The sequence below is a fragment of the Ambystoma mexicanum genome, chromosome 2p (genome assembly GCF_040938575.1).
Source record: "Ambystoma mexicanum isolate Mex_15411 chromosome 2p, UKY_AmexF1_1, whole genome shotgun sequence".
In the NCBI taxonomy this organism is placed as follows: domain Eukaryota; kingdom Metazoa; phylum Chordata; class Amphibia; order Caudata; family Ambystomatidae; genus Ambystoma; species Ambystoma mexicanum.
Window position 1 is genome coordinate 1,001,318,058 of NC_090923.1, and position 135,457 is coordinate 1,001,453,514.

At 46.6% G+C, this 135,457-nt stretch overlaps 1 protein-coding gene across 2 annotated transcripts; it reads left to right on the top strand.

Annotated features, from left to right (window-relative positions):
* The first annotated feature begins 49,153 nt into the window (after positions 1-49,153).
* LOC138567009 (UPF0696 protein C11orf68 homolog) lies at positions 49,154-120,978 on the top strand. 2 transcript variants are annotated; one of them, XM_069644813.1, is made up of 2 exons: positions 49,154-49,325; positions 119,639-120,978. In XM_069644813.1, exon 2 carries the CDS (start codon positions 119,660-119,662, stop codon positions 120,398-120,400), a length of 741 nt encoding a protein of 246 aa, XP_069500914.1. In that variant the 5' UTR covers positions 49,154-49,325; positions 119,639-119,659; the 3' UTR covers positions 120,401-120,978. The 2 variants fall into 2 exon arrangements, with proteins under 2 accessions (XP_069500914.1, XP_069500913.1); XM_069644812.1 differs by lacking the exon at positions 49,154-49,325 and adding an exon at positions 68,674-68,827.
* Positions 120,979-135,457: the final 14,479 nt, after the last annotated feature.

The window sequence follows — 135,457 nt, forward strand, 5'->3', positions numbered from 1 at the left end:
TCGGTGGGGGCCGATCCTAATAGAGGCATAAGGCCCCCTTTGGTCTATAGGAACCTGCACCACTCCCGCTATCTCATTCCGGCATCCTCAGGACATATCGCTTGTGTTATCCTGAAAATCATCGTTATAGTATACCCCTTCTCCACATTCTTCACCCTGGCATACACCTTGCACTTGTGTCGTTTGTCGTGGCTGATACAGTAGATTGGGGGGAGGCGGGGCCGGCCAGGGAACATCCCCTCTTGCTTGTCCGTCAAAGGCATTGGGTTGAGGGGGTTTAAACATTCTATTGTCTTGGTTGCCGTACCCACCAGTCCTATTTCCTGGGGCAAATGTTGTCTGTGAAGGGGGCCGTACGCCCCTTCCTCTCCCACCACTCTGGGGACACTGGGATTTCCAGTGTCCGGGTCTCTTGCAGAAGGCACATACATCTTGGGGTAGCCCATCCCTCCTCCCATATAGCGCACCTCCTTGCACTGTACCTCTTCCTGTCCCTTGGCCCCCTATCATGTTGCTACTATAGCCCTGTGACGGGCCGTTATAATTGTAGTTATACCTGCCTTGGGGCCCTTGATGCAACTGTTGCATCAACACTTTGGTTTTTAAATCCTTCTCTTGTCGTGCCTTTTGTTGTCCCTTCATTCTTTCCCCTCTTTCGTAATACCTAGCCATTTCGAGGAGATCCCGGGGGTTCCTAGTCATCCATGTACTTTCTGCCCTCCTAATGTTCTCCTGAATTGGCCCGTGGAGCCCCTCTACAAAGTTTGTGGCAAAGTACCGTTGGCCCGTTTCAGACCCTATCTCTAGCCCACTGTGCGCTTTGAATGCTGCTTCATAACGCAGAAAGTACTGTGCTACTTCCTCACTTGCACCCTGTATCACAGCGGACAGTTTCTCCACATTCACATCAAATGGGGGTAACACCTTTTCTAGAGCCCTCAGGACTGCCATGCCATGCCCCCTTAGGGGTTCAGGATATTCCTCATGCAGTTTTCTATTTTTGCTCGCATCCATTACATCTTTCCATTTTATTGTTTCATTGTCTTTGGCACGAAAGGGGGTCCATATTTCTTCTGGGACAATGGCTAACAATATGTTATCTACATCCTCTACGGTAAATAACCCTGGTCTGAATAACTTTCCTACTTCTTTGTAGAATCCTGCCGGGTCTATACGGGGGTCGGGGATGGACTTGGTGATATGCATTAATTCAATTCGGGATAAAGGGACATACACATAGGTGCGCATCATGTTACCAGTGGCTGCCTCTATGGTGGGTTGGCACTCTCTCATTGGCATTAATAGTAACTTTTCCGTATTTGTTTGTTCACGCACAGGGGCCTGCGCTGGTGGCGAAACAGAGGATTGATGACTAAGAGCTTTCTCTTTTATTTTTTTTATAATCTTTTAATAGTTTCTCCACCTTAGCCATCCTCCATTCTTCCGCCCCTGAATCATCCACTCTTATATTAGATAGCAGTTTCTTATCCAATTCCGTCCTAATCCTATTCCACTGGGACACATACCTAGGCTCCTTTTCCTCTTCTATATCATCCACCCTAATAAGAAGATATTTAATTACGTTTACTTGTATAGGCCAGCCAAGGCCCTCCATCAGACTCACCACGGTGGACATGGACTGCGAGTGTATGGATGCTATCATACGATTAGCTACGTTTTGGCCCGCCTGGTCTGCATCTTTGAGTTTAGCCTCTCTTTCCCTCACCTCTCTTTCCCATGCCCTCTTTTCCTTCCCCCATTCAACACCGCCCCTTATGACTTCCGCTATTATGTCGGACATACATCCCCATAACTGAACACTGGACGCAGTCACTGGTAGTAACGCGACAGCGTCCTGATATGCTGAGGGCAGATCCGCAGTACTCTGTCCTCTCAATTTACAGTTACCCTCATAAAAGGTATATAGTTTAGTGGCCACTGTCCTAAATTCCAAAGGTGTCAAATGCCCCAATTGGTCCCGTAGGCTGTCATTGAGGGGTGTGCCATACAGCCCGGTCATAAGGATTTGCAAGTCTCCATCTCTATCCTTTTCTACAGTAGTCGTTCTCCTAGGGTCTATCAACCTATCTGGGTCTCCATACTTCATTGGGAATTCCACCCTTTCACCCTCACTGTCTGCCGGTGGAGCTGTAGCTCCTGGAAACAATAATTCAGTCGTTGTTTGTTCTGCTTCTAGCCCTATCACATCTTCATATCGAGGCACCGGCACGGCAGGATACATACCCCCACTGTTCTTAATCATCATATGTCTATCCAACTGATCTAGCCTCTCACCCTTCTCTTTTATCTCTAGATCATGTAATTTTTGATTTACCGTTCTCTTCTGCTCCTTTGCTTTTTGTTTATTCTGAGCATTGCGCCTGCGCATTGCTTCTACCCTCCATAGTCGTATAGCCTCAAACTGTGCGGGTCTGACCCGTCTTTTTACTAATTCTATTTCTACTTTGGATATGCGGTCCACATCAAAGGACCCGGTGTCTGGCCATTTATGCTCAATCAAATCTTTTGTGTATTCGGACCATTCTTTTAAGAACAATGTTGAATTCAATCCATGTTTAATCAACATATCAAATGCAGGGGTTCCTTCAAGAGGGGCATAGTGTCTCTTGCCTATACCACTCTTGCTGGAAGCCGCTTGACCCATTTTGTTGGTATACCACAATTGCCTAAAACACTCACCTTTCCCAAATATGCACCTATTGGCTAACAATAATAATACATCCTCCTGGCGTATCTAACATATCATATCATCATTTCAACATTACTTCTTCATAGACGGACTTACCACCGTCCTCTTCACAAACCCTGAATCATTATTTCCTTATTCCATCATGCATCCGTCCATACCACTTATCTTAAGGGTCCCGCCAGAGTGTTCCGGACCCGAAGGGCGACAGCCTGCTGTTCCACCGCCAACGGAGCCGGAAAAACAAGGATGACGCGTAGGATGACGCGTTGGTTGCAATCAAAGGTGCGGATTCAGTTGTTGGGGCCCCGTGATCAATTCCTTCTCCGGTTCCGCCGCGGCGTTCCTCACCCAGTGACGGACTGTCGCTCCTTCGCGTCCCACTTCTGACACCAAAATTGTGGGTGCGATTTCTCGCCGTCACCATAATCAGTACAAAAGGGACCCTATAAAAACTCAAACAGAAAAGAGTTGAGTAAACATTGCTTTATTAACACACAAGCATTTGCGAATGGGCCACAAGTTCAACCGTCTCGCAAAGCAAGTCGTCAAAGTGCCGCCCTTTGCCCTGCACATCGTGGTCCTTTTATACTCTGTTTTACATTGTCATACATTGCTGCACATAGATTATGTCCACCACAAGGCGGTTCCTCCCAGTCATGACTTTGCATCAACGGTCAACAGTTCAACATCTGCTATTGTGGTTTCCTGTTATGGTTTCCTGTTATCTGTTATTCGCTCTCTCTCGTGCCCCTCTGTGTCCTTATCTCTGTGCACGAGGCTGTGCTTACTCATTCCTTCCCCACCCGTAATCTGCAGATAGTTTTAGCAGGCTCAGCATGCTTCGACATACAGTGACCAAACACAATTCTTCTGTTAAAAACAAGTTCTTGCCAGGTCAGCAGGTCTTAAACGCCGCTGTATAAAGAGAATGCCTCTTCTTTTAACAAAAGGGTACATTCTTTTAACACATATGGTGATTAGTACAAACTCCAAGTGTGAGCACAACATTACATATGTATGCGTACCTTCACCTGGAAAATTGCCATATGCACCCAGCGACAATCGGGGAATGGCTCTGGGTCCCCAGGAGGCAACACCCGAAGAGAAAAAGAAACTACCCATTCATAGGGGTTTACCGGGAGGTCCTGCAGTTGTAGGGCGCAAGGAATCACCTCATGGCCCTCCCCTATGAATCACATGTGGGCTCCCCAGTGAGGGATGAGATACCTGAGCCAGGAAGGTACCAGACATGGTTTGAGGCGGGACTCTCCAGGGTGGGACAATTTTGGGTGCATGGAAAATGTATAGGGCTACAGGAGCTAGAAGCCGGTTTGTCTATTGGAAGGTTACCAGTCTTTCTATACTTCCGGCTGAAAGGAGTTTTCACTGCTGAGAAATGAAGAGATAAGATCCAAAAGGGACCGCACTCTATAGAGCCTTGTTAGAGACTTCTAGGAATGCAGTGATGGGTCTCAGGAATAGTTGGGAACGGGATTAACTATGGAGCTGGACGAACACCTTTGGCAGTTAATGTGCAGGCGCGCATTTAAAACATCAATTTCATGTCAATATAAACTCCACGGCCTGAAGCTACTACACCACTGGCAATATGATCTGATGAAGTTATCCAAGATGTTCCCGATGGTAAATCCCCAATGCTGGCACAGTTATGGTGTTAGGTCCGATTATTGGCACATGTGGTGGAGTTGCACGAAGGTCCAGATGTATTGGACAGAGGTCTTGGCATGGATTAAAGATGCGGGAGGGGGAGACTGGGAGTGTGAACCAATGTTATTTATTTATTTCTACCACGCCAGAGCCTGCAGGCATCAGGGCGCCACATGTACACGCGAGTCACATTAAACAAACAAGTCACGGGACAACATGAATCTACAGATTTTCAGGTGGGTTTTAGCTTAGATTAAGGGAGTTATCTAAACAAGTGATTCTTGAGTTTCTTTCGGAAGGTAATGTATGAGAGATCCAGTCTTATTTGTGTTGGGAGGTTATTCCATAAGGTTGCAGCTTTGGTGTGAAATGCTTTGCCGAGTCTGTTGGTTTTCCTGAAACTGGTGGTTACGAGGTTGCCCTGGGCTTCAGATCCGAGTGCCCATCTCGGTACATATGTAACCAGTTTCTTCTTGAGGTATGCTGGGGCTTTGCCATGGACGCACCTATGAGCTAGCATCAGGGTTTTGAACTGTATTCTATCTTCGATAGTAATCCAGTGTAGATGTCTACTATCTTCACTGATGTGTTCTTTTTCCTTTTTCCTTTGATGATTCTCACAGCCCGATTTTGAATTTTTTGACATTTTGCATAATACTTTTTGGACTAGTCAAAGACAAGACACAATGGCACGCCCCGCCCTCTATGGCCCACTTTCTTCTATTGGTGGCGAGAGCATGTCGTGCAAGATATTGGAAGAGAAGGGACCTCCTGAGGGTGAAGACAGACACAGCAAGGTAGACACAGGGTCAGACACAGCAAGGGACATCTAGCTCATGGAGAAGATCACAGCGGCAATTCATGGAGGTAGTGCAAACCTCGAAGGGCAATGTGTGATGCTGGAAATGCATCGGAGGGATAGGACCTCCGTATCCTTGTCCTTTACTGCTTTTTATCATGTGTTCTGTCGTGTTCTCCGCGCGGGAGTTCATGTGGGACTCCTGGCGGTGCAGCCCTCTCTTTTGGTTTTGGTGAACAGACCCATGGGTAAGGGTGCAACCCTGTGCCCCTTGTGTATGTTTTTGGGCACCTGTGGGTGGCCCACAGAGCAGGGTAATTGACTGGTGCCCTGAGCGTACTCCATTTTGGGATGCCCAGGCCCTGTCAATGGAATCAGTAGATTCCTGATGGAGACAAGATGGCCCCCGGGGCCTCTTGCCTTCCATCGCCTGTTACCTTGATCTTCCCAAAGTCCCGGGAAGCCCTGACTCTGTCCCTTCCTCCTGACGGTGGAAGTTCCATTCATGATAGTGTGGGGAAGTGCTGACCAGACTGGCTGAAGCCTTCCCAATGACTGTATGTTGTGGGTACGCCTGTGGGTGGGACCTGGGTAAATGGAGTGTGTGACGAATACACATTCTGTGTTGTGGGTGTCTAGTATCTGGTGTTTGACACAATGACTGAGACAGCCCTGCCCGAAACCGGTATGAATGCAGTGTGGAGTGTTGACTGGCTGGTCCCAATACACAACTTGTTGTGAATGTCTGGAGAGAAGTGAATGGCCTGAATGCACTGTGTGCCTGGTTGGCTGCCTGCCTGCATGAATGCCCTTCGTCGTGATTGGATGCTTGAGTATGACGCAGCGGAATGAATGGGAGATCAACAGTATATCTGGGGACCTCTAGCTGCTAGGAATCGTGTTCAGAAGCTGAAGTCCACTACGACGAGTAACTGGAGTGAAGCTTGACCTTGAAGCCCTGCTGGATGGGAAGAATTGCTGTTGCTCTGCTTCACAATCGGAAAGCTGCTGTGCTTCCAAGGACTGACCCAGAGAGGATCTGGTAAGGCGCCCTCTTCCCGAGCTATGAGGGACCATCGTGCACCAGGAGATCTTTACCAAAGCTCCCTGGTAGACAGACCTTCGACAGGCTGCTGACCCGAGACAGGGACTGCCGCGGAATCCCAAAAAGAAGCGCCCGGACTGTTGTCCGCCACTGTCACCGACCGCCATCGCCGACCGGAGCCGCCGTGCTCCCATTTGCCTAAGAACTTTCGAATCCAAGGACGCTCTCCACTGCATCGTCGCCGCTGTATCCTGCTGGAGAAAGCCTGACCATCGACGCGCTGATGAGCATCTGCCGGTGGGTTTCCCGCAACCCAAAGACCACAGAGACGCTGACGACTCGACACCCTTGCTGGGCCACAGTTCTTCAAACTCTTTGCAGTCCAGAACTATCAACACCGAGGTGCCCCGCACGCCTCTTCCTTGCAGGACGTTTACGCTTCCCCGTTAAAGAGCACCGCTAGGAACGAAGCTGCCACTTCACCGTCGTAGCTCACCCTGTTCTCCGTCGAACGTTCTACGCCCCGTGACTCCTGCCTTAAAGGGAGGACACTCAAGAAGGGCCGTCGATTCCCCGACGAGGAACGCTACAACGCCAGGTACTTTGGGGTTGCAGAACTATCGGGAAGTCTCTTGTGAACAATATATGGACTGGGCTTGTATCTTTATTCTACAGGTTGCCCAGGTGGGAGGATCTGCACACAGAGCTGTGTTTAACGGTAGTGACCAGTGTTTCTACCAATTGTTCCTATCAACTGCTTTCCTCCTTTCTCTACTGTTGGTTTCCTATACGACTTGATTTGTGTGCCATTTATCCGTACAGTTGATGCACTTTAAAGAGATCTAATAGTAATGGTGGTACCACGTAGAACTGTATATATTTGCCATTATACATAACAGAGTACAAAGTGCGTTATCGTGATATTGTATACAACCTTGACTATTAATTATATAAAGACTGTGTTTTAACCGATAGTGTACGGACATTCCTTTGTGGGTGCTTGGGGACTACACTGTACTTAAGAATCAGCCCGTTTCACCTTCCCGAGAAGCTAGGCCTTGATTGCTCGACCACGTACCAATATTGAGAATCTTGGCAGGGGTCCTCTGTGCCTCTCCTCTACCAAATAGGGAGCGGAAGTACAGACCCCACCTCCGGTCCCTCACACAATGGCTGCAATTTTCCAGAAGATTTGAAGGGGGAGGAGGTGATTTAGATGGGCTCACGATAGTCCGGCCCAGCCCAAGGAGAGACAGGAGTAGCTAAACGAGTACAATTAAGAAATTCAGAAGACTGGTGCGTGACTACTACCCGCTTGAGTTGCTTAGTGTGTTTATACCCCCAAAAAGTTACGTTTCAGTTGCGATGTCCCCCGGACAATGGAGCACCTGGATTTTGGGCCGTTCGAAAAAGCAGCATTCTCCAGCCTGGGCTCAGAAGGAAGGCTGATATGTAACCGTGGAGCCGTGCTGGGTGCTGGAAGAACGTCTGAACACTCCAAAGAGGAAAGCGGGTGAAGGAACCACACTTCGGAGGTGCAAGCAGATTCGGAGACGCTGGAAGGAACCAGTGAGTCTGCCCAACGCAGCTGGGTACACTGTGCCAACAAATATATATATATTTTTTTTAAAACTTTATTTTTGGTTTTCTGAACACAATACAACTTCTCACCCACATTAGGGTGGAATTAACTTGCACCATTCCCATTCCCCTCTCCCCTCATGGTGTTCGATTTCAATGGCAGCTCACTCTGCACCAGGCCAGTTCCTCGTCATAGGGTGCCACTGAGTGTTGGGCTTAAGCGTTAACAACATCGCAGTCAATAACTAATGAGTGCTGGCAGGGGAGGCTGGGGCATCCTCGGCCTCCTTCATCAGGAACAGCGTCAGTGGGCCCCATATGTCAGGAGGACGGGCGTGGAGGGGCAGCAGTTTGACAAAGTCAGTTTCAACATCTTGGTAGTAGAGGATGTCTTTACACCAGGCGGAGACTGTGGGGGGCGGACCCTGGCCCCATGCCATGGCGACCCTTCTCGGGAGGCCAGCCAGTCTTCTTGTTGGTGCTGATAGCTTTTTTGTCAATCCCAGTAGGGCTGCCATGTGAACAGGTTGAATGGCTTCTCCGATGATTGCTCCAGTAGTATCTAGAACCTGGTTCCAAAACGTGGTCAGTCCGGGACAGTCCCAAGCGAGATGGACAAAGTCGGCTGGTGCTGCTCCACATTGCTCGCATCTTGAGGGAGTTTCAGGATGGTGTTTATTTGTTTTTGCTGGTGTGTGATAGGTTTGATGAAGGAAGTTAAAGTGGATTAGTTTGAGGCGAGTGTTGAGTGCAATTTTTTGCGTTTGCTTGAGGATGAACAACCAGTCTTCTTCATGGATGGTTGTACCGAAGGACTTCCCCATCTGATTTTTGCTCTGGAGTTGTTGGAGGTTGTGTTGGTGATGATGGCTTTGTTTAATTGTGAGACCAGTCTACCTTCTCCTTGTGATTGTATTACGTTGTGCAGAAGTTGCCAGGTCGGAGGTTGGTGAGGGAAGTCAGGTAGGAGCGCTTGAAATGTGTAGCGAGTTCTGAAGTAGATAAAGATGTTGAGCGCTGTGGTCCCGCCTCTCATTTTCGCCTGTTCTGGAGTCAGGAAGGTATCATCGGCGAACAGGTCTCCAATAGAATTTATCTTTAGTTTTACTGCCCACTGATGGAAAACTCTTTCAGACGTCAGCGGGATTCCGGGTATGAATTTGATGGGGAGGAGTGGAGAGTATCTCGATCGTACTTCACATTTTTATGCGAGTTTCTTCCATATTTTATACGTCGAGAGTACAACATTCATGATACTGTTGGCGACTGGGATCTGACTGAAGATAACCGCCCTCAGTAAGTTGGGTGTCACTAGGGCTCGCTCCACCTGCACGTGGGGTCTGACTGTTTGTGTTGAATACCAATGGCCAAGAAATTGCGCCTGTGTCGCCCAGAAGTATTTCTCCAGGTCTGGCAGGGCCAGCCCCCCGTTCGTCACTGGGAGAGTCAGTATTGAGTGCGCCACTCTGGCTGGTTTGCCCGCCCACAGCAGATCGAGGACCATATTTTTCAATTTTTTCAGGAAGGATTGTGGCAATAACAAGGGAATGTTTGTGAATAAGTACAGCATCTTAGGCAAGATCACCATTTTAACTAGGGAGGCCCTTCCCCAGAGGGTTAACGGTAGGGTTTTCCAACGAGCTACCTTCTCCTGTAGTGATTTGGCGGCTACTTCGTAATTGTCGTGGAACACTTCTTGGTGATTTCGTGACAATTGTATTCCAAGGTACCGGACTTTGGATGTCTCCCACGTGAGCATGAAGTCATCTGCAAAGGGCTTGGTCGCCGAGGTCAGTGGGAATACTATGGATTTTGACTGGTTGATTTTCAGCCCAGACGCTGCGCCAAATTTGATAACCTCCCTCATGACCGGGTTCAGATTGTCCGCGGGGTCTCGTACAAATAGCATGACGTCATCAGCATACAGTGAAATGATGAGTTTATGTGGGCCAATGATGAGTCCTCTTTGTTGTCGCTGTTCTCGCAGGTTAGAGGCAAGTGGTTCCATCACCAAGGCAAATAAAAGAGCTGACAGCAGGCAGGCCTGCCTGGTACCTCGCCGCAGATTGATGGTAGCGGACTTTGCTGACCCCACTATGATGTTGGCTTGTGGATTGGTATATACCAGGGATACTAGTTTAATGAAGCGTGCTCCCAGTCCCATCCTGGTGAGTACTGCAAACAGAAATGGCCACTCCACCGAATCGAATGCTTTTTCTGCATCAAGCAGGACGGCGACTGCTTGCTGGGATGGGTCCAGCGCTTCCATGACGGCGAACAGTCGTCTGATTCCAAATGTTGTGTTGCGACCTGGTATGAACCCAACCTGGTCAGCAAGTACTAGGGCGGGCATCAGTGGCATCAGCCTGCTCGTGAGAACCTTCGCTAGTATTTTATTGTCTAGGTTTAGCAGGGAGATAGGACGGTAAGATGCGCATTGCTCTGGAGGTTTGTCTTGTTTATGCAAGAGGACAAGGTTGGCTTCGCAGGTAGACTGTGGGAGAGCGCCTTTTTCTAGGGCTTCCTCATACACAGCTGCTAGGAGCGGGGCCAGAGCATTCGCAAAGGCTTTATAAAATTCTCCGGTGAGGCCGTCCGGGCCAGTGGCTTTGGATTTAGGAAGAGATTTGATAGCTTCAAGGATTTCTTCTTGTGTGATTGGTTCGTTGAGAGGCTCCCGTAGCTGACTTTCAACCCAAAACAATTCAGTGTCTTCAAAATACTCAAGTGGTAGATCTGAGTTTCAATTCTGTTGGGTGTTATAGAGGTCTTGGTAGTAGAGTCTAAAATCTTCCGCCATTTCCTCGTCTGTGTACATTAGTGCTCCCTGCGTATTGCGCATGTGAGTTAGCTTGCGGTCGGCTTTTATTAATTTTGCTAGTAAGGCACCGGGTTTTTGGCCTTCGCCGTACTGTCTGATAAGGTAGCCGCGGTTTAGAAATTTTATTTCACGCTCTGCCGTGGCATTGAATTTCTGAAGTTCCTCTCTCAGAGCAGCTTTTACTCTCGGGTTGTCTGAGCTCGTGTCCTGGCGTTCGAGTTTTTTGAGTAGGTCCTCACTGGCTGCCAGCTCTCGTCTAATGAGTTTGAGGATGCCGTTTTCCTTGGCTTGACACACTCCTCTCAAGAAGCATTTGAAAGTTTCCCAGATCGTGCTGGCAGAGGGGACTGAGCCAATATTGGTTTCTAAGAATGTGTCAATCTCCTCTTTCAGTTCAGTCGCGAACACCTCGTCTTGCATGGAACCAGTTTTGAAGCACCAGCGTTGCAGCGTGGATTTAGGATGACAGGGGTTGAGGTTTAGGATAACCGGGGAGTGGTCGGAGAAAGTTCTTGGGAGTATGTGGCAAGGACCAGGCTCTAGAGGGCCATTTGCTGAAACAAACAGATAATCGATTCTTGAGCTCGAGTTGTGTACCGTCGAGTGGAATGTATAGTCACGCTTTTCTCCGTTGGCCGCTTTCCATGCGTCTTTTAAATCGAATGTGCTGCATATCTCTGCTATTAGTAGGCTGGCTTTAGATTTAGGTTGAGGTATGGCTCTCGATCTGTCATTAATTGGGTCAAGAACCGTATTCATGTCTCCACCCCATATTATTGTAGACGGTTCTTGTGAGGAGAGCTGTGACAGAACCCAGCCAAAATTATTCGGGCCGTCTACGTTCGGTGCGTAAGAATTGACGAAGGTTCTCCTCTTGCCTGCTATAATGCCATTCACCAGGATGGTTCTGCCTTCTGAGTCTTTTGTTGTGTTGATTAGGCGAAAGTTGGTTCTCTTGTGAATTAGGATAGCGACTCCCCTGGAGTAGGACGAATAAGATGAGAAGTATCTGTGGCAGCCCCAGGACTTGGCCCATGTGTGGTCTTTGCCAGGGGTTAGATGTGTTTCTTGGACCATAGCCACATCCACCTCATATCTTCTCAGATACTGTAGGATTTTCCGTGTTTTGGACGGGACGTTACCCCCCTTATACTCCAAGTTGCAACTTTGAATGGAGCGGGTTAGGGTATATCTTGCCGTTTGATTGGCCTATATGTACCTGGAGCCTCGTGTCCAACCTTGAATTGATCGCCTTGGGTATTGTTTGTGAGGTTCTTGTTGGATGGCGCATTGGCGCCGATGATGAGATGAGAGATGGCGGGGCGACGAGCGGCAGCGGGTGGGTGGTGCAGCTTCCCCCCTCTGCTTTTGGTGAACTGTCTTTGTGGGCAACCCCCAACTGGCCCGTAATCAAACTGACGCCAGAGACTTTCCTTGGGGTCTCCGGGCTGCCTGCAGCGGTCTTCCCCCCTGTAACTATAGAACTTTCCCCATTACGAGGACAACCCACAACTTGTCCATCGGGACCCCTCCCAACTTGAATTAAGTAAAAAATACTGTGTACGGGGCGCTTCGGGCCTCCCAATTGTCCCTGCCCCGCTTTCTTCCATCTTGTTCTCGTTCCGGTGGGTTTGTTATGGTCCATTAAAGTGTGTTGGTCTCTGGTTCTTTAAGGAGGGTTTCTAGGGTTCCTTTCCCTTTGGGGACAGGGTTGACGAGGATGTTGGTCAGGGCAGCCATTCTGGTCAAGGTATGTGTGGACCTCTTCAGGAGATTGGAAGAAGTGGATCCTTCCGTTGTATTGCACTCTGAGCCGTGCTGGGAACAGCATTGAGTAGGCTATCTGGTTGTCTCTGAGCCTTTGTCTGACGTTGGTGAATGCCCTTGTCTGTGTTTGGACTGCCGAAGAGAAGTCGGGGTAGAGGTGGATTTTGTCCCCGTTGTGTAGCATCTCTCCCTTTTCTCTGGCCAGCCTTAGGATGGTGTCCCGGTCCCTGTAATTAAGTAATTTCGCAATAATCAGTCTGGGAGGAGCTCCAGGGGGCGGTCTGGCGGACGGGATTCTGTGCGCTCTCTCCACTATGAACAGATGGGAGAGGTTTTCATGACCAAAGAGAGACACACAGAGTGACTCAACCCATTCTTCCATCTTCGACTGGGATTCTTGCTCACTCACACCGTTGATGCGGATATTATTCCGTCTAGATCGGCCTTCTAAGTCTTCACATTTGGCCGGAGTTGTGGCCATTTGGCTCTCCAGTCTGGGTACCTTGCTCGACAGGGAGGCCGCGCCATCATCCAAGCCAGAGACTCGCTGTTCGACTTCATTTAGGCGCTCTGTGTGGGTGTCGATGCGGTGTTGTAATTGGTCCACTTTAGAGGATAGGCTGTCCATTTTGCTGTTCAGGCTGCCGATGCCCACCTTCAGTTCAAGGAGGAGTTCTTTTATTTCCAGCGAATTGTTCCCTGATTCAGTTTGCTGTGAGCTTTCCGGTGTGGGATCGTCGTTGTCTTGTAGACAGGGTGTTTTTGCTGCAGTGCCATTATCAAAGTTCAGTTTCCTTTGCATTTTATCGGTTTTCCCCATTGTAGTTTGTTGAATGGGTGAGGTTCGTAGGCTGTGACTGGAGGTCTGTAGTGAAGTGGGTTCTCTGTGAAGCCCTTAGAAGTGGCAAGAGCCACGATAGAGGCCAAGGGTGGAGGCAGATGAGGATGCCTTCAAAAATGGCGGCATCTGTTGTGGTTGCGAGGGTTCAGCCGTGAGTGTGCGGACGCGCTGGGCCTGTTCTGTCGGTAGGGAGACAGGAGCGGCGGCCGGCTCACTTTCAGTCCAAAAGTTGGCCACTATGTGATAGTGGGGGAGCGCTGGTTGGTGGAGTCCCTCTGGCAGCGCTATCTCCTCCGCTGTACCTCCATCCACGTGGGTGCTTTGTCTAGGCAAATTGATTTTACAGGGGGAAGCAGGTGGATTGTGTTAGTCCTAGGGTCGCGGGGCTTCCTCTGTTGTGGTGCCAGAGGGCAGGGCCGCCGGGGGCAGACGGGGCTGCTGGGGATCGACTCGGGGCGGAGAGGGCCTAGTGAAGCAGGATGTTAAGAATGATGAGTCACCTCTCCCCGCTCCCGCCTCCAGCCACCCGCACTTCGGTTTTGGCACTGGTCCGGGCCTCGCTCCACTGCTGCCTCTCTCTTCTGGTTCTCCCGATTCGGGCCGCTTCAGTCCCTCGTTGCGTCGGGTATCAGGGTGCGCCCGTCTTCTGGAATGCGGCTCACCACCTTCGTCTAATGGCAGGAGCGGGCGACGGGGAGGCGGGGCTGTCGAGATTTCGTTGGGGGCTCCCACCGATGATCTGCCTCTGTTCGCGCTCCGGGCAGCGCCGTTGCACCAGAGCCAGGGACACCCGGAGCGTCCGCCTCGCCGGAGTGGCTTGCCCGCCGGGGCGGCCCGCCAGGCCCACGCGACTCGCCGGGTCCCAGCACTTGATGGGTCGTAACGGCGTGTAGGAGAGCCGATTTTCTTCTGGATATGGAGGGAGGGGGGACCAGGAGTTCAGGAACAACTCTGGAACAGCAGGATTCTTTCGGATTAATCCGGGGCAGCGCGGGAGCTCAAGCCTTGGCGGCCATCTTGGGTGGCCCTCTAGCGCCCTCTTGCCAACAAATGTTTGAATGGTACGAAGTTGCTGATGCAGAAAATACTTGTTTGAATGCAGACAAGACAAACTATAAATTCAACACCCAATAAGAAGAATGTTTGAATGCAGACCAGGCAAAGTACAAAGGCAAACACCAATCAAGTACAGATACATGAAATTGCAGTGTGGGGTTAAAGGTTGAGCAAATGATACCTTAGACAGATATACCAAGCACCTCACTGTATATTATGTTGTGGTATAGCCAAAGAACTGTGAAACATATGAGAAGTCCTGGCAGGTGAGTACACCAGGCAGCTAAAATTGTATCAAAATTGCTGGCATGGGAGTATAGCAGGCAATCTGCAAAGTTACAAGAAATATTACAGAAAGGCTGTAACAGAATATTGCTAAGTACTTTGGGAGTCCATTGAAGAAACAAATGAACTATTAACTAAAGAGACATTTTTGCCATCCTATTTAAGAAATCCAGGGGAAGGGGATCACCCTCTGGACCCAAGGGTCTTTACATTGTTTGTAGTGTGAGGGTCAGGATAGGATGTTTTGGACACAACGACTGCTTTTCAGTTTACTTACATCCTGACAGAGACAGACCCTTAGCTTATAGTTTATATGTAGGGAAGCTCCTCTTTAGGATAGGGCCAGAGAGGCATTCTCCAAACCCATTTATATTTATTAAATGTTTTTGATTGAAAAACCGACAGCTTTGTGTCCGGCTTTCATTTCGTACCCCTCACACCATTCTAAATCCAACAGAGTAAGTTGAAGGCACTATCGCAATTTCCATTATAAACACAAACCACTGGATAGAGTAGAGACAGGTAGGAAGTCCATTGGGGATATTAGATAGCCACCACCTTAGCATACCATCTGTGGTATAAGATAAGCTTCTAAACAGCAGGAGTCAACATTTGCTAACACCAACCAGGGGTTACGGACACCTGAGCTAGGAAGGAGGTTCAAAAATAGACAAGAGAGTGGGGATGGGGGCGGCATTAGGTGGCACAAATGAAAAAAATAAAAACCTGTCTCTATGACCCAGTGATTTTTGTGCAATTCGCGACAGATATCCTGCCATGACTGCCCTTCTCAGGATAGTCAACTCATCTTTTAGCGAATGCACTTTCAAAGACACACTACAAACAGGGCTCATATGCCTCCTCTCGAAAAAGACACCTGAAGGATCTGGCAAACTATTTACCTACCAGTAGGGGCCCTTTAATCAAAAAGATCATTGAGAAGGTGTCTGCCAATCACTAAATACTCAAATCAAAGTCACCAACTCTGCCTTCTTCAGGATTATCAATCCGACTTCCGCCCAAACTCAGCATGGAGACAGCCACTATTGAGGTGGTTGATGAGGCCTTGCAAATTATTGATAAAGTGGATGCATGCCTATTAGCCCACCTCAAACACATTCTACACAGTCTACCAAGACACACTACTGTCCCTCCTTAGTCACAGAATGGGCTTTGCAGGCAAGGTGGTTGTCCTTATATCTATCTAGGAGTCACCAGGCTGTAAGGTCTTAAAGGTCGACACGCTGCCATGTGACATAGCGTCTCCATCTTCTCTCCGGTGTTATTCAGTTATACACTGAACCCCTCAACACACTCCTAACTGAGTGACTGACATCTGAATATGTTATGTTAGGTTAAAGGTTCTTATACCACGCACTGTCACTACCTGTGTGGTCCCTTGGCATTCTAGCCAATCTGTAAAGCAAGAGGGCAATGGAGGGGTGAGTTAGTAGGACTGAGCGGGAGAAAAGAGCAAGAGAGCCAAAAGACCAATAGAGACCAAGAGAGCTGTGATGTGCTGTTGCCAGATTTGGTTCAGTTTACACCGTTCGCTGAGCGCAGGTGTGTTTTTCGGTTTGTAACCCTCATGTGCTGTTGTGCTATGTGTGGGTTGTTTCGTTGATGTGGTGTTTGTTTGTTTGTTTGTTTTATTCACTTTTTATGCGCGCCAGACCCAGGGGTAACAGGGCGCAGTGGCAAGGAAATACGAAACTTACAGGTTACATCATGGCAAAATGTACATTAAAATTACATTGGGTTAGACAGATCAGGCATACAGTAATTACAGCAAGTATACAAGTTCAAGGGGGTCAAGATGCTCGTAGGAGCCCCCGGTCAGCAAAGGTCAGTCGAGGTGAGGAGTTGAATAACTTTTTTCCTGAAGCAACGGTAGGGCATGTCTGCTCTCAGGTCTTGTGGTAGAGAATTCCAAGTTTTAGCCGCCTTTACTGGGAAACTGTTTCCTCCGTGTCAGAATTCCGGGAACCTGGTTCCGCGTTGACCCGTCGTGAAGAATATATTTCTTCCTACCAATGTGATTCTCAGGAGTACGAAAGGACAGTCTAAGAATCCAATTGATCGGAAGATGGTGTAGAGTCGTTGGGATCGTAGAGCTGAGCGGCCCGCAACTTCCCGGTAGATGATGGTTCCAGGTTCCAGCCAACGACTGCAGAATATTATACTGATTACAATCAAATACACCCCTTTCAAGAGAACACGTAACAAAATCTCAACAGACTAACCTGCAGAAAACGGTTTAACCAGAAGTGTTTCATGCAAGAATGTCCTCTATACTGGGGTACTCTGGAGACCAGAAGAAGAGAAAAGACAATCAGTACCAGAGAATGAGTGGAAGAAATAATGGTAAGGAAAGGTAGGTTTCTTACCCTTTTTTCCCTGGAAGTGAACGTCCCTGGCAAAGTCCTTCTTCTTTCCTGTAGGAACAGTGTGATGGTATCTGCCCTCTGTTCGGTGGACCAAACAATCCAAGGTGTAAGAAGTCACTAGTCCAGCAACCACCTATTCCCGCCGGCACGAGGACGCCTAAAAGGTGCTCAGGAAGTCTCTAGTCCAGCACCAAGCCTGTACCCGCCGGCACGAGGACGCCTACAGCACCCTGGGGAAGGACAGGGAAGGGATTGGAGAGGGAAAAGGAAGGAAGGAAAGAACGAAGGTAAGAGGTCTCCCAAGCTTCGAGGTCCGATTTCGACAAAACCAAATCACTAGGCAAGAATAATCCATAAACAATCCGAGGTCAAGATACAAGAACAGGTAAGGATAATCCAAGAGCAGTCCAGTAAACGTAATCCGAGATCAAACAAAACCACAAAATCTGAGCAAGAAAAAACCGCTGTCACTATTGGATCAGAAGCAGCGAGAAGTGGGCGCCAGATCATTAAGTACTTGAAGTACCGGCACCAAGATGGTCACGTGACCCAACACGTTTTCTATCACGTGGAAGATGCTGCGTCCACTGACGTAGTCTCCATGGCAACTTCCACGTGAGGCGTCGGGAACGCAGTTCCCGACGCAAATGTGTTCCGTGCGTAGAGCGTGGATACCGCAAGCCCGCCTTCTGTATGGTGGTATAACGGGACAGAAGCTTTTGGTGAGGATGAGACACGTGAACCGCAGGGGTGATACAAGACCTGGAGCGTTTTCTGACAGTATCCTCCCCCAAAGGACCCCCATGCCCCCGAGAGGCCAAAAATTGGGAAACCAACAACGGGGCATGCACATTCTGCTCCGGTTCCCATGTCCGTTCTTCCGGACCGTAACCCTTCCAGTCCACTAAGAAATACCTGGTACCACGAGAAACCCTGGTATCAAGAATGGAATTGACCTCATACTCCTCCACCCCTTGAACCAATATCGGAGACGGAGAAGCCGGTATCCTGGTGCTGTCTACACAAGGCTTAACCATGGACACATGGAAAACCGGATGTATCTTCCAAGAGTGCGGAAGTTCTAATTTGACCACCAATGGACTCAAGACGTCCTTTATTACATAAGGACCTACAAAACGTGGCAACAAGCATCGTCGACCTGGAATGCGTAGGTTCTTAGTGGACAACCATACCCGTGTACCTGGAATGTAGACGGGTGCAGGACGGCGATTCCGATCCGCGTACTTCTTCGCCTGTTCTTGTGCTTGTTTCAGATGTTCCAGCACCCTATCACGGACCAGAGACAAATCTTTGATACAAGATTGAACTGCCGGACAATCCTCAGGTAGATTCCAATCAAGAGGAAGGGTGCGTGGGTGTTGCCCATACAAGGCATAGAATGGCGATGTTCCCGTTGATGAATGGCTGGAATTATTATACGCGAATTCCGCCAAAGGAAGAACTGCTAGCCAGGATTCCTGATGTTGAAGGATGAGACACCTGAGGTACTGCTCCATGGTAGCGTTAACCCGCTCTGTTTGACCATCCGTCTGGGGATGGAACGCTGTGGAACACCGTTCATCTACCCCCAAAGAGAACATTAGATGCCTCCAAAAACGCGACGTGAACTGGGACCCCCTGTCAGAAACCACAATCTCAGGCAACCCAAAAAACCTGAAAACATGTCGCAAGAACAACTCTGCCAGCTTAGCAGCTGATGGCAGGCCTTGGCAAGGCACAAAGAGAGACATTTTAGAAAAGCTGTCAACCACCACCCATATGGTATCAAACCCATCAATCAAAGGCAACTCCACCACAAAGTCCATGGTAATCATCGCCCAAGGTCTGGCTGGCACTGGTAATGGTTGTAATAACCCCATAGGTTTCGCTGAATGGGACTTACACTGGGCACAGATGGCGCAGGTCAAGATATATTGCGAGACGTCTCTTCGCATGGAAGGCCACCAACACCAGCGTTTGAGGAGTTCAAGAGTTTTCTGGGAACCAGGATGCGCTGCGATAGCAGCGTCATGACACAAAGAAATAGCTGTACACCGGGTATCCTGATCAGGCATATAAACTCGACCCTGGACATAAGGAAGACCATGCAGAATATCCATGTTATAGTCTGCCAGTTCTGTGGGCTCTTTATCAACCCAGTTCTGGAGCGTTGACTTCAAAGTGGGTTGTAGAACACAACTACAGACCACTTGTGTAGGTAATAACAAAGACCCATCCTGTGGACGTGAACCATCATTACCCAGGCTTCTGGATAGCGCGTCCGCCTTGGAATTCAAGACACCTGGGCGGTAAGTCAAACTAAAGTTGTACATGGAAAAGAATTCATGCCAACGGGCATGTCTCGCAGTGGTGCACGTCAGGGACTGCAACGCCAACAGGTTTCTGTGGTCAGTAAAAACCTGGACCGGTAATTCCGTCCCAAGGAGATGATGACGCCAGATCATAAATGCGTCTCTTACGGCCAACAATTCCCGTTCAGTAACGGTGTAGTTACGTTCATAGGGCGTTAATTTGCGCGAATGGTAGGCGACTGGATGCAACTCCTTGGTATCAGCGCAGGTTTGGGACAAGACAGCCCCTACCGCAACATCCGAAGCATCAGCTTCGACAACGAATGGACGTTTGACATTTGGGTGTAGCAACACCGGGGCTGTAGTGAACGCGGCTTTTAAAGACTCAAACGCTATTTGGGCGTTATCGTTCCATAAATAAGGTTTCTTGTTACTGGTCAATTCGGTGAGGGGTGCAGCAATCGAAGAGAATTGTCTAATGAACCGCCTGTAAAAGTTCGAAAACCCCAGAAATGATTGTAACTCCTTCCTTGAAGTTGGTACAGGCCAGTTTAAGACAGCTTTCACCTTATTGCTACTCATCTGCACTCCTTTATTGGTGATGTCATATCCAAGGAACTCGACCTCACTCGCATGGAATACACATTTTTCCAGTTTGACAAAAAGACGATGCTCCCGCAAGCGTTGTAAGACTTGTGAAACATGACGTACATGATCTTCCATGGATGGAGAATAGATGAGTATATCATCTAAATAGACAATAACGAATCTGTCGATCATGTCGCGTAGAACGTCGTTGATGAAATTCTGGAATGTGGCCGGGGCATTGCAAAGCCCGAATGGCATCACCAAATACTCGAATAGGCCATATCGTGTCTTAAAGGCTGTTTTCCACTCATCCCCTCGACGTATCCGGACCAAATTGTACGCACCCCTTAGATCTAATTTGGTGAAGAATTCTGAAGACCCTAACTGATCCAGCAAGACAGAAATCAACGGGATCGGGTATTGATTACGGATAGTACCTGCATTGAGTTCCCGATAATCAATACAAGGTCTTAAGTCCCCTTCCTTCTTGGGTACAAAAAAGAGCGGTGAAGCAAATGGAGAGTGAGAAGGCCGAATAAAACCTAACTCGAGGGCTTTATCCAAATATTCTTTAAGGACGACTTCTTCCTTTTGTGTAAGGGAATAGATACGTCCCGAAGGTGTCTTGGCATCCGGTTTGAGAACAATGGGGCAATCATAGGGCCGATGAGGCGGCAGGATCTCTGCTTTCCCCTTGTCAAAGACGTCCTTATAACTTGTGTATTCGACAGGTAATACGGTGTTAACAACAGCTCCGATTGTAACCACAGAGTTCAACAACGCCCGACTAGGAGCTTCAGGTACTTCATACATGGACTCTAGGGAACTGCAGGATCGAGGGCGTTGCTGAGCACTGAAAGCGATAACCCCGGTCTCCCAGTTAACGACCGGGTTATGAAGCTTGAGCCACGGTAAACCCAGGATGAGTTTGTATTGCGGTGCCATAATGACGTCAAATGTGATGATTTCCGAATGCTCGGCGCCAATAGGTAACAACAACGGAATGGTATGTTCAGTAACAAGCCCCGAAAGTAGGGTTGAACCGTCAACCGCATTGACTACCTCCGGAACACTTTTTGACAACAAGGGAATACCCCATTTCCGAACGTATTGGGCATCAATGTAGTTACCGGTTGCCCCTGAGTCAAGAACAGCTGCAGAACTCCAAGGAGTGACCTGATCGTAACTCAACATGACGTCAATGTAAAAAGGCGTGGACAACGAGGAACCCTGCAGGGAAGAGCTCGGCGTAGGGGTTCCTTCTACGACCGGGCCTTGGCGTTTCCCGACTTGCGGGGTCTCTTTGGACATGCACTAAGCAGATGAGTAGAGGAACCACAATAAAAGCACAGATTGTTCCGTCTACGATGTTCTCGTTCTTCTGTCGTTAGCGGGCCCCTAACTGCCCCAATTTGCATAGGCTCGTCACCGCCAGAAACAGGGATTGGGGATATAGTGGTATTGACCGTAATCATTCTCTTCTCCCCCTTTCTTTCGGTACGTCGGGCATCAATCTGGAGTACTAAATCCAAGAAATCAGAAAAGGACGTAGGAACCACCGGAACCGTAGCTATGGTATCCTTTAACGTATCCGACAGTCCTTTATAGAACAGAGCGGCTTTCTTATCTTCCGGCCAACCAGTCTCAGCCACCAACTGATTGAACTTAGCCAAATACGATAATAAAGGAGTGTCCCCCTGACGGAGATTCAGCAATTCCAGATCCGTGGCCTGAGTCTTGTAGCGAGTATCAAACACCCTCGTCATAGCACTGATCAATGCATCGCAGTCGAACAACAGCGGACTGCCTTGTTCCAACAAAGGATTCGCCCAAACCGCGGCCATACCTCCAAGGTTAGATAAGACAAAGGCTGCTTTAGTAGTCGCATCAGGAAACGAGGTAGGCCGACACAAGAAATGCAGTCTGCATTGGTTAATGAATGTCCGAAAGGTTTTTGGATCCCCAGTAAACCTTTCTGGGGGAGCAAGCGGGAACTGAGCGGCCATGTACACATGCGTAGAATCAGGTCTGACCGAAGGCCCTGCCTGACCTGAAGCGGAAGCGGAGGCCAAAGATGGTATTCCTGTAACCACTTCCCTGATACCGGCTTGCATTTCATCAATGCGCCGGTGGGTGTCAGCCTGGGTGGCCGTCATATCGGCACGTAGGTCGGCCACTAACTGAACCAAAACGGCCAACGGGTCATTCGCGGCATCCATAATAAGGCTTCTGATTCTGTCAGAATTCCGGGAACCTGGTTCCGCGTTGACCCGTCGTGAAGAATATATTTCTTCCTACCAATGTGATTCTCAGGAGTACGAAAGGACAGTCTAAGAATCCAATTGATCGGAAGATGGTGTAGAGTCGTTGGGATCGTAGAGCTGAGCGGCCCGCAACTTCCCGGTAGATGATGGTTCCAGGTTCCAGCCAACGACTGCAGAATATTATACTGATTACAATCAAATACACCCCTTTCAAGAGAACACGTAACAAAATCTCAACAGACTAACCTGCAGAAAACGGTTTAACCAGAAGTGTTTCATGCAAGAATGTCCTCTATACTGGGGTACTCTGGAGACCAGAAGAAGAGAAAAGACAATCAGTACCAGAGAATGAGTGGAAGAAATAATGGTAAGGAAAGGTAGGTTTCTTACCCTTTTTTCCCTGGAAGTGAACGTCCCTGGCAAAGTCCTTCTTCTTTCCTGTAGGAACAGTGTGATGGTATCTGCCCTCTGTTCGGTGGACCAAACAATCCAAGGTGTAAGAAGTCACTAGTCCAGCAACCACCTATTCCCGCCGGCACGAGGACGCCTAAAAGGTGCTCAGGAAGTCTCTAGTCCAGCACCAAGCCTGTACCCGCCGGCACGAGGACGCCTACAGCACCCTGGGGAAGGACAGGGAAGGGATTGGAGAGGGAAAAGGAAGGAAGGAAAGAACGAAGGTAAGAGGTCTCCCAAGCTTCGAGGTCCGATTTCGACAAAACCAAATCACTAGGCAAGAATAATCCATAAACAATCCGAGGTCAAGATACAAGAACAGGTAAGGATAATCCAAGAGCAGTCCAGTAAACGTAATCCGAGATCAAACAAAACCACAAAATCTGAGCAAGAAAAAACCGCTGTCACTATTGGATCAGAAGCAGCGAGAAGTGGGCGCCAGATCATTAAGTACTTGAAGTACCGGCACCAAGATGGTCACGTGACCCAACACGTTTTCTATCACGTGGAAGATGCTGCGTCCACTGACGTAGTCTCCATGGCAACTTCCACGTGAGGCGTCGGGAACGCAGTTCCCGACGCAAATGTGTTCCGTGCGTAGAGCGTGGATACCGCAAGCCCGCCTTCTGTATGGTGGTATAACGGGACAGAAGCTTTTGGTGAGGATGAGACACGTGAACCGCAGGGGTGATACAAGACCTGGAGCGTTTTCTGACACTCCGATAGTGTTCAGTCTAAAGTTCGGTATTGTCAAACAGTTGAAGTTACCAGCTCTGGTGGGTCTGGAAGATGTTCTCCTATGGAGTTTGTCAGACAAGTAACTAGGGGCAGAGTTATTGAGGGCTTTGTGGGTCAAGGATAGCATCTTGAGTTTTATTTTGTTCTCTGTAGACAGCCATTTGTGATGTCGTCTGGTGGACGAGATATGGGACTGTTTGTTAATGCCTAGTGCCGCTCTCAAGGCATTATTTTGTAATGTTTGTAGTCTCTGGGTTATTTTTTTATTAGCTCCAGAGTATAGGGCATTACAATAATCTACTCTGGAAAGAATTAAGGCTCTGGCCAGGATTAGACAACTCTTGTTGGAGAGGAAAGGTTTATTGGCTCTAATCAGTTTGCACGTGTAGGCCGTGGAGGAGGCAAGGGATTTTAGCTGTTTGTCAAAAGATAGGGTAGAATCAAGATAGAATCCCAGGGTTTTAACATCCTTGGATACTTGGATGATGTTCCCGTCTATGTTGAAGGAGGCAAATTCCTGTCCTAGTTTTTTGATATTGGCTCGGGTACCTAAGATGATCAACTCTGTCTTATCATCGTTTAGACAAAGGCCGTGAGTGGCCATCCATGCCTGGATGATAAGGTATACCTTGTTCACCAATTCCGTGTCCTTAGCATGATCCCCAGAAAGCGGGAGGAGGATCTGTGTATCATCTGCGTAGTTAGTATAGGTGATACCAAGATGATCCAGATCGTCGAACAATGGCTTGGTGAAAATGTTGTATAGAGTTGGGGATACGCAGGAGCCCTGAGGGACACCACACGAGATCGGGGTGGGATCTGCCTCCGCGGAGGGAGAGAAGACTCGCATCGTTCTATCGCTCAGGAAAGACTTGATCCATCCAATAGGTGTAGTGGAGTACGTGCGGTTTGTTGTGCTGCAGAGGTATGGTTGTATTTAGTTCACCGTTTGAGAGGTGTATTCAGAAGGATGAGTTTTTTAGTGCAGTTGGTTAGTGGCGGTTCCCTATCCTACCCCCATTGTTTTGACTGTGGCCCGTGTCCCCTCCCGCTCCCCAGTCGTATAGTATGGAGTGCTAAACTTACCACTCCTATGTTGTGTGCAGAACAGTATGTCCTCAATGGGCTATTCAGAGGCAGTACCTTTTCCACCCACAGCATTCTGACCAAGAGCTGCTCATATCCCTTCCGCCTTAGCAAACACTGGTGTGCTGCGAACAACCACCACACGGGCACCTCTGGGGGGAGGGGAGGTGCGCTCCCTGTCCCCAAATGGTCCATCAGTTCCGGGATTAGGATGCCTCTCTCTCCTCTTTTTCATCTAAGGCTCTCTTTTAGTGGTCCAATTAAGTCTGACACATCGCTCTCCCCAGTTTCCCATTTGACCCTCTAAAGGGAAGTGTACACTCAAGTCTCCCTCCCATTTGGACGGGTCTCTTTTTCTCTGCACTCCACTACGGTCTGGCTTACTCCCGATCCTTCTCATGGGAGAAACACCTAAAGTTGGGACTCAACAGTAAATTGGAGATATTACACTAAATGCAATAACACTGAGATTTGGGGACGTGGCTTGTGATGCTGACAATGCGGTCGCCTCCTTGAGTGCCTCCGTGGAACGCCCAAGTTCCCAGCTAAATTTGCTGATGATTAAGCTCTCCATTTCCTTCAAATTCCATGGCCAAAAATACAGGTTGACGACGGAGGAAGACACCTGGAAAGTCACGGGAGAGTTGCTAGGAGAAGCTGACACCTCACAGAAGCATGGAGACCAGGCGGCTGGGAACAGGCAGTGGTTAATCAAGGGACACAGGAGACGACGGATACCGGGATCCAGGAAATATAGAAAGCTGAACACATCGCCCACTGCTGACACTTGATCCAGTCTGAAAATAGTTAGGGCGTGAACATGGGGCCAGAGTGTCTCTCAACAGGATGTATTTGTGTGAAGTATTATCTAGCGGGTCACCGCAGTGGCCTGCTCAAGTTGTGTAAGAGTTTGGGGCTGGGACCTCTTGAGAGAGGTATGCCATACCCTAAAGCTGGGGTCTTGGATTGGGGGGAGTTTGGAGGTGAACGGGGAGAATGGGGTTTGGAATTGGTGTTATGGGGGAGGGAGGCTCAATATTTAGGAGGTGCTACACGTAAGGGGCCGTCAGGGAGTTAGCTGGTTCAAACTGGTGGACCGATCTTACTCTGGTGATGTCAACCGGGGGGAATCGGGTGCTGAAGCGGGTTAAAAAGGGGGTTGGAGTGGTTAGTTTTGAATGGGGTAGAATACGGGTCTTCTCAAAATGGTGTTTACCGGTTGAAGCGGTAAGGAATTATGTGTGCAGGCCGCCTAGAGTGCTAAGGGGATGCTGGAGTTGGAAAATAGGAGGATGGCTGTAGTCCTGGGTGATAAAGGGGGAGGCCTCCTGAGGGTTGGGACACTGAATGTAAAGGGGATGAACTCGCCCACTAAGAGGTCTCTAGTAGCTAGGGAGTTCCGTAGAGGAGGCTTTGATGTAATGATCTTGCAGGAGACTAAGTACGCAAGAGGAGAAGCACAGAGGGTCCCAGCAGGGCCAGGTGCATTAGGGATCAGGCCCTCTAAGAAAGGCTGGGGTCGGACTCCTTATTGGAAAAGGGATAAGAATGGAAGCCACAAAGGTCTGGGCAGACGAAGATGGACAGGCCCTCCTGATCTCAGGGACCATCAACAATGTGGGGTTCACATTTGCTACAATCTACTGCCCAAATCAGGGGCAACAGAGATTCCTGTTGAAAACTCTCCGAAAGATAATGCTTGAAGCCTTGAGCCATATAATACATGGGGGTGATTTCAATATGTGGGCGGATTTTAAGACCAACAGGCAAGCCAGAGGGGGGGGCAGGGGAGGTCCTGGGAATGCTTGAAGTTTATGGGCTATGGGACATATGGCGCTATCTGCATCCAGAGGAAAGAGGGTACACATTTTATTCAGCCCCACATGGTACCTTCACAAGAATTGATTATTTGTTTATCTCAAGGGGTTTATTGGAGGAAGCACTGAGCTTGGATATTTTCCTGATCACGTGGTCGGACCATGATCTGGTTTTAGTGGACCTGAACTGGCAAGGGATGGTCAAAATGGAGATGCAACAAATCCCTATAGAAAGACCCGGTGTTCCATGAAGAGATGTCCAAAGAGATTGTCGAATTTTTCAAAACAAATAATACAGGGGATGTCTCTAGGAGTACGGTGTGGGATGCTGGGAAGGTGATGTGGAGGGGGATCCTGATTAGGGAGGGGGCACAGAAAAAGTGAGAGCAGACACTAATAGAAAATAGGTTGTAGGCCGAAATTGCCCAGTTAGACAAGAGGGTAAGGGACACCGTGGAGGGGAGGGAAGAAAGAATCATGGAGGCAAGGGGGAAGCGGGAAGAGCTCTGTCTCCTTGAGGAGGGACAAATAATCAGGAAATTGCAATTCCTGAAACAAAAGTTTTATGAAAAAGGAGACAAAGCGGATGTAATGCTTGCTGCAGGATTTAGGGGACAGTGGGCCAAACGATGGGTGTCTGCCATACAGGGGGTAGATAGAACGCTTGACGAAGGGAGGGACGGGATTTGGGAAGAGTTCACATCCTTCTATGAAAACCTCTACAAAAGAGGTACCGATGCGGATACTGCAGAAATAACAAGCTACTTGCAGGGGAGTTGGAAGCACAGTCCATCCCCCGTGGACGCTGAGGTATTGGAAGCTCCAATAACAGCCGAAGAAATACGGAAGGCAGTGGGGAGGATTCCAATGGGAAAGGCCCCAGGGGAAGATGGCTTTTCAGGTGGCTTTTATAAGTCCTTTCTTACCCCCCTTATTCCATTTATGGTAGATCTAGTCAATGATATTTTGGAGGTGGGGGAAGCCCCGGAATCCTTTTCCAGAGCAATGATCATGGTCATACCAAAGGAGGGCAGGGACACCCAGAGATGCGGTTCTTACCGTTCCATCTCCCTCCTCAATATCGACGCAAAAATGTATACGCAGATTTTGGCTGCAAGATTAGAGACACACATGCCCCAATTGATCCACTCAGACCAAGTGGACTTTATAACGGGACGTCAGGGCGCACACATGTAGGAAAATCTTACATCTGATCCACGAGGCGCGAAGAATGGGGAGAGACCCCGTTCTCCTCTCGGTAGATGTGGAAAAAGCATTTGATAGGGTGGAGTGGGGCTTTCTTAGGGAGGTATTAGACAAGGTGGGGCTGGGCCCCAGGTTAAGACAAGGTATCATGGCAGTCTACGGGTCCCCCCAGGCTTGCTTCGCAGTTAATGGAGGCTTCTCCTGCTGGTTCGCTTTGAGCAGGGGTACGAGACAATGGAGCCCTCTCTCACCAATCTTATTTGCGCTATCTCTAGAACCACTAGCGCAGAGAATCCGGGACGACCCAGGTGTAGAGGGTTTCACAGTGGGGGGAGTGGAATATAAGGGAGCGTTATATGCTGATGATATGCTCTTGCATATTAAAACCCCCCTAACCTCCATACCCAGGGTAATTGGGTTGACTGAACAATATGGAGACCTCACCAGATTTAAGATCAATAGGTCAAAATCGGTTCTCTTCCCACTGAACAGGGAGGGGGACATAGAAATACATAGGTTTTCCCCCTTGGGACTCTTGGTAAAGCAGGGCACATTGTGATACTTGGGGATCAACCTAACAAGAGATCTGGGAGACCTATTTCAGGCCAACCTCCCCACACTGCTAACCGGGTTTGAGACAGGCCTAGAGAAATGGGGACAGTTGACTATTTCGTGGCTCAGACACCTCAATGCCTAGAAGATGGTGTGCTTACCGAAGTTACTCTATATGCATTTCAAGTGCTCCCTATTCGAGTCCCTGAGGCATTTTTCCGGGACATAAAGGTGGCTATGGTAAAATTCATTTGGCAGGGGAAAAAGCTGATAATTTCCTGAGAGGTTCTTGCTCTCCCGAAGGACAGGGCAGGGGTGGGGCTCCCAAATATGAAATTGTACTACAAAGCCTCACAATTGCGGGTCCTTATCCCACACCTCAGAATGCAGAAAGAGTATCAATGGGTAGGTTTGGACAATCTCCACCTGTCCCCCGCCTCAGTCGGGGAGTGGCGTGGGCATCTAGGGACAGGCTCCTCCGCAGAATCTGCGACCACCCTATCCTGGGAACAATATGGGATCTGTGGAGACAGGGCACCAGAATGCAGCAGGTGACGAAATGGCCCTCCCAGTTGAGCCACCTGTGGATGCCATAAATACGTGAAGTAATCCCGAACGCAGAGAGAATTGAGGCCTGGTTTGAAGCAGGTCTGGAGCGGATGGGTCAGTTGTGGAGGGGTGGCACCTTTATCACTATAACGGATTTGGAAGAGGAACCCTGTCGGCTTCTCTTATCCTCAGTTGAAAGGAGTGCTTACAAGTGGGAAATGGAAAGACAGGATAGAGAGGAACCTCACTCCTTTCAAAAAAGATCTTGGATAAAGGAACAAAAAAGAAGGGCCTGATTTCAGTCATATATAGAGAGCTGGTGATTGTGGGGAAGGGTCCACTGAAAAGTTGGGACAGAGATGGGGGAATGACCTGGAGAGGGTAATAGACACAGCATTGTGGCTGAAACTGTGTAGAGGGGCTTCACAGACTTCGATCTCAAGCCAATACAAGCTGCACGCCATCAAGTTCCTCCACAGGTGGCAATATGATCCCGTCAGCCTCTCAAAGATGTTTCAGACTGCGAGTCTGGCGTGCTGGCGCTTATGTGGGGAAAGGGCCGATTACTGGCAAATGTGGTGGGGATGCCTTCGAGTGGAGGTCTTTTGGGAGGAAGTTTTGGGTTGGATCAAGGACCTTGACGGGGTTCCGTGAGCCAAAATGCCATTCTTGAACCCGTTTGGTATGGAGGAATACGAGGGAGAACTGGGCAAGGTTGGGGGGTTGGCATCGCCCCTGCTGCTCGCAGAGCTGGCCTGCCTGTCGATGAAATGGAAGAGGTCCTGGACTCCAGGTAAAAGGGACTGGATCAATGTGGCGCTGAATATATGCTCATGGAAAGGATCACTGCAGCACTTCACGGGGGGCAGCATCCCATGAGTCTATGTGGGGGGAATTCATGACCAAATATTTGAATGATTGAAGTAATGTGATGTTTGGTACGAGGTCGGGGGCTTGGGGGTGCGAGCCGTACTAACAGGGATTAACATGGAGGAACCACCCCTTGGGGGACCCTCTATGAACTGGACTATGGACCAAGAATTTGGGAAAGGCGCAGGAGGCAGCCACAGACAAGTATGGAACTCATTACTTTATTTCCACTCTGCTGAAGACAACCAAAGGGTTTTTGTGTTTTTTTTTTATTAGAGACGACACCGTTATTAGGGGGGAAAGGGAAGCGAAAGGGGGAGGGAGGGTGAAAAGTGGGTTTTCTTGTCATTGTAAAAGGTTGGTTGTTTCCATTCTGTGAAAACCTGAAATAAAATAAACTAAAACAATTTTTTTAAAAGAGCAGCTAGAGATGGAGGTGGCCACAGCTGAAAGGAACCTCAAGAAAAGGTGGTCACCCAAAGTGGCCAAAGCACATCGTATGGCCGGCACTAAACTGGAGGTACACTATGCCGAAGATACCGCCCAGACCCTTATCAAAACAAAGCAATACTATTACGCCAACGGCAATAAAGCCAACAAACTATTAGTCAGCAAACTGGCAAAACGTCGACGACAAAACCAGATTACAGCCCTAAGGGATCGCAAGGGCTCTATCCACTATGGGGAAGAGGCAAAGCTGCAACTGGCAACTGCCCACCTCATCGACCCCATGACAGCCACTCCTCGCCCTCCAGAGCAACAGAAGCAATGCATTGCACAAGCCACGCTTCCTCAAATATCAGAAACGGACAGGATAGCACTAGACCTTCCCATTGCAACTGAAGAGGTAGACGCAGTGATAAAAGCTCTAAGACAAGAGCCCCGGGCCCCGACAGCTTCTCACCCAGGTTCTACAAACTCTTTAAGTCATCCCATATCGGCCCCCTAACAGAACTCCTGAACTCATTCTGAGAAACAGGCACTTTAACGCCATCAATGCAAGAATCCACCACTATCATGCTACTGAAGCCTGGAAAAGACCCAAGGGAATGAGCGTCGTATAGACCTATTTTGCTTCTTAACATAGACGCTAACATCTATTCCAAGGGTCTGGCGAACAGACTGGCGACGGTTCTCCCCTCCATCATCGATGTAGACCAGACAGGCTTCATCAAAGTGAGGAGCACCGGCGTCAACATTAGGCGTGCCCTCAACATCATCGAGGTGGCAGCAGAAAACTGACAAGAACTAGTCATGATCGCACTGGACGCCACAAAAGCCTTCGACCAGATAGATTGGGCATTCATGCGCCTCACTTTGGAAGCCTTCCAATTCGGCCTAAAGTTTCGCAAGATGCTGTTGAGCAACTACATAGCACCGAAGACCTCCCTAAGGATAAACCGAAAGCTATTGGCCTCTATCCCTCTCTCTTGTGGGACGAGACAGGGTTGCCCACTCTCCCCACTGATCTTCGCACTAATAATGAAGCCATTCGCACCGAGGATCAGCAAGAACAATACCATAACAGGCATGTAATTGAAAGGGGAACAATTCAAGGTATCCCTCTACGCAGACGATTTGATGCTTTCACTCACCAACAGTCAGACTTCCCTCCAAGCAGCTGTGACAGAACTGGGGACCTTTGAGCGGGTGGCGGGCTTCACAATCAACTATGCTAAGTCAGAAGCTCTGGGGGTATACATGGCCAATGAGGCTATCAATCACCTCCGGGGGACCTGCCCATTGAAATGGAGCGCCACGTTGACGAGCTAACTGGTGGTACAGATTACTGCGAACCCCAAACAGCTATACAAAGCAAACTTTTCCCCCCTCTTTAGGGACCTCGAAGCTGACCTTAAGAGGTGGGATAAGCAGGAAATCTCACTTCTTGAAAGAATCACAGCATGCAAAATTAACCTGCTGCCCAGGTTCCTGTACCACTGCTCGGCCCTACCAGTACAGCTCCCAGGGAAACCCCTCAAACAGCTACAAAACCAGCTCTCAAAATTCATATGGAAAGGGGGCAAGGCCCGGATCCTGCAAAAAGTAATGACAGAGGTGGCCAAATGGGGCGACATGGTCTGAATGCTACCTGAAATCGGGAAGAATGGCTAAACTACTCACGCAGCTGCTCCTGGCAGCAAAGATCACCCTAGCCCGCAAGTGGAAGACCCAAGAGGGTCCTCTATTATCACTGTGGTGGAATAAAGTCTGGGAAATCGTTGTAGCTGAAAAAATCATGGCAGCGAGAGAAGAGGTGTAGGTGTTGCATCGATTCACAGACTGCTGGGCCCCGTCCTGGATTACCATAGGACATTCCCAGAGCTATCCTTCCAACCACGGCTGGTGAGACACTTTTTGCGCCCGCTGGGATCTCCCCCTCATCGTAAGAGGGCGGTAGCCGCAAGAAGGTCCTCAAAATCCGACACTGAAAAAAGGGAGGAGAGAGGGAGGGAGAGTTCGAATATTTGTAATGTGATTTTGCTTGGCTGCCTATGAAGGCAAATCTGTATGTAATATGTTGCAACCGGTTCTTAAATAACGTTGTTAAAAAAACACTGAGACATTACAGCAAATGTAAAAAACACCTAGATTTGCGATATCTAGGAAGAGGAAAAAGGTGCCTAAATTGGATACATTACAGTAAATGCAAAAACACCTATATTTGAGATTCCTAGCAAGAGGGAGACAAGTTCAAAATTTGGAGACACAGCAGTAACATGCAAAACAACTAGAAATTGTTATACAGCAGTGATCTGAAAACTATTTACTAGCTGGCTAACCTTGGTGTGCGATGTTATGTAGGTAAGAAGAGTGGTAGGGCTTTTCTGGAATACAGTAATTGCTCTAGGATTCCCAGGTGAAGACAGGCAAACACAGATTGGAGCTGCTTCTTTCGGCAGCTGCCTTTTGCTTCTGGCCCTTAGCCAACTAGCTGCCCGGGCAGAGGCTGCCCTGGGACTCCTGGATTAGGAGAGCATCCTGGGCCTGGGGAACAATCAGGGTGAGGGAGGAAGGTTTGGGGCGGAATGGGGGCAAGGGGAGTGCAGTGGGGCTTGGATAACCTCGAAAAATTAGCACAGATGGTGTTACATTTAAAATGAAAGGGGCCTGCTTGGAGAGGCAAATTAACCTGCTCCAATCACACACAAGCTCGGCAGAGATGGGAAACATGCTCAAATGTGGTTTTCATGTCAAAACGAAAGCTTTTCTTGGTCTATGCACCAATCAAGGTGAGTGGAGGCTGGAGTGGGGAGGAACAGGGTGAGGGGAGGGCAATGGGGCTCGGATTGCCTCGAAAGAGTGCAGATGTTGCTAAATTTAAAATAAAAGGGGCCTGCTTGCAGAGGCAATTTACCCTGCTCTTTGTACACACAAACTCGGCAGGGATGGGAAAAATGCTAAAATGAGGTTTTCAAGGCAAAACAAAAGCTTGTCCTGGTCTATGCACCAATTGGCAGGAGTGGGGAGGAATGTGGGCAAAGGGAGTGCAACAGGGCTTGAATATCCTCGGAAATGAGCGCAGATGGCACTAAATTTAAAATGAAAGGGGCCTGCTTGGAGGGGCTCCTTGCACACGAGTTCGGCAGAGATGGGAAAAATGCTCAAATGTCTAAATGCAGACACAACGGATGATGCAAAGTCAAATGGCAGGAACAATAAACACACAAAACTACTATTAGCATTACTATTATTGGACTTTTTATACTGTGTCAATTCACCACCGTAATGGTCTCAAAGTGCGTAATGTCTGAGAACAAGGGGCGATGCAAGGACAAAGGGTGGGAATAAAGACCAATTACAGAGATAATTGCTTATAAGAATAGCAGAAATGACAAAGGACTGGTACAAAGGCCAGAAAAGTATGGCTGAGAACAATGAGTGATACAAAGACAAAGGGCACAAACAATGACCACACACATAGTGAATGGGAGAGAACAATGGGGGAGACGTACAAAGTGTGGGAATAATGACAACAAACACACAGAATCACCAAGAACAATGGGTGAAAGGACAAAGGATGCGTACAATGGCCAGAGAGAGAATGGCCAATGACGAGTGGTACAATCAATGGTACTGAATCAGAACCATGACCACAGTGAAAGGCAGAGCAATGGGTGATAAGCATAAAGGGCAAGAACAATGTCCAAGAAGAGAATGGCTTAAAATAATAGGAGATACAAGGACAAAGTGCAGGACATTGGTAAAACCAAGAGCATGGCCTACAACAATGCTTTGTTCTGTCAAAAGGCCTCTTTACTGCACCAAATCACCACCATAATAGAGTTAGAGCACCGAAGCTTGCCCTTGGAGTGGTGAACTGTAGCTCTGCTAAGAGTAGCCAGACCTCAGTTAGCTGGAATAGAGAAAAGGACCAAGAGGAAGATAAGAGGATGGGTAAGCATCAAATAGGAGCTACAAACAAAGGGAGGGATAATGGTAATAAAAGCACAAAGAACGGGACACAGGGGCAACGGATACTGCAAGGACAAAGGGTGACAGCAACAACCAAACACAGGGAGAATTGGCAAGAAAAGAAGAATGGTTGCGAAAAGTACCCAGAGAAAGAATGGCCGATAATGCTGGGCTATAAATGCAAAGACACAGGCGAGCACAGTACCACAAACGGAGAGGATGGCCAACAATAACAGCCAATACAAGCATGGGTAATAAAATGACAAAGGGTGGGAACAGTGACCAAAGGAGAGGGGGTCAAAGAAGGAACATTTTGGTTTTATCAAAAAGGAATAAGCCCTCACTATCCCTATCTTGAAAGAGGGGTTTCCCTGCCTCATACTAATGGATCTGTCAGAATGTCCATTGAAATCAAACTCCACTGTCCTGTGTCTTAACCTACTTCTATCCCTTACACTACAACTAAAGAATAAGCCAACATAAAGTTCCTTCTCTAGGAGAATGACTCCCATCTCTGAGTATTTGGCTGGCATTCCCAGAAATGTTCTTTGGCAAAAAGGATGCCAGGGGGAATGACTCCCTTCCTCTGGCTTGTGGTTCCAAAACAACCTTAGCACGAGTCGACTTTCCGAACCAGGTGAATGACTCAATTCTCCTGGTATTGGTTCATGCACTCCAATATAGTTCACATCGAAGCCAGGGGGAATGACTACCTTCCCCTGGCATCCCTTGATCAATGGGCATTTAGTTTCTTTAACGTTCTGGATCAGGAGAATGACTCCCTTCTCCTGGTATTGGTCGCCACACTCCAATATAGTGCACAACAAAGCCATGGGCAATGACTCCCTTCCCTTTGCGTCTCTTGAGTGTACCAAAAGGGTTTTCAGTCTCCTCACCAGGAGAACGACTCCCTTCTCCTGGTGTTTGAGTTATTTTCTGTGTCAACTTGATATTTCTTTCACCCGCTTCTCGTGGAAATAGCAAATCTCCAAATCCTTTGTGTGGTCTCAGTGGATTTTTCCCTGGCACTGCGACAACAGAGCTTTCCTCTGCTGCTTAGTATGCTTATGTCAGGGTCCCAGACCCTTCTCTGATGGTCACTGAGTGTATTGTCACTGCGACAAGGACGTTCTCCTCTGATGCTTAGTTCACTTGTGTTAGGGTCCCAGACCCTTCTCTAGTGGTCAGTGGGCTTGTTGCTGCCACTGCAAATGAGGAAGTTCTCTGATGCTCGCTGAATCTCCTGATTCACTTGAGTTAGGGTCCCAGACCCTTCTCTGGTGGTCAGTGGGCTTATTGCTGCCACTGTAACTTCTCCTCGGTCCACCCCTCCCAATAGTTTGATTGTTACTACTGGGCAGGGGGAAAGCGGCTCGAGCCTTGCTCTCTCTTTCTTCCATCCCCCATGTCTCCTCCGGGACTCTTGTACCTCCCTTACCTTCATTGGAACTTCAGTACGCCACCGGGGCTTCCTGGGACTGGGGCGAGGCTCTCCGGGCTTCTCTCCCCTGCGTCTGCAGCGGCTCTGCGCTCTACTGGACTGCTCGACTTTCTCGTCCTGCTTTGTGTTCGGGCCCACAGAAAACTCCCTCTGCAATTTTCCCACATCCTCTGCTATTCAGCACACCCGGTCAGCAGGATTTTTAACTCCTGCTCTGGATGGTTTCCACACCTGCTGCCTCACCTGTATAGGTTTGACCAACTCTTCAGTCCTTCTTCTCTTCTTATACATTGTTGCAAGATCCGGTCTGGCGGATCGTCAAAGTCTTTCGCTGTTCTCGATAGGTTGATATTCATGCATCTTCTGTGTCGCCTCGTACCAGTACTAGCACAGTCAGTAATCTTCATGTCTTCTGTGCTCTTCTTTCTCCTGGTACTTTCTGTTTTGACTGTTTCTCCTAGACTACAGAAATACATGGGTCTACTCTCAAGGAAACGGTTTGGAAAGGAGAGGGGTTAGGGAAGGTTAGGATGTGACACTGGCCAATGGGCTATACCCTAGGTGATCATACTTATCCCCAGAGCGGGAGTCCGTCACCATGAGGTCCTCCTCCTTTAAACCACCCCTAAGGGGACTATTGGGTAGCGGCCACACCTCCTTAGCCTCATGGAAAAGGGCTCCCCTTGAGGAGTAGTGATGATACCTGTGGTAGATGCCTGTCTTCGACTGGGGCCTCCCTCTGGAACAGCCTCCCTGCCACCCTAAAAGCTGAGGAGAACCATCTGCGGTTCCAGAAGCACCTCAAGTCCTTCCTCTTTGCCTCTGCCTTTGCCCCCCCCCCTCTCCACTGCTGATCTGTTCTCTCTTGGCATTGTGCACCTGGCCACCCTCTGTCCTCTGGGCCCAGGTTCCTGCTCACCTTGCCACCCCCCCTTTACTGCCTCCGGGCCACCCCTTGCACTGGGGTCTGTATCTGTACCCATACAGCCCCCCCCTTCTTTTTCTTCCTGCACTTATCTGACCTACCCTGTCTGCTGCCTTAGACTCAGCGGTTGCTGGCTGCACTACCATTTTTGTTGGTTTATTATTTATTTATTATTATTTATTCTGTTCTCCTTTTGCTCTGCACTTTCCATTTCTCCCCATTCCTCGCACTTTTCCCATCCCCCTCCCCCATTCACTTGCACGTTCTGAATGTCGCTGGGCCTAGTAAGATCGTTTTTTTGTTCTCCCCTTTTCCCCTCCCTTGCTTGGTCGCGCTCTGAAACACCTGTGTATGTGCGCGATAGAAATAAAATATTAATATCAATACCCGGTGAATCGTCACAGTGGATACTAGAGAAAAATTGCGTATGCAAGGAAAAATATATAAACAATGGCCAAACACAGAGAGAATGTCTGTGTGATACAAGAACAAAAAGGCAAGAGTGATGACCAAAGACAGATGTAATGGCTGATAATCATCAGTGATACAAGGACACATGAGTAGCGCATTGAGCAAATGGAAGAGAAGAGTGGATAATAAATGGGGAAACAGCTAAAACAATGGCCAAATATAGAGACAATGGCCAAGAACAACAGACAATACAAGTACAATGGACTGGACAATGAGCAATACGAGGACAAAAAGAGGGAGCAATAGCTAAACAGTGAAGGTGTGAGAACAATTGTGAATACGAGCACAAAGGGTGAGAACAATTGCCGAACAGAGGGAATAACTAAGAACAATAGCTGGTATAAAGATGAGAATACTAGCCAAACAAAGGGAAGGGCAGAGAGCAACAGCTCATACAAGGACAATGGATGAGAACAATAGCCAAACGGAGTGAATGCCAGAGTAATGGATGATACAAGGACAAAAAGGTGTGGGTAATGGACGAAGAGAGCAAATAGCAGAAAACAATGGATGATACAAAGATAACCATGAGCACAAAGACCAAGGAGAGTGAATGGTAGAGAACAATGGGTGATACCAGGACAAAGGGCGAGGACGACGGCCAAAGTAAGCAAATAGCAGAGGACAATGGCAGATAGAGGGACCATGGATGTGAACAATGGCGAAACAGAGATCAAATGGCCAAGGAGAACGCGTGATAAAGTGACAGAGGGCAAGGACAAGGGGCAAACAAAACCAATATCCCAAACCATTGGGCAAACTTAATGGCCAGGAACAATGGTCAAACGGAGAATAGCAGAGAACAATAGGACACACAATAAATGTTTTTCCCCCTTTTTGGCAGGTTTAGAAAAAACTTTTTTTCCTTCAGATTTAGAATATAAAACACTGGCTTCCCCCTCCAATCGTCACACACCCTTCGACAATAAATGAGAATAATCGCCTGTGGAAGGAGTCCAGAGAATGTGAGGGGGCGGCACGTTTTGAACCTTTGGGTGAGATTGGTGTGGTGGTGAGGGGGAGAATGGAAGAGCGCAGAAAGAGTGGAGGCTTACACTGACAAAGCCAATACGTCTGAGTCTGTGTTTACTGAAAAGGTTTTTGTGCTATAGGTAACAGTGACATTAGAAAGTAATTGGAGCAATAGCTCAGCTATCTAAAGTGCTACTTAAGAACACAGAGTACCCCAGACCTCTAAGGTATTACTGGGCGCTGTGTTAACTAAGAAACAGCTCTGTCGTTTCTGGCATCATTGAAAACTGATCAACCACAAGGACAGCATTTTCAAAGTGGGCCAGATGTATAAAGAGAGGGATGGCTCGGCCTTGGTAGCGTTAATGCCATTTCAGAACACAGTCTGGCAATACTGGCATATTGCCAGAGTGGGCAATATGCCACACTTGTTTACAGGTGCGTTACAAATGACTTATCATATGATATCATATGGAATCTGAAAGTGCTTCTACTTCTCATATGATGCTGTGTAACTGGAGGGCTACCTCTGCTGCCTTGGACAATATTGATTTAGGGATTTTGTACAGTGCTACATGTTGCCTCAGCCCACTTCAAGGCACTTGCCGCCTTGTTTATGGTGTCGAAGTGGAAGTCTGCTTCGAGTTCCCTGCGAAGATTGTGATCGAGGGCTGGGTTACTTCATCTGAGGTTTAAAGCACAGCAGGCTAGTGGACTGTTCTACTGTTGGTGTGGACCCTGGTTCCTCAGCCGAAGGTGGGATGAAAGCTGGGCTTTGGTGAAGCAATTAGCCAAAGGACACTTGCCGGGCCAAGCAGAAAGTGGCGATTTCAACCTATTTACGCACCCTCTGCCAGGAGGCTCTCGCCAGCTCAGGTAGGAGAAAATATTGTGTGTAACATGGGAGAGCTTTTCTGTCCTAGGGTTACTGTTAACTGTGTAGCTCAGGAGGACATAGTTCTGCACTCTGCTAGCTTTAGCATCACCGGGAGCAGTGTGACCCAAGGGATAGCCCTCCTGGGCATGCATGCCGTTCTTTCTGATGCAGGATGCAGTGAGGCATTAGCCAGATGAGAAGTGTGGTTTGCAACAACAGAAATGAGGCAGTGAACAGTCCTGGAGGCAAGATGCCTTAATCGGACTGCCATGTAGTGGGCCTCATTGCGAGGTGTTAATTCCAGAACAAATACTGTTAACTCCACTCTGTCTGATGGTAAAACACCCATCTCTGCTCAGGCCTTATTGCCATTCGAAATGGATGTGAAGATCCTAGTTGAAACTTTATCCTACCAAGACAGAATTTGTTATCCTAGGCTCTCACTGAAAGGGGGCTTGAAGGCATGCACTTGGACAGATTTACCCTGCACCTCATTGCGGAAATTATCGCGACAGACACGCAGTAGAATCATTGCGATACTCGCAAATAGATGGGCCTGCAAGGAGAAAACTAGGAAACAGCCATTCTCATGCTACCCTCCGTTCCTATGGAATTCTATCCCAGCAGCAATACGGCCTGTTCCCTTTCTCTTCCTATTATGTAAAGAACTGACTCCCCCTTCCTATTTCAGTCACACCTTGACGTTAACAAGGCCAGAGGGCAAAAATCCAAGTTGAAGTTAATAGCCGGTCATAAGAAAGTCAGTTGCCACCTAAACACAGCAAACCAATTCTTATTGCCAAGAGTCAAATATCACTAGCCAATGGCTAGTGCACATTTTGCTCCCTGACCTAGACTCTGAGACTACTTACCAGCCACAGAGTCTGTAGATCAACAAAGTGCTACAGTGTTAATTGTTTTGTGGACACACAATACTACGCTACTGTCTGCCCCCCAACTATTGCCCGTTAATGTTACCCTAATTCTGCAGTACATCGCTCCACTGCTTCTGAGCTAGGTCTGCGCTATATGAATATAATAATATAAATTCAAATAACATAACAATCACCCTTCCGATTCCTGTGAAAACCCCCAACCTGACCACTGTACAATGCTACACCGGACAAAGCCATATCCAGAGGCATCCGCAAAGACTCATATAGAAACAGGGATTGAAAATAAAATTGCATAAGCAGGAGCTAAATGCAGCTCCTGGCTATCCAGCATTAACCAGTGACCAGGAGCTACAATGGCTGGACAAAGAGCTAGCACATAGCGTTCTGCAAATCTAACCTCCTCATAAAATGAAAAAACACGATTTTGTCCATTATTTGAGCCCTTATGCTTTAAATGTCGTATGGATGTGCCCTAATATTTATTTATGGATTATGCCAAACAAACAGAGTAAAATTCACATAGGTTTGTTTGTTCTGCATCTGTTGCCCTGGGGAGCCAAAAATAGCTCCTGGCAGAAGTTGGTGTCAAGCTAACCAGGCTCTTCTGGGCTGCAAACAGTAGCTATATATCTCCCTGATCTTCCCAATTGCAAACCCTGAGATACCTCTGCACAGCCTCACCTGGACAACTTGTTTACAGCCTGATACAGACACATCTATGCACAACTCCCGTCTAGACCCATCTCTGCACAAACCCAGTCCATATACCCATTTCCCGTGCCCCATCAATACCTTTCTCAATAACACCATCCACGCATCCATAAAAAAATTCACTATCCAAACACACTCTTCAAAGGTACATGAAGGTGCTACTGCAAAACAGGCCCAACCCATGCCACCTCAACTAAAGTCCTGAACCCTCTAGAAGGTCATATCCATGCCCTTTTTACAAACCCAAATCCAGACAGACTTGACAATGGCACAACCAGATCCTCGATTCTAAAACGCCCAAGCCATTTGCTTTGGAAGGTCACATTAATCCTCCCTAAAGTGCCATCCAAAACCTCTCTTGTCAAAGTCGAAACCTATCCCACATATAAAGCCCCATCCAAAACCTATTCGGCATTGTTCTTTCCTGAGGCTCCTCTACAAAGCCCCACACAAAAACGCCTGAAAAGGTCCAAGCCTGGTGTCTTCTACAAAGGCCCACCATGAACACGTTTCCAAATGTCCCATTTTCCCCACACTCTGCAAAGCCCCATACAAAGGCACTATGGCAAGGTACAATACAGGTGCCCTCTCTGCAAAGCACCACCTGAAACCACTCTGCAAAGATCCAAAAGTGATGTCTTCTCTATAAGCGCCATCCAAATCACCTCTAACAAAATACAATCCTGATAGATTCCCTGCAAAGCACCATCAAAAAGCAATGACAAGACCCAATTTTGCCCCACTTACATTGCATCTTCCATAACATCTCTAACAAGGTGCCATGTAGACCCCTCTACTACAATTCTCTATCCAGCTATACTTCCTCAAATACGACCCCTACACCCTGCCACCACCCAAAACCACCCCTACAAAGCCACATGCTCCTTTGGTGGAGGTAGTTAGAATTTTCCTCTGCAAGGACCATCCTGGCCCCCTTTATAAACACCATGCGCCCCCTTTACAAAGCTCCACACAGACGCTACGCTTTCACATTTCAATTTACAAACCTGTTCCAAGTCTCGTGGAGACTGCTCTTCAAAGAACCCAAACCCAAAATGTAACATGCTTCACTGCAATTCGCCTCTCTGCACAAAACCACACAGGGAAAATCCACCACTCTGCACAAGACCAGAACAAAAATCTATGCCAAAACATGTCCCTCTCTCTGCAGAGGACAAATAACACCCATCCCACACTTGTGCTGCATAGGACAAATCTCTAAATACACCCTCTGGGCAGAGAAATCTCACTCCACTCTGCATAGAGCAAATGCACAACTCTGTTGTACCTTTGTAAAGTACACATGTCCCCTGGTCAAATACCCAAATACGCCCCTGCTGTGCAAGAGAACAGATCTTTGCAGAAGACAAATACCCAAGATCGCCATGGCAAAGAAAACAACAAAAACAATAGCCCCATCTGCAACACATTACAAATGACCAAATACACCCTCTGCACAGAACAAACTGCTCCTTTATACTGGAGCACAAGTAGTCTGCCATTCTTCACTACCCAAATGTGTCCCTCTGCACAGGATGAATCTTCATGTATCCCAGTGCTCATCAGTTCTCGACCACAATACTTCCTCAAGTTCCTGCCTTCCCGCTTGTGCAATGATGACAAGGTGCGAAACTAAAGGGTCCTGCAATGCTCAAGTAGGCCCCACAGCACAAAACACATCTCCGCCCTCTGCTGCACTTAAGAGATCGACAAAATACCCCCTCCCCTGGAAGGCCATATCACCCCTCTGCTAGCGTGACCCGACGTCCCAATTTTGCCAGGACTGTCCCAGAATTGGGACCTTCCCCATCCCGAGAAATGTTTTCTTTTACTTATTTTACTGAGGTTCCCGAATATAGACAGTGCACATAACAAATATAATCTCTGGGATGGATGCCAAGACATCCTCATGTGACCATTCAAACTGTTCAGTCCCTTCTTCCCCCTCACCCTTCCCCCCTGAAATGGGACAGGTCACAAAGAACCATATATTTGGTGCAGATTTCGCATGAGTCAGTGAGAACTCCGATGTGGGGTGCTGCAATGAGTTATTTGTACATGTTAAGAAACTGTACCTATTCTATTTCTTTGGATTTTTGGGCCCAGATTTTTTCTGATGGGAGAGTCTGAAATTTCCATTTAATCATGAGACATACCCTTGCCGCCCGTAGTAGGAAATGTGGCATGTGCAGGAACGGCGACCATCGGCCCTCCCATTCTTCAAATCCAAATAGGATTAGTCCAGGTTGTAGTTCCGTTCTTCCCCCTCTAACCTCTTGATCCAGGCCAGAACTTCTTTACAGAATACCTGAATTTTCGGGCAGGACCACCACATGTGCCAGTAGTCTGCTTGTTCACTGCATCCTCTCCCACATAGTGGGTTCGATTCTTTTAACATTTTGGAGAGGTGCTTGGGGTCATAGTGCCCTCTACGAAGGAGTTTCAGGCTTTGCAGTTTGTATTGGGCCGAGATCCAGGTTTTGTGGGCGTATTTGCATAGGCGCTTCCAAAGATTTTCATGCAACGGTAGGTCCAGATCTCTTCCCACTGTTTCCTGAGGGCTTCGTTTGCGATTGTCTGGCTGTTCAGGGGGGTCTTATATATCTGGGAGATGAGACCCGTTGACAATGTAATTTCGCTCACAATTCTTTCTAGCAGCGATAGGTTTCTCTGTAGCTTGTCATTCCATTGTGGGGATGTCAAAACTCCCTTCAGTTGTAGGAATTGGAAGGCTCCTATGAGTTTGATTTTTAGCCCTGCTTCAAGTTCCTGGAGCGTGATATACGAGTCTTCTTTTAACATCCGTCCCACTGTTTCCAGCCCCGCTTCGTACCACTCCTGTAAGCGTAGTGGGTCTTGGATTTTGTTTCTAATTGGGGGCGCCCAGATGTGGCTCATGGGTGAGAGCCAAGTTGTGTGACCATTCATTTCGCCTTTGTTCCACCAAAGTTTCAGGAGCAAGCCCAGAATCTTATGATTGATGGCTTTACCTGGGAAGGATGATTTGGGGCCCATTCCCCCAGCTTTACTGGGCTCAGTAGGTAGTTTTGTATTTCAACCCATTGCTTATTTTTGTCTCCTCTGAGAGGCGGGATCAGGGCCCTAAATTGAGCTGCATTGTAGTATGTATAACTGTCCGGAAGGCCCACTCCCCTGTCGTCCTTATCTTTTGTTAGGGTGTTGTATGCTATGCGCTGCTTCTTCCCTTGTCAAAGGACTTTGGTGATTTTACTTTTAAGTTCGGAGAAGTGAGTCCCTGGGATTTCTATTGGGAGCATTTGGTAGTGATAGAGAACCTTGGGAAGGATTGCCATTTTGATCACATTAAGGAGGCCCAACCAGGAGATCGTCAATTTTGCCCATCTGTTTAGGTACGCATTTAGTTCTGTCATCAGGTGGGGGTGGGGGGAGAGATTGGCCTCGTAAAGGTGCTTTGTTTCTCTCGTAATATTGATTCCCAGGTATTTTAGCGTCTGCAGGGAGACTCGGATTCCCTGGACATGCGCTCTCACCTCGTTGGAGGTCCTCGGATTGTTATAGGGGAAGAGTGTGGATTTCTCAGTGTTGATTTTCTGTCCTGCCCACTTGCCATATTCCTCTATAGTTTGGAGGACTCTCGATATTGAGGCTGAGGGGTTGGCCAGGAGGTATAGGAGCACATCATCAGCGAACATCGCCAACTTGTATTCACGGTTCCCCACCTTAATCCCATCAATGGTTGGGTCCTTCCTGATCATATTCCCGAGGGGTACTATGGACAGGGCATACGGGGGGGGTGGGCATCCCTGCCTGGTTCCCCTTGTGAGGGTGAATTCCCTTGATGTTTTGCCATTTATTGTATTTTTTTTGCATTTGTAAAGTGCTCACACAGCCCAGGGGCATCGAGGCGCTGTTACAGGAATATGTCTTAGTTGTGTATTTATAACGCACTTAATACCCAAAGGTTTCTAAGTGCGGACCCGGGGATCGAACCGGTGTTGCTTCGTGACGTCTTGTTTGCCACTGAGTTATCCTTTCATTGACTACCACCTTTCCCGTGGGGCCCTTGTATACCGCTCTAATCCCTTTTATGAACCGCTCTCCAAAGCCCATGCTCTCCAGTGTGGCCCAGAGGAACTCCCACTCCACCCAAGGCCTTCTCTAAATCCAGACTAAGGAGCGCTTGTCCTTACCCTTCCCCCCTCGAGTGTTCCATTATGTCTAGGGTTTTGCGCATGGCGTCCACATCCTGTCTCCCTTTTATAAAGCCTGCCTAGTCCAGGTGGATCAGATGCATGATTCCTTCCATGCGTGTGGTCAGCGCTCTCTCGTGTAGATCTTAGCGTCTGTGTTTAGAAGTGATATCGGGCGGTATGACTTACAGCTGGTGGGTTCTTTCCCCGTTTTGGGGATAATAATAATTAATAATGTAAGCATTTATATAGCGCTACAAACCCTCAGGTATCTGAGCGCTGCTCATTAGTACCCACGGTGTGTGGTGCTCATTTAGCGACCTCGGCAGGATGAAAGGCCGAGTTTGGCCCTGCCGGGATTCGAAGCTGCGTAAGCGGGCTCTGCACAGATGTCAAAGCGATCGCTCTACTCGCTGTGCTATCGGACCGGCATGTGAGCTTTAGTAAAGGAGGGCGGGGATTGTCCCGATTCTTAAATGTGATTAAATAATTGGTCATGTGAGGAGACACTCTAATTGCTTGTAGAATCCCATCATCTAGCCATCTTCCCCTGGGGCCCCTCCCGGTGGGAGCCTACTGATTGGTGCCTTTATTTCTTCGGCCATGAAGGGGGATTCCAGGAATGTTCATTCCTCTTGGGACAGCTGGTTACGCCTACCCTGGCAATGTGTTCTTGTATCTCTGTTTTCTCTGCAGAGCCTTCGGTCTATAATAAGAGCTCTTCGTAATATTTAGCAAAGTGGTTGGCTATATCACCAGGGGATGTGGCCCAGTCTCCCTCCCCCTCCCTGACTCGCCCCACCCATCTCTCCGCCCTCTGCGTTCTCAATCTGGAGGCCAAGATTTTACCTGCCTTGTCTCCCTTTTCATAGATTTTTTACTTTAGGAATTTCAATTTGCATATTGTGTCCCCTACTCCCAGGGCCCTCAGATCGGCCCTTTTTTGTTTAAGCGTTATCAAGTGCTCCTCTCAGTAGGACCCCTGCGAATGTAATCTGTCTCCTAAATGTTTTATTTCTTTACCCAGTTTCTCCTCCTGTAGCTTTTGCTCCCATTTCTTTTTGGCTCCTTTCCCTCCATGTGGCTTTCCCGCCTCCCATACCGTTGTACCATCTACCTCCCTGTTGCCATTGATCATAAAGCATTCTTTGACTGCAGCCTTGAGTTCCTCAGCGAAGAGCTGGTCTCACCAAAGGAGCTCATTGCAGCGCCACCTGGATTCGCCTCCGCTTATGCCCTCCATTTCAAGGTTCATGGTCACCATGTCATGGTCCGACCATCTCACTGCACAAATTGCGCTCTTGCTTATTCGTGACTGGAGTTCTTTACTAATTAGCAAGTAGTCAATACCAGTAAAGGTTGCGTGGACACTGGATAGGAATGTATATCCCTTTCTATCGGGGTGATGGCCCTCCAGACGTCCAGGAGGCCCCTGTCAGCTTTTGTTTAAATCTTTCTCCCCCTCCTGGAGGCGGGCCCTTTTGCTCTGGCTTTGTTGCTTGTCTATCCAAGAGTGGGTCCGCCCAGGTGTTAAAGTCCCCTCCGATTATGGTTGCTCCTCTATTTTTTGCCATGATGGTTGCAAGGGTCTCTTCATTGAAAGCGCTTTGCCCGTGGTTGGGCGTATACACTCCCAACAGGGTGACCCAGGTTCCCTCACAACTTCCCTGCACCAGAAGGCGCCTACCTTCCATCAAAGAGAGAACCGTGGGGTTCACTAACCGGACCTGCTTATGTAGTATTAGCACTACCGCTCTTTTTTTTCCATGCAGAAGAGGCCCAATACGTTCGTCCCACTCCCCTCCCCTTCAGTGGCCTCTCCTCCCCTGCTTTCAGGCTAGTCTCCTGGATGAAGAGGACGTTGAGTGCAGCCCTCTCGAATTCCCGTGCTATCAAAGATCTTTTGGTAGGGGAGTTCATACCCTTGACATTTAGTGAGCCCACCTTGAGGAGTCTACTACCTGTAGTCGGCATTACTCTTTCTTCCATTCTCAGGTTGGATCCCTGCTCTATGTACCCCCCCCCATCAGCTCTCTCGCTCCCCATACGTGGGTCCTCAATGTGTTCCTCTTGTGTGGTTGTGTCCCCTTCTCTTCTATTTTTTCCACTTTTGCCCGCAATTCTGTGATGGATGTCTGAATGTCTGTGCGCACAGCTCTTATTTCCGTCATTACCCCCGCAATGTCTTCTTTTGTGAAAGCGTCATTCATGCTGGGGTCTGAGTTGAGAGGGGGTCCTCTTTCCTTCTGAGTTGTTCCAGCGCTTTCAGCCCTCTTGTGTGGAGGCCCTGTGTTGGCCCCCTATCTCCTTGCTGCGTACCTATGATGGCGTTTGTTTGGTTCTCCCCTGGAGTTTCGCTGCTGGCCAGTACCTGACCTTCAGAGCTTTGCCTCTCCTTAGGGTATTATTGCCCTCTGAACTGGGGAGGGACGTGTGTATCTTTGCCAGTATATCCCTCACAGGGTGTTAGCACTTGATCTACCTTTTTAGAAGGGTTTATTCCGGGGTGGTGAGCTGCGTCCTACCGTCCTTGGCGGTCCTGTGGTCATACTTGATGTGTCTAGCTTGGGAAGCCGATTCTCCTCCTTTTCCCGTTCGCTGTTAAGCGGGGGAACTGCGCTGCTGTGAGGCCCCCCCCCCCCTTGGCTGCCCTCTTTTTTCTCCTTTCTCCCTCCTTTCATCAGGTCTCTGCAATTGGGCTCCACGGCAGAGCCTTTTCTTCTTCTCTCTGTGTTCCTTAGGTGGGGGCTTGCTCCTTCCCGGGGTCCCGCCTATTGTTCCTGGAGGTTATGCGCTGCAATATAGCCTTTTGGGATTGGGCCCCTCCACTTATAGTTGCCCCTTGAAGGTGTTTTCCTGTTGTAGAGCTGTACCGAAGGGCTTAGTTTTGGTTGCTTGTTCAAGCACCTGTCTCAGTTCAGAGCTTAGTGGGTGCGAGATGGGGAGGGCCAGCTCTCTGCCCTTCCACTTATAGTCCCCATGGAATTCGGCATTATTTATGCCTTTGGGGAGGTTTTCACTGTACCCACCACACTTTCACATCTCTTTGGTGCCCCCTTGTTGGGGTTTTTGTTTGGGGGCCCCCAGTGCAGGTGAATACGCCTTCCCCCACTGGGCCTGCTGTGATCTATGTATTCTGGAGTGCCCGGGCTCCTCTCACCTTCTTGCCTCTGTGCGAGGCCGCTCTCCGGCCTTTGTCCGTGGCTACTTCTTTCAGTCTCCTCCTTTCCACTCCGGGCAGGTGACTCTGCTGGTTGTTGCCAGGGTCACGTCTCTGCTTCTTATCCTTCAGCACCGACCGTGCCTCTCTGGAATTGCTCCCCGGGGTGTCGCACAGCCTTCACTTCTCCTCTGGGCTCTGGGTTTTCACAGTACCTTCACGTCTCCGTGTAGCTCCGATCACAGGGGGCCACTGTCGTCCGCCCACCCGCTGTGCTGTACCTCCTCTGCCAGGCACTTCCCGCTGACTAGCCTGCTCCGCCCCGGCTCTCTGAAGTTTCCTCTTGTTGCTACGTAGCGCAAGACGAGTCTCCGCTGGGACTCTCCTGTGCCTCTATCCATCTCTGCTGGGGTGATCACCATTTGGGCTCCACTGCGCCTCTCTCCTTCTCTAATGGGTACTTCCACCCTGCTGGTCGTAGAACTGCACCTCACCTACCTTCTTTTTGTTTCACGCTCTAGACGGCCCGCTTGCTATGATCAGGCTGCAGCACTAGATTCTCTCATCTGAAAATTCACATCCCTTCTCTGGATCTCTTGTCAGTTTGGTGGCTCCATTGCCATCCTCGTCACTACGGCTTCTCTACCTCTGCTTTCGTTGCTTTCCTGCTTGGGGAAACGCTCTAAATCATCTCTTAAGTCTCCCAGGTAAGCGGAGCCGAGCTTCAGGCAGCCATTGCCGTTCGTGCCCCCTAGTGGTCTCCCCAAGAGTTTTTTCAAATTAAAAACCCTCTCCCAGTTTCAAGAAAAGGGAAGGTCCCACTAACCGTTCCATCACAAAATGATTGAATAGGGGCAGTGGGCAACACTTCTAAATCAAACAAACATTGGAATACTTTATATATTTTCCTGTGTCACATTAATCTCATCTCTGACATCGCAGGGTGGGCTCAAACCCCCAACCTGATCACGGCAAAATCTCCTTTCTTAATGACATGCTTACAACATTATAAATCAAAACAGTGCATTTTATATCCAGGCCTAGAAATCCTATGAGATGGGGTGTTTTGAGTGTTGGCCTTGGTAGTCCTTTTTTGTTTGTGACTGTCCCCGTTTTTTTAATCTTGAAAATCTGGTCACCCTACGCGATGCACGAGAAAACAATCCCAAAAATAACTATCCACCTTACTGTAAACTGTTATGCTGGAAATTCGTATCCAAACGTGACCCTCTGTACAGGATAGTCAAGTATGTCCTACTGCACAAAACCCATCTCTCCTCTCTGTTGCACATAACAAATCCCCAAAATGCCCCTCTCCTGCAGCGGACAGGGGGGAAAAAAAGCCTCTCAGTGAGAAAACAAAAAAATAACTATCTGCATTACTGTAAACTGGTATACTGGAAATTCGCCTGGGAACGGCCCTTGGTCGGCCCATCCTCTAGCACATAGCGGATCCCCAAAATACACCTAAATACCCCCTTTTGCGTGCAGGCTAAACCGCCCCGTTCTACTAAAATAACAACACGTATACGACAGCTTTAAATACTTACTGTAAACCAAATTCGCTTAGACATGGAGGAACGCCGATGGTCATCAGCGCTGGGCCAAGAAAATGCTGTCTGAAGCTCTGGGCCTCGACTCTCTGCCACGATGCTACGCCAGCTTTCCCGCTCGTGCCACGCCTTCAACAGACAAATAGTTCATGGTGTGACAACCTTAGGCACATGACTTCCCACACACGCCCGAACGTGCAACTCACGTGATGAAGAGGAGGCGGAGCTTTGCTACTGTCCGTTTCTCGAATAGGAACTAGACCCTACCTTCAGGCGCATTTCTGTTGCTTATTAAAGCCCCAAACCGGTTAACGGTTGTTTACGGCTCAAGTGCAGGTGCGTTACTGTAACCGTAATTTGCGCGCGACTTAGTGTGTTGTGTAGGTCTGATATCAATGGCCCGTAATTACGAGAGACGGGAAGGCAGCCAGCTAGATTCCCCCACAAGCGATAATATGCACTTTCTGCTGTACAACCTATAGAGTACCTCTTTTACCATCCCAATTATTGATCTGTTGTTGTGCTATTAGATGGCGGGCACGTGGGATTTCTATTTTAAGTGCATTGTAATCTGGCTCTTTAATTACTTCATTTGGAAGTAATTTAAGACCACAAGTTCCAGAATGCATGTAGTACTCGATATTTTTAATAGGGGACACGCTGTCTTCTGTAATTTACAACGAAACTGAGACAATATTCAGGAGCGCCATTGTCCTAGCGCATCAGCTCTACCAAACCCAGTTAATGGTGAGGGATCATGAGATCTGTAGTCCAAAACATTTGTAGTACTGCACCTGTCCTAGCAGAATCGTGCATGGGTATGAAAGGGCAGTTCTCCTTCGTTTCATTTGAAATTTATATTTTGACTGGTGAGTCAAATGTGTGAAAATGATTGATCTGCATTGACATTTAAAATATCCTCCTTACCAAACCTTTGAGAAGCAGCCATTATGTATATTCGGAGCCTTGGGCTTGATGCGCTTTTACTGTACATTGCTGTGTTCCTGGATACGTGGATGTTTCTGGGTATAATGTAATTGCACATACAATTTATAGTTTTCCCTATTGTTGCAAAGCATACGTGTTTTGTGTGTAAGCTGGAATCTACTGTTTCGCATTTGTATTTGCAGAATAGGGATGTCTATTTTGAACAGGAATTGCTTCCAAAACTCGTTTACAGGTAGCCACGGCATTCCCACGAATAGTGCCTGTGCAATAGCATAAAGATGAGATCAGGTGGTAGGCCAGTATGAGAGTTTGAAAAGGTGGAACCAGGAACAAAACGTTGTTGCACTAGTAAAAACCTATGCAATTCAATTGACAAATGTTCTTACAGGTAAAAAACTGAAACCCCCCAGAAATTTGCCAGTTATGGTCAGCTAAGCATAGTATAAACAAAAGAATCGGGATGGGGAGATCCAAAAACAACGATACAGAAGTGCTAAGTGTGTGGGTTTATTATGTATTCACACAGGACATGGTAGATAACTTCACAATTTAATTTACATTACTTCCGATAAGCACGAAAGTTAAGTAGAAGAGGACGGACAGGGTTGGTTTATGCAGTAGTGACACAAGTGGGTGTAGGCCTCTGAAGTATAGAGGTCGGCACTACACTAGGATACATGTTGCCTCATAAATCGAGGGGGTATAGGAACCCGCAGTTTACACAAAACACAAAAAGCACACAACAATCTTTGAATTTTTAGCGGGTGCAAGTAGTGATACAGTTGTGATAGGAAGTTCGACACAGGGAGTGACACAGGGTGTGTTTCGGCCAAAGAAAGTGGCTTGGTTGTAGCCGTCTTTGTGCTGGCCTTCGTCAGGAAACAGGGGGCACCAGTAGTGGTGCTGTCCGTACTGTCTGTGGGTGAAACAGAGTAATTAGGATCTCGGATAGTTGTTCGTTCAGTACTATAAGTATTAAATACGGGCCTAATTGTTGCCCACGTTGTACACCATGTGGTGTTTCTAAAAGACAGCTTACCTGCCGTGCAGGGAATCGGGTGGGTGCTGTCGGGGAAGCCGCGAAAGGTGCGGACCGTCCGGTGCTGGGATTAGCACTGGTGAAAGGCTTTAGTTTCCTAGGGGCTGGCGTGGTTCAAAGTCTCACGAAGCCGGAGTTGGGCGTAATTGGACCCCAGTCTGAAATGGAAATTAAAATTAAAAACCGGTATAGGTAACCTGTGAGGGTCAAATGCGCCAGGGAGTATGTCAGCGTAGGAATCAAGTGGAACTTACTGTTGTCTGGGTGGTACGCTGCCGTGCTGGACGTGGACTGCTGAGAGCCGGATGAGTCGGACAGCGAGGGAGCCGTGTTGGACTTTATAAAGGACAGCCAGTGGCTGGGGACCGGCGAATGGGAACCCACGATTCAAGGGCGGCACCCAGCTTGGGCCAATCAGATGGCTGTGCGCTGTGTCCCAATGAAAAGGCGGTACTCCGTGTGTGATGTTGGGTAATGTAGTCCAATGTGGTGTACGGGGACTCCTGCTCATAGTATTTGCACAACATAACAGGTAGGATACATGGTTGCAAACAAAGGTCATTTACGTGCGCCATGTGGATGGGCGAATGCCGGTGAAGCAAAATAGACTCTCGTATACAATAGTGTTCACAAGGTGGAGGATAGATGTCCAGTGTATACAAGAGAAGTTAGTGCCAGTGTAACAATGCTCACAAGGTGAACAACATTGGTTTCTAATGTGTGTCAGGACACAAGTTAATACTCAATGGTCGAGCGCAGTGGCCACTTGGAGGAGTACTCTAGAAGTGTTTCCATTCGACGGTTACATTTAGGCCGTCTTGCACAGAGTTCAATTTGTGGACCCATTTTTGTTCGAGTTTGGTGAGGGCAATGTTTATGTCGCCTCCTCGTCTTTGTGGCTGGAGTTGTTGGACCACGGTCCATGTGAATTGTTCGTGGGTATGCTTCTTCTTAGTGAAGTGTTCGACCAAGGGTTTGTCCTCGACTTGGTTTTTGATACATGATCTGTGTTCATTAATCCTTTGTTTGACAGGTCTAATGGTTTTGCCAATATAGACCAGATCACAGGGACACTTAATGGCGTAGATCACGTGTTTGCTCTCGCAGTTGGTGTGGCTGTTCTGTTTCCATACCACGTTCTTGTGGATGAAAGTTTTTCTGTTGGTGGTAAAGCGGCAGGCTACGCATTTACCACAGCTGAAGTGGCCAACTACTGGTGGAAGGTTCCATAGTGTGGTGACTGGTTTGGTGGGTTCTAGGAAGGTGTGGACTAGGGAATCTTTTAGATTTCTATTCTTTTTGAAGGCAAACAGTGGTTTCTTGGCGAGGGTGCCTTCATTTTTAATCAGATGCCAGTGTTTGTTGATGGTATTTTTGATGAGGTTGCTGACTGGACTGTATGTGGTGACGCAAACAGTTCTATTGTTCGGGTCTCTTTCTTTGGTCGTTAGGCAAATTGTGCGGTCGGTGTTGGCTGCTTAATCCTGGATTAAAATACAATCTCCCATATGGTCAGTTTCTACGTATCCGGAGAAACTGTTCAGACAGAGAAAAATTCAACCACCATGCACGACTACTACAAACACGCCTTGGAGAGAGAGGCTACCCCAGGAAGTCCATCAAGACAGCCAAGAAAAGAGCAGCCAACACCGACCGCACAATTTGCCTAACGACCAAAGAAAGAGACCCGAACAATAGAACTGTTTGCGTCACCACATACAGTCCAGTCAGCAACCTCATCAAAAATACCATCAACAAACACTGGCATCTGATTAAAAATGAAGGCACCCTCGCCAAGAAACCACTGTTTGCCTTCAAAAAGAATAGAAATCTAAAAGATTCCCTAGTCCACACCTTCCTAGAACCCACCAAACCAGTCACCACACTATGGAACCTTCCACCAGTAGTTGGCCACTTCAGCTGTGGTAAATGCGTAGCCTGCCGCTTTACCACCAACAGCAAAACTTTCATCCACAAGAACGTGGTATGGAAACAGAACAGCCACACCAACTGCGAGAGCAAACACGTGATCTACGCCATTAAGTGTCCCTGTGATCTGGTCTATATTGGCAAAACCATTAGACCTGTCAAACAAAGGATTAATGAACACAGATCATGTATCAAAAACCAAGTCGAGGACAAACCCTTGGTCGAACACTTCACTAAGAAGAAGCATACCCACGAACAATTCACATGGACCGTGGTCCAACAACTCCAGCCACAAAGACGAGGAGGCGACATAAACATTGCCCTCACCAAACTCGAACAAAAATGGGTCCACAAATTGAACTCTGTGCAAGACGGCCTAAATGTAACCGTCGAATGGAAACACTTCTAGAGTACTCCTCCAAGTGGCCACTGCGCTCGACCATTGAGTATTAACTTGTGTCCTGACACACATTAGAAACCAATGTTGTTCACCTTGTGAGCATTGTTACACTGGCACTAACTTCTCTTGTATACACTGGACATCTATCCTCCACCTTGTGAACACTATTGTATACGAGAGTCTATTTTGCTTCACCGGCATTCGCCCATCCACATGGCGCACGTAAATGACCTTTGTTTGCAACCATGTATCCTACCTGTTATGTTGTGCAAATACTATGAGCAGGAGTCCCCGTACACCACATTGGACTACATTACCCAACATCACACACGGAGTACCGCCTTTTCATTGGGACACGGCGCACAGCCATCTGATTGGCCCAAGCTGGGTGCCGCCCTTGAATCGTGGGTTCCCATTCGCCGGTCCCCAGCCACTGGCTGTCCTTTATAAAGTCCAACACGGCTCCCTCGCTGTCCGACTCATCCGGCTCTCAGCAGTCCACGTCCAGCACGGCAGCGTACCACCCAGACAACAGTAAGTTCCACTTGATTCCTACGCGGACATACTCCCTGGCGCATTTGACCCTCACAGGTTACCTATACCGGTTTTTAATTTTAATTTCCATTTCAGACTGGGGTCCAATTACGCCCAACTCCGGCTTCGTGAGACTTTGAACCACGCCAGCCCCTAGGAAACTAAAGCCTTTCACCAGTGCTAATCCCAGCACCGGACGGTCCGCACCTTTCGCGGCTTCCCCGACAGCACCCACCCGATTCCCTGCACGGCAGGTAAGCTGTCTTTTAGAAACACCACATGGTGTACAACGTGGGCAACAATTAGGCCCGTATTTAATACTTATAGTACTGAACGAACAACTATCCGAGATCCTAATTACTCTGTTTCACCCACAGACAGTACGGACAGCACCACTACTGGTGCCCCCTGTTTCCTGACGAAGGCCAGCACAAAGACGGCTACAACCAAGCCACTTTCTTTGGCCGAAACACACCCTGTGTCACTCCCTGTGTCGAACTTCCTATCACAACTGTATCACTACTTGCACCCGCTAAAAATTCAAAGATTGTTGTGTGCTTTTTGTGTTTTGTGTAAACTGCGGGTTCCTATACCCCCTCGATTTATGAGGCAACATGTATCCTAGTGTAGTGCCGACCTCTATACTTCAGAGGCCTACACCCACTTGTGTCACTACTGCATAAACCAACCCTGTCCGTCCTCTTCTACTTAACTTTCGTGCTTATCGGAAGTAATGTAAATTAAATTGTGAAGTTATCTACCATGTCCTGTGTGAATACATAATAAACCCACACACTTAGCACTTCTGTATCGTTGTTTTTGGATCTCCCCATCCCGATTCTTTTGTTTATACTACGCATACCCACCTGGGTAAATCGGGACCTAGCCAGGTGCCCTAAGATTGAAATATATGGTCAGCTAAGCAACCATAACTCATGCTACCAGTGTGCACTGCAAGGACTAACATTGATGACATGACTGAAAACATCACATGTGTGGCTCCCCTTTTTTTTTTTTGTTCAGTGACATATGTACATCGGATGCTTTTCTTCACTGGGAGTCGGGAACTAAAAATTGAAAAGGTACTGTATTTGTTGACCTTAACCTTCTTATATGGTCTTGCACTACTGTCCTTGGGGTTCACGCACATGATATACATATACATAGGGAAAGAAGTAAGCCTAAAACCCAGCAATCATTTCTGTGCATGAAGATAATCAGTTAGGGTATGAACGCTTTCTGGTAGTACTGCTACTGTTTTGCTAACTTTACTTTCCTTGTATATGCTCATATTTGTGTGTGTTTTGGCATTTTTTTGTGTACAGTAGAACCATTATGTAGTGAGTGAGGCATCGTTGGCTTCTTATTTCATGTTGCGGAGTAGACAAAACTTTGAAACGAAAGCATTCATCATTTCACTATCCAACATGGGAAGATTTTGAATAGTGCACATGTATGATGCATGCTGTAGGCAGTGGCTATGTCTCTACATGAGTTGGGTCATGTACTGGAAAGAACTCTGTAATGCAATGGTAGAATTTCTATCTCATAATAAGTCTTCCAATGATCTCTGATAGTTTTCTGCCAACATTACAATGCCAATCCCTTGTGGAGGCTTTTTATGAAAAGGTACATGTGATGTCATCAATGACATTTGTGATGTAATCTTTGATATCATGGGGGTTAGTCCTTGCAGTGCACAGTGGTTGTGTGAGTTACGGTTGCTTAGCTTACCATAACTGGCAAATCGACGGGGTTTTAAAGTTTTACCTGTAACCATAACGTCCCTGTAACAACGTTTGTCAATTGAATTAGTTTTTACTAGTGCAACTTAACCATAATGTCCCTTTTTTAACAACGTTTTTGTTGAATTTCATAGGTTTTTAGTGGGGTAATCGTACCAAAATGTCTACCTGCCTGACAATTGCGATGGTCGATAAAGCAGACCTTTTTTTAACCCCCCCCCTTACACCACATATATATGTGGGGGGGCCTATAGAATATAATATTAATATAGGTGGGTGCGGGGGGTCTGCCCCGTATATATGTGGTGTAAAGGGTTAAAAAAAGTCGCATTTTCGACCGTCACAATAATCACATCGATCCTTAGTGGGGCACTTGAACCAGAATGCTGCTTTAGCATAGTGTTTTCTGTAAAGATGATAGCTGTTTCATACTGCAACGGGACCATAACGTCCCGTTCACAGCGGTTTGTTACTGATTCTTTGGCTGCCCTCATGATAAACGTGTGGAAAGGCCAAATTGTCTGGTGTATGTATCCACTTGCGCTACCCCTTCCTTTTCCAAATAGTGTTGGTGTATCTTAGCAATTACAGATGTACATGGTAAGTGTTGGTGAGTGTTTGAGTAGTTTCTCTTTTTGTGTTAACATTGCATGGTGAATCTGTGCCGCACAGTGCTGGTCGAGATGACTACAGATGAGCAATATGGACATTTCCTAGGAAGACTGCACCTGGTCGGCGTATGTGCAATCACATTGCAAGTAGCCATAGGACTCATTAGTGGCCGCATGGCCACATCTTCTAGCGCACTTTTAAATAGTTGTGGAAGCGCACGTGTATCCGTCCCACACCTATACCCGTGCATATGTCATCCCCTGTGTGCTGGTAACACCGCCCCTGTCGCCAGTCTTACAGATTCATACGGTAGGCTACTGCATGTCAAGTACTCCTGGCGACTGCGTGGGTGGCTCTGCAAACCTACCAATGTGTGGCTGAAGCATGCCTGGCTGTATGACGCCCACTGGTAAACGAGAAACAGCAACCTGCAGTGTAACGTGGGCGTGTTAAATGTCACATTAATTTGATTGGTGTGCTGCTTGGCTTTCCTGAACCGTGAAACAGAAACATCATGTCTGCACTGAGAAGTGTGACGGAAAGTGTCAAGAGTTCGCCTGCGGGTCGTACAGTTGAAGAAAACATGTAACTGCAGGTGGGACAGTTTGTATTGAGTCTGATAAATGGCAAAGCTAGTGTGGCTTGGGCACGCCCATACTAGTGCATGCAAAGGCAAGTAAGCAAACAGCAGAATGTTCAGAGCGCAAACAATGTTAGTGGTGGTTAGAAAAGTACTGTAGCTGCATGGGTCACATGGGCTTTCACACATGGGTGTCTGTAGCATTTGGTCAGTGGGGCAGTCTTGTGCTGAAAGTAAATGACTATGGCACGCCTCTCGGGGGCATCTCAGTACGCACGACCATGAACATGGTGATCTAGACACGATGAAGGGCAGCTGGCCCCACTTGCTCATTACGTCGCGGCAGGACTGGGGATGGCTTGGCAAAGAAGATATTACCAAAAATACGTGCAAATATGAGGAATGATCCATGCCATAAGGTGAGGTCTTATGAAGGATCCAAACAATCCAAAGCGCAGTTCTGTGAAAAGGAGTAGGCCGGCTTATGCCTACCTACTCCATCTAATGAAGCTTTGTTTCACTTTGTTGTAAACATTCTTTTATTCCAGAATGTATGCATCTCCATGAATGCTACTCCTAAGACTAATGGTATAGCATGAAGTGTTTGTACTGCATGTGAAAGCACAAGGGACCAGTGGGCAGTCTACCTCCCTTCCAACAATTATGTACAGTAATTTCATGTAGAGCGTTTGCCACATCTGCTGCGGGCAACAAGAGGGGCACTCCTGTAGGGCAACGCAGCTCTAAAACATCCTTGCAGACCATATGCCGCGCTACAGACCCTTAACCGGCAAAGGGCATTATATTGAGCATGTACTGCAAAGCGCTACCCTACAGAGGGAAGGTACTTGGAAGTGCGTGGCAAGGGTCAGTCAGGGAGCATGACAATGACTGGCGCCTATGTAGGTGAGGGCTACCTAATAACTTTGCCTCTCGGCACATCCCCTATGGTATACATGCAGGTGCTGCCCTTTCTGTACCCGGCCTTTCCTGCCGTTCCTTCTGTGGCGTGTCAGAAGACCATAATAAATGGAAATTAACTGGGAAAGGAAAAAAGGGAAATAAAGAAAGCACCTTTCAGAGATGAACAATGAAATTGCCAATGAAGGGATGCAGGGCGGGAGGCGTGGCACTGTGCAAAAAACGAGTTGAATCGGTTAGAAAGGGGGTCGCTGTAGAAAGGTTTCTTTACTTGTTGCATGGCGTTTTGAAGAGTGTCAGTGCGCAACACTTAATACAAATATTTTTCTACTACTTTCAAGAAGGGCACACAAAGGCAATTTGGATGGGGTGTGCAGAAATCGGGATGGCAGGCATAGTAGGATAAACGTTATAGCTGGGGAAAACTGATCGTGCTGCGACCGTCATATTCCCATGTGTGTAGTACACCATTGTCACATGTCGTACAAATACACTACTACAATGTACTGCGCTTTCGCGATTTGCGGTCCAAATAAAAAATGATGGAGCCCCATCAGTGTCTGAATAATGCGATAGAAAGTTATGCAAGGGATCGGAAACAAACACGTTACCTGGGCAAGTGGCCCCTTCATCACAAACGGCACTGAAACCCGTGTAACATGCTGTGCAATTTTCCCTCCACAATGAACAACAAGAATGTCGGCATGATTGCATGTCACCAAGTGTCGCACAGACAAACCAAAATTAGTAACTTCATTGTAGGTACTCCATAGCACTACACATCCATATGATAGATTCCTAACTGAGCAGCCACTGCACAGTGTTTTCCATTCACTTTCAATCAATGTATTTTGAACGCCCCTAAAACCTGCACGCTGTGGCTCATGAAACACACAGCCATAACCGCACACTCTGTAATTCTGTCGACAAATACACACTGTGTACCACAGTCTATGCACCACAGTCTGTGCATACACACCACACCCAGAAACCTTGGTGACCAATCCTGTAGCCTCGACGGGCCCATTTCTATGGCTGTTGCCTGCAAAAGGGGTGTATCTAACACGTGCCACCCTGCATATATCTCAATATTCGCTGACTTTTTGAACTGTGCGCGCACAGGAGTGGGGGGAATACATTTCAACCAGGGTAGGGGACGTTGTTAGTTGTGGCGCCTCTTAAGAGCCTTTTTTAAGGTGCTTCCATAGAGAAACTATTTTTGCTGTTTTTATAAGTAATTTTGTGTTTTCAACATCTGCTCACATTCTTACAGTAGGGTCTTCAGTGCAGCCTGTAGATTGTCGACCAGTGGCAATGACATTTTGTTTCACAAAGACACGCCATTTCCTTTGAAAAGGTTTATATATTGAGTACCAATGTTCTCATTCTCACATGAGAACATCCCAGCAGCACTCAAGAAGTCACACATGCTTCTGTTGATGAGACCCCTTCCAAACTCTGGCTTGCGACAGCAATCATTGCTATAGTTCCACACTATTCTCTGGGGTATATATGAGAAAAGCACCTTGGCAGTGGGAAAAATGCACTGCACTGCTTTCATCATCTTCAGTTGATGGTACACACGGGAACCAGGCATGGAACCCAAAAAGAAGGCTCCAAAGTGCACAACCACAACATGTACAGTTGCGGAAGTGGCCATGCATCGACATTCTACAAGCACTCCGCCGAAACAGCGTGCTTTGACACTGCACCACAAAGCATCCACTCCCCCCAAACCGAAATTGCCACAAAAGCCTTCTTGGAGGGCATAAACGAAGAGTTCTTCCACAAAGGCATCAACCACAATGAAAACTGTGCATCTTGCTATGTTTGCCAGCCGCACGACACAAACTAATGGAAAAATGATTGCAGCTCTTTCCTGTGACGCACATCCCGAGCACCTGATTGGACAGTGCCCACAGTCCCATTTCCATTGGCCAGCATTGTGAGAAGCGCAGCATGTGGCGCGTGCTGTTCCCCAAGTACCGGGAGGGCCTTGTCCAAGTGAAGCAGGAGGAGTCCTTCTCCCTATTGGTGCTCGTGCCTGTGACACACACCCTGAGCACCTGATTGGCCAAATGATATAGTCCCATTTCCATTGGCCAGCATTGTGAGAAGCGCAGAATGTGGCATGTAAGCTTCCCCAAGTACCGGTAGGGCCGCGCCCCAGTAGAGCAGGACGACTCCTTTTTCCCTTTCTACTCCAGCCATGCATGCCAGGTGCTAGGCCCTCCCCACAGAAAACACACCATAGTACAGGCTATGGTTAAATGCTCATGTCATGTGCACTGCATTCCCCATCTGCAATTCAGCCTGCCAGCTTTCACCCTGGGCACATATTTGCACGCATGGCTGCATAACGTTGCGTTGTGTGTGCTGAACGGTATGTAGGAACCCGTGTACGTTAGCCATAGTTTACATGTGTACTGCTAAGCGCGGCCTTTCATGCTGCAATATCTTACAGCACTCCCAAAAGCATGGGGATTGTAAGGGTCAAACCATAGGAAATGCACATGGTGGTATGTGCCTCCCTATTGTTCAACAGGGGCAATGATGTACACCGTATGCTAATGTACGCATACCAGCTCTCTTCCACTGGTCTACCAACTGTACAATGTCCTCCACAAACATTGTGTAAAAGTCACCAACTTCAAATGCATGCAGAGTGACAACTGCATGACTGCATTACATTGTGGTGGCTGTGATGAAGGCCTAGCCTGCTGGGTGCATGGCCTACAGCCTATGGCCGTCGGCCATGCACCCAACAGTCTAGGCCTTGCCCACACCCACCACAACATAACAAAGCCATGCAGGCAAACATGTAGGCATGTGCCACAATTCAGAAAGGCAACATAGGCACCAGCACTTCTACCCAACCTCCGCACCCTAAAGCAGGAATGCATAAACACATGCACCACTTACCGTAATGCACTAACATAACACCAGGGTTTGGCACCACTACCCACTTCCATTCAGAAGCCATTGTAACAATGGCAACCAAACAACACAATCGTTGCAACATTGGTCCTGCTTTCCACACTGTACTACGTGCACACAAGCATTGCTGCACATTGCACAGCAACACTTACTAATCCGCGCAATGCACACTACGCAAGCACATGTAAGAACCAGTTGCACTGTAACCTCTTCCATATTTACACTATTCCATTAGTGCACCCAGTGGACACAGTACACGACTGGTAGGTGTAGCATCTCCACACAGACACCGAAAACTGTAAGATGTTCTACCAATCGCCACACCCATGCAACCAACAATGTGTGCAATGCAGCCAAACCACACACACACACAAAGCGACAATGTGGCACCGACTTTCAACCAGTGGACATCCTTTTCTGTGCAAGGGCTGCAGTCATGCATTAAAGGGACTACAGACTTGCCACACACAGCACATCATAGTACACCCTATCTGTAAATGTGCATGTCTTGTGCAATGCACTCCCCTTCTGCAGATGTGCCTGCCACCACTCATAACCGAAAGACATTGCCGCTGCAGCTGTCATACCATAACGAAGGCTGTCTGCAATGACCACACAAGATTGTTGCCTGTTAAGGTAACCGCAAATTGGCGTAGAATGCACGGATAACGCGGGCACACCAGTCTTCTAATGCAATTCATCACTTGCAGCACTTCTCACTCCCCCCACCCTTTCCATCCCTTCTTCCCACCACCAGATGCCGTAAACTATGTTTTCCAGGCCCTTTCGCTAGCGCGCTGCCCTCGGAAACAACATGCCGGTGTTATCGAAAACAACTCGCCCACAACATTTCACTGTCCCTGCAGTGCAATCACATTTTTGACCATGCGGCGAACACGGAAAAGGGACTCTGAATCGGAAGCAGATATGACTACTTTTAGTAGCCACACAGTTACATACAAGAGGCCCAGCCATGAAAACAATGCATTAGGGGCTTGGCACACACACCACAACACTGTCCTCCGATACACCATGGCAGTGTTTCCCAAAACCTTTGACGCACACCACGCTTCCCTCCAGCCAACCACCGGCCGTCTCCAATGTTCACCGACAGCACAGCGTACCGCAGGCCAATGTATCACAGGTGTATCGGAGGACAGTGCGCTGTTGGAAGGGTCTGGAAAATATACTGTACGCCATGTGTTGGCAGCAAGAAGGGAGGGAAAGGGTGGGGGAGTGAGAGGTGGTTCATGTAACCTATTTAAATAGGTGGAAGAAGACGGAGGAATGCCTGCAGTGTTCGTGCGTATTGCACCACTTCGTGGGTACCTAGACAGGCGACTACTTTGTGTGGTGATTGGAGGCAGCTGTCGTAACGGCCCGATAGCTTGTGCCGCGACCTGTTTACGGCGACCTCTTTCCGTGGTGAGTGGTGGCAGGTGACTTTAAGAAGGGAAGTGAATTGCACATGACATAGATTGGGTGGGAGCTGGGTGGCTGTGCTCTGCGGATGATGGATTGCAGTAGTTGGGCACATGGTGTCATGCATGGGTGCATGAAGTAGCAGTGGGTCTGTTGAACGATTAGACTGCTGGGTGCATGGCCGAATGCTGTAGGGCATGCACTCAAGACGCTAGGGCTTCAGCACACCCACTGCAGCAATGCATGTCTGACTCTGCAGCCGATGGCGGGTGGTGCTTGCATAGTGTGGTGTGTAGATTGGTTGGAGTAGGTTCCATGTTGCGAACAGTATGTGTGTAGGTTGCCAGTGACACAGTACTTTGTGAATAGTATGTGAATGAAAGTGCACAGGGATGCAGGAGACAGTGTTTTCTTTCTACATTATGGTAACCTTTGCAATTTATTGCTGCATAGCTCCATGGCAGTACGCAGATTGGGTAGGAGTGCTGGTGGCAGTGGTGTGTATGTAGATTGTCGTAGTTGGTGACATGCATGGTGGCATTATGTTGCGGTGGGTGTGTTCAAGGTCTAGACTATTGGGTACAGACTCTGTATCAGTTAGAGGGTGGTGACTTGTACAGAATGGTTCTGGCGCACATTTTAGACGCAATAGAGCAGCAGAAGAGAGCTGCCATGCGTGCATGTTTGGTTTCGCAAGTGAGGTCACTGTTGGAACATGTTTTTCATGTGTGGTTGGAGTTGGTGCAGTGAAATGTCACGCATGTGGGGACTGGGTGCAGTGTTTGCGTACTGTCGGTATGCAAGAGAGTATGGTTGAAGTGCAGCTTATATGTGCTTGGATAGTGTGCTGTGTGCAGATTGCTTGGACTAGGCAATGTTGTGAAAATGTTGGGGTTAGGTTGGCAGTGACACAATACTTAGTGAATGGCAGTGGGTAGGGGTGGGGCAGGCTGTGGTATATTTGTGGATCCTTCTAATTGTGACCCGTTTTCATTAATTGATGTTTTATGGTGTGGGGGAGTTGGGTAAGTGCTGCTACGTATTTACATTTGTGCATAATGTTAGCTACCCACATGGTCGTATGAATGGCTCCATAGTGTTGTGGTGGGTATGGGCAAGGGCTGCACTGTTGTGTGCATGGCCAAAGGTGTGCTGGGTGCACCTCAGGATCTTTGTGGATGCTGCAATCGTGCATTCTTTAGCAGATGTTTCTGGTGGAGAGGCTTTAGAATCAAATGTAACATGCACGGAGTATTCGTGCGTAATGCGCCACTTCGCGGGTAAATATGGAGTGGTGCACAGAAATGATAGTGTGCAATGGAGAGGTTTTGTATGTAATTGCTGCATGCGTGTTTGAAAATTTGACAGCACCCAATGAGGGAATGCTGCAAAAATGCCAGTGCAAAGGGAAGAAGTATTGTGTCTGCTTTACTGAGCCGCGGCCCTCATTGTAAATGGAAAATCGCACGTGCCATATCCTGCCGTTATGATCATGGTGGCCATGGAAAAGGAATTGTGGGAAATAGGAAATAGAAATGGTATTTATTTGAGCGCCATTGGCAATGCCGTTTTCTTTTACACTGTGCAAGAAGCATTGACCAGAATGTGGTAAAAACGTGAGGCGAGCCAAACGGAAACGCATATAAAGAGAAAAAACAAAAACCTTTATACATCTACGATGGAGGACCCAGAGGTCGGAAGGGGTCTCATCAACAGAAGCATGTATTTATTTTTATTTTTTTCGTTCGTGGGATGTTCTTCTGCAACAGTGACCCCAACAGTTGTGGAAATGCTGAGTTGTTCAAAGAAAATGGCTTTTTGTTGTCGTCCATTGGTAATGCAGTTTTCTTTGCTCGTCTACAGGATGCGCTGACGAGTTTACTGTAATAGTGTGAGCACAAAATAGAATAAAAACGGAAAAAAGGTGTTTCTCTAGAAGCATATAGAAAAAGAGCTCCCCCAACCCTGGTTGCAATGTATTCCCCCATGCCCGCACGAAAACCGCATCGGGGAACTTTTAGGATGCCGGTAATGGAAGTGGGACTCTGGAGGCAGAGGGATTGCGCAATAACGTTTCTCGACGTGGTGTGTACACAGAGGACTGTTGTACAGAACTGATACTGTTACATGGGGAGCTATTCAATGTTATTGGTGGATGTGTGTGGAACCTTTTAACAGTACGCAATGACGGTGTGCTGAAAAGAAGACAGTAGAAAGGGAAGAAGGAATGTTTCTGCTTTATTGGGGGCACGACCCTCGCCTTTCTTTCGGAAATGCACGTGCCCATACTCCTGGTTTCAGCTTGCTACCCATGATATTGGGACATTGGGGACTATCACACCTGTGGGTGCGGGTCACAGAAAGGGCTGTTCTTATTTTTCTGCATTACTGCGCACACTGAGCCGGGTTGACATGGTTGCATTTACTTGCAAACGCAATGTAGCACAGCCCATTTGGTCCAACATCACTTACACGCCAAACCTATGTGGCCTACTACCGTGTTCTGAAAAGCTGCAAATAGATTGCGGAGCAGCTCTGGGGTGTGGCCTTTTGTAGGGCTGCTGTGAAGAACTTGCACCCAGAAAACAGGCCTACATTGTTCATAAACTTAAATACATTTACAACGGGCCATTGTTGTGTGTTTGTAAGCGTGTACTTTCAGAAAAACACTCTGTACTTTGCCACTGTCCATGGGTACGGATCCTGTCACTGAAATAAGGGCCCACGCACAGCGTGGGTGCGGTCACATGGTGACGTCTCCACTGCTCTCCTTTCGAAGTGCAGTCCACAGGACGCCTTTTGGGCGGAATACGTTGTGCGCATGTGAATAATAGGGCGCCACCCGTGTGCCGAGCGTTTTGGGAGGTGGGATGTTTATCTGTGTAGGTACCTGTAGGCCGTGGGTGAGCGCTGCGACCTAATTAACGTTCGTTCGCATATGCTGCGCAGTGGCAGTTTTACCAGGATAGAGAGGAACAGATACACATGCGTGTACTTGCACAACTACCAAATGTCCCCTCCAACACATCATTGTAGGTGGAGGACAACATGCAGACATGCAGAGTGTGCTGGCGTTGCTCAGCTTACCATAACTGGCGAATTTCGTTTTTTATTTCGGTTTTACCTGTAATCATGACGTCCCTTTAACAACGTGTTTTCAGAGAGTAAGGAGTTCCAAGACTAGAACGTCAATGAGATTTGTGATGGCATCTTTGATGTCATGGGTGTTAGTCCTTGCAGGGCACACTGGTGGCACGAGTTATGGTTGCTTAGCTTACCATAACTGGCGAATTTCACGTTTTTTTTCCGGCTTTACCTGTAACCATAACATCCCTGTAACCTTTTTTCCATTGAATTTCATAGGTTTTTGCTAGTGCAACTTAACCATAACGTCCCTTTTTAACAACGTTTTTGTAGTGTTATATATCATCACTATCTTACAAAGGTAAAAATAAACCTAATGGGGCAAGTGCTTCAGACTGGAAAGGCTTGGTTCCCATTCCGCATCACATTCTGAAGGTTTGTCAGCTGGATCTCCCTTATATTTTTGTTGTTGTATGTGGTAGTTACCCAGATTTGAGCCATTGATGAGCAGATTACCTGGGGCCTTGCAACCTGTGCAATATTACACGTGAATTACTTGGAGCTTATATTACTATGGTATGATATGGGATTTAAATAAAGCTACATAGACTTGCATAGCCTTGTTGTGAAGATGAGGTGACTGGGGTCTGTTTCGATTGGGGGGCATTCCATGCTTCCCTCACACAGAATACACTATAATAATAATGCATGTATTTCTTAAGTAAAGCTACACACCCATAAGTCTCAGAACGCTGAAATAACAGACAACCTTATTACCTCAGAGTGATTTTCAGCTTAAAATTATTTTTCTACAAAAATTCTTTGAATTGTTTGTGTGAACAACTCATGATAGTTCATGGTGTTTAGTTCTGGAAGTTTGTTGATCATTCTTATCTTTTTGGTAGCTTTGAGCGGAGGTTCATGTTGTTTTTTATTGTGCTTAGTTTTTCTAACAATATGTTGAAACATAAAGAAAACGTACAACGTTTACTAGCACAGGCCCTGGAGCGGTCTCCTTTGCTTGGGTCCGCCATACAAGAGGACAGTATTTTGATTAGTGAGATTGAATTATTGCTGTACTAAGGAGAAAATGCACACACCTTGGTAACTTCTGAAGGTGTGAAATGTAGACATTGGATGCCCAAAATGTGCCAGTCCAACCTAAAGGTCGAGTTCTCGTTACATTTTGAGGGCAATGTGTTAAGTGAAATGGGTCTCTTTAAACTATATCAAGGTCGGTAGTGCAGTTCATATTCAAACATATATTAATGACATTTAAAGAGAGGCACACTGGGTGGCAGTAATGTTTCAATCCTGCTCGGGCCATTAATTGGTCTTCAGGACCCAGAACGATGGTACGGCCCGAGGGCGAGGTCAATAAAGCTATTAGAACCCATGGGCAAACACACAAAGTTTATTTAAAAATATATATGTTTTTTGGGGGGGGGATATTCCACGTGGAATATTTAAGTTTATAAAGGGGCACAGTAGGGGGGTTGTAACCATGCCCTCAGGGAGGAGTTAGCAGGTGTGAGTGTGCGACAGAGCACAGAACGTGGAGACCGGAGGAGTACACGGAAGGCAAGCGAGGACCACGGAAGAGTGAGCGACAGCAGAAAAAGGATAGTTGAGGGGGGGTGAGTGAGTGCACAGTGAGGAGGGAGGGGGCACAGGGAAGATAAGTGAGGAAGCATAGCCTGAGGTGCGTGCTCGGGCTCACGGAATGGGGGGGGGCGGAGTGAACAGGGCCGGCCTTAGGGCAGGGGGAAGGCCAGGCGAGAGCCCGGGGTGCTATTAACCCCTGCCACGCCAGCTCAGGGGAGTCTTTCAAGGGATCCCCTGATCTGGTGTAGTGGGAGAAGGTGCAGCAGGTGCCCTTTCCCTATTAAATGCACCCACCCAGGGCGCATTTAATAACAATAGGGTGCTGATGCTTTGTATCAGGACCCTATTCATATGATTACCTCCTCGCTCCGACGTGGGAGTGAGGCGGTTTGCATTGGAATAGGGCACTCTTGCATTATGAACACCCTATTTCAGTGATTTTAGCTCCCTGCGAGGCGCCAGAGCGGGGAGGTAGAACAGAAATGTGGTGCACCCCACCCTGACCAGGGGCGCGGGGTGCCAATTTGTGCAGTGTGCTGCTGCCGCTAAGGCCGGCCCAGCGAGTGAGGGACAAGTAAAGGGGTCTCTCTCTGACTTCAATGCGACCCCCACTATCATGCATTTAAAGAAAAAAAAAAGCATGGTATTCGTAGACAAGGGATATTTTAAAGAAGGCCACTAGAGTGGGGTGAAGCACTGTTAGTGCTCGACTTTCCCAGCTACAAAACCAGCAAAGTCCAAATTTGCGGGCTATAATGAAACTGCGAGCTACATAGTTACTTATAGTCCGCAAATTGACCAATAGGAAAGGCGTATTCACCGGCCCAGGGTTCTAATGTGTAATAAATTTGCTCTAGTTTAGGGTGTGGCTTATTTGAGAAAGGTGTGGCTAATGTCATGCTGTGCCCTTGGAAAGTATGGCAAAAATGGAAGTACATGTAATATGGTGGCTGGTGTCCTTTTTGACGGTCTGGTGTTTTTTCCAAGATGGCCGCCATCACTATATCCCTGGGTGGAGTCTCCTACTCAGTGCGTTGTATCTGTTTCCTGGTAGACGCTCTGAGACTCTGTCCCCAGCAGTTTAGTTTTTTCTCCTGTTTCCTCAGCGCTCACGCTTCTGCCGGTCTCTACCAGTTCCTTTCTGTGTTTTACTTTTCTTCGTGCTTGTTTTTTCTTTTAGGATTCCTCCATACACTGTCTTTTCTCCGGTGTCGGGTAAGTGATTTCCACTAGCTATTTCCTCTTATTGCTCACTCATATTTTTATTTCGGTGACTCGCTCTTATCCTATAATTTCTGTTTATCTATCCCTTTGACTTCGCCTCTTCTCTCTCCCTACGCCTTCTGTCTCGTCCACCACTGTGTTTCTTGCGGTACTGCTGCCTTCTAACTATCTCATAGTTTTCAACTTTCCTTTAACCTCTGTGGTTACATTCTCTTACCTGTCTTTCTGGTGTTTTCTTTTCTGGTGACTTTTACCTGCTCTACCGCTCTCTTACGGTCCCTTCCGACTGTCTTCTTCTTTCCCCGCCCTGTCCTCGCGGATTTTCGCACTTTCCTTGTTCTTATTATGCCTTCTTGTGGATAAGGCTTATCTATCTGTATCCAGTTAGGACTCTTCTTTCCTCAGTCTGGCTGTAACGCCTTCCGGACACAGGACGTCCTTCCTTCTATCGGCCCAGCCACTCTTCACTGAAGTTGCCTTACTTCATCATACTTCCTACCATCAGTATCAAGAACTTCCTTTGGCATCAAGGCTCTTCCCTATTGAGTATTTAAGCAAGTACAAGAGACTTTGTTCCGCACTTGAGATTTGGCTGTTCCATCTTTTTCAAGACACAATAAGGAAGGACTCAGGACTCCTCAATCTCATGGTTTTTTACGCCAAGGAGGCTTTTTCCCTGATAATCTGGGGCTTCCTCCTCGGGGTCCCCCTGGTCCTGGTTTACGTCTCAGGTCAAGGTGGCCTCAGAGGGAGCTCGCCCTTATCTTCATCAAAAGAAGGAAAGGAAGCCCAAGGAAGCATGGAAGACTTGTCGAAAGAAGGAGTCAGAGACCCACGACAGCACAATAGAAGATGCAGGTGAGGAGGAGGAGGATCGGGAGGGTTTACCAGAATTTGACAGCTAAAGTATGTACAAATTTCAGGTTGCAACAAATTGGCAGCACATAAAATGCCCCTCTCCCTCGCGCCGTTCATGATGCACAATGCTTGCAATTCCGTACTTTCCAAGAGTCCATAATTGCCAGCTAGTGGTGAGTGTACATTTTGAGATGTATCTCAAATAACAAAAACATCCAGTTACGAACAAGGACAATAAAAAAAAATATCCACTCCTCATCGAATTGCCATCTGGCAATGGTATTGAAATGATGCAGGTAATTCCATCTCTGAAAGGGTAATTTGCTAATCAGATCCACCTTTGATAAACTCCGCGACAAACGCATCGTATGTATTGGTGCTCCACTGGATCAGTACTGATCTGCGGCCTTCTCGGTCGGTGGCACAGGACAGGTTCAGAGGTCACAGTTGCCCATTTGATAGCTGCAGTGACAGCCAAGTCACTGGAGCACGGGTTGCATTTAAGATATGTACCCCTATACCAACACTATTGTGCCACCATCACGCATTACTTATGATGATCATAAACTATGCCAAAGTTAAGGCATGGTGCATGGCACTACTCATGATCGTTTTAACCACATCTAAATTGATATCAGAGGTGTCCACTCCAGTGAGCCAGCTCAGCTGTGTGAGGTAATGTGTGTTCTGGCCAGAGAGGCTGGCTCTACCAAATAAAGACAGGGATCTGAATAGCCAGGCTTCTTCTTTGATCTCTTTGTGAGGGTAGGTAACACCCAGCGCCAGATCCAGCCACTCTACAGAGAGCTGTCCTGGGCCCATGCATTAAAGGAGCACACCCATTCAAATAGTGTAGCCTCACACCAAGGCCTTTGATCCTAGTGAAAAGGCAAGGGGATGGTCTTATGGTAGGCCGAGGAGCTCTGTTGTGGAGGAAGACGTCACTATCCTGTTTCTCTCTACCTCTCTTTCCTTCCTGTCCCCAGCACTTCCTATAGAGTAAAGCACTTTGGGTGTGATGTCAGAAGGGGAAAGTCCACTTTTTTCAAGCGCAGTGATTGCACCCCTAAAGCAGGCTAACTTTAGTCCAATCGCCTACAGGCGTTTGCTTTTAGAAGAAGGGGTCTCCCACCACTTATTCTGATCATCTTTTGGACTCCAAACCTGGAAGAAGAATTCATTTGACCTCTGTTGGAGTGTTCACTTTCCAGAGCCCTCCACCAGTGAGGTGGATACTGAGCATCCAAGTTAGAGGCAAGCTATGTGCCCCAAGGCACATTGGGGGTAAACCTGCTGCTGGAACAAGTCCTGCCTCTCTTCCAGCCACATTGCTGGGAAGCCCTCAACTTGGTGAAGTACCCCTGAAGGTGTGCACAAGCCGCCCTTGCTGTGAGCCAGAGAGCAAGGATCGAACTTGTCCCTGAGACCCCTGAGTGGGACTTTGGTATCCAGAGAGCCAAGACAGAAGAGCCCTCCTCTTCCTTGCATCAAACGGATCAAACTGTTGTAAAAGACCTTTGTTTTTGCTTTGTTGCCCTGAGTGGGACGGGTATGCCCAGACGTGGGTCCTGTGCCTGCTGGGCCTAAAGACACAAGATACCCTTCAATCGATGAGGTCCAAAAAAGGCTGGACTGCCCCTTTTGGGGTGGAACCAAGCATGATTTGCATATGATCTTTCCCCTTCTGTAATGGTTTGTCAGGCGAAGAATGATGGTCTGGAGGGTTGCTCAGAGCAATGACGGAGGTTACGATTCATTCTAAACCTTCCAACCATCACTTTTTTATTTTTTTTTATTTTTATTTTTTTTCTTCACTGCCTTTTGAACCAGCAGGACCCTCCAGAGCTGCCTTTGGCACTCACCAAGTTTCGGAACTTCTCATTTGAACTTGTTCACAGCCGCACTGCTAGCTGAGTGCATCGTTGCCTCAGCTTGAACTTCAAGCTCCTTTTGTTGGATCTGCCTCCACTGCTCGTTCCGCCAGTATCTTCGCTACTGATCGTCATCACCAGTCAAACCGACCCTGGTGGATCTTCGAGCCCTAACCATCGGATGCTGCATCAAGGATCATTCGAACCGAACCTGCACATCTAGTTGCCAGCATCTTTTTCCCACCTGCATCGCCGAGTAAACCAGTCGGTCTACTCTGTCCCTCAAACCGACCCTGGTGGCCTTCACGGTCTGCATCGCCTCGAGCGCTTCATCGAACCTGTCCGTATGCAGTCAACAGCTTCTTCAAACCGACTCTAGTGGCCCTCGCAATCCTCTCTTCTCCTGGCATCACCTTCAAATGGCAACAAGCTCTGCTCGGCCACCCTGCACCTTCCTGCACAACACCACCACTAACGCTGCACTTGAACTGCCACAAACCACACTGAACAACCTGGTTTGACATAGTCAAACTGCCAATAAGGTACTATGGACCCAACTGCCCAGTTGGTTGATATTTGGGCCCTAAATACCGGTTGGGTGACCTGTTAACCCACACCCCCCGCCCCCCAATGTACAGCCTTCTACAAAAAGCATTGTGATAGCTGAAAATTGCCTTCTCCCTGTTTTCTCGTCCAGAGTGCTGCATCCTCTCTTCTTGTATCTCATTTGTCTTTTTCACTGGGGTGGGATATATATATATATTTTCACTAAAAAATCTTTGTTAGGGGACGTTATGGTTAAGTTGCACTACTAAAAAGCCTATGCAATTCACAAAAAAAACTTTGCTAACGGAACGTTATGGTTCAAAGTAAAACCGAAAAAACCCTGAAATTCGCCAGTTATGGTAAGCTAAGCAACCATAATTGCCCGCACCACTGTACAATGCTAACACTAACACCCAGGACATCAAAGATGACATCACAAATGTTATTGATGAAATCACTGATGACATCACATGTGCTTTTACTTTTTAGACCTGGGGTTGTGAATGTAATTTTGGAAAAAAGTATCAGGGATTATCAGGAGATGTGTAATAAACAATATACTTCATTACACAATGTAGTGTTCTAAAGAACATTCCATTGCAGTGTTCTTTCTAGTACAGGAACCTAGTCATAAAGAATGTAGGTATTGGCTGCAGCATACACCATAGAGGAGCTATATTTGTAATGTTCCAAAGTTATATTAAAAAAAAAAGTTGAGACTTTTCCGTACTGTGAAAAATGTACTAAGTAGCTAATAATAAATGCTATATATTTCTACTAATAAACACAGAAATATAAATAGACCATAATGCATACACATATGGGGCTTATATGTAGAAAGTAAAGTAAGCAAATGAGCGGTAGTATCATTAGCAAATGTGTGTAATATACAAGATTGTATTCACGCACAAAAATGATTGCTGTGTTTCAGGCCTGCTTCTTCCCCTATATATGTACATCATAAGATGCAGTTAAATTAGAAGGCAAGTATTGTAAGAACATGTGAAAATAGCAATATCTATAAACAAAATACCTTTTGAAAGTTAACTTTCTGCCTGTCAGTAAATGAACCCACCTGGCCTAGATATGGCAGTGAACAAAAACAAAGGGGCTAGACATGTGATGTCATCAATGACATTTGTGATGTCATCTTTGATGTCCTGGGTGTTAGTGTTGGCAGTACACAGTGGTGCAGGCAATTATGGTTGCTTAGCTTACCATAACTGGCGAATTTCAGGGGTTTTTGGGTTTTACTTAGAACCATAACGTCCCCTTAACAAAGGTTTTTTTTTTTTATTTTTTTTTATTTTTTTACATTTAGTGAATTTTACGGGTTTTTAGTGGGGCAACTTAACCATACGTCCCTTTACCAAAGTTTTTTTGCTAAAGAGCATCGGTTTATAGTAGTGGCACGTAACTATAATGTAAAGTAACTTCTGACTTATTTACACACTTTGCAGAGAATACCACATGACAATATGCTGGTGTACAGCACGGTGACGTGTCCGAGAATCCGTAAACACTGAACAGTAAGACGTATGCCACGTGGACAGTGTGGAAACGTAGGAACGTCCACCTGCAACATTTCCCTTGCACATCGCCAACACGTATTGGTAGTCAGCCATTAACAATGTAGTACACATTACAGACTTTTAGGAAAAGTTCTAGTTATCTGAAAATGACATGAGCTAAGGCCATCCCTCCTCCCCAAGAAACAGCAGCACTGCTGTAATGAAGGAGCATGACAAACACTGCCCCTATCTTACAAATAACAAATGCACAATATTTTTGGCGCCGTCCACCTACCCCCCCCCATATTTCCATTTGGTGCCTCTTTCCTTATTTCCGTTCGCAAATTGCCTTATTACCTGTCCTACCAAAAAAGAAAGCCATCCGTTAGCAAAGTAAATGTTCCATTAAGAACCACCTTTCACAGTGTAAGTATATTAAAAAAATATATATCGTACACTCCATGTACTTAGACATAGACGCAATAAGATTTGCCAGTAATAGTATAGATTTGCAGAGCAATAACGTGTGCTACAGAAAAATAGGATTTCTGCTTATAATCCTTTTTCAAGATGGCCACCATAGAAAGGGAAGGCGGTTGTTCCATACATGGCCCCTCTTCGCTTTCCATGGCAGCCTGCAAAAAGCAAAAGTACGTGCTGTGACGCATAAATAAACATACAGCAATTACAAAACAAAATCCTTTTTCAAAATCGCCACCCAAGGATGTCATCTAGGGGTCAACAGAGGTCGCAGCTGCGACCTCTGGGCTCCCTTGCGACCTCTAGAAAAAAAAACTTATTTTTTTTGTTTTGTAATATAAGCTCATGGGCTGTGGCCAGCACCATGTGGCTCTTTAGTTCTGGAGTGGCTGGCTTTCTGGTTAAAGCCCCTTTAAAAAAAAAAAGAAGAAAAGGAGTCTAACACTTTCAGCACTGACCCTAAATAAGAAGGAATAGGAATACCAAATAATGCATCTTTCTGGAATTCTATACAATAATTGCTAGACTCATTAAAGGTTTATTTCGGGGACACTTCAGGGGGTGTGTCACTGATTTAGTCTGTTCTTAAACGCCTCAACTCAGCCTTTCATCCTTCTGAGGTTGGAGGTTGGTAAATGAGTACCAACACAGGTTGTGTGATATTGGGTGTATATCTTTTCTATATAAAGCGTTTAAGCGTAAGTGCTATATAATAACACATCATTATCATTTGGTCATGGATGTCTGCTTGCATTCGCAGTAATTTGGTAATATGGGCCTATATACACTGATCTTAACTATACATATGGCGATCCATTCTTGTATGAAATGTGCATCACATTATAGCGATATCGTAACCATATTTTCTGTAGTGTACAATGCTATGTGATAGCACTTCCTGTGAAGCACAGGTGAAAGGTTGTGTTCCATCGCATCCCGCGATATGACTTTGGGGTGTGGTCAATTGACATCACTTCCTGTGCTGTCACTAGGGGCCAAGGGTCATGTGATGTCACTTCCGCTACCCCTGGCATTTTGGTGAAATGACGTTCCTGTCGCCACCATAGAAAGGGAAGGTGGTTGTTCCATACATGGCCCCTCTTCGCTTTCCATGGCAGCCTGCAAAAAGCAAAAGTATGTGCCGTGACGCAGAACCTGTAAATAAATGTACAGCGTAGTACCTTACATTTTGAAATGATATACTGGATTTTAAAAGAAAACGTTAACATTTTAGAATTTGTAAAGTAGTTTTATTTAACAAACAACTGTCAGAGACCATCGCACTAATCCCATTTTCAATTACATTTTAACAAAGTTCTAAGGGTGTCATTGAAAATGTTCAAGGTGAGGCAGATGTAATTATTTTCCATTCGCACGGTATGCGTTTTTGTTAAAGCACCTGCTTTGTTTGCACAGTGATTTCCAAGACGACGCCATGACCCTTGCCCTACACCACCATAAATGATGTTATGTTACTCCTTATAGCTAATTCAGCGTAGGGACAAAGGGGGCCTGGCCGGTCATCCCACAACATTGTAATGGACAGGCAGCCGGTCACGAGCAGTTGCATTTGGCGTCCAAAGAAGCCGTCACTCGGCATCTGGAATCCATGGCACACACAGTACAGCAAGATGTAGCTAGGCGGAAAACGTAGGTGAAAATATGTATCAATACCCAACGTGTGGCAAAAAATTTCAAAAAAGACACAAACATTGTGGAAAGTAGTACACAAATCGAAGTGGTCAAACATTACATTTTAAGGAAATATTAGCGTTGACCATGGGTAAATATAGTGACAGCCTACAAATGCCGACAATGAGCAGTCGCCGTATGGTTTAAAAAGCTACTCAGTGAGATGGTAATTCAGTTATGGAGTCGAAATGAAGGGACAAGCAAGAAAAAATTACATCTCGTGATTGATTGTAAACCAGAGCAAAAGAATATGCAAAGTGATACACAAAGCTCTGTGGGCAAGCATAACATTTCAAAGAGGAAATAGTAACAGTCAACAAGGGTGACTCTAGTCATACCCTGCAAATGCGGAGATTCTGCACTCTCCGTTATTGGAGGAAAATTGCAACTGCTCAGAAAGATAATACTTCAGTTATATTGTCACAAGTGTTTCGGTAATATAAAATTAAAATGCGGTTTGGTGTAGAGTCGTCAAAATTAAACTTACATGATGTTTACTGGCTCCATTGTTTTTGGCCAAGTAAGAGACCAATGTATTTGCAGCAATGAGTCTTTGTGAACTGATATTTCATGTTTTGTACAAACGTTTTTAAAACATAACCTTATCAAATGGTATTTTTTCCAACCAGTCATTTCTTTCATTCCTTTTGAAGTTTCCCTTTCGCTCAAGGTCAAAAAACAATTGCCCCTTATGTATTCACTCAAATGCGTGGGCCTACAGACCTCGCAACCCAAAAAGCAAAGCAAGTGTCCTTCAATCAGAAAGCAAATACATTCTCACTTTGCAACAACATATGAGAGTCCAATCAAGAGAACCGCTACTCCCATACGCCTCCAAAACCGCTGTTTCCATCAAACAGTCCAGGTGGCGGCCTCAGATTTCAAAACGTAGGATGCCAGTCCAACTACAATATTAATCTAAATACATTGTAACACAGACGCCGGTAATTGTTCGCCGTACATTGAGCACCAACTTCCACTTTACCGTATGACTTTGGTGAAAAGAAAACACCACTTTTTGAGTTTGTGCTGCCACATCCCATCTCAGCCTAATTAAAGCTCACCTTCGGAAACAGTATTTCATAAGTATAACAAGTGCATTGGTGTCTTGTTTTGTATGCGTTACCGGCGATGTCCCCGTACACCAAAACATGAACAAAAGATGGCAGGGGCAGCAAAGAAATCTGACGCATTTCACGCTGTTCCACAACCAATCAGTGAAAGTGCCACATGTCCGCGGACATGATGCTACGTATTAGCCAATCAATTTCTTGTCCGCGCAGCGAACAGGGAAGTGTGACCGCAGAGCGGACCTAGATATCACTAATTTTTTGAGACATACTTTTTGGTCGTTTTAAAGGAAACTACTGGACGGATTGTCACCAAATTTACAAAAGCACGCTTTCGGGACCAAGCCCCTGCCGCAAATTTGGTGATAATCCATCCAGCGGTTTGGCCTGTAGGCATGCTCAAAGTATTTTCCCCCTATTCAGTCTATGGGGAAAAAAATAAGTTTTGGGATCCCCCCCTATAACTGGATTCTTTACTTGCAGCATACACTGGTGCAGTCGAAGGTAATATTGCAACAAGGAGGCATACAATTGGATATATAACATTGATTTCCCATTATTGTTAGCATTGCTCTAGATTAGATTTTGAATTGAGTATTTTACTCCATACTTTTTTGAAGTTGGAGTAAAATTATCTTTTTAGGGGGTAAAACAATGAAGTCAAGTTCCAATTGGAGTATTTTATAAGCGAGAAAATAAGTTCCACCTGGAAAACCAAATGTTTTTGTAATATTTCTTTGCACCAATCTATGTATAAACATTAAAAGATACATTTCAGGCAGTAATAATAGTAGAGTGTCTCTCGGTGGCTTGTGTACTACTGCTCCAAACATATAATCAGAGCTGTGTGGGTGAAAGCAGGGGAGCAAGAACCAATTTGCCCATTTCCTATTTTCTCTGTTGGGAGTACTTGTACTCCCTACTTTTTTCGGTTTAGAGTAGAATTGGCTGGTACACCCCTTACCTGTTGGGCTGCTTGTCAGAATTAGCACTCCCTTAATACTATTAAAGACATGGAGGTGAGAGTTGTGCTCGACTTCTTTTACTTTCCTTTACAATTCAAACAAACAAAATGACCCAGCAGCATATGGTTCTCTCAATAATTTTCGTTACATTGTAGCAAGTGACACTCCTAGTCAAATCCCTGGCATGGCTCTCTGACCTTACTTTCCGTCTTCAACTTCACTGCTTTCTTTGCATCAGACAGCAACTAGCCAAATCAACTGAAGGCCACTTTGAACAGCAGTGACCCCCCACAAAAAGTGAAATCCAACTAGACAACTGTCCGAGCCAGCACTCGCAGGTGGCCATCCTTCTCTCCCTCCCGGGACAATTTGGTTTCCATACCTTGAAAAAGAAATTTTCAAGTTATCACTGAAAGGGTGGAAACGGGCATGTACAAGAACACACCTATTTACATTTCAGAAACTTAACAGACATGGTTGGAATAATACTCACCTCTGTTTCTTTAATAGCATTAGAACTGATGTATGGTTGTGATTGAATGCAGATCATATCATATGCGGATGGACTGGAATCCTTTCCGTGCATGCTCTGTACTTGTGCTGTCTCGTCTCCTCACGTGATTTCATCGAAGCCCCCACCGGTCTGTGAGTGACAATTCACCCATGAGGTGGACTGGGTCTGTTGATATGCAGAAAGGGAGAGCCAGGTCTTGAGTGTCTTCAAGAAGTGTTCTCCAGGCAGTGGATGCTCTCCTAGCAGCAGCTGCAGAACTCTCTCAAATTGCAGCCCATTTTTGTTGACCTCACACAAACAGGTTGCACCTTTACAGCAGCAATTCTACAAAAATCCTGTCACCCAACATACATACTTTATCGAGCAAATATTGAATTCCTCATCCAACCGTATCATACCACTTGTATTAAACCACAATCGTTTTATTTCTTTTTTTTATTTTTTAAACTTAATTTAGTTAAGAGAACAAGACTTTTTTAAAAAAAGCAGAAATTTCAGATAAGACCACCATATTATCAAAAGTCTAGACCTCCCACCCTAATCCTCCCCACTCATTCTAACCCTGCGCTGCCCCCCTCTCTTAACCCTGTTCTCAACCAAATATGTCCAGTGGTGTTCTCTCCCCTCATCAACATCTCAGAGGCTCAATCCTCATTATGTTTCTTACCCTTGTTGGCTCCCTCCAGGGCCTCTTCCCTTCTCCCTCCAGATTCAACATCCACTCATTTGCTTCTACCACAACGGTTTCCTTTTGCCCAGTCCCCATTTGAGCAACAGAGAGCTTCACTCTACTTGAAATTCACTCATCCTATCGTTCACTGCAGCTGGCATCCTTTCCATTATCCTCATGTTGTGTACTTTCCCCTCCCAAACCTCTTTCGAGAGGAGCGTTTCACTTTTCCAATAGTGGGCTATGGCCAGTCGCCCTACCCTTAACATTGCTTCCCATATCTTGGGTGTCTGTATTCTTCCCTGTCCTTTTGCGGGATCCCCAAGAGAGTCTGCAGTGAGTCTAAGCCCAACCATATTCCTGTGACCTCTTTCACCCGGCTTAAAACCTCCTTTCCAAAATACTTGCACCTTGGGACACCACCACCGCCGCATGTGGGCCAGAGACCCCTGAATCTTACAACTCCAGGGGATCTCTATGCAACCCCATCAACATTTTGAAGTTTTGTTCTATCATGGAAGTGAACAGGCCACCCTGGAAAACAACTTTGTAGATACGGGCACAGTCCTCCTCCGAGATCTCCCCCACCAGGCCTACCCAGTACCTCCTAAAATGTTTGTTTCCAGTGCCGTTAACTCTCTTGCCACCGATCCGCCCTACTTTGGGTCTGTTAATTTACCCTTGATGCAGAGATATTCAAATGCTGAAATCCAGTCCCTTCCCAGTATCTCCCGAATCGTTAACAATTCCAGGATTCCTCCATCTTTTAAATAGTTGTCCCACCTGTTCAAGGACCAAATCATATCTCGGGGACACTATGCATACGATCCAAACATTTGAGGGACTTCACTTTGATCCTGGTCACCAATATTTGGTGACTATGGATATTAAATCATTATATACATCCATCCCACAGGAAGCTGCAATAGATTGCATTTACGAACATCTAACTCTTGATAATACCCAATCTCGAGTCCCACCGGAGTTCATTATAGAATTCACGACTCTAGCACTCTGCAAACATTTCTTTACTTTCAACAATCGTTTTTTTTCTGCAGATAAAGTGCTACGCTCACCTGATATCCCCGGGGGCGTCTGGAAGGCTCTGAGATCTGGAACCCTGGATACGTAGTTGCTCAGTGCTGAATAATGAATCTGCAATTACAGAAGGGAGGATTTGTGTTAACTGTCTCTAATGGGTGAATCTCCCACCTCCCTCTGACCGATTCCCTTCCAACTGGGTTCTATTCTCACCTTAGTTATTTGTAGGGTGAGCTATCCGTCCTGCGTTTCTTGTGCAGTGGCGTTTCACGTTTGTTGGCGAGCTGCCCGAGTTGCTTCACTGGTGCAGTACGCCTTCCTTGGGCCCAGGCCTGCTATGACCTTGAATCTGCTGGTAGGCAGGTAGGTTTGTTAATTGTAAATCTTTGTTCTGTTTATGGTGGGAATTCGTTAATGTCTTTATCTCCTTCTTTTCGGGTGCGAAGGTCTTGATGCTGGCGTGCCGGATGGAGAGGCACGTTTCTAGGTAAGCGAAAGCGCGAAGCGCAGCACCTTTTTGTCTTTTGAAGCTAACCTGTGTTTTCTTCTCCTCCTCACAGGCCGCTGTGGTGCTGCAAGTGGATGAGAGCGCAATGAAAAACAGGCCACCGGAATCTGTTAAGGTAGTACGGCGCTGTGCGGTTGTTTAATATTGAAAGCGAACCTGAATATGTCTCTTTTCCTTTGCAGATGTTGCTGTGGTGCTCCGGATGGAAGCGTGGCGTAGCGCGATGGAATTCATGTACGACTTTTGGAATTCGATGTTTTGGAAGCGTGCGTTCTAATATTGTTTTTCCCTTTCTCGTTATTGCAGGTCACAATGTTCGAACAGCAGCTGTGGTAGCAGTTCAACGAAAGTCCTTAAGCTAGTACTCGCAGGTCAGTGATGTTTCTTCTTCTCTTGGTTTCCACAGATTGCAGCCCATTTGAGATGCTGAGTGCTGGATGGTGTTTCCTCAGGTAAAACAGAATAATCTTCTTCTTGCAGGATTACAGGAAGATGGTGAAGACCAGGAGCTGGACACGGTGAAGGTCACGCTGCTGGTTTCAGAATAACACGAAGCATGTTCTGCAGTCAGGGTGTGGTTTATATAGCGCAGGTAAAGTAGTACCAGGGGAAAGTAGTTCCAGGCCTGCCACACACTAGACAGCATGGCTTGTTTCTTAGAACTAGACTGGGTACGTCTCAATCCTTTCAAGAGTGGCTAAATACGTGCGACAGCAACATTCAATTTACCATGGACTATGATAGGAACTCGGTCCACTTTTTGGACCTCCAAATTACCTGCCAAGAAGGCAGACATGAATGCAATCTATACAGAAAACCCACTGATCGCAACACGCTACTACACTACAGGAGTGATCACCCTAGGGATGTCAGACAAAATCTCCCATATGGACAATTCCTGCGGGTCCGCAGAAACTGCTCCTCGATCCAGGATTTGTACATGAATGCCACCACCCTGGGTGACAAACTCATGCTAAGAGGGTATCCAAGAACAAGTTTCAACTGCAAGGAAAAGAGCAAGATTTACGAACCAAGGTGCACTTCTTGAACTTGGACTCCCTCGATATGAGGAACAACTAGACAGAGTCACATGTGACCACTCATGGTCCCAATTCCTTCAACATCAAGAAGGTGATCCATAAATACTAGCCAATAGTTAAGCTACAACTACCAGACTCCCAGGTTCGCTTTTAAGTGAGCACGGAATATCAATGAACATTTAGTTCACTCGCTATATGTTCGGGACACTCCCCGCTCAGGTCTCTGGAATCTTCACAAGGTATCGGGACAATATCCCTGTGGATCGTGCTCTGTGTGCAGATTCACAAGGAAAATTCAAACTTTCCTAATTGGTGTTTTAGGGTCCAGTGTCTTTCACCAATCAAACAGTAAAAGTAGCCAGGTGGTGTACTGCATCGAATGCCGATGTGGCTATCATTACATAGGGCAGACCATGCGAAATGTTGGGACCAGGATCTCGGAGCATCGCTCTAGGATCCAGTAGTAGCTCACTATTTGACTAATCATCACACAGCTGATGATCTTCTATGGTTGGTCCTGGAGAAAATCCAAGTTGGCACAAATATACAGACCAGACTTATGAACCTGGAAAGCAGATGGATCCACAGGATGAACACTCAGGAAAATGGACTAAATGCGCTATACATCCCCCAGACGTGAACATGATGCTTTATGCATATGAATCATTCTAACATGAATCTGTTTGGCAGTGGTCCCACACCTAAACAAACTGACAACCGCACAATACTTCGACGTTTGCAACGATATGCGGAACAGCATCTACCTCAACCAGTTTGGTGCTTTTACACATATTCTTACATCTTTGGCATTTGTTGAATTGCACCCCCTGGGTAGTGCCCCTTAGCGTTGGCATGTCACTCCATCAACAAATGCCACCCACGTGATTCCAGCATATGATGCACATTGTGCATCCAAGCCTCGGCACATCCCAGTTTACATTGCATTTCGAATGCCACGCACCTAGTGATCTCGAGGATGACCGTTTAATCAGCTGTGTGGCTACATTACTAACTGTATCTTGTGGTGTTCTCAATTTCCCCTTTACTGTCCGTCCGTGAATTTCGGCTGCTGTATTTCGTCAATTTTGCAGTCTTGAGACACCAGCCCTGCAGTGAAAGCCTGTACCTGTAGCCAAGTCTTGGCGCATTTCATGCTGTGCACCCACAGGGGCTTCTGTCTGGTTTTCTAAACTTTTTGCAGTTTGAACGGAAGAGCCGTTGGGTGCCGCAACATATGGTTTTGTGTCTGTTTCTTTGCACTTTGTACAGTTCAAATAAAGGAAACTTTTGGGTACCGCCTCACACGTCCTATAAGTGACGTATGGCAAAACATTTCCTAAAACCAGCCCATCTACACTTTTCGATGTGGTGGGCGGCGAGTAATGATACTAGTGACGTGGACCACTGGGTGTGTCGGATCCCGGCCTCATCCCCCTTCTCTTCCACACAGCTGTGCACTGACTGGTGATCTCACTTCCGCATTCTGCAGAACACCGGGCTGCGGAAAGCCGGACACCAATGCAGACTGCTGCAGAGACACGCTTGCCAGCACTCGCCAACAGGTAACCGCGTTAATACTCTTTCCCCCCTCCCCCCCCCCTTTACTCATCTTTATGAGGAATTAATGGGGCTGGCTTCACGCCCAGCCGAGGGAGTTTTCTGCAAATAAGCGAGTATTTTTGTTATCTTCATTATCTTTTCATCTGGTAGGTTCTCCCTACTATGATGCCCTGATCAGGGACTGGCTTTTCAGATTTCATCTCCCTACCAGCCCTCGCGAACTTTCCCGTGTGTGGCACCCGCCTGGGACACAATTTAGGGATTAGACCACTTTAAAGGAATTTTACTACAGGGGTGTATCTATCAGTTCTGTGCCGCCACACGAACACAATGGGTATTTGGGACCCACTAGTCTATGTCTCAACACATTGTCATTTCTGCCCTCTGCCACCAATGCAGAGTTGTAAATATTCAGTTTTCTACACCAAGATTCTCTCTGGCATCACGCGCTGATGTAGGTGGCTGCTTTGTTGCGGGATGCATCGGGCTACACAATAGGTCCACCGAAAGACTAGGCAGTATCCCCTACAGCACCCCCTTGTGGCTGCTTTTGGTACTCCAATCTGCATTTTTACTTTAATTTTTGAGCATGCACGATGATTGATGAGAGAGGCAGTATCTGGAGGGCAACACATGTGGTGGGGCCCCTTTGCATTGATGGCAAGAAATAATTTTTAACTCCATTTCTCTCTTCCTGTGGGAAAGGTTGTCACAGGATAGGGAGCATTGAGTTGAGTATTTGTCAATGTGCTTTCCACAGATCTATTTCTTATTTATTAAGCTGAACATACCTTTGACATGTTTTATAAACCTGCCAAGACAACTCTACTTGTGATACATTATTTTCCTTTTTTTTCTTCTTTGTATCTCAGGGTCCTTTGATGCCCTAGTGAAGGCGGAACATTTAATTTTTTTTCAAATGGGTCTTTCTCGCCGAAATGCAATATCTGTGAGGGGCTTGATGGTCTCCTTTTGCTGTACGTCTAGACTGTATTTTCTGTACTTTGGAATAACAGCCTCCACATCAAAATACAGGACCTCATTTCTATTTTTTTCCACCACTGCGTTGGCAGATTTGACCCCGGAAGACAGTCTATCCCGAGGCACATTGACTGTTTGAATCCGTCTACCATTTACATTTTTCAAGCAAAAATAAGGACTCTGATGAGGGGAAACAACTTCCTTCTTTGACTTTTCATGTTTAAACCTATGTCCACAACACAATTAGGACTAGCAAGTGATAACCCAGTTCATATTTGTAACATCGTGTGCTCAGAATAGCATTCTGTTAAGTAGACATGAAAGTAATTTACTGGTTTAGTTTCTTCCTTTTGCCGTTTGATGCTTAGGATTTCAATTTATTTGTACGCTGTCCCATTTCTGTATGTCTGTTTCCCTTTTCCTTTCTATTTTCTGTTCTGGTTTATGAATTCTGTACATGTGTATTTAGATGGTTTTAACAACTTGTTAATTTTTGCACATGTTATTTGACTTTTCCATACTGTATTTGTCCAACAGTTAGTTGTTTGCTTAACTCAATACAGATTTGATTCAGAGCCCTTGGCTTCATGGTGTTTTTTTCCTGTCAAAGAGGTTTCCAAATAATTTAACCCACCTGAACCAACCCCCGGCGTAGCAATAATTTTCCTTCTTTGTTTAAAGTCCCATATCTGTCCATGTCTGTGAGAGGGCTTGCCCCTGGTGTCCAAACTCAAATGGGGACCCCCATACAGAGGACATAAAAGAAGGCCATGTCGTGTACCCATAGGTGTCCTTGGATTTGTGCCAGAACACCCCCAGAGTGGGGTGGGACCTTAGCCTTTCCGGGATGGACCTGATTGGAGACCAATAATAGTGCCTCCCCTTCAGTGGATGTGCCACCAGGTCTTCCAAGTAGGTCCAATAGGTCCTCAGGTCATCCCTCGTGCTCAAGCATCACCCTAAATTGGGCCGCCATGTAATATAGGCGGATGTCCGGGAACCCAAATCCCCCCACCCCCTTATCCCTTGGCAGTGTCGGGGTCACCATTTTTACCCTAGGCGTCTTATTTTTCCAAATGAATCTACAGAGCTCTCCTGTAACTTCTAAGAAGAACCTCTCCGTGAGCTGCCTCGGGATGGATGCGAACAGATATAGCAGTCTGGGGAGTGAATTAATTTTTATTGAGGTCATCCTACTGTACCGGGTCAGTATCGGGGGGGGGGTCCCATCTCTTCAAGTCAGCCATCTGTTGTGCCCAGAAGGGGTCCTAGTTGGCCGAGGCAATCTCCTTCAGGTTCCTAGTGACTTAAGTACTGTATGCTCTTTTGATCTACCCTCATGCTTTGGCATCTCCTTTTTGGAGTCGAGCAGGGGGCTCTGCTCTACTATCAGAATTATTCCTGAAGTCCCTACGTTAATCTCAAGCCCCAAGAGGCGGCCTTACTCCACGATCTGGGCCATGAGTGCCGGGAGGGAGTCCTGTATGTTAGTGAAGTAAGGCAATATATCGTCAGCAAAGAGCGAGAAGTTTGCACTCGGTTTTCCCACCCACACCCTCCCCACCCCTATGCCCTTGATTCGGTCATTTGCCCGAATCGCAGTTGCCAAGGGTTCCATGGCTAGTGCGTAGTGCAATGGAGAAAGGGGACATCTCTGTCTTGTGCCTCTTGTTAGTACGAAGGTATCCGTGAGCCCCCGGTTGACCCGGACCCTGGCCCGGGGCTTATTGTTAAATTCTGCCACCATTATCAGCAAGTCCGTTCCCAGCCCCATCCTTGTCAAGACTTTCATCATGAAGGGCCATGCAACCCTGTCGAAGGCGTTCTGAGTCCAGCGAGACTAGGCAGGCATCTTGCCCCTTCATTTGTGCCCTGTAACTCAGGTTCATAATCTTCCAAATGTTGTCAGACCCTTGTCTCCCCCCTTATGAAACCCACCTATTAGAAGCGGTAGTCCCACCGCCAATCTCCCTTTCGCCATGATCTTTACATCCCCGTTTAGGAGGGAGATGGGTCGATAAGAGGAACACCTGGTGGGTTCCTTTCCCCTTCTTGGGGATCGCTACGATTGTTGCAAGCAACATCCTGGAGGGGTAGGGTCTCCCCTTGCATTAAACACCTTTGCTAAGGATGGGGCTAACAATGACCTGAATAGTTTGTAAAACTTAATCGAAAACCCAGCCTCCCCAGGTTCTGACCCTGACTGCATCCCCTTGGTGGCCCGCAAGACCTCCTCTGCCGTTATGGGGCTCAAGGTTTTCCACAATTTCCTGGGGGAGCCCTGAGGGGGGCAGTCCCCTCAAAAATCATCCATCTGTGCCTCATCCCCATTCCATTCCGAAGCGTAGAGGGTACTGTACTACTTTGCAAATGGCGTCATAGACTGACCCTCCCTCCTCAGTCTTTATAGCTCCTATGGTCCTCTGCTTTCTCTCCTCCAGGCAAAAATCTTATCCACCCTATCCCCTTTCTCATAATATTTCTGTTTCAGAAACGGGAGTTTTTTTGTGTGTCCTGGGTCAGAGTGGCCTTTAATTGTGTTCTATATTACCAGAGCTCCTTTGCTTCCGTGGCAGATTTACTTTCCCTGGTTACCCCCCCGGCTGTATCTGCTCTATTTGCTGACAGAGCAATCTCTCCTTCTCCCCCCTCCCCCCTTTCTTTTTTCTTCTTAGAGCCTATCCTTATCAGGACCCCCGGATAGTTGCCTTAAAGCCCTTCCAGACTTATTGGATCCACACACCTACAGTATCATTGAAGAGGAAGTACTCATGATTCCAGTGAGTAGTTCAGTTTCACTGCCCTATCCTTGAACAGGGAGTCATTGCATCTCCAGCTCTCCCTGGGGCCCGCTGACATCCCCATTTCGTCTGAGACTCTCACCATATTGTGGTCAGACCACAGGATTGGGGCAACCTGGGAGTCCAAAGCCTGTGTCTTAAATTCAGTTGAACAGGTCTATGCCTGTGAAGGAATAGTGTACTGGGGAGGTGGTTTGCGGAAGATCGCCCTCCAGCGGCGGCGTGAGGGAGTCACACAGGCCCAACGCCTCATTTACCTGCTTAAAGCGCTCAAAGTCTCCCATATTTGCCCTTGTTGTTGGTCGCTTCCCCATTCTCTTATGGTGCCTTATTGTGTCCAACCCCATGTTAAAGTCTCCCTCAACCACCAGTTGCCCTTCAACAAATTCAATTAATTTGTCCCTGAACTCCTCCCAAAATTCACTGTCCCACATTTGGAGCGTACACGGAACCCATCGTAGGTCTGGTACCATACAACTGTCCTTTTAACAAACCCCTCCCATTCGGGTCAGCTAATACCGATTCTACCAAATAGCCCAGTTGGGATTTTATTTTATTTTTTGGATTTGTAGAGCGCACTGCAGCCCACGGGCATAGAGGCACTATCAAGGATACTTATGAAGGCTTGCTTGAGGGTTACAATAAGCGGCCCAAGAAACAACATATCACATTTGCTCTAGTTGGTACAGTTAAGAGAAGCAGAAATTTACATTGCAAAGGTGTGACACATTCAGTGGGGAAGCATGTTTGGAATCGCACGAGGCGTAAGCCCTCTAGACAAAGAGCCTAGTTTTTAAGGCCTTACGGAAGGCAGCATGAGATTCGATTGATCTGATCTCATTCAAGAGGTTGTTCCAGAGAGAGGCAGCCATTGAGGGGAAGCTCGATCGCCCAGCGCGCACTCTGTGCGTGTGAGGAACCAAGATGCGGTTGGCATAGGTGGCCCTGGACGGTCTGGTCGCTGTTTGTTTGGAGATCCTTTGTTCGAGATACGTGGGTGCGAGTCTGTGAAGACATTTGTGTGTTAAGGCAAGTGTTTTGAAGACCACCCTTTCTTTGATAGGTAGCCAGTGTGCCTGCCTCCTAACCAGTGAGATGCGTTCCCTGCGTGAAATGCCTGTTGCGGCCCTTAAGGCATTGTTCCGGGCAATCTGGAGCTTAGCCAAGTTTCTTTGAGAGGTTCCGATGAAGAAGGCATTGCAATAGTCTAGTCTGGAGCCAATAATGGTTCTGGCTATGGTAATGCAGTTCTGTTGGGTCAGGAAAGGCCTTGCAGCATTAATCAATTTGGAATAGTATGCTGCAGAGGAAGCTATGGCATTGACCTGCCTGTCCATGGTCAGGCTTGGCTCTAGGTATACGCCCAATGTCTTAATGGTTTGTGATACTGTGATGGAGGTGTTGTCTATATTGAAGGCAACATACTCTTTGTCGAGTTTGCTCAGAGTGAAGGGGGACCCAATCAGCAAGAGTTTGGTTTTTTCACTGTTCAGACAGCCAGTTGTCTGCCATCCAGGATTGAATGGTGGAGTAGACGAGGTTGAGGGTGTCCGTATCAGTACGGTAGTCCCCCGAAAGAGGTATAAGCACCTGGGTGTCATCTGCATAGTTGGTATATGAGATGCCCAGTGAGTCCAGAATACGGAACAGAGGTCTGGTGTAGAGGTTATATAGGGTAGGGGCAATGCATGAGCCCTGAGGCACTCCACATTTGATCAGACTAGGTGTGGCATTCGAGGATTCCGAGAAAACCCTCATTACTCTCTCCTGAAGGAACGAGTTGATCCAAGCACAAGCCTTTGGGGAGAGGTTCGCAGTGGCTGCGAGATGGTGGCATAGGGTTTTGCGCTCTACCAAGTCAAAGGCGGCCGAGGGGTCTAGGAGCAGAAAGAGCGCAGTTTTGTTGCGTCTCTTAGGTCATCTATTTGGTTTTTTAGGTCAAGTAGCGCCGGATTGGCGAAGACCAAGGAGGTGGTTGTCCTCAATTTTTGAACTTGCAGGTAAGCTGCTTTGTCCAAAATCTTTGAGTAAAGGGACTGTAGTAATGGGTCTGTAGTTGCCAGGTATCGGAAGGTCAAGAGCAGTTTTTTTTAACAATGGTCGGACCCAGGCTTCTTTAAGGGAGCTGGGTACAGTGGATGATTGGCAGGAGGAGTTGATAAAAGCAGTAACAAAGGGGGCGATAGCTGTAGCACAATCTTTGATGATGTGAGCTGGGCAGGCGCCCCCCTTACAGTTAGAGGGCTTAATGGACTTTATGAGGGCAACGACTTCTGATTCGCTCATGGGAGAGAAATCAAATTTGGGTACCTGGATGGATGTTTCCAATGTAGGTTGTGCAGTTTGGGCTCCTAGTAAGGAGGAGACAGCTTTTTGACGGGCTAGAATTTAGGTGTGAAGGGAGTCAAGTTTGTCAAGCATAGCTCTTTGAATTTGGTTACACCATGCCTCATCTTTGACAATGCTGGGTGGGGGGGGGGGGGGGGGCTGAAGGGGATTCAAGTTCCCTGAAAATAGCGAAGATCTCTTTAGTCCCCGAGTCTGCATTATTAATCCTTGCGTTGTAGGATTCAGCTTTGGCATGTGATAGCAGTTTTGTATTGTCTCGCAATGGTCTTGAAGGCAGATTTGTTGGGTTCAGTAGGGTTTCTTTTCCATGTGGCAAGTGATGCCCTTTTCTTTGAATGAAGATCCATGAGTGTTTGGGAGAACCAGGCATTGGAATGCTTAGTTTTCTTAGCTTTTTTGGCTGTCAGGGGAGCGATAGTATCTACTGCAGTGGTTAACATTTCATTGAAGGTGTTTGCTAGTAGTACAGGATCATTGGGGAATGGTGGTTGCAGGGCTGGAACCTGAAGGAACGGAAGGAGGGTATCTTTCGTTAGTTTCTTGGAGCTCCTAGATAGTGCGGCGGGGAGGATGATGGTGGGTTTTGATGGTTCTGTGGAGATGTCCATGTGAAAGTTAATACAGAAATGGTCTGACCAGGGGATTGGGGATATGGTAGAGCGGAGAATGGGGCAGTTATGATGTGCAACCCAGTCAAGGGTACGACCTTTGATGCGAGTAGGCTTGGTGGTGGCTTGGACAAACCCTCTGGTGGTTAGCCCTTTTTGTAGGGTAATGGCATTGGTGTCTTGGGGGTCGTCAAGCCCAAGGTTGAAGTCACCCAGTACAACTAACCTGGTAGTTTTTTTCAAGTTGTGGGATTCAGAATGGAGGAGGGTTTCTTGGAAGTCGGTGGGAGGGCCTGGGGGGGGCCATACACAAGGTGAAAGGCGATGGTGGAGTTGGGAGACGTTTTGAGTTTGATGAGGAGGTATTCGGCGTTATGCCCCAGTTCCCCCTGAATTCTTCTGATGTCCAGGGTGTCCTTGGCTACGATGGCCACACCCCTCCCTTTGTTCTGCCCGACCCTGCCTAACTATGGTGTATCCAGATGGGATAGCGAGCGAGAGTGCGGGTCCGGATGTGTCTTGTAGCCATGTCTCACAGACAAAAAGAAGGTTGAGATTATCCCTGCGGATGAGATCATGTACATCAAGCGTGTGCGCCGGGATAGAGCGTGCGTCCACCAGGGTGAAAGCTAGGAATTTGGAGGAGGGGCTACGAGGTTTAGCAGGAGTAGCTGAAGTGAGCCTTTGGTTGGTGGACGTGGCAGACCTAGATTTGGTAGTGTGTGGAACATTAGCCAGCATGTTATCATTAGTGACGTTGTCTAGCATCGCAGTAGGGGCATCATTGACCAAGGTAACAGCATCATTGGCCAGGGTAACATCATTAGAACCATAGCATAACAAAGCAGTGGGGGCACCATTACATAACATCGCAGTGGGGGCATCTTTGACCAGCAGGGCAGTGGGGGCATCTTTGACCAGCAGGGCAGTGGGGGCATCATTGACCATGGTAACATCATTAGAACCATAGCATAACAAAGCAGTGTGGGCATTATTACATGACAAAGCAATGGGGGCATCTTTAACCAGCAGGAGGTGGAGGCGTCAATTTCCAGAGTAATAGCATCTTGGTCTGTGCACATGGAACTTACATGTTGTGCTGCAGATAGAGCATCGGGAGGAGAGTCCATATTCAGGCAGGTTATGGGCTCATGGTGCGGCAGTGTTGCAGTTTCGGAATGCGTATAGAGTGACTTGCAGGTGTGATCCGCTGTAGTGGCCGTATGGGCTGCCTGTGGGGCTGTGTCCAGCATCGGAGCAGGGCTTCATGATGATGCGGCTAGTGCGCACGCCTGCGGGGCGGTGAATACGGCTTTGTGCAGCATACCTTGTGCGCAAGCGACCGTTCCTCAAAGCAACACTGGGCGGGTAGGTGCAGGGGTTCCGGGTGCCAGTGCGCAGCGCGAGGAGATCAGTTCTACGTCTGAGATTTGGTGGGAGAGCCGTAGAGGCTGGAGAGCAGCCATCGTTTCCCTTGCAGGCATGGATTTCTGCATCCCACATCTCCGAGCAGCAGAGAGCTACAGAGAGGGGCAACGGCCTTTCCTGTTGGCCTTCCCTCGGCGGCTTCGCCTCGCGGCGTGCCTCCCCTCCATTTAAAGCAGGAGGGGAGGTTGGCGCGAGTTGTGGGGGCCCAATCGGGATGAGCTCAGGATCGCAACCCCTCGCCTTTTTTCTTTTTTACATCCAATGCCATTATCACCCTCACCCCCCACCTCCCGGGAACGTAGTCGAGGTTCACCACCCTTCGGCCAGTGTGTTTCCTGAAGGCACATCCAATCCAGTCGTGCCCCCTTAAATTCATGAACTACCAATGATCGTTTTCTTGGCGAGTTGAAACCCTGAACATTAAGGGACCCAATGATCATTTCAACCAGGCCAGACATAGCCCCGTTGCCGGGGCATCACATTACTTCCCCCCCCTCCTCCGAGACAGTTCATGGATGAGCCCCTGCTACCTGGGCCCATACTGTGTACCTACCCTTGAGAAATGACACACCTTGAAAGTTATCAAAAACAGCCCCCATTCACTCCTCCCCCACGGCATCCAAACCCACCCAGATTCATCACCTCCGACAAGATAAAATTGCCAGAGGTGGTCCTAAACAGCGGACCAGCTTAACTAAGCTCTTTTCCTTGAGCCCCCTTCCATCACCCCTGGAGATGGAAGGTGGCTCCTGGAGCAGAAGATGGCCAGTCCTCACGGACTGAGTGGCACATATCGGTCGCTGACAAATACTGTACTGGGTCTGGGTGGTCCTATTTGATCCTGGGATTGGTTGGACGTTAGTGAATACCTGATCCTCTTCGTTAGGCAACTGCAGACCCAGGCTGGAAGCTCGAATCTTGATGGCCAGAGGGGAGTGGAGGGCCTGAAAGGGCTGCAGCAATAGCCCTAAATTGACATACCCTGAGCAAGGCCAGTGATGCGCATAGCACATACATCCCAGGCCCTGCTGGACTGTCATCCTCCGGGGGAAAATGCACTTGACAGCCGCAGTAGCTTGGTGGGGTTGTCCAGTGAAGAAGGGACAGCATTGCTCCTGTTAAGTATTGTAAGGCGGAGTGTGCAGGAGATTGAAGATCACATCCCCCCTGAGATACCTGTCACCGGGCGGTGCCCGTGGAGTCTCTGGAGACACTGGCAGGTCCTCCATTGACGCGCCGTCACGCCAACGCACTGCAGTGTTCCAGTCTCCCAGGCTCGCCTGTTTAAGTAGTGACTCCGCCCCTTTTTCTCTCCTGTTGAAACCTCGCTGGCTGCTTTCCTTTAGCTCCGACTGCATGCTAGTTTTTCTCCTCTGCTGCTTCACACCTGTGTACTCCCGGCAAGCTGTCCCTCAGCCCTGCCACCCATTGCTTCTTTCCCTCGGCAGGTGCTCCTCAATCCTGTACCGCTCTTTTGTCCCTCCCTGCAGGCTCCTTGCTGTTCTCTCCTGGCAGGCTGCCCCTAATATATCTCTTTCTCTTTCTTTCTCTCTTTCTTCTCCCTCCCCCCCTTCCGGAACTTCTAAGGGACCGACCTACCAGGAATTTGCCGTAGCAGTTGCTGACAACTACGTGGATCCTCACTACCCGCGTCCCAGCAACAAGGGATTTTTGTGGCCTTAGGCTTTTTCCCTTCTTCACCGGTGACTCCCGGAGGTGGGGTGGGGACACTCTCCCGCCTGGGCTGTTTATCCAGTGAGCATAGTGGCTACCTCCCAGGGTCGACCATTCCTCTACAAAGAACGGAAGACACCTAAGAAGAAGGGCACACCCAAGCAATGCGACAAAGAGGTGGAACTGTCTTCTGAGGAAGACTCGGATGAGGACGTGGTGTCACTTCAGGACACTTTGCAACACCCGTCGACTACTACAGCCATGGCTACTGCAGAACAGGTCCAAGAATTGATAGCAGCAGTTCAAGGACTTTCTGTAGAACTCCAAGCTGTTAAAGCTGAGAACAAAGTACTTAAACAGATGGTTACAGCAAGAGACATCTGATCTTCCACCTATGGGGCTGGCTATGGGCAAGTATGATGGCTCGCCCAAACGACTGAAGGAATTTATCGATGCTTGTATCATCCACTTCACCTTTAGGACCAACACTTAGCCACAGACCAGGCTCAAGTAGGCTTCATGGTCTCCAATATTGTTGGTAATGCGTTGTCATGGGTCACACCCCTAGTCACATCTGCCAACCTTGCCTTACAAGATTTTCAGGCTTTCTTAGCCCTTCTACAAAGGACCTTGGAAAGGTCAGAAGTTACTTATTCCGCCTGTGAACCTTTACTGGATATCCGTCATGGATCTACGGATGTGATGACCTACATCAGCAACTTCAAACGCATTGCTGCAGAAGAAGGCTGGCCGGATGAGACTCAGTATATCTTTTTCAGGAGATGTTTGCAAGAAGAGCTGAAGGACGAGTTGGCCAGGATTGCCCGCCCGCCCTGCCACTTTCTCAGATCTGATTGCATTCAATTTGTAAATAGACTATCGTCAGAAAGAAAGAAAGAAAGAAAGAAAGGCTGAGCGCAAGAAACTGTCAAATAAGCCTCAGACCAGCCCGATGCCTGTCCTGCCACCTACATCCTCCGGGGCATCCTCAAAGAAGGAACCCATGCAGATTGGCACAGCCTGAGGGCCCATGTTCTCTTCTGAAAGAAGGCAACTCAAACAAGGCCTTTGCATGTATTGTCACGTGCTTGGGGACTGTTCCGAAGTACCCCCAAGGAGGACGGGAAATGAAAGACCCTGGTCCTAGGAGGAACCCGGGACAAGCAAGTCGAAAAATGTTCCTCATTTATTACCCACACCAGCAAAAAGGATCTGGATTCCCGTTTTTATTGGTGGTTCACCCTTTTCCTCCATCTACCCCACAAGAAGATAGAAGCCCTGGAGCTCATCGATAGAGGGGCAGCAGGGAATTTCCTGGACAAAATCTGGGCCATAAGGAGGGTATACTCCGACAAGAGAGAAGGGAAAATCCATCTCTTTCATCAATGCTCCCTATCTCCTCAAGAAGTTCCATGGCATGCATCCAGGGAAGCCTGGTACCTCTAGGTACAGAAGGAGGCATAATGTCACCGGGCGGTGCCTGTGGAGTCTCTAGAAGTTTCTCCATTGATGTGCTGTCACGCCAACTTAATGCTCTGCACTGTTCCAGTTTCCCGGGCTCGCCTGTTTAAGTAGTGGCTCCATCCCTTTTTCACTTGCGTTGCAACCTCACTGGCTGCTTTCCTTTTGCTCCGGCTGCACGCTAGTTTGTCTCCTCTGCTGCTTCACACACGTGTACTCCCGTCAGGCTATCCCTCGGCCCTGCCGCCCACTGCTGCTTTCCCTCGGCATGCTGCCCCCCAGACCTGCTTGCTCTGTGGTTCCCCCCTGCAGGCTTCTTTGCTGCTCTCACAACAGGCGATTCCTCCGTCCTGTATCTCTCTGCAGCGTTGCCCTGCAGGCTCCCTGCTGCTCTCTCCTGGCAGGCTGCCCCTGTATCCCCTCTGTGGCTTCTCCCTGCTGGCTCCTCGCAGCTCTCTGCCAACAGACTGCTCCTCGGCTCTGCTATTCCCTGTGCTTCTGCCTGGCAGGCTGCACCTCAGCTCTGCCTCTCGCTGCTGTTTCTCCGGCAGGCGGGTTTCCAGTCCTGCTCATCTCTGCTGCCACTTTCTTCTCCCCGTGGCCTCTCATTACTTAACTGGTCTCTTGCCTCCAAGATCCTCCTTATTCTCTGCTTCCGGAACGTCTCGGGAACCAACCTACCGGGAATTTGCTTTAACAGTTGCTGACAACTACCTGGATCCTCACTATCCACGTCCCAGCAAAGGTTTTTTGTGGTTGTGGCCTTAGGCTTTTTCCCTTCTTCAACGGCGACTACCGGGGGTCAGTCTCCTGTCTAGGCTGTTATCCAGTGGACATATTGGCTACTTCCCTGAGTCAACCATAGCTCTACAAAGAACGGGAAACATCTAAGAAGGGCGCACCCAAACAATCTGACGAAGAGGTGGAACTGTCGTCTGAGGAAGACTCAGGTGAGGACGTGGTGTCCCTTCAGGACAGCACCTTTCTCAACAGAAGTGCTATATACTCTGTACTGGTCCCTGGATGGTGGCTGGAGGAGATGCCACCATGGGGAAGAATGACAAGAATTGGAGAGTGCTGTAATTTGAAGGAGGAACCGTCACCAAAAAGGCTAAAACTTTGTACAGACAAACTGAGCCAGACAGCGGCTATGCGATGCACTCCGGGAACATGACTGACCAAGATTTGTGTGTTATAGAACTCCTCCTTCAGTTAAAGGCAGGCATTGGTGGCCTGGATGTCAAGTTGGGCACCCTTTCCAGCAAAGTCAATATGTTGCAACTAGCCCAGTGAAGGGTTAGGCGAGGCCGAGAATAGAATTTCAGAGTTGGAGGATCCGTCAAGCACAATGGCATCCAAGATGAGAGCATTGGAGACCATGGTTCAGGTGGTATCGGCTAAGAATGAGGACCTGGAAGGTCGGCTGAGATGGAACCACATTCGATTGGTGGGCATTTGTGAACATCAAGAGACCAGGCAGATGGAAGAATTTGTGGAGAAATTCTGCACAATAGTGTTTGGTAACTAATGAACAGTCCCACATGTTTATAGTTGAAAGAGCACCCAGAGTGCCTGCGTCCAAACCCAAACCAGGGTTCCCCCCGCGTGCTATCATAGCTCGCATCCTGAATTACTGTGAAAGAGATCTGTGGTTGGCCTGGCTTAAAGGCGACCTGTCCAGGTCGTCCCTGTTTTTTCTGCTGGAGTCCAGGCATCCAGAAATGCCTTTGCAGGTGTGCAAGCGTAGGCTGCAAGACCACAATGTCAATTATTCAATGCTCTTTCCCACAAATGTAAGAAGGGAACGTGTAGTTCTTAACATCCTCTTTGGGCGGCAAGTACATTTGTTGATGGAATGGTGAAAACTGGTCCGAGGGGCAATCCGAAAATACACGAGGAAAGGGGGTGACGAGGGAGCGTAGGCCAAGTGGGTCCGTAATTAGACTGTGACCAGGATGCGCAAACTGTTTGGGGGTCATCTTGACCTAATTAATGCTTCAGCATGTTCTCCTGTTGTTGACTCTGATCTCATAGGGCTGGGTCGGCTTAGGCACTGGTGCATCGTGCACAGCTAAACGTTTTTGGGGATTCGGGTGGGGGGGATGTTTGAGGGCCAATTTGGGTTGCCCTTGGCAGGGCTCTGGGTGGAGGGGGAGAGGGTTAAGGTTTAATGGCTGTTTTGGTTGGAGCAGAATACCCATTGTGGGTCTGCGCAGCAGAGGGTAGTCCAATGGGCCGTGTGACAAAGGTAAACTGCCTGGCGCAGGATTTGATGGGATAAAGAGATGATTATTAAGGTATCCGGGGGGGTAATCGCCCAGGTAGGATGAGGAAATTGCTTTTATACATGCAACGGCACAAGGCGAGTATAGCCTTTATACAAGAGACTCGCCTCACTTCCAATATTGAAACAGAGGTGGGCCAGATAATGGGGATGTCGGATACTATTTGTGTTTCTCAACATATGCCAGAGGGGCCTCCATTCTGATCCATACCTCCCTCAACTTCCGTCTTCTCTGGGTGGCCAGAGAGGGAGAGCCCTGATGGTAACAGGAGGTTTGGAGGGCAAAAAGGTGGTTCTGGTCAATACGTATGCCCTTAATGTTGTTGATGATCTTTACTTTGATTTGGTTCTGGTCAACCTCACTGACAGCACTGATGCAACACTGATTTTGTGGGGATGATTTTAACATAATGCTAGACCCTGCGGTTGACAGCCCCGTCCAAGGCTGCCCAGAAAGTATTGGAGATCTACGATTTATACGGGCTTGATGATATCTGGCGAGTACAGCACATGTCACAGAGGGATTGTATCTTCCATTCATGGGTCCACAGGTCAGCCTCACGGTTGGACTATCTTTTTCTTTCTAGAACTCGCAGGCTCCAAGCGGGTATTTCTGAAATCCTTCCAAGGACTCTGTGACCACTCAACACATTAGGGTGGTTTAGGGGGACTAGACGATGGAGGTTTAAGCCTGAGGCGCTTAAAGACTTGTTATTCGTTCAAGAGATAAGGGATGAGATAATTGGTTTCCTGTGACATAATGTTTCAGTGGAATTGCAGTGCATCCTGTGGGAGAGCCTCAAGTGCTACGTGAGGCGGGTGCATCACCGAGGAGGCTTGTATCTTAGTTATTTAGGGCATACCTTGATGCCTCAGAACATAAGTTGAAGGTCTTGGAACTGATGTACCGAACATCTGGGATTCCACAGTATTAGGTCACATTAGGCAAGAACTGGACTGCTTCAGGGAGCATGCGATGATGGAGGTCCAATATTTGGGTAGGAAACTCATGGTGAAGGACAGAACATGAGGCATTGCTGGCATGTATGCTGGCTGCAGCCAAGCGACCACAACTGATAGATGTCTTAAGGGACGCTGGGGCTGTTTTCAATACGAAACTGCCACAATTGTAGAGGAATTTCGTCGCTTTTACACAACACTAATCCTCTCGCAACACACACAGTGGTGGTCCCTCTGTAGAAGGCTATTTAGATGACATGGAAATTTGCTGCTCTCACAGAGGGAGGCCCTTAACCATGGTATCACTTTGGAAGAAATTCGGGCAGTTAGGGAACTTCCTGGTTCCAAAGCCCCTAGACCCAACGGGTTCGCAGGGAAAATATTACAAGGCATATGCTAATCTTTTGGCCCCTCTACTCCTTCAGGTATATTCAGAATCTCTGCAACGATCTCTCTCCATAAGAAGGGGAAGCCTCCTGTGGAGTGCGCTTCCGACTGCCTGATCTCACTGATCAATATAGACTCCAAAATATTTGACAGTTCTGGTCATCCAGTTCCTGCCGCTGATGCTGGGACTGTTACTTGCTGACCAATCCTAGTTTTGTTGTGGGAAGAAACCCCTCCTATGGGCTGAGGAGTTTTATTGGGGTTCTATCGGCTTTGGATGCAAGTGTCCAGGTTATTGCAGTTTTGGATGCAGAGGCATTTGATTCGGTTCAGTGGCCACATCTGTTCTCCGTAGTGCATAAATAGAGGGTAGGGAACAGGTTTGTCTCCCTGGTGGAGCTTCTTTACAACTCTCCCTCAGCCAAGATTGGTGTGGGTGGGGGACACTTGTCCAGGCCGGTGGTAATGCGTAGGGAGACAACACAGAGATGACCTCGGTCTTCACTGCTTTTTGTCTTGGCGATGGAACCCCTAGCAGCCAGGCTTCGGGAGGAACATGAGGCATACATCTTGGACCTCACAGGCTGGTGGTTTTGCTGTATGCTGGCAGTGTGGTTTTTCTTCATCGATAAATCGCCCAGAAAATCTGAACTCTGTGATAAGGCAAATAATTAAATACAGGGAATTCCCCGGGCTGAAGGTCAATCACGGGAAGTCTGTGATATACCCTGCCACGGAGTTTTACCAGGGTCTTTTCTGATGAGTTTGGATTATGCTGGGAAGGGGAAATCGCCAGATAAGTTGCTATGGAGGGATCCAGAGCTGCTCTTTTGGAAGAACTATGGCAGGGCTGTAGCTAATCTGAAGGACTGCTTGCAGAAATGGCGTGACCATCCGTTATTCCTAATGGGGCGAGTATCGGTGGTTAAGATGTCATACTCCTGCTGTTTTTGTATCCCTTCTTGGGTATACCCCTGTATTCCCCCTGTGATCTTTTTAGATTATTCCAGAGCTTCTGTGGGCCGACAGACAGCCCAGGGTGAGTTGGGCTACTCTTATCCTAACCGTACGCCCGGAGAAGGGTGGGGACGAGGGAGGTCTGGTCTCCTACGATTTTGAGAGTTACTACTAGGCGCCCCAAGCGCACTACGTGTCCTTCTGGTACCCTGCATGTTTTATTAGGCCTCTGGTTCAAGTGAAGACTCACTTACTGCCCCTGATGTGCAACAAACCACCATATTGCAGCCCTGTAAACCCAGGCCGGGCCTGATGAACGCGGTTAAGATCTGGTGCAAAATAGCCAAAAAACTCCCCGCCTGGTTATGTTTTGGTTTATTACAATTATCTTGAAACAAACTATGTAAGAAGTGAATTAATGCGCTAGAAATTGTATGTTTACTGATAAAACAAATAAAAAGATTGATTAAAAAAAGAAATAGCCAAAAAACTGCAGGTTGAGAGGATATACTCCTGCTTGATACCAGCTAGATGTGTCGCATTGGAGATCACCAAGGGAAAGGCTTATTTTATTTATACTTCATGGAAGAGATTGCGGTTAAGCTACTGGGCGATTTGTAGTCCTGTCCCTAAAACAACTTGTCGCCACTCAATGTTTTCATGTATTCCGTTTGCGGGAAGGACATCAATGTGAAATTCCCCACTTTCCCTGTGCAAAAAGCCCCCCTCCCCCCCACCACCACGTGGGCTCTTTTACAGCATGTTATTCAAGCTCAAGAGGAGGGTCGATTTGGTTTCCAAGCAGTAAAACAGTGTAGTGTCTAAGCTGCCGTGGGACACAAAGTTGAAGGTGGGAAGCAAGCCTTGGGAGGGGAATCTCGGAAGAGGACTGGGAATATATACTACTTCAGATCAAGAACTTCTCACTGCATTCTAGCTTGAAACCTATACAGTTCAAATGTGTGCATCAGGCTTACTATACTCTCACCAAGATTCATTATTGCGATCCCGCCACGCCGGATGAATGTGCGCGGTATGCAGTGAGCCCCGTTGACTTTGTACATTACTTTGTACATTTGGCAGGTGGCTGGGTTCTGGCAAGAGGTTCTTGTTAAGGTCTCCCATTATTAGGGAGCAGATTGGGCTGGATCCATTTGTGGTCCTGGGGCCTGCCCAATCATGTCCGCCGAGTTGCTTTTGCTATTGGTGTGCAGGAGGATCGCTAGAGGGGTACAGTTCCTCTGGTTTTTTTGCATGGTTGGAAGACGTTGCGTACCGATAGGATCTGGCGGTTGCCTACATACGTACAATGCCCCTTCATGTGCGTCCTCCCGACATCTGGGTTACCTATGTACAATACTTGTTCAATTATAACTCTTCTCCTGAGTATCTTGGTGAATGAGTGCCTATATGTGCCCCCTTGGCTGGGTAAGATTCAGGACCCACTGGTTAATGTATGATCCAACCTGTTGTGTTTTTGTAAGTGATGTAAGTTTTTGAACATGCAATCAATAAATACCTTTAAAAAAATGGAGACCTTCAAACTATTGGAAACTAGAGTTGGGTTGTACCTTGTACCTTGCACCGCAGAGCGTCCTTCAAGTACCCATCCCGAAGTTTGTAGGAGGGAACATTGGGTCTCAAACTGCATGATACCTAGTGCAGCATACGAGGGGCTCGCTTGGGGATTGCACAGAGGGGGCATTCTAACAACCGAGAATGGAAACTCTAAAATCACACAGAGAGCAACCACACGAACAATAGCTCCAGATAAGACTACAGGCAGCTACTTTAATCCTGATACTTTGAATAAACCCCTGCCCAATAGCATTCAGAGAGTCAAGAAGGGTGGGGACTTCCACTGTGGTGGAGAGGCATTCTGTGACATTGTATATTGTTTCAAGGTTACCCAAAGGAGTGTATGAAAACCCTCAATCATTGACTAATAAGTGTTCCCATTTGCTCTGTCATGTAAGGGGTTGTGTATCAATGATTAGAGATGACATCGTAGGCATCGTAAGACAAATAAATGGTAGATTGTGAGGATGACTCAATATGGATCTTTCTAAAAAAAAAAAATAGATATTTGGCAAAAGCGGCTGCCAGCTATTGAACTCCAAACATACCCCCCTGAGGATCAAAAATTAGTATAAGAAAAACACACACGCACAGACCAGATTTGGGCCTTTCTTGGGCTGTGCTTATCAACACCCCAGGTTGTTTGGGTCTGTGATCTTTCATCAACAGTCAATTTTGCCACTGCCTTTTTTTTTATGAGTACACAATTATGAAAAAGTTCATCAAATTTTTATTTTTTGGGATTGTTCCCAAACCCCCCCTTCCAGCACTTAACTATTCTAGACCCCCCTGAGCCCCTTATCTGCCCCCCCGACTCCCGATTTCGATGATCTTTTTCATAATTCTATACTCGTAAAATGAAACGACTGCATAAGTGTTGTTTACTGCCAACTTCCACTGCACCTGAGCTTAGAGGAACTTGGGGGAGGATTGGGCACCAGGAAGGTGACGCTCTTGATGCGGTGGACTGACAGGATCCAACCACTGAGATGGAGGGTTGTATCCCCTTGTCCTCCATCAGGATAGTCTTGTGGAACATCGAAGGGCTCAAAATCTAGTGGACCCTGCGTGGTGCAACTTCATTTGAAGGTTTGAGCTGATATTCATCCAGGAAGTAAGTGCAATGGAACAACTGGAGTTTTAAGACTACCATGTTGTATCGCTGCCAGCACTAAAAGGCACATGAGGTAGACAAAACCATGTGGCGGTCTGACAGTTTTTGGATAAATGTGACACTCAATTGGCAAGTTGAAACATGTGACTCTGGTTCCCCTGATCTACAATATTTTAAAATACAACTTCACGGAGGTCACTACATTCTGCTATTTCATAACTGTCCTAGCTCTCTGTCCAAATGTAACACAGTAGAGTTGCTCCAAGTACTGTTAGCGAAATTGGGACGGGCATGTTATTAAGCGAGTCCACATCCTCCTCAGAATTTGGGAGGCTCAGGACAGGGTCTGGGATATTCCGACATTGGTCCCAGTCACCCCCCCAAAGGGCCCACTCCAATGCCATTGAAAGTGCTCCAGTCCTATATGGGCTAGAGCTGAGGGTGTCTATTTATTTTTTTCATTTATAGAGCGCACTAAACCTGGATACATCAAGGTGCTGTTGCCGTACGTTCCACTATTTTGCTGCAAAGGTGAGGAAGCTGGGCCAAGTAGAGGGACAGCTGAGTTGGGGAGACATCTGTGTGTGATGCGTTTTTAAGATAATTTGCTCTCGGATGAGAAGCCAGTGAATGCTTTTCCTAGCGACCGAGATGTGCTACTGGCTAATGGTCAACTAAGAGGAGACCAGCCAGCTAAAGACACTTAAATTGGGCAAAATCGTTAATCTCTGGTAGACTGTTTTCATTTCTGTTAGGGTTTGGGGTCTGGTACAAGGTGTTAAGGTTTTAGAGCACCAGGAGAGTGATCACAAACCAATCTCAATCACATTGTGTCCCCACAGAGTTAGATCATAAAGTATCAGCTAGAGTTCCTGCTATAGATGTAGTAGGGCACGCACGCCGAGCAATTTTAAATGGGTTAATCTTAATACATCTTCACATAAGCCCAAAATTTACCAACAATTTTGGTCAACTTGGAAGAGCTGCCTAGGGCAGAACTCCAAAATCATTAAATGTTGGAGGGATTCAATAAGTTGGTCATTGATCTCCAACCTCTAGTAACACACCCCAGTTAAAAGGCAAGCAATAAAGAAAGAGAACTGGTATGATGCGGAGTGTCATTCAGCAAAAACTCGTCTAATAGCCTGTTTAGAAGCCAATGTAGAAGGGCGAAACTGCATCATTTGCAGACAAATTACATGTTTATGTTAAGAGAAAGGAGACGTTTGTACAACCAAATTGGCAAGATTAAAGGCGACACCCATATGTTTTGGGAACTGGTTAGTGATAAAGGATAGCTGGGGCAAATGGCGTTCATTGTAGTATCACTCCAGCTACATGGAGAACCCATTTTACGAAGTTGTATGGGGATAGCTCGACCGAGCGTGCAGCAATGGGGGCTTTGGCCAGGACGACCGTATCGTATCGAAGGGGCTCTTTTCCTGCTCAGTTAACTGATGTTTAAAAAGCTATTCAATCCCAGCAGGGAGGGAAGGCACCTGCTGGGATTGAATGGGAATTACAGCCTGATTCCCTTATTGGCTAGTGCAGGTAAGATCTTTTGCGAAAGCAATATTTCTACAACTACGGAATTTGTCTACTGGCAATGAGATCATTGATCCCTCACCCCCCCCCCCAAAGCTGGCTTTCAAACTGGAAAAGGTACAGTAGACTAAGCTTCCGATTTATTTTTTTCTGGTGCAGAAATACTGTTTTGAGGAAATCTGAACTCTATGCTTTCTTTATTGATCTTAAGTCAGCTTTTGATGGGGTAACCTGGAATTTATTGTGGCTGGTTTTAGCCAACATGGCTAGCCTGAGTCATCTGTTATCTATAATTCAGCAGTTGTATTCCCATAACAGGCATGTCGTTTTATGGGCCTGGAGGAGTTAGTCACTGCCAGGGATGAGGAATGCCCTGCACTATCTGAACTTAAGTTTACTGTGGATCAATCCAACATAGATAGATAAGTCGTGTGCTGTGCGGATCGAGGTTGTTTGTTCGTCTGATAATTAAAATCTGCTCACATTCGAACAATTATCAGACGAACAAACTGAAACCAAAATGTGTCCACCTCTTTCCCCTAGTACCTGTTTGTTCACCGTCCCCTGCACCCTGCAGCATCAGATCTGTCCGTCTAACACAGGTCGGAGCCTATGCCACAGGGTCCCTTTTTTCGGTCTCCCATGTTGAGGAAGCAGGGGGCTACCCCTGCAACTCCCCATGGCCAAAAATACTGAACATGGTGAGCAGGGGACACTCCTGCGCCACATGTTTTTGGTATGTTTTATAATTGATCGAATTGTACTGGCCGAATTTCGTCAAATGTACCATTCGATCTATTATAAACAAACAATTAGGCTAATACCTGTTGTTGTTTTACTAAGGTTAAAAGAACAGCTTTGGGTTTGTCGAGAAGGAAATTAGTGGATGCTTGTAACTTGCTGCATTCAGGCCAGGAGTATCTTCCAGGAAAACTGGATTTCGGTTATGATGGTATTTGGATGTGATTCAACCCCCCACTAGCGTGCTCACGTAATCTAATGCTGAGATTTAATATTGTTAATGTATATTTGTCTAGTATGTGGCCTGGAGGCAGAAACAGTGGCTAATTTTTTGTTATTCTCTAACAGCTACAAGACACTATGAATGAAATACTTGAAGCCACTATTTGATGTAGCAAACATCCGCAGCACCATCTGGCAATACTGTTCATTAAACAAACAGCAAATTTGAACACAGCGTCCTTTGTCGCTAAATATTTTTATCAGGCTTGCTCTTCAGAGCCTGGGCTACACACCTATAGAGCCTACTATCCTGATGTATGCATATGTTTTGATAGATGCTTTTTTGAGTTTTAAGATTAATTAGTACTTTGCACCTTGTTTTTGAAGTTATGTCGATGTCCGTATGCATCATTTTTTGCCTTTGTTATTAATGACAAATACTTCTCGTGTGGTTTTGAGCTGTTTATTTTTTACGAATGTCATTGCTGCTTCATTGTATTTGTGCTGTAATGACAGTCGAATAGATGCATTTGATGATGATACCTGAGGCAAAACATACAAATAAAGGCACTTGGAGCTACTCAAGAAGATGGCTAAATAGTTAATTGGAGAACTATTGGAAGTTAGAGCTCAAAAGATTAAAAGATGCCTATCTGTAGAAGCAAAGAGCTCGGAGCTGGTCCTTGTAAAAAAGGAAAAGAAAGAAAATAGCATTGACAACATCCTGACTGATGAATACTAGAAAAATAATCTGTCTGATAAAGAGTCAGTAACCGAGCTAAATGGAGACAAAGTGATTCATTAAAGATGATAAATTTACCCAACATTAAACTAAACCTGCCCCCCCATATTGGCAGCCAGTTAGAACACAAAAAGTAACCCCAGTCCATCAATAAGTTCAAGAGCACCGGGCCCAAATGGCCTCACAAATTTAATCTTAAAAGCGAACACTGTTCTGTGGGCAACAATTTTGACAGTTGTCTTTAATATGCAAGAGGCTATCTACCTCCTGGAAGAACGTAATTGTTATTGCTATACACTAGAAGGGCGATCAGGACGATCCATCGAATTACCGCCCGATCGTCCTTTTAGACGTAGATGGAAAGTTCTTTGCATCGGTTGTGTTAAGAAATTTGGAGGACTGAATAAAGAGAGAAAATGTATTGGGAAAATTCCAAACTGGCTTTCATAAGGGTCTTTCGACCTCCCTTAATGTGCTGGTAATGTACTAGGCCGAGTTACAAAAAAAAAAAAAAAGGGACAGCCACTTTACGGAGCTTGGCTGGATTTGTCCAGAGCGTTTGATACTGTAAACAGAGAACGTCTTTGGGCAAGACTCTGTGCCTGAGCAATCCCAAAAAGCCTCTTGGTGATCTTGATGCTTATGAGGGTTTTAAGAACCATGGCTCGCGTAAGAGCAGCTATAAGTAGTTGATACAGAACCAGGAAGTTCCGTTGGTTAAAGTACTAGCTGGACATTAAGGTAAAATCAGCACAGTCTGAAGGATGCTCGAGAAGCCAACGTAGAGTTCAAACTTATCCCACTGATACACGCAACCTTTTGCACATTTTCAGTAACTCAGTTATTGAAATATTACAAGGCAAAGGTTGTCCCATCATTGCTTTATTACATTACATCACAGTAATTACATACATGTATACAATTAAACAATGAACAAGACAAAAGAGCTTAGGTGTTCAGCCAGGATAATATTCTTATCTAAACAGATGAGTTATTTTAAAGGCAATTAACTTTGTAATCTTGGAACTTTTGGGAAGATTATTCTGTAGTTTTGGAGCTATTGAAAAAATGGCTCCCTTTTCTGCTTTGACAGTTCTACATCTTGATTGAGTGAGTAGGTTCTGTCCATTAGACCTCAAAACCCTTCCAGTTAGTTTATCTACAATGGAGGACTGAAGACATGCAGGCATAGTGCCTAGTCTACACTTGTAGGTGATGGTCAAAAGCCTAAATGCTATTCGTGCTTCAATAGGTAGCCAGTGTAGAGATGGCCTAGCGGTCGTTAGATGATTTCTTCTAGAAAGCTAGAAAGTTCCAAGACTACTCCTACTACCCTGTTTTTGTTTGTTTTTGTTTTTTTTGTTTTGTAGCCTGTGTAATTCGCCTTTACTAATACCAGCTAGTAAACTCCTGCATTAGTCCATCTTAGTTAGTTAGTTATAGCCCTGGTGTTGATCTTGGCTCTCGTTTGGGAGATAAGCGGTTTCAGATATGATATGATAGTTTATTTGTAACGCGCTTAATACCCAGAGGTTTCTAAGTGCGGACCCGGGGATCATACCTGTGTTGCTGCATGTCGCCTTGCTTCCAAGCCGAGCCCGCTGCCCCTGAGCTATTCTCCTGAGCTCTAATGGTGTAGTAATTTAATGTAATAAGCGGAGGCTGTAATAATGCTTGAACATGGGGTTCCATGGTTAGATTGATCCAGCATCACTCCTAGAATTTTTAGTTTTGTTACAAGGGTGATTAAAACAGGCGATAATTGGTGTCTAGTTTTTTTAAAGTGTCAGAGCTCCCCACAAGCATAAGTTCTGTTTTGCTTTTGTTGAGAGCTAGGTTATTATTGAGCATCCGTGTATAACTGAGGGGGTTGGTAGCCGCCGGAAAAATTAGACCATTCTCAAATTGTGGAATGTAGTATTGTTTGTAAGAAACTGTAGTGGTGTTGGAATTAATCACCTTAACCCCAGCGTACTAAATATTCAAATTATCTCCGCATTTTAGAGACATCACTAATGTTGTTAGAATAAATCATAACGACTTTTCTACATCCCTTACTTCAGGGGACATGTGTTTATTTACATGTATTATAAGTAAAAATCAAAGAAACAACATATAAGCATACAAAAAATTATTGACATTACATATAGTCAAGGAATGGAGACATCGTTTGGAACCAGATTTCCCCATATCTAAGTCAAAACATAGGATCTGGAAATGGAAAACAATGCTGGATTTAGTAGTAGATTATTTTCTGTATAAAAACCATTCTTGAAAATCAATTAGCTCCTAATATTCAAAAACAGAAAAAAAGAGAGAAGAAAAACCAACTAGACAAACGTGATTTTTGCTAATATAGTGATCTTCAAGTGAAGCAATGCTGGATTGTAATCCATACAGTAATAACACAACAGATTTATGATGCAATATTAACAAAACAGTAATGGCCAAGATTCAATACATTCAAGGTATGTGGCCTAACTTTTCTATCCCCTAAGGGCTGTTGAATCAGGAAAAGTTCTATTTGTGGTGGAATCTTGCGTATTGATAGGGTGGTTGCCAATCCTTGGTCTACGTCGGGAACTGAAAATCCCTGATGTTTAGCTAACAGCAGGTTGAGGCCTGCTGCAGTGACGTTTCGGCTTCTGAATGGACAGCCTTCTTCTGGGCCAGTAGGATTGAGAAAGCCTACAATAATGTGTAAGAAAGAAGAAACTTAAATAATCTATTTTGAAAAGTATACTAGCTCTAATTTTTGTATTAAGAGCAAGTGTAACTGGGTCTGCAGTTTAAAAAAAGGGGGGGGGAAACAAAAGCGCAGAAACACATGTGAATGTGTGTTCTGGAATGGGAGGGAAGTAAAATTAGACTCACCTTGGGTGTGTCCGGGCTGGGCAGGGAAGGGTCGTGATGGAACTTGTGGACTGCGTGTGTGACCTTAATGTTGGTCTTCACAATAGGATCTTGTGTAAGCGGAAATGTCCGCTGGGGAAGCTAAAGATCAAAACACACAACAAAGGAAAAGGCGTGTGAAGATGCGAGGCATAAATTACTATGTACATATAAACTATGCCAACTGGTTGTCATAAGGCTTGGAGGTATCAAAGTAGGGCATACAGCTTAATCATACCTGGGCACTGGGACAGGCTGTTGTAAGGCTGCACCGGGCGTGTAACTATGCGGTTGTGTGAGGCCAGAATCAATCAAGGGCAGAATGCACTAGACAGTTCGTATCGATGTATTTCCTATAAAGTGCAAAAGGGCAGGATTAAGGAAAAATGCATAAGAAAAAGCCGTGCTGTATTCGTTAGGGAAGTGTAAGTCCCCGGGAGAAACTGCTATACAATCGAGCCTTACCTTAACAGAGTTAAAGGGAAGGAGTAACGTGATTCTAATAATCCACTGCGTGATGGTGGGGAGCTTGGAGCTGCGTCCGGGATGTATTGCACCGGGACGGTGTGTTGCTGGGCTACGCGCATGCGTTTTCGACTGATATTCAGAGTGGTGCAAAATGCGCATGTGTCAGAAGTGAGGTCCAAGCTGCTAATCTACTTCGCGCATGCACTGTAACGGCTGCGTGTACCAAGAGGTACCTGCCTTGCGCTCAGGTTATGGGGCCATCCGAAAATGTCAGCAGATACTGTCCCTGACTAACGTAGGTGTTGTAGATCAGGGCCTCTGTGTGCTGTACCCGTGGACGACCAGGGACGCTACTCAGCTCGCGCATGCGCTGCGAGGATCGCGTCTGCTGCAAGCCGTCCGTTCATATGTGCGGGTTATGGTGATCCGTAACAGTGACGTATGAAGAGAGCCCTGGGGGAGGGCTGGAGCCGAGATGATAAAGTAAGATTCTAGTTGCACAAGATATATGCTATTTTCAAATAAACAACTCGCTCAGGAAGCGGGCCGTTGTTGGTTGGCTCAGTGTGCCCTATTGGTGACGTAGGGCTGAGGACGGGGAGAATAAGTGTGTGTAAGTCTCCCACTGACCTCAGAGTATTATAATGCAGGTATATACTGCCCATATAAAAGGAACCATGAGTTGGAGATGGCAATGGGCTTATATCCCTGGGTGAGAAGTTGCAGGGGCGGTGTTCAATCCGTGAGGTTCTGGGAGGGGCATTATGCGTGTGAACCCCGAAGGGGGTAGCAAAGCAACATAGGGTAGATGATATATCACGATAAAAAGCAGTCCTAGTGTCATCTGGGGATATTATATCTACTGGGTAGTGGGGTGAAATTAGTCTATGACACAGGGAAGGACTTTTAGTGTAGAAACCATTCTTACTGTATCCTGGCCTGCAACGTGTCAAAACGAATTTTGTGTCAGCCGACTCATAAAAGATTGTTCAGTTGTGGTGGTAATTATCTGGAGGGGAGGCTTCATTCAATCCGTATTCAATTGTCCGTAGTTTAAAAATCCACCAAGCCTCCTTATGGTTTAGAGCATTTTTGATGTTAGAGGTGTTCTGAATTTTATCAAGGACCCACCATTTCAACTGGTCTTGTGTGTGTTTAAATTCCAGAAAGTGAGGAACCAATGGTGCTGTGGTGGCATGGCATCTTATTTTAGAACGATGTTCGCCAATGCGTTTGTGTACCGGTCTTTTAGTTTGTCCCACGTACCGGAGACCACAAGGACATTCTATGGCATATATCACATTGGGTGTCTTACAATTGGTGAATTGTCGAAGGTACCATTCTCTGCCTTCGATTGTAAAAGATTTAGTTTTGCTTGTGTACTTGCAGGCTGTGCAGTTACCACATGGATGGTGGCCTATTAGTGTTCTGAGATCCCAGGGCCCTGTTCTGGTTGTCTTTTTGGGCAAGCGGGCATGAGTGAGCCATTCACTAAGATTTTTAGATCTTTTGAGAGCCATCCTGGGTAATGGTTCCTCCGGAAGATTTTGGTGAACAAGAGGCCAGAATTGTTTGATAATTTTCTTGATACTATTGGTGTCTGGTCCAAAAGTAGTCACACAGGTAATTCGGTCTTCTTGTATGTCATGATTCTTAGGTTGGAGTAAAGTTTCCCTTGGGATGCATAGAACTCTTTTGCGTGTGTTCTTAAGTAGTTTTCTAAGATAGCCACGTGCCAGAAGTTTAGATTCAAGGTGTAATGCATGCTGTCGATATTGTTGAGTTTCCGAACAGTTCCTGCGTACTCTTAGGAACTGACCGAATGGTAAGTTAGTTCTTAGGCTTTGCGGGTGGTTGCTGTTGAAGTGCAACAATGTGTTGCGATCCGTTTCTTTGCCATACAATGTGCATCGAAGCTTATTGTCATTTGTGATATTATTGAGCATCCAACAGTCTATGATGGTAAAGATTCTGTTGAGTTCCTTTTCATCATGCTCGTGATTACTTGAGATTGGGATGACGCATTGTGTATCGTCTGCATAATTGCAGAACATGATACCCTCTCTGTCTAGTTTGGAAAAGAATGGTGTCATAAATAAGTTGTAAATGCATGGTGACGTACTAGCACCCTGAGGTACCCCGAAGAGCACTGGGATGGGCGAAGCTTCTCCTATTTCTCAGCAGACTCTACTTACTCTATTTGCCAAAAATGAGGCAACCCAAGATACAGCAAGGGGCCAAAAGTTGGCGACATCTACAAGTCTATGTTTCAAGATGGAATGATCGACTAAGTCGAAAGCCGCGGATTGATCCAGCGACATTAGCAGGGACAATGACCCTTTGTCTAGTCTCTTGAGCAGGTTGGATTTTAGTTTGAGCAAAGAGGTTTCAGTCCCGAAACCCCATCTGAACCCAGATTGGTGTTTATTCAGAATGGGGTATGAATTTGTGTTCTGTTATTTCTCTATATGCAACTTTATCTAAAATCTTTAATGGAAAGGGTGTATTTGAAATAGGGCGATAATTAAGCGGATTGTCCCTGGCTAGTCCAATTCTCTTTAGGCTAGCTGTGACCATCGTATGTTTGAGGTCGTCGGGGACTATACCTTTGTCCAGGGATTTGTTAACAAATTTACAAATTGCTTTTATTAGGGGTGAGGGACACGTTTTTATCATTAGAGAGGCACAGGCATCGCCTTTGCAATGAGAGGGTTTTAATTTTTCAATGACATCTTGACGAGTCTCCTCTGTGATCGGTTGAAATTTGAATTGAGGGATGATTAGTTACCTTCTATGTGGTGTTTGAGGCTCACAGAGGGAGGCAACTGGAGAGGTCTTTTTCCTTTCCTGCATACCTGTCATATTGCCCAAGAGTTTGTTATGCATGCCCTCCTGAAGGTTTTGACACCAGGCAGCATCGCAAATCTCCTGCTGGTCGGCAGTTAAGGGAACAGACTCTTGTTCTTTTAGAATCTTAAACATTTCTTTAGTATTAGAAACCACGTTTTCTATTCTTTGATTGTGAAATGTTTGTTTAACCTCAAGAATTGCTAATTTGTAACTCTTACTTAGGTTTTTATAGGATAATCGATGAATAGCAGTCTGTGCAGCTTTCCATGAGTAGAATGCCTTTAGTACTTTGGCCTTGAGCTTCCTTCAATCAGTAGAGAACCAAGGTTGGCTTTTTTTCTTGGAATTCTTCTGTTTCTTGAGTTGTAAAGGTGCTAAATTGTCAGATATCCTATGAATATTAGAAGCAAGCTTTGCTGACATCGTTGATAACGTGGAGTCCAATAAAAAAGTTGACATTACGATCCAGTAGAGGTGCAATATGAGCTGTTTCTGATTGCGTGACAGCACATGGCCAATGGATAGGTTTCTGAGCTTGATGGGGAAAGAGTACTGTAATAGAGAAATTTATAAAAGCATGGTCTGACAAAGGGCATGGGGTAATTGTCAGATCTTGACACAAAATATTAGTAGTGGCTATCCAATCTAGCATATGTACCAGAATGTGAGTAGGTCTGTTACTTGTTGTTCAAATCCCAGTTCTAAAATGGCTTTTTGTACCTGTAATGCTTGTGGATCTTCAAAGTCACCTAGCCAATGGTTAAAATCGCCCAAAGTCATAAAATGCGACAAAGGTTTTAGTTGGGAAGCACAAGGTTGATGAGAGCTTCTATCCAACTCTCCTTTAATGAAGGTGGGCGATCTAGGAGAATAAGGTTGACTGGGTACAATGCATTCATGCATATATAGCGAGTCGATTTCTTTGACAATCACTCCTGGCACTTCCCATATTGATAGTGTGTCTCTTAGGTTGAACGCTACCCCCCCCTCACCTCTACCTTCCTGTCCATCCATACGTTTCACAACGTATCCCTTTCGGAATCGCTAGATTCAAGCTAGGGCCTACAGCCTCTGAGCTCCAAGTTTCTGAGATTGCGCAGATGTCTATATTATTATGCTCTATTTAGTTGCTGACCTCTAGAGCGTGTTTCAAAAGCGAACATGTGTTGGGAGCAGCACGCATCGTAAGTGTGCGACTGTGGAAATTGGGGGGCGGTGGTCTACAAAACCTATTAGTAGTCGGCGGGCTAGTGGTCAATATTGAGTTGGCAGTGTTGGTAAATACTGTTTGCTCCACTGTATTATCTGGATTTGATACTATTCACAACTCCCAGCTGATAAACTGGGCACGTCTGGAGGGCAGAAAATGGAAACCGGTTCTCCATTTACGATGGATAGCCTTGGATGCTCACTGAGAGTTTGGACTGGAAAATGTTAACTACTTTTAGATGCATACACGTTTCTACTGAGGATTCCTTATATGGAGACATCCAACGAGAATTGAATAAAGACTGTAATATGTTCTTGGTGCGATTGCAAACTTGTGTGATGGGTATTTTGGAGGGTGTGATTGTACGGTAGCTGAGTTGATTGAGAATCCATTGGGTGTGAAGTTGGCTCTGTCTCGAGCAGACTGGATTACGCCTATTACACAAATGAGAGGCCGTAAGGTTTATAGATCCCTTTTCAATTTTTGATAAACCTAAACATTTTGGCCTAAATTAAGGATGGAATTTTTGAGGGTGTGTCTAAATCTAGTGAAAACGGCCGAGGTTCAGTGTGCTCGAGAGGGTACTTCAGCATTAGTGGAGTGCACTCTTTGTGGTGAATGTAGGGTACAGTCTTTATATCATATCTTGTAGTGGGACCAGGGAGCTCTGTCAATCTCGACTGGGGAGTTTTGTGGAGCACCTAGACTGGATATTTACAGACTCGTAAGTATTATTGTATACTGTATGGGTATTTGTGAAGTGTCGTTAAGTCGGCGCTTGCACAATAAAAAAAACCTTCACAAATGGTTGATTTGGGAATCTGAAGGGAGAAACCCATTTGAAGGGAGCCGAAAGACCAATTAATAAATACTTGGAGGGGTTAGAGGAGGGAGTTGATCTAGATGGCTAATGTACCCAAACCAAGGAAGTGAAGTAGAGAAAAGATACAATGTCCTTACAAGTAAATGTATCCAATGGTTGCAACATGTTAAGGAATGCTGTTTAGTCACACTAAAGGATATATTGGAAATAACATGTCTCAATGTTCCTACCCTAGAGTCCTGATTTGCAAATCTGTTCATACCACGCTAGCGGATGAATATGTATTTGGCGGCCAACCCAGAGTATAGAGCACATCCCCCCTAATGGGTCCATTTTAAGTCCGAGCTTCTCTTCTATTGTTTACCCATCCCAATACAAGTAACACCAGAACGTCTCTAGTTTGACTGGCTGTAGTGAGAAGTCACACATGGGAGTTTGCCTAGTGCACGGAGCAACAACTATGTAAATCCCCTTTCTAACAATTCTCCATAAATGCTAGCGCAAAAGGAAACCCTATTCTGCTCAATGCACCGGCGCTCGCAGCAGGCACACAGTTGGATCTTGGTGAACTAGATTGACTGCCTTCCCGACTAGCGTGCTTTCCTCTCATAAATCCAGATGAGCTGTAGTCCCAGGGCCTGACCAATAAGTATTATTATTGGGATCATGTAGCGGGCCTTTTAAAAAATGTAGTTGTGTACTGGAGCAGCTTATAGAGACAATTGGCTTCATTACAAGTTTGGCAGTCCGAAAATAAGGGTGCCACTAGCAACGTACCAGCATCCTTTCCGGACAAGAGTCTGCCAGTAGGGGCACAGTACTCTCGGCAGTTCTGAGCTGCCAGGAGTTCAGGCCCCTACCGGCAGGCTTTTCATAACGGTGCCGGTGCTTGAGGTTTCCCATGGAGTCCTTTCCGACTCCATGGGAATGGAAAATAACTGTTCCACCGCCTATGATATCCCGGTGGCCCCGGAATGTCAGGTGGCGGAAACAGTGTTATCGGCTCTGCAGTAGCCCGCCGTCTACCAATGAGTTTTACTGCCAACCCCGTAATGCAGCCCAGTGACGTGATCTGCAGGTGAAACTGCTCGAAGTTGGCCCTCCCCCCAACTCATCTCTCATACCGATCTTGTTGGCGGTCTTCACAACCACCAATCCGGATTCCGAGCATCCAGAGGCATGGAAACTGCTCTTCTGAACATCAGTGAAGAACTGCTTGCTTCCACCTCCCCTGCTGTCCTCATCCTCCTTGATCTCTCTTCTGCATTTGACATACTGAACCATTCCATCCTCACAAAAAGGCTCCATGATACCCCTGGTAACCTGTAGCGGGCACATGATAGGCTTACCTCTTTCCCAACTGACCGTTCCTCAAATAATTCTGGGCCTTCTCTCCTCCCCCACTTCCTCCGCTGCGCCATTCTGTCGCCCTGGCTCTCTAACATATACCTTTCTGTGCTGGCACGTCTCATTTCCTCCTTCACCCCCAACTTCCAGTGCTAGGCTGACGACAAGCAACTCTTCTTCAAACTTCCCACTGACGCCCTTGCAGTTTCCTTCATCCTTGACTGCCTCTCTGCCATCCAGGCTTGGTGAACTGCTAATGACCTCTGCCTCAATGCCAGCAAAACAGATTCTCCCTATTGGGTCCCCTGCATCCTACTTCTTCCCTTCACTCTGGCCGTCGTCCATGGGCTCCCCCAATGCCCCCGTCTCTGAAGCCAGGAATCTCAGTCTTTGACTCCTCCCTTTCCTTCATCCCTCATATTCAGGACACTGTCAAAAAAAGTCCCACTTTCAGCTTTTCCTTCTCGCGGGAGCTCTATCCTTCCTCGCCTTCCCCCCAGAGACTCAATGTTACCCGTGCTCTGGTTCTTTCCACGCTAGAATTGCATCAGCTTCCTCCATAATCTTTCTTCCTCCACCCTGTGACCCTTCCAGCTAACCCAGAATAGGGCAGCAAGACTTATCCTTGCCCTCGAACGCAGGGACCGCATCTCTCCTGCCCTACATAGCCTTCACTGGCTCCCTTTCTCAGCACAGATTAAATTCAATTCCCTCTGTATCATCCACAAGGCTATCTAGAGCCAGTGACCACTCCTTCAACGCTTCCTGACCAAATACTCTCCTTCTAGTCTCCTGCGTTCCTCTGGCACCAACTACCTGCGTGTCAAGCAGTTTGGTAAACCGAGAGCAAGAAATGTGCAAGCTATTGTTTGTACAAATAGCAAAACTAATGGGTGTAGTGAAACGATCTCCATCCAGCCCGTGGACCCTCTTCTCTTTATTTTTTTTCTCTTTCTATGATTATTAGCAATGGGGCATGTGCAAAACACATAGTAGCCATATGAGGGGAAATGCTAATGTTATACAGCCAAAGTGGAGCACAGAGTACCAAACAGCCTGGAAACAAAGCACTAATCGGCAACTCCCTCCCCAATCATAACCTCTCCACTGGCGCCTCTAAAGTGTCTTAAACTCGAACAGACCTTTTGTCACCGGGATGCTTATCGGAAATAGCTTCAAGAGATTTGGCAGAAAGCTAAAGCTCTTGACCCAAACGTTTCTGACCCTCCTTTCTGCTTTTTCATCTAAAAAGCAGCTTACATGTATGTATTGTACTGTATCAGAGTATTATGCTGTATATGGGGTTGATATGTGGTAGTCGTGGGATGAGGTTGTGATGTGCTTGTGAGGGGGCTGTGGATGTAATGCAACAAAAGTGAATCTTGTGTAGCACACTTGTCTTTTATAGGTGGGATAAGGATGTGGTTGGGATGACCTCTCATCTTGAGAAGGACTGAGTTGTTTGAGTAAGGTTTTTATAAAGGGTGACCATTAGGGGTGTCACGGTATTAGTTTTATGACGGTACTATAACCTTCTTGCCAAATGACTGTATATCATGGTTATCGCGGTATAGCAGATGGAGTTAACCAATCTTAAATATTTTCTTTTTTTTTTTTTTTTTTTTTAACTCTTTATTTCTCATTTTCAACAATATTCAACAAGCAGTATCATCATCATAAGTCATTGAACTGCAAAATATACAATAGCAGGAAGCAATACAGCAGAATTTCATACCATGACCCCATATCCCACCATATCAAAATGTAAAATTAACTTAAAACCAAACCAGATATATCAAACAAATAACAGACAAACAAGACTACACAAAACAACCACATAAACAACACAATTCCCCCCCCCCTATATGTAAAGTACCTGAAAGTAAACCATTTCACTCCACTCTATAATTCAACCTAGCATTATCCATAAAGGTCATTAAAACTCTCCCACATTTCATCATAAAGTTCTGCCTTGTTTTGTTTAATCTTAAATATTTTCTAAAAGGTCATAAATTGTCAGATTTATCATCACAAACAAAACCAGGCACCCAGGGCCAGAATTGGGCTTTTCAACAGAGGAGGAGGAGGAGGAAGAGGAGGAGGAGGAGGAGGAGGAGGAGGAGGAGGAGGAGGACTCCTCTTAAATGGTCATTTTGGCTTTTAGCTCCCCCACTGGCTACTGGTGAAGATGAACATGTTGCCATCTTTATAACCTGCATTCCACAGATCAATGGAGGCTGATGGTAGTATAAGCTTTTGCGCATACACACACGCACACTCTCTTTACGTTACAGCCTTTAGTTTTCTTGCAGGCCAAAAGGTGTTAATGTAATCACGGACATGTTACCCTTTGGTATGGCAGCAGGGAATACCCACAGGGATGATTGAATTAAGCCGTGTGACTTATATGTAAATTCAATGATAGAATCAGGCAAATACCCCATTGTCATATGTTTAGTAAACATTATCCATTATAAATATATAAGCCCCAAACCCGCCAACCCAAAGTAAACCCTTTCCCTTCTTGGCACTGTATTTATTCTTCCTATTGCTAACATGTTGATTTTGTGTCAGGCACGTGTGGTTTATGGAATGGCATTAAAAACTGCTCCAACTGAAACTACTTGGCAGATGGCACATCCAACAGTGCAAGACCAAGACTATGCAGCACTTGTTTACTGCAGCCTTTCCAAATCAGATTGAAAAGCACACTTAACGGTGCAAACGGTATACCGGTATAAACAATGTGACGGTTATTGTTCAATTGAGTGGTTCATGGTATCTTTAACGGTATACCGTTACATCCCTAGTGACCATTCACCACCAGAGGGTCTTGGCACTGTTTGGGTAAGGAAAAAGTGGCAGAATTTCAGTCGGCTCAAGCAAAGGATTGAACCATGGCATTCCATGATTTAAATGCCAAGAATTAAAATAAAAAGCCTTCTGTGCAACTGGGCCAGACCTGGCAACACGTGATCCAATCATCACAACCTGAGCAAAATTCTCATCACTGTATTTTGAATTTTTGCAACCTAGACAACATCTTCTGAAATTAGTATGGTGGAAATTAAAGGATTAACTACCATCACTCGTTCAGGTAATACATGTGTTTGTCTTTGAGATGGAAATAACAATTTCTGGAAAAGGTTGCTACTTGTTGAGAAAGAAGGTGATCTGGATTCATAATGATCCCCACATTTCTTGACCAAAACTACTGGATCACTCGTGAGCCACAGCTTTCAGGATGAAAAATTGAGCTTCTGAGATTTGAGACTGAATTAAGCAGAAACACTTTCTTTCCTAAATTGTAAAGATTTTCCATCACTGTTCACTTGCGAAAGATGCTCCCTCTCAGTAATAGAAGTGTGATCTCGGTTCCCCGAATGTTTTACCAATATTTGAGTTTCATCAGAATAATTAGAAAACAAAGGGCCACTGTTATGTAGTAGATCAGCCAAAGGTCTGCCTGTTTATATTAGAAAAACGAGGCAATTGAGTTAGCTCTGTGGAAAACCACACGCTAAGGTTTTTAATTGAATGTGCATGACCCCAAACCCACTGACTGGGTGCAATCCATAAGGGAGCAGTGAATCCAATTGAGGACCGTACCCTGAAAGGCTTGTGTTTTAAACCAAGTTGCTGTGGTCGATTGTGCCGAAGGCTGCAGAAGATCTAACAAAAACATGGTTGTGGCACTGCCTCTGTCCACCTCCACTCCAAGTAAATGTATTGCTACAACTGGGTTTGTATTCAAATTCTGCTGATCTTAAAGGTCATTATCTTCGACAGAGGCCTGTTGTTGCAGGAACACAATCCATTCCAACTGCTTGGCAAGTAGAGGGATTTGAGAAATGAGTCTAACATTTAATAGGTGAGCTGTGTGCAAAGGGACCCATTTATTAGCAATGGTTTTACGACAAGTTTACAATTGAGGAGTTCAATACAATAAGAATAAATGATTTTGGGGGTGTTGGAGAAGGAGCTGTCTGAGGCATTGAGACCCGGGGGGGGGGGCATTGGGCTGGTGGAGGGGGTGTCTGGTAGGGACTAAAGGGGTCAGCGCGGCAGGTGGAGAATAATACTGTGTGGTTGAGCCTGAACATTTGGAAGATAGAATGAGAGATCTTCTAAAATCTTGACAATCTGTTCAGAAAAAAATTAGGTCTACTAGACATTGTGAATGAGTAATAGTAGAAATAACAGAAGTATGGCAATGATAATTTATCATGGGAAAATGTCCCTTGAATTATTAGAGATAACCTTTTTGTTGCCACCCTTTTTGCACGGATGGCATTCGAATCAGTCTGTTTGCTTTGGATGGTATTCACGTGGTGAGCTGCTTTCTTGGCGTTGCGGTAAGATTACTTCGCTCTTTGCTGGAGAGCGACCAGCACCGGAGATTCATGCTCAGTCTCTGATGGTGGCTGAGTTCTGCAGTCCTCCATCAGTTGACTTATGGCCCAGGGTTCTATGTGCCCTTGGGAATGCAAGCATTTCGAAACTGGAACTGCAGACACATAGTTGGTGTTTTCTGCAATAGCAACCAGCTCTCCACCACCTCTGGAAACAGAGATATGCATAAGTTATTTATCCTCAAATGTTCTTGCTCTGGAGTGTATGTTATGTTTCTTCCAACTGGGCATTCTGGGCCTGTGGTATGTTTCGGGCGCCCCTCTCCTCTGAGACCCCTTTTTTTAGCAAGCCTTTATTTTTTTTTTTGTTCTGAGATTCAGTACGCTTTGTTGTTCTCGGCCATACCAACTGTCGTTATGGCTATCAATTTGTCTTTTTTTCTGCCTTCAATTTGTCTTTTTTTCTGCCTTCCACCAGTGGTGTACATTCTGTCTTCTTTAGGAGGTCTTTCTGGCCCAGCGGAGTGTAAGACGGAGATCTCTTCAAAGCCCTGATCGGAATCCTCAAGTCTAGGGAGGCACAAGCTCTGCAGTCAAACTTCCTTCTCTCAGGCTGTCAGTTCTAGAGTTCCTTCACTAACTTGTCAAGCCTATATAGTAAGGTATATCTCTATTCTCACCCGTCGGATTTGAGATGCTCTGCACATCCTGACTTTTTGGTTATTCTGTACAAATGCTGGACTACTAGTGCTGGTGGACAAAGTGCTGGAAGCCCGAAGATCGCCAGCAACTCGTACCTGGCAAGAAACAACATGACCTCTTTGTGAGCTCTCTTTTGATTTATAACCTCTTGACCGGGAACTTCTCTGTCACGTCTTTATACTGTATTGTTTATGTAAACATGCCATTCCTTCAGATACGAACAATCCTGTGAATGAATTGCTTAGAAGGATTTAATTAATTCATCCCACTGTAATGCCTTAAGCATTCAGTGTTCTGACTGCAGCAGTTCTCAGTAATGTAATGCTCGAAAGAAACAGATGGTGTAAAATGTTAGTGGGCACCACTCATAAGGACTGGGAGAGGTGCAGATGTCCTCTGATGACAGACCTAAGTCTTCAAATATAATGTGGTGCAATTCAAAAGCAAAATTGCACCCTTAAATAACAAATCGAGGATGCCCCGTCTTTGTTTTGATGTTGCATGGCTGTGTATCACAAAGCTCACCTTGTCCCACCACTGGAAGAAAGATGAATGCTGGGAGGGAGGAAGGGTAGGAAAGGGTTGTGTGGAAGTGATTGTGTACCAGGTTGACGTGGCTGGTAAGATTTTGCTGTATGGCAAAAGCACATTCGTTTCTGGGTATTTGAGTAGAAGAATGGAACGACACAATGTTGAATATTGTGAGGTCTATAATAGATACCAGCAAACAAGTACATTATTTGGGAGGGTGTACAGGCCTTGTATTCCATGTGGCAGATCATGTTAAATAAAAATAGTGATTTCTATGTCTCCCTTTTTATTCACTCTTGCTATCACTTTGTTTCCTTTTACTGTTTTTCTTTGCAGAGCTGCCATAGTACATTGATAATGGGCGACTGCGAGGAGGAAGAGGTGGGTAAAAATGGCCACTTCCTAGCAGACGATTATGCTGCCGAATCCATGGCTGCTGACATGGACCCCTGGCTGATTTTTGATGGCCGGAAAACTCCAAGGGCAGAATTTGAGGACTGGCTTGAAACTAATCGCCCATCACGGGTGCTGCGCTATGGTGACCCTGAGCGTAGCATGGAGGCAGTAGGCTGGATTGCTGTTTATGGGCCAAACTTCTGCCCAGATGCTGGCTTTGTGACGGAGCTGCAGGAAGACTGGGAACGACTCCAGGCTAGTGGCCGCCATGTTACCTTTGATACCATCAAGGAACTTGCACTGAACCATAAGGTGGTGAGCGGAAAGTGGCTGATGCACTTGGATACAGGCTTCAAGGTGGATCATGCTTGGCGTGGCATTGCCACCTTAGTGGTCGACGGGAGGATTGGCGTGGCAAAGGTCAGTCCTTGTATGCCCAACTCAGACCGCAAGCATGTTATCTGTGTCTATAATGAGGACTTTACTGTTGAAGAGCAGGTGATGGACGTGGACGCTGCCATACGCAGCGCGGGCATAAAGTGCTCCATCTCATACAAGCCAGATGTGTACACCTACCTGGGTATCTACCGCAACAATCGCTGGCGACTCTGCCCCACTATCTACGAAAGCAAGTATGACCTGGAGTGCATCCCGCGGCGGTCGCGCATAATCAACAAAATCAGCAACTCTGAGGTCTCTTAAGAATCAATGGAGTGAATTGTAGACACAACCCATCAATAGACTGGGCAAAAAAGCTAGTTGGGAACATTATTACTTTTCTTTTTTAATTTCGTTTTCTAGAAAAAAACGTTTGCCATTTATAGTTTCCTATAAAAGCAAAGTGTGCTATTTTTTTTAAGTTCTATATTCAACACTTTCGTGTTTTTGCACAAAGATCAAATGGTTTTCTTTTCTAAATGATGCTTAATTTTATTGCTAAACATGCAGAGGAGTGTTTTTACAGATTTCCACATGTGCCGTTTACAAAGCTTCTCCCCAAACTCCACTATGATATGAAGACCTTGTTTGCACTTCTGATTGAAATGTGCCTTCTGACAGCACTTGTGATAAGTTTTGTAAAGTTTGCCTTTGTGATACCTGAATAGATTTCTATTGGTGAATATCACTATACAACCTTGCTTTGCTTCTGCCGCCACACCCCCCCCCCCCCCCTCCGGCCCCTGGTCTGCGATTTTTAAAAACGGTGAAACAAATGTATGATTTGACAGTGTAATGATTTCAAACCTGTGTGCAATATAAGGTCTTGGAACCGGATTGTCCCTTTCATGTCTAAAACCGTTGCCATTAACTTTTTTATTTTGTTTTGGTCCATTCAAAACAAATCCCATGAACCGTAGGATTTTGGTAATTCTTCAAAAAATGCATTTTCAAAGGCATTGCTTATTTCCTAGAAGGCATGTAAGGGTTCTGGTTCATCTTACCTGAAATGCCAGCACGCATCTTTATCCATCTGTGGTTATTTTCAGATCTCATTTGATGGGTGAAACGCATGCATCTGTTGTGGAAAAAGCCAAAGCCTCCTTTGGGGTCCAGCAGGGTATATTTCCCTGATTCCATATATATATAATGAACAGGAGAGAGGGGTGCACTCTAATTCCCTGCACAGTTAACCTACTCAGCCACTGATGTTCTCCTCCCACCTGTGCTCTTCACATAATCAGGGAGGAAGTCTTCCCCGCTTGCAGCTCACAGCAAGTGCAGGTGTTCACAATCAATGATTTTGCTGCAAGGACTTCTGGTATCTGTAGTAATCAGGTTAGCAAGGAACAAGCTCACACCCAGACCCACAGTGGGGTAATGGGGGGTGTGAGTGAGTAGCCCACAGTTTGGCACTCCAAAGCAGGGCATATGTCGCCCCAGTGCAGAAATCCATGAATATGAACAGGAGAAAGGGGTGCACTCGAGTTCCCTGCACAGTTAACCTACTCAGCCACTGATGCCACCTCCTACTGGTTTCTGTGCTCGTCACATCACAACTGCGCAGGGAACTAGAGTGCGCCCCTCTCTCCCGTTAATCATATTCATGGATTTCTGAAGGGTGGAATCTTCACAGTCCAATATTGTGCTGCACCGGGGCGACACATGACCTTGTTTGGAGTGCCACACTGTGGGATATAGTTGGATATAAATCTGTTTTTTTTTCTTTTTTGTTTTTTGTTTTTTTTTCTCCTTTAGGAGTACAGGCCATTCAAATCGTCAACTGCTTCAGATTGCCAGACTGATTCCTGATCTGATGATATGGCTGCTGCAGTAGTTTGTAAGCCGTATTGCCAAGAATCACTTGCTTACCTAGGGTCCAGTTAAAAAAAAATATATCTTTTTTTTAAATTTTTTTGTAGAAGGGCCTAACCGTGTTCATATGCTTCCCAACTCTTTCACATGTTTCTTGAATCCCTCTGAATCTTACTTTAAAGTTTTATATTCAATTTCTTTCTTGGTAATGAAACTGACACTTCAGGCCTGATTCATTGAACGTTTTCCTATGGGATTGCGCCATTATAAAACACTTCCATGAATCAGGCCCTCCATCCTTCTAAAACCCTTCATGTTGCACAGCATTGGTTATTTTCCATTTACTGGCTCCAGTTTATCAGAAATTGATTGTTATTGCGAAGATGTCCTGTGGGATTCCCTAACCTTTAGAAATGTCATGATCCCGGATCCTATATGATTGATGGGAGGATATTTCTTAGCGTTCTGATTCTGGTGTGGCTGCAAGCCATGCTGGAAGAAGAGAGTATACATATTATTCTAAGTCTCTAGTATCTGCTGCATCCTCGTAAGCTAAATATCTGATCACATTCACTGCTGTTCTGGGATCTCTCTGATGGTTCAAGACCGTTTTCTAAAGAGAAGGAAATTCGTAAGAGAAACTGTTCCTTTACAATATTACAGTATCCCCTGTTGAGTACTGCTTTGATATGTATTTTGACTAGCATTGAACGGGTGGAGGTTTCGGAGCCAATTCTTGTCAGCTGGCTTTGCTTTCCTCCCATAGCGAAGGCCTCCACCTTTTTATGTTCATAAGCAGTGCATATTAAACATATTCTTTCCATCTCTAGGTGACTTACTGCTTTGCCAACTGCTGACTGGTGTTGCTAAGCTGCCATCCCTTTTTTTTATTTTGCTGCCAAGTTCACCTACTCATTCACAGCAACTCATTTTATACAGCGCCTCATGGGATCTGTCCTATGCTTGGTCCTCCTTGAAAGCATGGAAGATATTTTGATGTAGTCCTCCATGGAATGGATTAGGTGAACACTCTGAAGTGTGTGTTTGCTCGTAGGTGTGGCTAAAAGACACAATGAGCACATCACTGTTGTAGTGGCAGTAAAGCGCAGAACCTTGACCATTCAGAGCCACATTGACACTACACCCAATGTGACTTCCATACTGCTGTCTGTTGTTCAAGGAGGTCGAGGAGAGTTGGGAACATACAGAGACTTAACAAGATGTAGGAAAATGAAAACTTAAGGTTGTGTGAAGCGGATTGTTGGGATGGGTGTATATTTTTCAGTGATTTGACCAGAAGAAAATGTAATCAAAAGAAGGCACAAGAGATTATTTTATTGGCAGGCTGCATATTTATTGAGCCCTTTACTAGTACAGCAGTTGTATCATATTAAGCAATGGTGCGGCTGTGTGATGGCCTTGAGGGGTGCTCAAGAGTTCCTGAGTTGTTGAGGGGGGAAGGGGCAGGAGGGGTTACTAACCAGATAATCCTATAGGGTCCCCTCCTGCTTATGTCTGGAGCGGCTTCTGGTAAAGCTGAACCTGACTGTGTACAAAATGACTGCTGGAGACACAAAAGGAGAGTTTGACACAAAGGATCTCCTCTGCCATATCATATTTTCCTTGGATGGAGAAGAAAGAACAATTATTGCCCTTGCTTATTGTGTTAATGATCTTTTGTATAGCGCCTATTGCCATCAAAGCAACTTTTACTTCCTCTTCTCCAGAATTTTCTCCATCAATGTATCATGCGTCCATATCGACTCATAAATGTATTGCTCTTATTATTAGTTTTCACTATCACTACACATTTTTTTTCAAAGAGCAGAGCAAAATGCAAGGATTTATGGTGTGCTCAGCATGCCTGTGCTGGCTGGTGTAGGTACCTTCTGTGGACGTATTCGGCTAAACAGCAGCTTTGGGTAAAAACATTTTACAGGCATAATTTTAATAATATATTTTTTTAATTCACCTTTTTTTTAATTATTATTTGTATTCGTCTTTGCACCACTGCTTGCGTGTTTACGGGCCCAGCAAACACACTGTGGAAAGTAACATGAACCACAAACATACAAAAATGTTAAGGATTTCGTTGAATGTTTTTACGGGTTCAGCAGGAGCAGTGTTTCCTTCCTCTCATTATTAGCCTGCCACCCCATGACTTGCAAGCAATAGATAGGGGAAGCTGTTTATAAACCATTGCAATCCAAGTAACGGGTCACAAGCAATTTTATTTTAGTTGATAACGGACCCCAAGACAGTATCATTTGAGAGCATGGCGAGACAGCGTATTTCTGTCCCTTTATTGGATTTGGACTCTTGAAATTCTAACATTGGCTATCCAAAACAGTGCATTCCCCCCCCCCCCCCATCATAATCGCTTTGCCACATAAAACTCCGACAATAGGTAGAGCAAAACCTACATTTCCTTGATTCCTCCCCACATTATTAGATACGCTTTGACATTTTTTTTTTTTATCAGGCCATTGAATTCCGCCACCCCTAAACTAAATTACCAGAGAAACTGGAAATCGGTGTATCTAATTATTACTAATGGAACGACCACTTCTGCCCCTAGATCTAAAGTTGCTAATGCTCTGGCACCTTTTAAATTGACACGTAAACCTTCTCGTCCTTCAGCTCCCTGATTGTCACTTGAATTATCAATTTTAAGGTCCAAACTGAGTGTAAATGGCCCATACATTATGATCCTTCACTTTATCTGTGTTTAAAAAAAAAACAGCAATCTGGCTATCATGCAGTCATTAAAGAAGCTGAACGTTCTTATTACGTTGACACAATTCAGGCTGTGATTAACACTCCAAAGAGGTTATTTCAAACAGTGAAAGATCTACTCTCCCAGAGGCTACCCCCCCCCCCACATTCCTGCCTTCTCAGACCTTGTGCAACAACTTGTCCACTTATTTTATCCATAAAATTGAGACCATTGGCTCTAATATTCTTGTTTCTCTCGCACCACCTGTATAGAAGATTGTTATAATCTATGTTTATGAGCATAGGCTCATAACTAGGCTGTGGAATGGTGAGGGTGTCATCATGTGGAATGTGGAGGTTCATCTGTTCTATTATTGACGGTTGGCTTGTCAGTGAGCAAAGGTGTTGATGGGGTGTGGGGCTGTCCCAGTGTTTTCTCCCTTATACTTGTATCCTGTGTTTCCCCTACATGCCTAATGTTTGGTGGAAGAGCTGGACCTGGACATTAAAGACCCATTATAACTTACCTTGAGTACCTGGAAACCTTCTTTCCTACACTGGCGATGAGGATGGGATTGTAGCAGGAGACCGTTGCTGCTGGGGGGGGGGGTGCAGCCCTGTGCCACCGGAGAACACTGCCCCCCCCCCCCAGAGGAAGCCCCGCACCCCGAGCGATTTCGTTTGCGCAGGTACCTCTGTCTATCTTGCAGGCTCCGTGCTGGGAGCGCTGCATGGGAGTTGGTAGACAAACAGGTACCAGTTCAGCTGCTGTCGGCTCTCGCCGGAGGTTTGTGCCCATGTTTGCAGCTGGTTTAGTCGCTTGCCAGTACTTGGTGTCACTGAAGTTCCGTCTGCTGGTGTGAAGGAGCGGTTGGGAATCAGAGCGTAGTGCCAGCCAGGCTCCGAATGTGATAGCAGCGGCTTATTGGAGGGAGCGGTGAAGAAGCGGCACACAGCTGGTTTCGGGCATGGAGAAGGGGAGCATGCCCGGGTGTCTGTCGGACAAGCGGCAGTTGTGCGTGCCAGGCTCCTCCTCCGGACTGACTTTTGCGTCCATGAATGCGGACGTGAGCCATCACGGGAGGTCCGCGGAGGAGGGCTCAGCAACGTCCAGGAGCGTTGTTGACAGGCCGAAGGTTGGTGGAAGAATGATGACGTTGTCCCCGCCTCTAACTAATCTGGCCGATCACCGCAAAGGCCGTTGGTGTTCCTGTGGGTCGTGTCCTGCCCACGTCAGCATTGAGATCAATGCCAAGTTTCGTAGCTCGTTTCCGGATACTACGGATGGCAGTCATGTGATGCGGAAATACGGCAGTGGTGGTGATGCCGTGGAAATCCCTTTTCCATTGAAGGTGTCGAGTGTTGCGGATACTCCTGGTCCTGATGGGGTCGCTCAGCAAGGAATGTTGTACCCTCCTCCGAAAAGTGATTTCCGTTGTACTGGTCCTGGCTTTGGACGTTCAGCAGAGGCCAGAGAATGGTGCGAGGGGGACTTTTGTGCCGGCGCTGGAAGTGGTGTCACTTATCTTCACTTCCTGGATTCGTGTTCGGGCCCTTCAATGAACCGTGTGGACTCGAAGAAGATCAAGTAACTAATAGACAAGGTTAGTGTCTTGGGCCAGTGTGTCGTTGTCCTTTGTCGTGGCTCACTCTTAGGGGTGCGAGGTGTAACTTTCGGTTAGAGTAAAGGGGCTAATGTTGTGAGTGGTGTGTTTTTGTTGTGGCCTCATAGTCCATGTTCAGCCATAGTTGCCATGTTAAGCCATATTTTGAAATTCTGTTAGTCTATGCTCACTGTTTAGGGTGGTGCTTCCATGGATTAGAGGGTTTATTCCTTATGTGGGAAGCAAGGACATGTGGGTGGTGGTTTCATCTTTACGTAGCACAGTGTGTTGCATTGGAATTTTGACAATGGGGCTATAACACGCTGGACTGGCGGGTGGTTTTTCCTAAGGACTGGAATATATTGGACTTGAGGGTGGTGGTCTAAGGGGCAACGTTCATTGGGAATGTAATGAAAAGCAATTGTAATGCAAATTGTACCAAGAAATGTGAATTGTATGAAATGTACAATGATGTTTTGTGAGGTGAGTGGGTGAATGTAGTGTCAATTTGGCTATGAGGTTTTTATGCCAATCTTTGGGTTTGGTGTTTGGCTATGTTAGGTGTAGATGTCCGGGTGGATCTATGTCGCTTCATTTCCATTGCTTCTTACTCATCTATAATAATTGTGGATGGCCGGGTGGCTTCACGCGATATGCTGTTCAGGTATTTATTGAGTATGTGCATACTCTGGTTTTATTAGATGTGTGTGCGGCGGCGTATACGAGTTTTATGTGCCTTTATGCAGGTCAATGTTGTGACATCCGGGAGAGTTCACGATGTGGTATTGTGGGATGTGAATCTGAAATAATGGATGCTTGTGGGTCCATTCTTTCCAGTTTTTGGGTTGTGGATGCCGGATTGGGTCCACGAAACCAGGTGGTGTTCTGTGGTCAGTATACTGATACTTTTCCGGTTTTAGGCTGGTGGGTGCCGGGTGGGTCCACCATTCCATTCGTGTTATGTGGTGAGTACACGGTTATTACTCAGTGTTTTGGTCTTCTGAAGTGCCATGTAGGGAATTTTCCACATGCACATGGCTATGTAAGAGGTGTTGTGTGCGTGATGGGTGTTTCATGTGGGGAGTAAATTTTTTTTTGCACATAGCCATGTTAGAGGTTAGCGAATTCCAAGGGTAGTTCAATCTCATGCCATGTGCCTTCGCGTTGTACGGGTTTGCCCCAGGTTTGTTTTATACCGGTTGGTTGGGGTGTGTTAACATGTGTTGTTAAGCCATATTCAGTCAGATGCGTTGTAGGACTTTTGGTTATTCTCTTTGTAAGATTACTGTGGAGTGGTTTGCTTGTTTAGTATTAGCCTGGTCCCTCGGTGTTGTTGGGCTTTTGTTGTGCTCTGTTGAGCTGGGTTGTGCTCGGTGGTGGCAGTTCCGAGACTCTGGGGTGCAGACCAGAGTGGGAGGATGTTTGTGCGATGGGGGTATAGGTTGGTTAGGAAGTTGTGTTCTCTAATGAACTGCGTGATCTGAGAGTGGCAGTCCAGGGTTCCGAGGTGCAGCTCGGAACGGTGGTAGTGCATAAATTGTTATTTTTGTTCCTTGTAGGTTTCCATCGAGGGGTTTGTGTAGTTTCTGGTGGAAGTTTAGGTGGTATTTTGAAACCTAGGAATTACATCGGCATTTGATCTGGAGTTTGGTCATGGTGGTGGTGCGGTGTTTGTCGATGGTCCGTGTGGGCCTGTGGAGCATTTATGGTAGTGGTCCGGTTGGCCCAGTGAAAGATTTCCTTATGTTGCGTGCTGCAATTGCGATCATGGACGGCCGCTGTGTTCTGTTGTTCAGTGCTTGTTTTGTGATGACTTGGGTACAATGCTGGTCATTTTCCCTCGTTCTTTGTTTGTTTCCCAAGGGAGGGGGAAGTGTTATAATCTATGCTTATGAGCATAGGCTCATAACTAGGCTTTGGAATGGTGAGGGTGTCATCATGTGGAATGTGGAGTTTCATCTGTTCTATTATTGACGGTTGGCTTGTCAGTGAGCAAAGGTGTTGATGGGGTGTGGGGCTGTCCCAGTGTTTTCTCCCTTATACTTGTATCCTGTATTTCCCCTACAATCCTAATGTTTGATGGAAGAGATGGACCTGGACATTAAAGACCCATTATAACTTACTTTGAGTACCTGGAAACCTTCTTTCCTACAAAGATCCTTGACGCACCTTATTTTAATTCATGACATCAGTCAATCGATCCGAAGTTGTCGGTGCAGTCTCGCATCTTAAAGATCCCATTCTTCTTTTTTTTTTTTCTTTTTTTTTTTTTTTGAAAACCGTGGCTAGTTCTATTGATGCGATTTGGTTAAGGCTATACATTCATCTCTGGTCCGATCCCAGTCTATAAATCATGGCTTAAAGCTGTTCCAACTGGCTAAAACCTAACTGGGAGAAGAATGCAATCCTGGTTGTGCTCCTCCTCTTCCTCCTCTTCTGTTTCTTGTCTATGGACCACTGACTGCTGGCTGGCTACCTTAGGCCCTCTGCTTATCCTAGTCAAGTCAGTGAAAAACCTGTATATCAAGAGCTTGGCCTCACTTTCTTCTGAGGCTTAGATAGCGCTACTTGTAGTGCTGGTTTCTTCAAACTAAAGAAAATAATTCCCTTTATTCCTGAAAGGTTTCCTGCCCCTCTCATTGCTGCCTCTTTTAATGGCAGTCTTGACTATTGTAATGCCACTTTGCGGGCTTAACCTGCCTATATTCTTAATCGTCTCCAAGTATTACAGAATGCTGCTGTTTGTTTGGCTAAAGGAATTCTCTATATGCAGCCTGTCTTCCTGGCTCATTGTGAATAACACTGGCTTCCGGTCGCTGCTTGCATACAATTACAATCTTTGTGCATGTTTCACCGGGCCTATCATCTAAAAGGCTGTCTTTACAAGAGAAAATCTTGCCCTATCTTCCAGGGCGCTTTTTGCACTCTGCCTCCTTGCCGTTCTCTCTGTTCCACTATATTGCCTAGAATGCTATGGTGGTAGTGTTTTTTATGTTGCTAGCCCAATTTCTGGAACTCTTCTGCTTTTTCTCCAGACTACTCTGGATATCCACCTTTTTAAGGCCTGTTTGAAAAAGTATGTTTTTTAAAACATTTCAGCCTTCCTGTGGGCGGTTTTCATGCATCAAGATGCCTTTTTGTGGCAGTTGTGCTATACACGTTCAAAGGTAGACAGATGGTGAATGTTGACCTTCAAAATGGTTTAACCGAAGGATGCATTACATCCTGCATGTTTTGGTCCGGTCTAAACACTGGTTGGCAGTGATGCTGACTGATTTGGGAGTACTTGAGGGATAGTTCCCTTGATATGACACCCAGTTCCACACAGGCTGTGTGGTCCATGTAGGGGGCTGAGGCCAGCACAACAGACTGAGCCTGATTGGTTCCTCTTCTGTATTACGCAGCCTTTAGGGTGGGGAGGACCAGTTGTTATGGTTGCCAATTTCTGTGTCTCCTTTGGATTGCAGCGTTTGAGCTCTAGGAGGAAACACAAGTTAAAGGGGGAACACCTGGAGATCACTGAATTTTCAGCATTGAGAGCAAATAAATAAAAGGAAAATGGAACTGCAATTGTCCCTCTTTCAGAAAGATGACAAATTTTATGAAGATGATCCAGGAGCATGAGGGGAGGAGGAATAGGTAAGTATCTCCTCCTAGCTCCAACTCTTAATCTTTCACATCAGATCCAGCTTGCTTGACCTCCTCAGGACTGGGTCTCAGAGGGTGAGGTAGAGGGGATATATCTGAATAGGTAGGAAGTGGAGACTGTACTTTCCCAGGTCTGGGATAGCATGGGCTTTTTTGAAACTTCTGTCCAGTGAGGCTCAACTGATCCCAAGACCAGACGATATAAGCACACTCCTACAATCGGACCTCAGACATGAAGATCTGGTCCTGAAGGAGTGGAAGGATCCAGAACAAATTTCCATGGCAAGGTAGGAAGATTATCGATTGAAGCTGAAGAAGCACCGGCCTGGTATCCTGTTGACCATAAAGTCTATTTGGGGGCTCAGCTAGCCCTTTGGGCTAATGTCTATGGGTGATGCACTATTGAAACTGTTGTGGGGGGTTTTAAGAAACTATGCAAGGCCATGGAAAAAGGGTTAAATTCTGCACCTATTCTGATAGAAATGCAGAAGCTGATGGAGTTCCTTTCTGACTTCTCTTACGATTGGCATGCAGGGAACAGCCATGGCTATGGGGGTTGGTGTCTCAGCCATGTGCCACATTCATATAAGGGACTGGAAGGCAGAAGGGTCCACAAATTCTCAGGCCCTGAAGATTCTGATAGATGGAAATAAACATTTTGGTGATTCACTGGAATATAAAATTCACAAGGTTTGTCATGCCGACTAATATGCTGATCTGCTTAAAAGGAAGGCCTCCTCATCTTCCAGACTAAACTCGTCCAGTTTCAAACATCAGCTGCACACTTCAGGTAGCAGGTCCAAGTCCTTTAAGTGACAACAGGGTTTTCCATCTCGACCAAAAGATACAAAATGTGCAGTCCAATCTCGGCAATCCTGACAACCTCAGCAGGCCAGTTAGTGGATGACTCTCACACTTTTTTTCAGTATGGGACCGGTGGTCCTCGGATGACTGCCTCCTCAAGACACTACAAAGAGGGTATCTCATCGAGCTTTTGGCCCCTCCTGTTTATTAGACCAGGACCATAACTCCTATTCCAAAGAACTGGATCAAGAGGAAGGCAATGACCAGAAAAGAGGGCAAGATCAAAGGTTCCTCAGACTCTAGTTGTTCTGGTCCCAAAACCCAGAATTATCTTGGATCTATGTGTGAAGGGCGAGCGGTTCACGATGTAAACCCATCAGAAGTAATTCCACTGATAATGATGGGAACTAGTTGGTGTCCACTGATCTGCAGCAGCCCACTACCATGTGGCCAAAGGCTCTTTGCAGTGGAAATACCTCAGATGTGGGGGAAATGTTCTAATCAACTACTGGTTCCACCCTTTGGGTTGAAGACTGCTCAAATGGGGGCTTTTACAAAGCTGGTGGCTCCCCTAATGGCACATATTCACCTGCAAGGGATTCTGATGTTCTCATAAATTGACAGATCCCAGCTGAACCCCTATTTGGAGCTAGGCTTCATAGAGGCTAAGTTTTATACCAAACAGGCGAGGTTGTTTTGCCTGAGGAGAAAGAGCTGCATCTACAAAATTCTCTGACCAATGTCCTTAGGAAAAAATAGGCTTCTGCACAACAGTTGCTGGTAGTACAGGGCTATATGGCCTCGTGTGTCTTCCTTTCTCCTTGGCCTTCTCTCTATCTGAGTGCCCTAGTTGCATATCGTCTGGGTCACTGGATCCCTGCTTCTCAGTCTTACGGATCCCGGTGACCCAGGACTTGACGAATAATCTAGAATGGTGGTTGGTCAGCAAAAACCTAATGTGGAGAGTTGGGTTAGAGCACACCATGAAGACCATCCTTACATCTGATGTCGGCTGTCTAAGGTGTGGGTGCACACTGGGGGCTATGGCACTACAGGAAAATGGAATTGGGAGGACCTTTGAATTAAAGGGAGCTGTCTGCTATTTACATGGCTATGGCTCTAGGAAATTACTTTTGGTTAATTAAGGGCTGGACTGTCTGGTCAAGACAGACAACACCATTGCCAATGGCATATGTGAACTGTCTGGGTGGTTCAGGGTCGACTTACCTGAATGTCTTGGCTTTGCAGATAAGGTCATAGTCAAAGCGTTACCTGCTGTGCCTGGAAGCAGTTAATATCAGGGGAGTAAAGAATATCGAGACAGATCACCTTAGTAGAAGATTGCCCTCCTCCCAGGAGTAGGTCCCGTCAGTCGGGACCTTCCAGAAGAACTACAGGTTTGGGTCGCCAGTATTGGATCTGGCTGCCTCCCCATCATCCGCAAAAGTCCACAGTTTGTTACAGGCTAGAGGCAGTGGTTGCCTGGAGGGTGGATGCACAGAATCTGGATTCGCCTCCGGGTCTGCTTTAAACCTTCCCTCCCATATCCCTGATCCCCAGGGTCATACAAACGATCAAACAAAGTAGGGCAAAATAAATCCCAGGGGCTGCCTTTTTGCCTTGAAGGGCGTGGTTCCCTTCCCTGCTGACTCTTCAGAGTATGGAGGTTTGGAAGAGCCTGAGGTGGCCTAGCCCCTCTACAAGTGAGTCTCTCACTTTCAGGATACAATGAGCAGTCTGGAAATTGAAGGAAAGGGGCTACAGGAGCTAAAAGCTTAGGTTCTCTTAGAGCAGGTGCTGGATGCCATCCTTCACACTGAACGCCTGTCTACTTCAACATTGAGACCAAGGGGTTGGACGTTTTCATAATCCTTTCCCACTCCCCCCCCCCCCCCCCACAAAATGTTCTTATGTCAGCCATTACTGTACATGCTCTTATATACAGTAATGACCCCTTTTGTCGGCATACATGTTCGCAGAGTCATTACCATTAGCAAGAGGAGTCGCAGCACTGTAAATCAATCCACACTTTCACCAAACGCAAGCGGATTCACCTGGGGCCGGCTCCTTTCAACTGGCGGAAGCAATGTTTTGTCCACTGTACATGTAGTTGCGCTAATGAACCATGGGTCGGCACAAAATAAGAAATAACTCAGATGTTCTTACACATCCTCTACTCCTGTCACTATTATGCAACAACAATACACACACTGTTAAACCAAACTGCTCAAAAGAGCATACAATCAATATTTAGTGTTTCAGAAATATCAGGAAATCTAAAGAAAAAAGAGAAAAGGTTATTTTAGCCCACCACCCTCAGACAGCCGACAGCACTTCGCAAAGGCGCGCGGCTCGTTCTTTTTGAGGATTGTGGGGGAAAGGGGCGGAGCTTACAACCGTACCTCTGTAAATGGGTAAAATGAGATATTCTATAAATAACACTTCTTTTAGTGTAATAGAGAGGTTAACTGAAAGTCTCTTCCTTTTAGGAGTCTTTACCCAAGGTTTAAGCAATATTCCTGAGCCCAAGAAAAACGGGCATTCGGTCTCCTCCACAGCCGACAGCACTTCTCAAATGCGCGCCTGTCTACTTTGAAATACTATGAGGGGCATTGGGGGAATTTTCTTAAGTGCGTTGCCAGCTGTGCTTCTGTTCCTTAAAGATGGGTTTGATGAAGTGCTGCTTGTGTCCACTGCCGGCGCGCAGTGGGGAGCCCTTAAGGCTCTCAAAGGGGCAAGGAGGGCAAACTGCAACATTGGTGGGAATGTTCCTTAAGAGTTTTGGCTCTACCCTATCCCTCCTATAAGGGTTTACCTCCTTGGTGCTAACCTTTCTCCAAGGTCCTCCCTTTGAGCCCACTGGTATGCTTCCGCTTTAGCACTGCACTCTTAAAACTGCTTTCTTAATTGCTATCACATCATGTTGGAGGTTGCAGGAATTCGGTCATCTATGTCGGCGTCCCTTTCTTCAAGTACTCCCAAAGGGTGTAGTCTTCTGACCCTAAATTTCTCCCAAAAGTGGTATCCAACTGTAACACTTCTCAATATCTGGTTCTCCCTGCTTTCTTTCAGGATCCTAGAACCCCGGAAGAAAAGGTATAGCACTCTATTGATCAGAGAGGAACGGTGTTGGAGTATCTTTCTAGAACTGAGGGTTTTAGCGCGACTGACAGTCTGTGATTTTTTTTTTTTTTGGTCTAGCATGGTCGTGCCTGGTAGTTGTTCTAGAGGAGTGGTTGTATCCTGGCCACACACTGGGTTTCTGTGCAGGATATCTGTAGGGCAGCCACTTCGGCTGATCAGAACAGGTTTATTCGGCATTCTAAACTGAACCTGAATAACCCTGGAATGGGTACTTTTGGAGTTTGTGTGCCTTCTGTTGGCATGGTTTGAATTACTTTGTGTGGTAATAAAGTGGTGATGGGATGCTGAAGCATTGTTATGTGTCTTGTTGGCACCTTTCCACATATTTCTGCTTTGTTAAACCTCATCAGTAAGTACTGGAATGAGTAAGAGGGATGAGGAGGTAGTACCCGGATTACTTACCAGTCATTTTCATTAATCCTAATCTTCCTCGTCACTGTACTGACTACCCTTCTCTGCCGCTCTGCGTGTGGACGGTCCCATGATTCGGCTTGGGAAATTGGTAACTAAGAGATGGTGGGAAAGTAGAAGCCTTATCCCTCCAAAAAAAGTTCCTCAAATGGAGGCAGGACAGGTAAGCACTGTGATGAGTAGAACTAATAATTAAGATTACCAAGAAATAATAGGCGCATTTCCCCTCCCGCTTCATTGCGCATGGCAGATTATGTAAACGGTGAGTGATAATTGGTGCTGATTGTTTTTGTGATTATTTCATGGGATTCTTTTGTTTTAGGGTCTGGCTGGTGCCGGAGCTAATGAAGGGTCATACCAGAGGGGACCTCTTGTATTCAGCTTCTCTGTTATGCATAACCAGTAGCTCTCCTGTAGATCTGTTACAGCAGCCGCCATTGTGTATGAGTAAGGGAAGCTCTTTAACGTGAAATACTGCTTGTTTTGCTTTAAAGCGTTTTTTAATGCTCTTTGGTCGTCATTTTCGCCAGTTTCTCTCACCCACTGTTGCCACCTGTGCGTCACCCCCTCACAGCTGATACCTGTGGTACATTGGTAAACGATTTTAAAACCTTTAATGTAGCCACCACCAGTGGAAAGGTCATTATCGACCCATCAAAAAGACCAGGAACGTGCTGAATACAAAAGGACTGCAGTATTTCTGAGCCTCCCAATGTTTCCGTCTTCCTTTTTTATTTCCACCACTATGGAAAAGTTTAAAAAATGCAGGTAAGGCATGCAATAAAGGCGAACATGTGCTCTCTACAGCCACCCTTATCGTCCCCATCAGAATGGAGTCCAGCATCATCCAATTCTTCATAAGCAAAGGCACTCCTTTCCAGTTTCCCATTCAGCTATCCAATTAACAGATCTGACAGTACAGCTTTGATTTTCTTTAAAATATTCACCATTAAACTTTGGAAAGCAAGCTTGCAATGTGCTTGAGAAGTTGCTAGGTTGTACACCGTAGCAATTACAAGTTAAGGTGCTTGTATTAAAGGCTCTATAGCGTTGAGAGACAGCCCATGGAATTCAGTATCTGAGACTCGTGACATTTATTTTTTAATACTACTGTATTTTTTATTTTTTTTTATTTTAGGCTTTGAGGAGAGTGTCAAATAGTTGAACACATTTTAGTTTG